We start from the raw sequence: 123,512 nt of genomic DNA, 5'->3' as shown, positions 1-123,512 counted from the left end.
CAATGCATGCTGATTTTTCCATATCGGCGTTTAACTAAAGACTAGTGATTAAATTGAAAAAGATCGACAAATAATACCAAAATGTCCAAGAAGAGAAAGATTGATGCAGAGGGAAGGCCATTTAAAGAAGATGGGAAAGGGAATACATGTTTGTGCTTCAAGGAGAGACACCGGGAAGTCTTCTGTGGTAGGATGCAGTGTCGGTGATGAAGGAATACAGTTCACGTTTTGACACCAAACACGGAGCCAAGTACGCTAGTTTTAGCCTCCAAGAAAAACATAAATTGTCCAAGAATTAAAAAAGGCAGAATACATTCACAAAAGCTACAACCAAAAAGGGTGCTGCTGTGAAAGCTAGATTCATCGTGGCGGAAGAAATCGCACGAGCTTCCTAGCAGTACACGCTAGAGACATGTGAGCAGGTGTTCCCCTAGACCACATAAAGGTATGTGAGCAGGTGTGCCTGTTGTGATAACCGAGATGTTTACTTATACATACAGAGACATTTACTTATACATATTTTTACATTTATATAAATGCATGTACAATATTTTTACACTTGAATAAACAATAATTAAATGCAAAGACAGTTATTTAACAATATGTTAGGGAGTAGTTTATACAGTGTTGCAGTTTCAACCGGCCCTTTGAGGGCAACCATAATGCTGATGTGGCCCATGAAGGGTGAAAATGACTTTGACACCCCTGCTTTAGTTACAACCGGGTTGCCTATTTACATAAAGAAATCAAGCTTTAGTCAACTTTAAGCTTTACAAAACATTATAATCAACAAATGTGATTTAAAATAGACAAACATAAACATATTTTGTTGCCACCTTTGTGTTTTTTATGTATTTTATTAAGATATTGTATTTTCACAACTTTAAAAGAGAAAGAAATGTCAACACATTGAGAAAACAAAGTACTACACATCATTCTATATTTCCCCTTGTTTTCTTTAAATCCACACTTTATCTTTAAATATACATGTTGGTTTTGTTTCTAACAGTGTTTTTTTAATTACATTTTTCTATTAATGTTGCTTCTCTTTGACTGGGCATTACAGCCCTGTGTGAATTATTGTGATCTGTGCAAATATCTTGAATTGGACACAAATCTAAGTTTGATGAAATCCTTCTCTAACCCTTTCCTGTGTGATCATATGCACGTTAAACCTTTGACCACAAGATGGCGAACACACTCCTCAGTCGTTCACCATAACGCAGCAACGCAGTAACAGAGACGGGGTCATGACATCAGTGCAGAGACCGCTCTCAGTAAGAATACATGACCAAGAGTGCTGAGGAAAAGATACAAACCAAACGTATGTTTAAATAATGGTCTTATTTAACTAAAACATCTCCTATCAGAGGCAGTGAAGCCACATACTGTGTGTACACGTGGAGTACTGTGTGAGACATAGATCATTCAAGATTTTTTGAATAATTGATGTATGTATTTTACATTTGTCCCTAATTGAACTATACTAAAGCACAACATGAATGCACTCTAACAAAAGTGTGACTCAGATACATTAAGGCAGTGTAAAAGGAAGAAAATATTGATGGACACTTTTTTTTTGGTCAGTGGTCGATCAATACCCAAGATGATAATGTCGTGGTCAAAGTATGACAAGAAGCTTTTGCTGAGTCAGCGTGCCAACTCAAGCCAACTTTAACTTTGGTGGTCTGGCGTATTAGAAGCAACCCATACCTGGTTATGAAATCCCCCCAGAGGGAGTCCAAAGTCTTCTCGAGTGTTCACAACTATTGACCGGAGGCATTCATATTTCATTGAATCGTTCACAGGCTGAATAATTAATGCACTCAAGTAATTAACACTGTCTGCTCAATACAAGAGCTTCTCAATCGTTTCCAGCTTGGACGAGTGTCAGAACAAAGTAATTTAAACTATAGTCCAAAACATTTCTGTGTGTACACTCTGCACTGGCCTCGTTGAGTCATATTTCTAAATGTAAGTCTGTTGCTTTCCACGTCGTATAATAGCAGAATGGACACAGACATTAAATGGGCAGACGATAGTATGCTCAGGAGAAATTAGCAGCTATTGTTTTCACTATTATCCCTGAGGTGATGACTTTAGATGGATGTGTGGGTGCATGGCTGGATAGAAGGGAGTAAAATTGTCTGTGACTGACTATTGATTTATGAAGATCTCCCTGACATCTCTGTCTTCTCTTTTTCGTTGGCAGCACCGCACAGCTGGGGAGTTTATGTCGGCTCCAATTACATTAGTCACTGTAGTGGGGGATCGAGTCGGGGCCTTGCAGAAGATACAAACTCTTGACGCGTGCTCAGTGCTATTGATTATTACCGTGCAGTGTGTCCCGGGCTGCAGGAAACCCAGTCCTCAGTCTCTCACCAGGGATACAGTGTCATTTGCAGAGCAGCCTGTGTTTGGCTGTGGAAGAAAACTTCTTCTGTAGTTGTGAATCAGAATGTTTGCAGAGTTCAAACAACGGCAGCGTGAGAATCTGTACAACGACAACCACACAGTTGATTTATTTCTACTCAACTTGTAATATTTAAAGGCTCAATTATAATCTGAATATAAACACATTTTTCAGTTTATTTATATAGCTTCACATAATTTCTCGAGAAACTTTTATAAAGAGCAGGTCTGGACCGTACTGTTTTGCAGAGATACATTAGGAAAACTGCATTACCAAAACAAAAACAAAAATTCAACCTATTGTCATTTTCAAGTGGAAGGTTTACTGTCTGGAGTACAACGCTTTCTCCCAGAGTGACTGTTTTGTGATGATATCCTATACTATACTATAATTTTGACATTTTGATAGAATAATTTGACATCTTAATGATATTTTGTTTGACATAGTAGATTATTACATTCAAATTAAATTCTACTATGCCATTTTTTAAAGACATTTTATGACACATTAAACCTTTCTTTTTTGGGATAAATTATAATAAGACGTTTTATGACATTTTAATGGCATTCTATACAAAGACTTCTTTTGCATTTATGCCATAATATATAGTATATATTATATAGCATAAATTATATTATATAGTATAATATATATATAGTTGTATAATACATTATTACTTATTAATGGTGTTTTTAGGTCAAATTATAAAAAAATGTATATCATATATTGTTATATTTTTATCATTTTATTCTATGTCTATGTTTATTGTTATGCACCTTTCACCGAGTCAAATTCCTACGTACTTGGCCAATAAATTATTCTGAGTCTGACTATTTTTAATACATTTTTCATACTATATGATTAGTTTTTGTGAAACTTTCTATGACATATAATACCATGAATGTTTTTAGAAAGTGTCATTGTATAAGAAATGTAATTTGTTTTCACACTTTTGTTGACTTGTTCTTCATGACACATCTTTACGATGCAATCATATGACAAATAATAACTCTGAAGATGAAAGAGAACTGTAATAACTGATACTAGAAGACTGAGCCCACACTTGTTTCGCCGGGCGTTTCTCATTACAGTTCAGTCTTGCGAGCTTGTACAGTAATATCCACAGGGAGCTCCTATGATGTGAGCTGTAAAAAGAAGCACTGCGGGCATCACAGCACCGCTCCACCACCGCCTACTCTAGATAAAGTCATTGACATTAATGTGATATTTGAGAGTCTCGCTCCGTTAATTAGTACAGTCATTTCTGTAATTTGAAAACCTGATGTTTAACATCTTAACAATTGGCTTGATATTTAGCAGAAGATGGAGAGATAGAGTTTTGATTTACAGACTCACAGGATCAGTCACAGTACAAAAGGCTGTTGGAGGCATTTCAGATGAAATCCTGCCAGGAAAATGTAAAAAAGAGAGGTTATAAACGCATGAAGCATTGCTGGCAATCCCTTCCTGTACGATATGGAACATGTCCACACATCTTTTACTCGAGTATAAAGTTAAATAACTTGATTGATCAATAGAATCCATCCATCCATCCATTATCAGCCGCTTATCCGGGGTCGGGTCGCGGTGGCAGCAGGTTCAGCAGGCCGACCCAGGCTTCCTTCTCACCCGCAACACTTTCCAGCTCATTCTGGGGGATCCCGAGGCGTTCCAAGGCCAGCCGGGAGATATAATCCCTCCAGCGTGTCCTCGGTCTTCCCCGGGGTCTCCTACCAGTTGGACGTGCCTGGAAAACCTCTAATGGGAGGCGTCCAGGAGGCATCCTGACTAGATGCCCGAACCACCTCAGCTGACTCCTTTTGTCACGAAGGAGCAGCGACTCGACTCCAAGCTCCCCCCTGATGTCCGAGCTCCTTACCCTATCTCTAAGGGTGAGCCCGGCCACCCTGCGGAGGAAGCTCATTTCGGCCGCTTGTATTCGAGATCTCGTTCTTTCGGTCACGACCCAGAGTTCGTGACCATAGGTGAGGGTTGGAACATAGACCGACCAGTAAATGGAGAGCTTCGCCTTCCGGCTCAGCTCCCTCTTCACCAGGACGGACCGGTACAGCGCCTGTTTTATTGCTGCAGCCGCACCGATCCGTCTGTCGATCTCCCGCTCCACCTTACCCTCACTCGTGAACAAGACCCCGAGATACTTGAACTCCTTCGCTTGGGGTAGGCAGTTTGTCCCCACCTGGAGGGAGCAATCCACCGGTTTCCGGCAGAATCAATAGAATCATAGTACTCAAATAGAGTTTTTCAGTCCTGGTGTGATTCTATTTTAAACTTATTAAACCAGGTAAGGCCACTGGAAGTGGGTCAGTGACCCAGAAATTTGGTTTGGAAAGTTGGTTTAAAGTAGTTCATAGGTTTAGCAAAATCTGTAAATCATGGGTTTTAGTTTTCTTTAAAGTAAACACACGTTCAGGTGTGGGACAATTGAAAAAGACAATACATGATCTAGTGCTGGGTTTACATGAGTTCACTTAGCCGGACAGTAATGACCCAGAAACACAGTACTATTATGAGTTTGTCAGAAATGAGAGCTCAAGTCTACTCCTGGTTCTGTGAGCCGTGATGAGGCCGAGCTGACAGACGCTGGCGGCTTGAGGGTGTTCAGCCACCGTTAATGAAAAGTGGAGCTCCCATCCCTCCTAGTCAAAAAGTGCCCGCAAAGCTCACCGTTTTTCTGCTGAATGTCAGAAAATGACTTTTGTCTACATTTGACAGAGCTTTGCACTCTTTACATACTAAAACAGGCCTCAGTTGCTAAGTCACCTGCTAGTGGACTTATGAGGACTTGACCACCAAAGGAAAATAAAAGCTGCACCAAACACATGTAGATCATCTCTCCCACAGCTGAAATATACCAGCTCTGTGACATGAGAGATATAAAAAAGGCAATCTGAGGAGCGACCAAGTCAATTATTTGGTGTGTCATAGGGAGATGTGACATAAATACGACGTCCTGTCACACCTTTCGACCCTGACCTCTTTAGCTTTGTAATAACTTACTGACCCTATTTTGACCTGTGGAACTGAGGTCAATGCGCCTGAGCTCTTTTATGCTCGGAGATAAATGAGCAGATGCGATAGTCCTGCAAGTAGTGTTTGAGGAAATCCATCACTTTTATGTGCAAGCCCATCACACATAAACACACAGACTAAACTGCACAAACACTTGTATGGTCTTCATTTTCAATCATCTACTTTATTAATGCTGCATTTACAACAATTATTCCATATATTCATTTATGATGACAACATATATAGCATTTACTTGGTGCCCAAAATGTGACACTGACCTCTCCTGCAAAATGCTGCATAATTTTAACCTCATAACAACTTCCAAAGACCAAGTAAATTAAAGTATATATATATATATATTTATATATATATATATTTCCTTAAACTATATGTATATATATATATATATATATATATATATATATATATATATATATATATATATATATATGTAGTTTCCATTTTCACTTTACCGAGTTCATCTAAATCTGGTAAACCTGCAACTCTCTGATTAGATTGCATCTCACAAGTCGCAGTGATTCATGTAACTTTTAGCACATTTTGAGTGAGAGACAGAAGATTGTTTGTGATAAATCACGCCCACATTAAACAACATACGGACACATATTTAAACACTCCTCGACCTCCAGCTCGCTGAGTGATTGTTAGTAGCGTGACAAATAACCTGAGCTATAAAGTTCTTCCACTGGACAATGTGCACTGACATGCTGCAGTATATTGTAGGCATGTGTGGTAAGCACAGGTGAGCATTTGTGTTGTAATTAAGTTTTAGGAATGTTCAGAACAGTTATTTTTAGTTCCAAAGAAAAATCTGCCTCAAACACATTACCAATCAAGAGGTTGTGCATGCATGAAGTGTATCACTGAGGACACATTTACATGCAAGTCAATAAAAAACTCTCCACGCTTCAAAAGGTTTATGCAAACATAATGAAACCTTTGTGGAAGTTACATGAATACGCAACCAAGAGCAGGTGCCATAAAAACATTTCTCACAGTGACATGTCTCTCATAAGAATGTATTGTTTCACAAGTTGATGGTGCATTTTCTAGCAGAAATCCTGCAATCAGCAGACGAACAGAAGTGATTCAGGGTTTTTCTGTGTCATTGGTGGAGACAACCTGTGATGTGACATCAGAGGTGACACAGTGTGAGTCAGGGGTTTGTTTGTGCTGCAGGGCTTTGCTTTAAAAAGGGTGGGGGTGAATGCAACACTGTGCCCTGCTGGAAAGGGCAAAGGGGGTCACGAGCCAGGGACAAAGTGGGAACACAACCTACTGGCATGTACACGCTCTCTAACCCACGCTGTGTCTGCCTCATTCCCAACATACGTGTACATGCTGGTGAGCCAGAGCTCTACCTCATTTCAACGCTCCTCATTCGGTGAGGGAAGAAGTCACCAGCACCTTCTGGAGCCTTATGAGGATATAAACCCGCACAGCTCAGTCAGTGTCCGGCTCAATCCAGACACAATCACCACACTCAATCCAGACACTTCACTACACATTGTCATGGCCAAAAGTATTATTGTGACATCAATAGAACATTTAAAAAAAGAAGCTACGAGTCCAATATAAACGTTTGTTTATTGTGTGTTGTCTCTTTTTTTAGCGAATGAATTACACTCACAATACGAGTGGAAGGAGGAGAGGGAGCCTGGAACCATAGGCGACTGCGGCTCAGTGGTGAGCAGCGTCCTTCAAGCATCGGTGGTTCGACCCCCGGCTCCACTAGTCCATGTCGATGTTTCCTTGGGAAAAACACTTAACCCCAAATTGCTCCCATAGCTGTGCCTACGATGTATGCATGTGTGCATGAATGTTAGTTACTCCTGACTGGCAGTTGGCCTCTTAGCTCCTCCCATCAGTGTATGAATGAGTGTGAATAATGGCAAGTGATAAAGCGCTTTGAGTGGTCAGAAGACTAGAAGAGCCCCATATGAAAGAATGATTTAAGAGATGCTAGTTTATTCATAAAATATTATCGTGTGAATTATTAACATGGTATCAATATTTAATTTCTTACAATATCACGGTTATTGTAAATACTGGTAAATTGTGAAACTATATACTGTATACTATATAGTATGCCATATACATGTCATTGTATACTCATTTCAGCAACAACTTGCATATAATGATGAAAAGCAGACATTTGAGAATGAAAATGTTCTTTGAGTCATCGCTCATTTAATGCATGTATAAAAATAATGTTTAAGCACTATCATAAATAATGACCGTTAGTCGAGCACTATAAACGGAGGGGACTGAAAGCAGTTAGGTGAGCCTGTTCTTGGGCATTACATTATGATTTAATAACAATAAAGAGGCACATGGACAAGGACTCAGCTGTCTCCATATAGAAGGATTATGGCAATAACCACCAGGACAAGTACAAATTATATAAGGTATAATTCATGTCAAGGGCCATATAGACATGAATGCAAAGAAGAGGTGAACTACTCGTTTAGATACGACCAGAGTTTGACAGGCTATAAGAAATAACGATAAAATTATACGTACATACAGTACAATATCATACACCATGTTGTGAACTTTTAATAACCAGGCTAATAACCAGATCATGTTATGCCTTCAAGGCACAATGTTAATAGCCTACTGCTTACAGTATGACGGAAACAGTCCCAATGCAACAATAGAAAAATATGCATATATTACAATTACTTTATTTGAGTTAAAGGTGCAATGATTTGACCATTTAAGGCTGAGCCACTCGTTGAAACAGGCGGCACAGGCCACAGTGTGATCTCAGGAAGATTTGAGCCTGTGGAGAAAGTTTTAAAGGAGTCCTGTTTCCTCTAAAAATAGCATCTATATAGACCTAGTGACCCTCAACCTGCAGGTCTTTTTCCTCTGCTGCCACTGAGAGTGAACAGACCTGCAGGGTCAAGAGATGTGACATAAAACCTGCAAAAATCGTACTGGGATTGGACCGGGACTTCTGATATTTACACTCAGAATTGTAATTATTATTATACTATTGAGTCTGTAAGTGCATTCGAAGGCTTCAAAACCATTTGGATTTTTGACTTTAAGCTTTACTCACTCACCATCTGGAACTGAATAGTTTAACACAAGTTCAAGTGAAGGATGCAGGTTATGCCTTAATGCTTCATATTTACAGATTTTAAAGGTAAGAACCACACACTTTCAAATTAAATACATATTGTCAGCTTGCTGAAAATAGCTTTCATAATTATTACTAAAACTGTGTACATGACAACACTAATCTTTAGGGGCAGTTATCACAAAACCTGGGCAAATAAAACCCAAACTTTTTGCAGGGCAAGAAACCACAAGAGGGAAAATTAGTTTAAAAAATGAGTTCATGACAAAAGAGAACTAATTGTTGCAGGAGGATCTGATGTGCTGCCTCTTAACGTTATGGAATACAAAGTCCTGACTTTTCTTTTCTTTGAACAAGCAAAGTAGATTCTTCTATGCTGTGGTCTCATGTTCTTGGGCAAAGTGGATTTACTTTGAAAACAAGCTAATTATGTCATTGTCATATATAGTGTTTTCTAATCATTTGAATAGGTTTTTAGAGACAAATGGCTCAATATTATGTTTATGAGATGAATATTGTGAAGGTGGACATTGCGACTTCCAGCACCTTTGAGTGTACAGTTCCACCCAAACTGAACTAAGGTGTCATTTTCACAACATGTTGTATCTTTATCTAGCTGCAGTGATTTAAGTTACCTTGTTTTGCACTGATAGTATTAGTCTCACTATGACACAAATACCTTAAACAGTACTGAACAGCACATGATTGTCACAGGCAGGCCCTGTGGAGATATTTTACTAGAATATTTCTATGTTCTAATATATAACAAACCACAAAATGAATTAAACCTCAGCCTTAGTTTTCTGTAATTTTCAACCTCCAGCGAGCGGTTTGACGCAAATGTCATTATTTCATAAGTGAAAGAAGAGCCGCTCAGACCGAGAGGTGCATGCGCACGCTGTGTGTGAATGAGATGACGCATAGCTCTGATTGAGAGCAACAGCAAGATGGTGTGCACCATGCAGCCCAACCTCCTGCTTTAATTCCTCGCCGCATCCACAACACAGCTCGCGCACACCGACCGTCCGCACGCGCACACGAGCGGAGCTCGTCTTCCTCTCGGCGGCGCAACTGAAGTCAAAGAAGCAAATGTCCACGGTGTGAATTGGCGCTGTGACGGCGGGAGCGCGCTCTCACGTTGGGTATCCTGTTGATTCTGCCTTCCGCGCGTTTAGAGGAGCAGAGCTCATCAGTAGGAAGACAACCTGGTCGCTCCAGCTGACACATCTCCCCCAGAGGTTTGCTTTCTCATAGGACGGCTCAGTGTTTTGACCTCTATTTTTTTCTTATTCTTTCTTTTCAACGTTGATTCAAGACCTCTGGGGAAAAAAAAAAAAAAAAATTAACAACAACAACCTGCGCCTCATTTCTCGGCTTTTTTGCTCTTCTCCTTTGTCACAGTACAGCAGGTCGTGCTTTTTCTATGCAACATAATTGGATTCGTGGTGGGAGCATTTCCTTTCATCAATGTGCATTGATGTAGCAGAAAACGTGGAGGAGATAAGGTAGGTTAAAGACACCACGGGGAGGCTCGTGTTGAGATGCACACAGTCAGCATCCTCTTCTTTGTGTTTATTGAAACCATCTGGGCTCTTCTGTCGTGCCACACTGTTTAGAGATCACCAATAGTTGGATGTTAACCCTGATATCCAATTCTCCAACAGCACCTTGCTTCTGGAGTGGACCCCACGGTCCATTGTCTCGGTCTAAACGCTGTTATTGTGTCATGAAGGGAACATTTCTGATGACTCTTTCTCTCCTTGCAGAACCCTTATCTCAGCACCTGGAACCTGTGGTGAGGATTTCATTGAGGACAGTCGGCAATTAAAAGGATTTCGATTCTTGTCTAAATCGGGAATTACACATCCAAACTGGGATCTATGAGCGGAAAAGTGGCGAAGCCTAAAGAAGACAAGGATGCTTCCAAGGGTAAGAGGCGAGCCCCCGCGCACAGCCTGCTCTGCCCCTAAATCACAGGTTTTAACGCGACCGCGTGCACACACTCATCCCGTCCACGGCGCTCAAAGCACCCTTTGAGCTCAGGCTGAACGCAATAGCAGCCGCTGGATGGTGAGCCATTTCCAGCACGGTGCGTGTTGCTGTCTGAGATCCAAGCAGTCGCTGCCACAGGCCTAACGAGCTGCACGACGTGCTGGTTTCAGATCACACGCTTCACTCGCATTGACTTGGTGATCGACAGAGACAACCAGGCAAAGCGAAGATCCAATAGGTTGCAGACCAGTGGGCTCCAGTGTCACACGAGGTTGAGAATAAGAGTGATCACGTTATATGGCATCAAAAGTAAACATTAGGCTGTAACGCGGACACGATGACAGCGATATCTCATTGTGTCTCTGGCACCCCGTGGAAACGTCCCTTTGTGTTTCTCGCTCGCACCTCATCCGCATACGGATGCGCACATTTATCGTCACAGCTGCACACTCGTGGAGCGCGGAGCCTTTTCGGTCTCGCAGCCCGAGTTAATGACCTATTGCGTGAGAAAAATCAGCAGGTCCTTCACCTCTCTGTCAATAAAGAGGTAAACTGCCTGGCCATTGCCATGGACACGGACCGGAGACAGGGTTGCCTGAGAAACCTGGCGGCGGGATTACCCGCTCCATCTGCTCCGGGGACGTGCACGGCACTTTACGCACCGGCACACACATTAGAGCTCCATTGTCTTGGTGCTACATTTTCTAAATTACAAAAACAAAAACAAATCAATGAAGTAATCACATGGTGGTTAACAATGGCGTAGTTTTATTGCGTCAACAAATGTATTTCCAGATTAGATTGTAGTCCTTTGTCTTTATATCATTTCTTGGAACCAGCATTTATGACTTCCTATATATATTTCTATGGTCTATGAATAAACCAGAGTGTAATATAATAACAACATGCACTACACTTTGGCAGCTTGCCCGTTGAACCCTTCCTGTTTATTAACAATTAAATTGGATCCCCTTGTTGCCAGGTTGGCGCTCTGTTTAAGGCTCACAACAAATCAATAACTCTAATTGGCTTATTTGGGCAGCACCTCTTCAAGTGATGACGTGGCAGGTTATGTTACTATAAATACATATAGTAATGGTGGCACTAAAGTAACCCAATGAAACTTTCTTTTAGTTGCTCTTTGTCATTTTTCGAAGCATGTGAGTTATTATCCTCTAGCAGTATAGCAGCTCAGGGGCCAATAAACACAGGACCTAAATAAAAAAATTTTTTTAGCTATGTATATCATACATTACATAATGAGCCCTACTTTGATGCATACATTTTTTATGTTAATGATGATGCATCAAATCAAGAAGAACCCCCCCTCCATCAAACTTTAAAATTTTAGAGATTACAACAATTATTTCATCTCTTCTATCCTGATCATTTTGAAAAACATTTACCTGCCATGGGACCGCAGCATATAATAGCTTTGTTGAATTTGTGATTCATGCTTTTTGAGCGTGGTAACAAAACTAACTTATGAAGATACAATTAAAACAAACCACACACCAGTTACAGGATAGAGATAGCCTGGCATGAGCTGACAATACAGTGGGCAAAATATGCTCAAAATAATTGATTTCAAGATTAACCTCCACGGCACCCTTTGCTCTCATCTCCCGCTGGAAATCAATGTGTGAATTGCTGACTCACTTAAACCCGAGGGCAGCACCGTCTCAAAACTCTCAGATGAGATCAAAAAAAGAAAAAACATCCTTCACCTCAAACAAGAAGGCTCAACAAAGTGTGCTCTAGTTTTATTTTTACACGGCAGAAAGCCAAAGCTGCCTTCCTAAAAAAACAAAACTGCAGTTCATTATCTGCATCACTGAGAGGGTCACTTTGTGCCAGCTGTCCTCCATCAGAGCCTTGCATGGCACAAGAGCAGGGAATTGCATGGGGGGAGGCGGGGATCAGTACCGACGCTGCCAACGTTGGCAACCACCTGCCCCACAAATTATTTTAGGGAAACAGTCCATTAAAGCCGGAACCACCTGCCATCTCCACAGCCTTTTTTTCTGCAAGCTGTTAGCGGGAGCTTCTGACTGCCCTCCGTATTCAGAACTAAAGTGAAACCCCGCATTTCGTCTCATCACCCGCAGAATATCTCTGCTATCTCTGCTAATGTGACCAGACTGCTAAAATGACATATGAATGTAATCATTATTATTATGGGCTTTGTGTCTACTATGACACAAAGCTAATTCAGTTTCAGTTAACCCATATCAAGCTCTCTGAACATGTTCACCCGACTAAAGCTGATTACTGATTCAACATAATCCCTGTAGATCTAGGAAATTGAGTGATGGTTTAGAAACCCCCAAAGGTTATTTGCCACAATAATTTATTGATAAAAGTTGATTGAGTCAAGCTGAATATAAATTGAATAGATGCAAGGAAAAAAAAAAAGAGTTATTTCTACCCAAATAACATTATATACTGAATTAATATATGTTTTCTCTGGTGATCCCAGTTGTAATCATGTAAATCATGTGCCATTACAACTATTCAGCTTTGTGACAGCAATGTGCTCTTCTGTCCTCTGCGGTTCAGTCAGAAAGGTCAAAGTTCACCCTGTACAGTATGTGAGAAACAGAACGTATATATGCAGAGACATAGTGAGACATGGTGGGGTGTGTAGCGGAGCTTCAATAGCAACACCAGTCAATCATGTTGTGTTCGTTGCCCCCTGTCCTTGTGAAGCTAAGCTGTGCAGACAAAGTGATGTGTCAAAGTGGGACATACAAACTCTCAGCTGTACAATTTCCAGAGCCTGAAACTCAGCTAGACACACTCTTGTTCAACCACAGCGCTGCACTGATGCACTGTGCATTTAATATGCAGACATTTCTCCTCTGCTTTCCCTCATGCCATTAATATAATCTCATCCAATAGTCACCATCACTTCTTACATGTTCAGTTGAGGAGAGCCAACACATGTAGTTATATGATCACTTTTCCTGTATCCATTTCTTGCAGACAGTTCATAAATATCACATTCACGCGAGCAAATAACTTTGACTGTGCTGCGCTTCTGTCGCTCTCCTCCACTTCATCACGGTGCCGTGCCATTGATAGACTCCACTTTTGGGTGCGCGTGTCGACCAGTGGATTCATGACCGCCTTAAATTGCAGGTCAGAGCCGAGCGGAAGGCATAAGTCTTGCATATTTGCAGGAAGATTAATTCAGCGCGAGGCCAGCCACAGAACTGAATCAATAGATACCCAGAGAGGAGTTCAGAGCTGCTTCATTAATCACAATGCAGGCAGCTCAATCCTCCACAACACTGACACCTGCTCTAATCTTATCGGCAAAACCACACTGCCATCTATAGTGTCGTTTCGATCTGGTGGCTGGATCTCAGAGAAGCCTCTTTGAATAGCATGCGGTGGCAAAGGGGGACTTGCTTTGTTTAATTATGACATCATTTCATATGGTGTCAATATCGGCACCGTCCGCTTTAGTCGTCATCTCACTCTGAATGTTTGAACGATACCTGCAGTGACAGAAAGAGCACATGCACAAGTGATGTGCTGGAATTTGAGTTAAGCAGAAGTGAAGTTACTGGTGAGAATATATTCTATATATGTGTATTGAAATGTAAGTATGCACCCTACAGAGCATACCTTGACAGGTTACATCAGTCACACTGGTGTGTGAGCTCAACTGCTAATGTAAGGGGGTTCCTCAAATTCTAATCCCAGGATTTGGAAAATGATCCCAAATAAATATTGAACTCAGCAAGCTCATGGGATTTTCAGATATTTGACAGGGTCAGCTTAAAATAATGTTTTTTTTTTCTCTAAGATACTATTACAAAATTCATTTCAGGCTTTTTTCATTTATATCCTTCTTAGTGACTGTACAATCTAAACAGTGAACCTTTTGGACGACCACTCAAAGACTGTCTTTACATATCACTATTTTACCGATGCAAAATATATGGGAGTACAACTAAAACAATGGCATGTTCTCTTTCTCTTTAGGTGTAGACTTGACTCAGTAAACAGCTTAAAAAAAGAATGCAAATCCCCCGAAAACACTTCAAAAAGTACCAATCAATAAAAAGTTAAAGGACTTATATAAAAGTCATTTGAATTTGTGAGGACATGTTCTGGAAGTATTTGTGGTCTCAGGGTGGTGGAGTTGTTGCACGTCAGATGCTTTCCTGATACTGACGCAGATCCGGCTACATTGCCCAGAGGAAACGGGTTCGCCTCGCGTCAGAGATCTGCCACTTTACATCGCTGGCTTGGACGCTGATCGCTGTTTGGGAATGAGAACCCCTCCCTTCAATTCCTCACGTCAGTTTAGGTTTCTGACTGTGACTGGTGCATTGGTTTCTGGTTCTCGATCTGTTGTGTTGTCTGGGATTTTGTACAATTTGTTCCTTTGAAAAGAAAGTGGAGTTCTCCTCAGTTTGTCAGCCACATCATTGGAGTTGGTTACGTCAAAGTTTGAGGTCAGTTACTGTTCCATTAGCGGTGGGATACGTCTGCTAAAATGTCCAGCAAAACACATTTTGCATCCTATTCAATTCCCTTGACTTTTAAATGGAATCATGCTCTGTTTTACGTCATCACTGCCAGAAGTGTTCTGTCCTTAAAATCGCTAAATACCTGACTGTTCTGGTGCATTAGTCAGCTTGCTGCTGGTAATCCACAGAGCTGCATGTCTGCTGAGGTGAGCCGTCCTCTCAGGGCCAACTGGGACATGCCAGCGTCTGGTTTTAATTTGCCAGGCCACAGGACCAGTGAAAACATGTCACTGGTTCTCTGCTTTTTCTCTTCCTCCGTCATTGTTGTTCTGTATCATCTTTTTTTATTTTTGTCATTTCTTGACGTGGTAATTCTCCTCTTGATAGACATTAAGTTGCTCATGTCATCTGGCTTCCTCTCTAAATATTGTCACTCAGAGGGACTAAAGGGTTATAATCCTTGTTCACAAAATGGCCATGACTGTTAAAACATCTGGCTCTCTGCTGAATCTCACTGCTCTTTTGCAAACACAGAAATAAATAAATAAAAAACTGATGCCCAAAACATTAAGAAAAAGAAGAAATATTGTATGCAATGTGCATTCTTTCAACAATAAGTTTCATAGAACTAATGTGAAGTTTTCAGCGTTGAAGTGGATTTTATTGCAGCTAAATACGGACATGGCATTGTAAGAACATACATTTATTTCTCCAGGCTTCAGATTTTTCTGTGGCCCACTGAACATTGCTCACGATGATCATTTCTACACTTGCTTTCTTTTATTTAAATAATGGTGCACTCTGCACTCTGAAACATAGGTGTGGTATTAACCAATACCTGTGGATTTTGGATTACTGCAATTTTACTTTCAGAAATGCACTCCATGCTAGTTAATCCCTAAAGATAATCCCCCATAATTGTGGTTATGTGTGTCAAACTGCCCTGAAACCGCTAAATTATGCCTCTCCACAGGGCCAAAACACTGAAATATTTAGGAGTGGGATCACTGTTTTTCGTTGCATATTCAAAAACATGTCACAAAAGACTTTATGGGACCGGCTAACTCTTTCCTAAATTTGCGAATTCCTGAAAGCCATGTTGAGGTTAGCAGTCTTCATCTGGTGCAGTGAGAGAGAAGCAGAGCCATGGCAGTTTTTTCAAAGGATTATCCACCAAATTGGACAAAGATGTCATCAGCAGAAAATTGTCTTTAAGTGTATTGTTAGCTGGTCTAGTTTCCACTGCTTCTCTAAATGAGAGCACACTTTAGTGTCATTGTCTAGTTTCCTTTCTTACACTCATCGTATTAAAGGAGACGACAAACAGCAAACTGAATCAATTCCTCCACGTATAATAATATCTTTGCCAAGCGTGTGACAATCCAACTCTGAGTACTAATGGGCTCACCACAGATCAAATGTTTTTAGCTCATCTGAGATGAGGGAAAGAGCTCATCTGTTCAACTGAGCATGTGGCAGCACTGACTCGTTTGTCTGTAAGCCTTCACACCACCCTGAGCTCACTTTCACATTGTGTACAGTATGCACCACATGCATTTCTACAGAAGCTCAACACCAAAAGTGTCTTCACCTCCAAACTGGATGAGGCATTTACTGAAGGTGGTGATGTCAGTCCTTCAAGAACATTTGATAATGTTCCCTTCTGAGTAGAATACAAATGTTTTGCAAAACAAATTTCAAAAACATAGAAAAGCCACCCAAACTTATAGTGTAAGTTTTCCATGAACAGTGAATACCACTACAACAGAGAGCCGTTTGATTTTTTTAGGACACAAAGAGGTCAGAGAAGCATTTATACTATTCCAAGGTCACTGCATCAACCAAAACAACCTGAAAAGAACCTGGTGGGACTGAAGCCCCCTAGTGCTGACTTAAAGACTGAAGAGACGGGGGCTTTCTGGTCAGAGCGTCACTGGTGAAGTCAGGGTCTCAAAACCATGCAGTGTACAAAGGTTTGTAGTCTGCTGGATTCTATATTTTAAATCTTGCTCAGGATTAATAGTTGTTCTGGACATGGGCTTATTAAAGTTGGTGAAAACTATGAAGTGGATTAATGCGAGGTAAGAAAGGGAGGCGCTAACTGGGGGTAATAAGCAGGAGCTACATGCTGGAACCGAGCAGGATGGGAGACTCTCTCACTGGCCAGCAGGCCACTGCTGATGGTGAGAGCGAATGATTGCCTCTGGTTTGGGCAGAATGCAGATTAGTGATTGGCAGTCTCTTAACTTTTGAGCAAAGCTGGAGTCTCTGTAGCGATGATTCACCAGGAAGACAGCAGAAAAGCAAACCACCATCTCCTCTGCACACATGCAGAGAATAGTTAATAGGATTACCCGCGTCTTGCTCTTCCCCAATCCTGCAGCTCATTTCCCAAGCAAGTTGGAAACAGGGCCTCACATCAGCTTGCATCAGCGTTCCACCTCAGCAGGTCTCACTGCCTATGAGTGTGGAACGCAAGGAGGAAGTCCTGAGCTGACCTGATGCAGGTATTTTTTAAGAGGCTGGTAGTGGCTTTATGAACCCTGATCCGACGGCACTCTGGGTATGCCAAGTTTAAAAAATGTGTACAACGTTGCTTCTTAAAACCCCTGGAAACTGTTCCTTAATGCACAGACTTGTGTGTGAGTGAGGTGTGAGCAGTTTCAGCTCATGATATCCATACTGACAGTGAGGACGGCGCAGAGCTGGATCAGGTTTAAAGATGTAGTCGTTTTGCATTTATCTTAACGGCATTGTATCTCTAAAATGCTGCTGTTGGCTGAAAACTGGATTAGAATTTGGGTATTTTGTTGAGGTAGAAGATATTTATTATAGAAACTGTTCAAGGAAAGCTGTGATGCAGAGCTATTCAGTTGTTACTGTATATTCTCCATTAACTGGAATGGCTAAGACTCATTATCAGCACTTCTGGATACATTCATTTTGGCAATTGTAGACAGCAGTTGTATAATTGCAGCCACACCTGTAAACTATATTCATATACAACTATTCTGTATTATAAATCAGGTTACATATCGACCAGAAATGTGAGGCAAAAGCCCTCCGAGGCAAACTTGTATTATAAATAAACTGAATTGAATTGAGGGAAGTGTGATGTTTTAGTATTTTAATTGTCTAACCTTTAACGAGTGGTTTTAGTTGTCAAAATCAACCTTACCATCATGTAAACAATGCAGAAATATCCAATAGAAAAATCATTGCAGTGAACATTTGAAGCAACACCAAGTTTTCCCCAAAATGTTGCTAATGTGAAATAGTTACATGAAAGTAATTTGTAAAGGAGATAGGTATAGTGTTGTTGACTTGGCTCGATGAGACGATGTAGTTTTGAAGCAATTTGAGCTGTTGCCCATTAATAAAGGTCTTGACTGACCCCCCTCTTACCTCCACCCAGCTTTGTGCATTCTAGAGGTTAATACTATTGACCATATTGATCTCGAGGTTACTCGCTCAAAATAGCTCTTTCATTAGAATGAAGGCACGGACACAGTCTCTAGAGGGAAGGCCGAGGATACAGGAAATAAGAGCGCGTTTGTTCAGACTTCCAGGTGTCTTCACTCACGGGTAGAGGGGTCAGCACGAGCTGAACATAGGTGTGGATAACATCTCCAATGACGATACACATAAGACAGCTGAAAGACTAATATGAATATTACATAGATGCTGAGAAGGGGACAAAATAAATAGCTGCACCTACTTTAAGGTCATATAATGTATGCTTAGTGTATAGATTCACATCTCTGGGCCATGTTTAATGTCTGGAATGAGCGAGGCACTTAGCGTTGGCTTCTCTTGAGCTGGAGCTTGAAAGATGATATATAGCAGAAAGCCATTAGTACCACTCCTCAGAGAAAGCTCATTCATTCAACATTGGGAAGGACAGAAGAAGGAAGGTTAATACATTCGGAGCAAAAATATTCAACAGGGAGAAGAGGATAAAAGAAATTCAGATAAAAATGTCAGTTGGCAAAAATCACAGGGTATGAAGTAGTAAATGGCAACGTCTCAAATTAAATGTGGTTGTGTGCCTTTATATGTGTTTGAGTGTTCATTTCAGTAATATTTTAATACTCAGTGAGTGGTAATGATGACGCAAGTGTTAAGAGTGAGGGGCCTTCTGTTTCGAGGATGTGAGAAATAATAGAGAATAAAGACATTGTTGAGACGACTGCTAATTATAGTAACGATACTTCACTGGTCCCTGAAGCCAGTTTTACACAGTCTGGAGCAGTGAACATCACGGCTGCGCCTGCCTCCTTCTCATCAGGGAGATATCATTTGCATAATGAGACGCTGCCACGGCAACAAAGCCCCAATACGCACGGGAGTCGTCAGTCATGGGGGGTGGATACCGAGGGGCCTTCCTAACATGCGCACTTGATGCGCTGGAGGCTGCAGTGAACGCCGTTGTGTGCACACACATGCACATGCACTCGCGCACACACATGCACTCGCGCACACACATGCACTCGCGCACGCACATGCACTCGCGCACACACATGCACTCGCGCACGCACATGCACTCGCGCACACACACGCACGCGCACACACACTCGCTCTGAGCCCGAGAGAAAGAGTCCATGTGGAGAGACACACCCGATTAAAAATAAAGGGTGGGAAGGCACCTGTAAATGGGCAGTCCACTGGGTGCTGTCGGTGTGTTGTTAACATGTGATTTGGTGTCTTGAGCTTGTTGGTGTGTTTTTGATACCTGATGTGTATGAGGACAGCACATGGTCACTAGTGGTTTTCTGTCAATTTACTCTGTTATTGTATTAGTCCTACTTGTTTACTGAGCCTTACACCTTTAAATATCAACTGTGGACTGTTCTGTTGGTCCAGATGCTTTTTACGAGATCAACCCATTTCATTTATTTATTTTGTGGACACACCTTTCCCTGACCTTTCTCACAATCTACGTTTACATCAATATTTAGGCTACTTTTTCCATGATGTTTGTGTGGAGAAACCAACAGCAATGGTAGCAGTGGCAATCAAACGTTTATTCAAAATGAGAAAAAAAAGAGATAATTGTCTTGTAGCTCCATTGATGTTTCCGTCAGTATGAAATTGGTATTTCTGCCAACCAAAACATTAAAATAATATTAATATATTAAATAATAGTAATATTCATCCTTTATATTTCAGATTGATACAAAGCAATTACATTATTAAACACAACACTTGCAACCAGATATAGCGTATATATGGATACAGTACGTCAGCCGGTACTTGTATGTGATTAAAAACATGAGCAGAACAGAAAGTGGACCGAATGACAAACGACATATCACAAACTGTTTATCTCCCAAATAATGTAGACAAAGGGGAAATCAATAGAACACCGACTGTTCTATTGATTCCCTCAGGAGACGGAGACTTTCAGCACCTTCAGTGCTGTAGTTCCACAACAACCTCACCAGCTAGACTGCAGTGAGATTTCAGTTTCCCACCTGACAAACTTCTTTTTGTTTTGTCAGATGTCATCGGAGATTCTCTGTAGTGAATGATCACATCATTGTCAAAGTAATTAGAGGAGACAAGTCTCTGCCTACACTGCAGAACAGAGAGAGAGAGAGAGAGAGAGAGAGAGAGAGGCAAAGGGACGAAGAGAGGCAATGAGGGAGCGATGGCAGTCAGTGATCTAACAGTAATCCATAACAGCAGAGCTGGCTACCATAAAGAAGATGAACAGTGCTGTAGGCGAGATGAAAAGGTTACACGCAATAATGACAAAACGCCTCAGCTTTGCTTAAAGGTTACAGTGGAACATTTAAATAGGGACTATGTTAAATCGTCTGATTTGAAAAAAACCTTGTACAGTAACCGTTGCAGTTTAATTTCTGATTCCAGTTTGATTCAATGCCACTCTTCAGCAAGTCGTCTTTGTCATTTCAAATGAGCAGATGCGTTCAGGACACCATACAGGTCTAAATAAAGTGCTGCTTAGTGCGCTACAGTTGTAGCAATCCTTGGATTTCTATCGTCCTCACACAACAACACAACGCTTTAAATCTTTTTTTTTATTTCAATCTTCATTGTACTATTTATAGCACAAAGACCTTTTTGTCACAGCAACCTTCAGTACATGTGTGGCAGTGAAGGAAATAGACTGCAAAACCCAACCAGCAGAGTCTGATATGGCTCTTGTTTTCACATGATGTCATGTTTATAAATGTGTGTGTGTGTGTGTGTGTGTGTGTGTGTGTTTTCTCTATGGCCTACCAGTGCGTTCTCAGGATTCTGCATTGCTGTCTTCGTACTTGGCTGTACTCTGTAGATCAGAATGGAAGGCATCTGGTGTTTGTTTATAGCCCAGATTTCTTTCTGTGTGCTGTGCTGCACGTGTGGATCTTTATACAGTCGGTGTGTATCATCCTGACTGTGTATGTTTGTGGTACAAAAGGAACAATCAGTCCAGTGATCAATTAGTCCACTGACAAAAATAATGTCACCAAAAATGAATATGGTGTAATTTTACCAGCACTTAAATTGTAACATTCACACTGGAGAATGAATACTTTATGAAATGTGAACTGTACTCATGCATTTCTACAAGAATAATAATATATGTATATATTTCACTTTGGCTCTAGACACCAGGCGTTGAGATGATCAGCCTTCTAAAAATATCAACCCAGCCAACATCCTTACTTCTACATAGCCATGCTGCTCAAACTGTTTCATGGGCGCTTTTTTTTATTACGTATTGTGTGAACTGTGTCTCCTCAGAAGCTGTATTTGGACACTGTGGGCACTTTTGGTGGGATGAACAGAATGTGTTGTTAACACTGTGTGGAGGCAGTCCTCACACTTGCTCTAAAAATCAGTCACCAAACCGGTTAAAATAAATACTTGCATGGTTCCTTCGAAAAAGAAAAATAATAAAAATATTTTTTTTCATTGCACTTTGTTTATTGTGTATTTAATTTGAACCACTGACGGTTTGAGAGCTTTATAACAAACTCCATCCTCTACTCATCCCCCCTCATGTAGTGCATCAACAAAGCAGAGGCTGTACTTTGAATATGATACAATATATGATTTGTTAAAATTCACACATTCATTCATACATTCTGAGGGATGATATGTTTGACTAACATCGAGCAGCGACCAATTCTGGAGATTCAGTACATGTTGAAGCCTAATGCTAATAACATGCTACTCTACAAATGCACAGGCTCCATCAGCTAGATGCACACACACACACACACACACACACACACACACACACACACACACACACACACACACACACACACATACACACATATATATGTGCGTATGGTTTGTGTGGGTGGGTGCACAGCACTCAACACTGTAAAGCTCTGAGGGGACAGATGGCTTCTCAGTCTCATTGCGAGTTGCTCCACCAACTCTTGTCTTTGGCTCTGGGTCCCTATCCTGTCTTGGCCATAGCAGCACAATAATACCCACCCACTCACCCACCCACCCACCCATGCAGCACACACACACACACACACACAACACACACACGCACACACACACACACACACACACACACACGCACGCACACACGCACACACAGAAGTATCTGAGTTCCTACCCAGCAGACTAACCAAGCTGCCTACTCGGCGATAACCGCTAACCTTGCTGCTGAAAGTGACCTGACCCGTGTTGGAATCTAAAGCAACACGCTAATCTCTGCGACAGGCTACTGGCTCAGCAGGTTGTGTCATTAAACTTAACGACACCACATGCAAATGTAAAACGCAAATGTAAGCCTATGCAACTTACTTTAACATAAATGTCGCTTAAAAGTGTCCACAACTAGGGTTGCAATACAGTGTATGGATGTAGCTTTCTGTGAATTACTATACCAGAGCATTTGATTAATTTAGTTCAGGGGTTCTATCGACAACTGCGGCATAATTTGTTATTGCTTACATCTTTTGAAATATTTTGTCAGAATAAGAGCTGAGCAATATATCGAAATGACACTAGAATATAGTAATACCGTTGTATGCCGTATGTGGTATAAGTGTCTGTCTAGTTTTGAAATGTAAAGGCTCCATCACAGTAAAGTGATGTAATTTTGTGAATTTACCAGACTGACTTTTATTATTCGCTCGCTCTATTATTTGCCTTCACCACTTATTCATCATATCCACGTTACTGATGGTTATTTATCAAAAATCGTATTTTGTAAATATCATGTGAACCACCAATTGTCAACTCTACGACATCGTTGCAATGTCAATATTGAGGTATTTGGTCAAACATTTGTGAATATTTGATAATCTCCATATTGCACGGCCCTATGCAGAATGAGCTTGTTCCTTTTTGCAATGTACCCATCTATTCAGACAACCGTCGTTGGATTACTTTGATGCAGAAGAAAACTTATAAATGTGATGATTCTCAGGCAAGTTCTGCAGTTATTAGGAGCCATCTTTTTTTCTATGATTTCTAAGAGGATTTATGAATCCTGTGTCTGCAATGAACTTCAGAGACGAGTGGAGCAGACGCTTAGGGTTTAAAAGTGCCTTAATTGCCTCCACGAGCTGTGTGTCAAAGCCACTACAGTCTATAACTGCTGACTGTATTGATGCGCGGCCAAAGCCAGCGGGATAAACTAGAACTTCCTGTTGTTTTTAGAACACCATGCACCTGTCCCTTTCACCTCATGCACCATCTTTGCCCCATGTCTCCTTTGCGTTCCCCTTCAACTTTTGAAAGCCTCTGTCTTAGACGCTTATAAATATCTTGCTCTTTTTCATTCCACTAAAAGTGAAAGACTAATAAATGCCCAAATATTTGTTTCTCATATGCAGCTGAACTGTGTCCTTAAATGTGTTGGAATCTAAATGTGTATCTTCGTGAAGCATCACTACTTTGTAACGTCTGAGTTTGCTGTTCTCAGATAAAGTCGCCCCAGTGAAGTTGCGCATTAGAAGTCCCAGTCCCTAATTGAATAATTAGCAACTACCTTTTTAGGCTCTAATTACGAGCAGATTGTGTGTGCAAATTGAATGAATGATGCATAAATCTGGCCCGAGTTATCTAAAAGTCAGAAAGAGTGGAATGATGAGACATGGTTAATATATCCACAGCTCAAGATTGGATGACGGTCACTCCAGCTCTGCTCATTCTGCTCTAAATAAAACTGAAAACCCTGGCGGGTATATACTGTATATTTGTGTGCAGGTGAGTAAGAGTGCAAGTAGAAGTGTTTTTCTTCAATCATCTCCGTGTTTGCTCTCCTTTGTGGCAGATTTTGAGACAGATAACAATCTGCAATTGTACAGGAAGCACTGCACTTTTCTTTGTTTTGCTCCTAACAGTCTCAGCATGAACACATCCACAAAACTACACAGACAAGCACACAGACACACCCACAACTCAGCAGAGGATATGGGTTGTCATTGATGGTGCATACATCTTCTTAGTCATTTACAATGTAAAGACATGTGTATGTGACGTCCACATTTGTCTGGGAACATCCCATTATTACAATATAAACAGTTGCATCATTTGTGGGCTTGTTGACATGACACCCAGGAGAAAACATAAAAACAGTTAACGCTTCAGTAAACCTCCACCACAATAATTGAGTCCTACCCTTTGAATGTGAAATCCAAATCATGCCCAGACATAATTATAGTGGCGGTGATGTTATGCTTCTCACTCGCTATTCAACACTATTTTGAGCTGGACTTATTAAAGCCGTGCCGCCACCAATTAAGTTGTTTGTCTTTGCAAAGCGTTCTCCGCTTGCCCACTGCTGCCTACTAATGAGCACTTGTGTCACAGCACCCTGCCTACTGACTGAAGCGGTGATGAAAGCAGAAAAATGAAAGAAAAATGACTCAATGGTGGCAGATTTCTTTTAATTTCCAGGGCTGCGACTGCCATTCACGGCACTGAGTCGTGCCAGTTTTTTTTTTTTTTTTTGTGTGGGTGCTCTGAAGGTGCCTTTGAAAGTTATAAACAACACAGACACCGAAGTTTAAGGAGAAATGAAGTTCCGCTTTTACACATTGTAGTCTTATTCATTGGAATTATACAATTAAGATGTAAAATGCTGATACTCCACTCAAAAGCTTTCTTTTAACTATCTCACACTCATTATCAGCTTGAAAATGAAAAAGCCTTTAAAAAGTTGACTTCTATAAGAACAGCAACTGTGGCCTGCTTGAATTAAATGTTAAATTGCATTCCCATGGCAGCAAGTTTTCACAATGTTCATAAAACCTCTCATTACACTCATGCAGCATAATCTACTTCACTGTCCATCTGTATGCTCAGTATGATGCAAAGACTCGTAGTTTTGCCAACATATGGGGAAATACTTGCAGGGCTTGAGGAGGCCAATAAAGTGACACTAAAGCAGTGCATTTACTCATATTTTGGCAAAACAATAGCTGGAACGGACTGAACACACAGAAAGACAATGGAAGAGTGGATTATGGTGCTATGGTGGTTTGAGAGGACATTTTTCTGCCCTAAAAACTAGTCACCTTTCTATTTCTAAATCTAATAAAGATGATTATAGCTGCAGTTCTTTGTGATGGGTCAAACTGTATGAAGCCATATTTAATGGTTTCACTAGAAATCACAGCTATTATGGATTCAACTAAACTGTAAAGTCTACGAGGAGTCAGAGTTTGATACTCAAATCTATCAAAGCTTTGAAGAACAAGTCTCACACCTATGAACCATATTCTAAGTGGTTTGAATGGTCTGAACCAAACAGTCATGGCAATGTGCTTCCATCTCGGTCCGTTTCTATATATAACTTGATAATTGAGTGCTTGCAATTGTTGTTTACCACAGATGGGGATGCTAAAAATGAAAGGAGTGAAAGGGGGAGCGGAAAGAAGGAAGTGATGGTCAGCCCATAGGTAGCGTATCCCTGTTGACCAGAGCTGCTTTTATAGCAGTGGAAAGTGATTTAAACCCTTACCCCAGTCTGTGTAAACGCAAGTCCTCAGAGACCCGGGTTACGTGAGCTAGGATACAGCTAATGGCCTTCCCATCGGTTGAGTCTGGGTAGTGTGAGGTTGTTTGAGGGGCTCTGTGCACCTTTGTGTCATCTAAAACACAAAATGTCAGTCGGGTAGTTTTAGCTCATCCAGAACAACACAGTGTGAGTGTGTGTATGTCTGATTGAATCCATGGTCATAGCATTTAAAAACGTCGCTTGCGTGTGTACTGTATGCACATGCGTTGGCGGGGATATAAATGTACATTAGCATGTAGATGCATTCATGTGTTGTAGCCTGAATATTCTAGTGCGAATAAGGTCACAGTGTGTGGCAACACGCAGAATAATCTACACACGCTCATTCTCATTCAAGGCACAGCATCATCGCCTTGCAGATGACTACAAATGAATAATTGCCATCAAAACAGGACAACGGTATTTCAAATATTCATCACATCAGTGATTTCTGAGATTCCATATTCAAATATTTTGTCAGTGCAAAAGATATTTCACACATGAATGTTACAGAGGAGGCTTCCTGGACACTCAAAGTGACGTTTTCTTTGAAGGCAGTAAACTGTGTGTAAATGGATGAAGCTAAAGCCAGGTAGGGTTTTTTCCCCCTACAAGATGAAATGCAGAATTGGTCACCTGTGACTATCTCCCACTCACTGGACACAGCTGTCGGATTATCTTAATTTATGAGCATTGCGACAGCTAATGTATGTATGTACTGTGCAGGGTTTGCAGAGGCCCCTGCATGAGGCCTTGCAAGATTACTTCATGTGACTCCTCCGGCTGCAGGGTCTCTCTCAGCCTCTCTCGCTCTCCTCCCGCTTCTCTCTGTCGCTCCCACTTTCAAGCGCGCTGTGCTGTAAGATGCTGTCTGAGCCAGCAGCAGTCTGAATGCTGATGACTGTCTGCACAGATAACCTGCGACTGATCTCACTATCTGACCCTCCTCAAATGTAACCCTGGTGTAGCCAGGCAAGTAAAAAAAAAAAGGAGGAGGAGAACATTCTTATTTAACCGGTTGACTGGGGGTTACATCGCATAGCACTTAGCTACCTAGCTGTGTGGAACTACAGCAAGTGCAGAGTTTCCAAATGAGTAGCTACCTTCAGGGGCTGTTGCCTTATTCAAGTGTGTTCCAGTGATAGTCTATGGACAGAGAAATAATCATCACTTATGTTACCCTGTCCAAAGATTGTTCTGCAAGTGCTTCAGTAGCAATCTCACTTCTCTACCGTCAACCTTTTGTCGTATGCTCTCCTTTTCTGCTCACACCACTAACTTATTTTTCACCAATCAAGCTACTTCTAGCAACACAGTACTACTTCCTTTTGTTGAAAGGGATTCAATCTTTCTCCATGTCTTCTTCCACTTCCTCTCTTTACATTTGACTGAGAATAACACGCCGCTCAACTCGTTCTATTCCTTCCTCAGCGATATTTCATGTGTACAAATTGATGTCGCACTGCTGGCCAACGAGCTTGTAACTTCCTGGGAAAGACGTTTAACTGTCGCCTGTGTATGCTGTTTGCATCTGGGGCTGGTTTGCATGAGAGAAACTGCAGAGGACTAAAGTAAAATTCAAGTGCAGTAAAATTTTAACATAAGAAACACAGAAAGCCATTTGATCAGACAGTCACTTTATTTAAACACTGGACATCTGCTTGCTGACTACCTGTTGAGCCTCTATTCATCAGAGACTTATGTCTATTAGCTGTAACCACACACACACACACACACACACACACACACACACACACACACACACACACACACACACACACACACACCCTTGTGTTACCCCCGTCTCACCCCTCTCAAGCTTCATTGACTTGTCCTCATGTTTTTCACTCTACTTGATCCGCACACATTCATCAGGTATAGTCACCTGCTCCCCTGAGACAAACTTCTCATCCCTTTTTCTAATCATGTGTCTTCCTCCTGTGATTTGAATGCTTACTTTGCGTATGCACATGCAACGTAGTGCCTGTAAACATGGCAATCATGCATGGTGGCAGTATGGTGGCAGTATGGCAACACAAGGGTGTCCATCCTAGGGTGCAATGGGAGTGCTTGAGGAAATGTAAGCAGCTTAAGCAGTCTATGATGTTGTCACCGCTTCTCAGCTGAGCTCCCAAAATAACAGGCCCTCTGGGTACAGACTGGCAGGGCTGAGCAGGGGACAGTCAACAAACAGACCCAGAACAACCTGGCCCAGATTAGACCAGATCAGACTAGTGGCACCTCAGTCCACTTATGCTCAAACTGGTCAATTCAACCTTGCAAAGTTATTCCAGCGGACTGTGCTTTTACATAACAAGACAATTCTCATCCTCTCGACCCAGAAACCTGAACCGGTCGGCCCATTTTATAACGGCCTGGATGTAGCAGGCGATTTCCAGTGAAGCCCTGCCTTTTGCAGGCTCACGTGTTGGACAATTTACTTTAAAGAGCATGCTCTCTGCCTGAGCCCAGTGTGGCTGGTGAGGTGGTCGCAGCACTGGTGGCAGGGGAGGTAGGATTAACGTGTGTGAAGTAAAGTGTATCGGAGAAGGAGGGCCTTACACTTCCACTGAGACAGCAGACAGAGAAAAGTGTTTAAGTCTCTTCGCTGCCCCCCTTTCTCTCATCTAGGTCATAATGTTGGCTATAGGCTAGCCCATGTATATCCTAAGTATGGTAACACACAGCCTGCGTGTCTAAAAGTGGGGGATTGGCATGGACCCCTCTCTCTGTGTCACTGACGTATGTGATTAAACACATGAAGGAGAATGAGTGATTGTGTTTGATGCTGTGTGCGGTCGTGGACGTACATTACTAAATACGGTGTGTTATTTTCAAGCATTATTGTTGTTGCCAGTACTGTAGGAGTATGTGGATGAGCTCATTCTCACCTATGAAATGTTCAACAAATTATTCATGATTGAGCACGATACTGGATCGAGCTTACAATAAGCTATTTCTGGAAAGTCACATTTGAATATTATATAAAACAAAGAAATACCTCTCAAATATAATGCCATGTATTTTTTTCTTTTCTTTATTTGACAAAGTAAAAACATACATCATGTAAGCCAGAGGACAAGACATTTCAAGGGTTCGGAGGAAGTAATTGACTTGTTTTTATCGCAGTCCTTGTTGCTTCCGTCAGTGAATCTATTCCCTGGTGTTCAGAGCAAACTTGCACATATCTTTCCAATCTCCGCTGAAGACAGTGAAAAACACATACTGTGTGTGGATCATGGATTCAGATGAGGACTGCGTTTATAGAATTAAAAAATGTAATAATTATCTTCCATTTAAAACATGGAAAACAGTCACAATTAATTAAAACACTATTTTTAAATTACTCTTAAGGGCTCAGATGACACAGCAGCACTGGTAGAGGTTCAATTCACAGTAGTTTGTTTCTAGCTTGGTCTGGAGCCCTATGAAACACAATTACAACACATAATTACAAACATGTTACCCTGGTCTAACAGTGGGACAATGACTGCAGTGCAGGGGGATTTATTTATTCCAAATTGTAAAAAAAGAGCTTTGATTTTCACAGTTTGAACATCAGTACCACGTACACTATGTCTGTCCTTGTCTCTATACATTAACATTCCCCCAAGGTCATAAGCTTAATTGCAGCAATCTCATCAGCTCTCATGTTCCCTCTGGCCTGCTGTAAAACTCAGCTCTCTGGGTGCCAACAGTCAAAGTCCACCATCCATTTTAGTTGTCAAACCCAATGTTGTGGTCAGTTGTTGTATTGCAGAACCAGGTTTATTTAAATAATGAATTGGTCGCTAAGCTGTCCGCCTTAGAGTGCCATGTTCACAGGGTGTCATTTCACCTGTTTATGGCACAGGTCAGGGGGCAGGTCACGGAGGAGGCATGCCAAGGATGAGGAGAAGGATGATGGATGGAGTGATGTGGTGTTGATTGCTCCCAGTTGATTGCTTGCCTTATCTTGTGGTTATGGTGCTTTTTTTTTCTTCTTCAGGGTGACCCCTGAGGTGCCGGGGTGTGACAGGTGGAGGGATAAAGAAGCGCAGTCTACGACTTGACAGGAAAGGAATCTGGTCGTTGAGGTTGCATAGCCCGACTGTGCTAAATTTAGCCTTCTTTTACAGCCAAAGGTCATTTGTATGCTAGAGATGTGACCTTTTTAAATAACAGGCTCTTCAAATCAGAGTCCTACTACATAACGTTAGTGTAATTTGCATTAGCTGAATGACTGCGTTTACCATTAGACAGCAATCTCGGCCTATTTTGTCTTTTCCGTCCGTCTCTCACTCTTTCTACAGGTCTCCTCATCTTTCTCTTTGTATATATCTGTCTCTTCCTCTTCCTCCTCATTTTCAGAATGGTGCTATCCTGACAGACAACTCCCATCATCTCTAGCTGCTTTACCCACAATCCCCTGTGGATAGTGAAACTGCAGGCCAGCAGCAGCAAAGGTCATGGAAAACCACTGCTGCTCCCTTTGTTGATTAGTTTTCCTACCCTACATTATTAAACCTTGCTGCTAAGCTTACCCTGCTTTGTGGTACATGTTATGTCATAATACATAGTAACAATCCATTTTTACCAACATTTCCCCTTCTTCAACTTTCGTAAAAGCCTAGTGGCTGACATTGCAAACTAGACAGGATGAGAAACGCACAAAAAGCTCACTGTGTAGAATTAGCTACTTGACCCTAATGGCTTTTTGACATACCCTGGTATTCAGAGTTACGCTGGAAAAGTTCAGTTCAGGGAATTGCGCTGGACCAGAGGTGCTTTATGTACTGAACTACGATCCCTCCGGGTTTTATGGCCTCAAGCCATAATGGAGTGTGCGTGGTTAGGTCACTTGAAGGACAAAGGCTAGTCCGGTCTGCATTCGATTTAAACCTGATAGACTGTGAGAGAGCACAAGGTGTAAGTCTCTGAGCACGATGTGTACGCGTGTCAGCTCCTCCATATACTGTATGTAGCAGTGGTAGTGTGTTCATGTTTGCTGGCTAAGGTCTACTGCTCTGACATTATTAAGGCCTGTGATGTAAAGCCTCCACATAGGGAGTGGCAGGAAAAAAATAACAACCTCCAACAAGACAATTTAATGAATCCATGACCCCAGCTTGCCGGCAAACCGCTGTGATGTGAAAGATTGGCCTTTTTTTCTCTTTTGATTTAATCAGTCAACTAGGATTTTTTTTTAATGTTTTACCTAAAATCTAATTTGGGACACTGGCAGGTCATCATTATAATGCAATGATGACACAGTATGTGCTTATAATGATAAGGACTTCCTGTCTGAAACAACTCAAATCTACACAAGGCAAATCTGAAATTAGTTTTCAGTTTACTAATGACGAGGAGTAGGCTACAACTTGGCTCGTGTATATATATATATGTATATATATATATATATATATATATATATATATATATATATATATATATATATATATATATACATAAATATATATATATATGTCTATCTGTATCTTTTTAAAATACAATGTCTGTAAGACCATGGAGGTTGTTTTTGGAACCGTTACAAAATAAGACGCAAAGCCTGATCATGATGGTCAACGAGGTGATTTGCGTTCACTGATCTGCATAATGTGTCATGGATGAGTTGAAATTCTGCCTGCGATTAAAGAAAAGAGCTGCTGCTCTTGATCATCACATGTGATGTGAGCCACGCTGCATGATTTCAAACGCTGCACTCATTTATGCGTTTGCATGCTGTAATGTTATGAAGCACGAAGGATATTGGGTTCATTCTTAGTATCTCTTCATCTCAGCTGAATAGGACATCTGGCCCTGTGGCAATGCAACCATAATAACATGAGGAAATAGATGCTGTATCAAGATGCTCTCTCAGTGCTATTTTCATCGCGGCATTTGTTTTCAGTGTGCCGATTGGTTTTGTGTTTAAACAAAAGGGCAGCGCTGTTTGTACAAACGGACCTAGGGAAAGCTCATCATCTTCCCCAAAAGATACTAAGAACCAGTGCCGTCCATTTATAATAAAATGATTTAAGACTGGGCCATAATTCTCATCTGTTTATAAAAAAACGAGGAAGCAGTAAGATTTTCTTCAGTATTGTTTCAGCATTAACTGTAGGCTTTTGAATGCTTATCAGTATTTTTTTAAGAATGGCATTAATACAATTTCTGCAAATAACATACAGCACAAATGCCCGTTGCAGTGATGGAGCTCGAGCCAGCCTCGCTTACTGTAAATAACCATTTGCTGCATATATGTGCCATCAAATATTTAACATGGCATAATGTAGTTGACAAGGATTCCTACTGCAGAGGAGAAACAGACAAACGTGTCTCTCTTTTCAGGAGTGATTGCTGAAGTGACGCCTGCGATGTGTTATTCCAGGAATAGCGGCGCGCAATCCAAGTCACGGTAGCATGTATAGACGAGGACATACACACGTTTCTCATGTCGACAGCATACGAATCCTGACGTGAATACTGATTCACCACTGCTTGTTTTGAAGAGAATCTACTCTGACACGAATCAGTAGGTGAAGCCCACTCACAGTTTACTCACCGTAGGCATCAGGGCAGATAAGTATGATGTAGCCATTAATGCCTAATTGCTACAATCGTTCCTCATTAAACAGGTATCGACCACACTAATAGCCCATATCCCATGAGAAACACTGCCTCATTTGATACATTTCTTACATTACGTTACAGTGCAGCATTTTCTGTTACGTTTCTCCTTTTCAAGCCGTGGACGTTGCCATGGTAATTATCTGCGTCACTGTGAAGCGAGTGTTTTGTGGCCTTGGCTCCTGCTCGTCAGTGTTGGCTGTTCATACGAACACAAACACAAACACCCCAAAAGCTGTGGCACCATTAATGAGGGAAGACACGCATTAATCTCTCAGTGCAGGTGGAAGAGAATGCGGGTGCTGGCAAAGTATTTCAGCTAATCATTCATTCGTCCACCAGTAATTAATCAATGAATACATGACTGGGATGAATGTTGTCATACGAAACATTTGACTGGAGCTGAACCTGAGATGGAGTATTTCTGTGTGGTTCACCAGCTGCTCCAATGGCTTCGCAGTGTGGACTGTTCTGGAATAGTGTGGCAGCCTAACAAGTGGTTTTCAGTTACAGAACCATTTTCACATGAGGATCATCATCTGGCCGTCTCCTTCATCTCACATGCTCCCTCCCTGACGCTGTCCATCACTCGCACAACATTAATACATAGTTTGACCGCTCTCTTTCCAGGTGTTAAGGATTAAGTTGTGTTGTGGTAAAGATAGTTGCTGAGACAACCTGAAACACTGATGTAGTTAATGCCAGCTTCTCTAGTGGTTTGAGCGAGGCTTCGAGCACATTTTCCTCATCCTGATCCAGATCAGACCAGCACTGTCACGCTGGATTTCCTTGTTAGTTGATAACCCTGTCAAAAATGTAAACGTTGTTTCGATGTTTTTTTCATTGTACTGGTACATTTTGGCAATTAGGATGACAACATTTTAAAAGAGGGCTGCTTAAGTACATCAGCCAATTAATGAGGCATACAGCAAAGACAATGATCCCAAATAATGATTACACATTTTTTTTTAATCAAAATGCAATGTGAATCTTTCATTAATACATTATACCATTCATTATATGGTTTACTTTAACCCAGATGTACTGAAGCTGGATTTCTAGTTGTGACTTAAGGGGTAACAGTATGCACATAGCTGCCAGAGCTACGCTTCACGTGATGTGAAGCGGATTCAGTCGTTGCACCTGGAGACCGCAAGAACTGTGATGTATCCGATTGGGCCTGTGCTTTCTGCTTTCCAATGTCAGAAGAGATTGTTGATAGTGAAGTTAAAAAGTAGGTTATGCTGCTTTTCAGTCACACACATCGAGCAAAGCCATTTGCACCGCAAACCTTCTCCTCGCCTCGTTGGAAGCTGCATATCACATTGAATGAAAGAACGTAAAAAAGGTGATCGCATGAGAGCGGTGTCATCTTCAGTAATGAGACGACGCAAAACCGAGTTACCCAATGTGACAAAATAAATGAAGGAACGTAAACGCATTTACGATCCGTCCATCTAGTGTTGCAGTGGTGCTATCAACGGGTAAAGTGAGACGCTGATCTATAAATCAAAATGCACAGCACAGGAATCTATTCCTGTCAATCTCTTGCATCATTATGCATCCAGCTACGTATAACTTACTGACAAGCTTCTTCATATGGAATACTACTCGGGCCTAAAGGTTAAACCGTAACAGGAAACCTCCGAGACAGCATGCAGACTGAACAATAATGCTCTTTAAATGTCTGGATGCCAGTAATCCCCGGAGAAATGTCAATAACAAACTACCAGGACACTGATTAGTCACCTGTTGCTCCTGGAAGTGCTCATAAATACCAGGAGGGGTGTAGATTTCACTTTTACCACTTGTTGTGCGTGTAGTCGGGTGTCAGTGTATGCCGAGCATGGGTGGTTTGATAACGCTGAGTAAAGCAGCTGTCTTAAGCAGTTTCTGTGTAATTGTAATCCCTCTGATCAGGCGCTCTGTAAACACCAGATAGTAAACCCAGCCTGGAGCACGACTCAGCGTTTGACACACACCCACACACACACCCACATACACACACACAGTTTCTTTCGTCCTCTCCTTTTCACGTTCACGTACTCACATGCCAGTGCAAAGACACCTGGACTTATAGATGCGTGCACGCACACAGAAGCCTCTTGGTTCTTCATGGGGCTCTTATATGTGAATTGTCCTTAAAATCACAGGGTATAATGCTCGAAAAAAACGAGTGGCCACTTAAAGCACTTGTGCTTTTGATTGGTCACCATCTGCAGGGCTTAACATGATAACCCCCCTATCCATCGCTAATTCACACAGATGGTACCTCTGGTCCTATTTATAAACGCTCATGAAAAACGCTCACTCAGGATTAAACCGAGAGGCGGGAGAACTCTACTCCAAGTATCATTTTTAAATCCTTCAAGTTCCGCACAGAATGAGCTCTTTTTGCTGCATCGCTCTGGGATGTCAATGTTTTTTTCTTTTCTTTCAAGGGTGGTGCCAGAAGCTTCTGCTGAGATACCCTCCCTTCCTTTTTTCTTTTTTCCATCTCTCGTGCTCTCTTGACGTGTAGTACTGAGTGGCGGGAAGACATCCTGGCTAAACTTTGCCTATGTAAGGCATTTTTACAAGATACACAGCTACATGTCTGGATGGACCAACTGCATAATTCACGTCTTGGTGTAAAGCTAAATCCTCTCTCTCCATCTCCCTCTGCTGTCCTCGTCAACTGTGTAGTGGGTTCTGTCTGTGTAGTCATAAAACGCTGGTAGAATCAACTAATGCCCGCCCACCTCCTCCACACACGCAACCTGTCAGAACCAGAACTGCACTCAACTGAGAATTGCAGGTCTTTCTAGCTATACTTTATTCATCACACCATCTTCAAGGTTTCAAGTTAATAAACTAAACTACTAAAGTTATCGTTCATAACTATAGTAAAAGGATATTGGATTTTAAAGTTTGAGAATGTTCTTATCTCATTCCGTTTTCATTTAATTTTTCCAAATTACACTTTATTTTTCTTTTACCCACTTGTATTTGTATTCGCAGTCTTGTCTGCATGAATTTATGAAGCTATATTTTTCCTGCTTTGTTGTTGTTGAATTTATTCGCCTGTTCAAAATTAATTCTACGGGGGCCAGTAATCAATTTACTTAAGTGAAGAAGTGAGATCCGTGCCATGAAGCTGAATCTTGTGCAGGCTTGTCTCCACATGTATTTGGACAGCGTTTGCTGGAGTGAGTTAGTGTTAAGATGGGGAGAGTGCCACTTCAAATAAGACCAGCGCAGCCTCGATGTCTCACAGGGCCTCATGGGGTAAGACAGCTTAAACACACACGGACACGTTACCCAGAGACTACTATTCACAAACCATACACAGACAGGCAAATGTGTGTGCCTGTAAACAAACTAAATACATCCCACAGGAACTGCTTAATGTGGTAGTTTTTATTCTGCAAAATCAAAATGACAACATTATGGTTTGCATCCTAACTGCTAGGCCAGCAGGACACCCACGTGTTCAGTTTGAAGAAAACAGGGTTATCGGGCCATTAGAGAGACTTGTAAAAGGATAAAACTCTCTGAAGACAGAAAGCGTGCACACGCTTACGGCTGTTTGAGCAAAATAGACACACGTTGCGCTCAGTGGCCCGAATGGCAAGAAGGGAGACTACCTTTGGTAATTAATGTTTCTTTAGTTGTCTAAAAACAAATAATATCATCAAATAAAATATGTTTCAAATATCAAATCATTAAGTTTGTAATATAATTACATCTCCGCATTCAACAACATTTGATATTATTCCAATATTATTATTTGTATAGAGGGTTTTAGTGAATCTCCGCTACTCCAATATCACAAATGGCATCAGTCCCTTCAACATGTAAACCATTAAAACATCATGGTTGATGTTTAGTTGTGATGATTTAAAGCTACAGGTCATGGCCTTGTAACACATGGATGTGGCTTTGTGTACGCTGTACATGTGCACAGACACACAGACACACAGACACAGACACACACACACACACACACACACACACACACACACACACACACACACACACACACACACACACACCTTGGGGCCGCATGCGCAGATGGACTCCCCAAACAAGCCAGCCTACACACATTGTAGTGTGCACTGTGATATTTGTTATGCTATCATACTGGCCGCGCACGCACATGCACGCACATGCACGCACATGCACGCACATGCACGCACACATCTGTGTGAGTCTGTTCTGAAGAAACATGAAAAGCAAGATGATCGGAGACCATGACCTCACCATAAGCAGCGCGGCGGATATTGTAGTCATTGCTGTCTCGCTGTGACGTTGGTGTTATGTGCTCCAACTCTAGTTTGATTTCTTCAAAGTGACAGAGCACACAGTGCTGGCAGACCGTCTTCAGAGGTTGTGTAGTATTTGGACAGGGTGAGAAAATATATGTGAAAAAAAAGAAACCACCACTGAGCAAAACATTAAAGGCAAAAGATTGACCGGCTCCCCGACGGTCAGGCAGCAGAACATTGTGTGTCTGGATCTGTGTCTAACTCTATAGATCTACTCAGAGAGGCAAAACCAAACACCGCAAGCATAGAGAGGCTTCTGTGTGTAGCAGAACATGTCAGCAAATCAACAGGCGACCACAGTCAGAGTCACTGTTGCGCAACTATTCTGGCATGACTGATGACTGCCTTCAGCGTCACCCTTCATTGTCCCAGTGAATCCGCTTTCCTCTAGTTCCCCACTTGCGTATGTGGATGCGTGGTCTTCGGAGTGTGCTGAGCACATGATAGGTTAACAGGTGGAATGACTTGGCTGTTGTAGAAGGAAATGTTCAGGCTAGGGAACAGCTGCAAGTGAATAGGATCCCTTCGAGGTCAGATCATCAGATTAATATTCTTAATAGTGGGTTTCAATGTCAGTGATGCACCAACTGTACTTTGGTTTGTTCTTTGAGAAGGAGGGACATCTACGACACATATAACCTGTGTTAGCTGTGTCACTTGGCCACTGCTGCAGACATGGTCTTTCCATAAATCTGCAAAAACAAAAATCACTAATCTCGATTTCTAGTTCAGGCGAACTTTCCAAAGTACAGCATGAATCTATTAATACAGCTTTCTGGGTCAGATTAACTGCATTTCTGGGTTGTTTTCAAGTCCTTGCTTGAAATCACATACAAGAAGCACATGCGAATGCAACAAGAAAAGGTTTGTCTGATTGGTGAGCCGTCCTGTCACTTAAGGTCAGAGGGACCACCTTCTCCAACAAAGACAATTGTTCTGGAATAACCCTGTTTGTTCCAGCTCAACTCCTCTCTTGCTGTGGTACCCGACACAAAGAGCCTGGATGTTTTCCCAACTTCACATAAGCAAAACAACTGAGGGGTGTGTGCGTGTTTGGATGTTGTCCCTTTTAAAATGCATCATCAGGAAATTGAGCCATCAAACACTAATCCCATATTTTTGATGATTCAGATAGCATTGGTGTTAGCTGTTCCCAAATCTCCTCTCTCTGAATGCCTGGATTTGAATCCTTTATGTAATCCTGCATCAAGGCCAAGCTAGTTGGGACTCTTGGGTCAATTGGAGTTGACAGTGTGTTCTTCACTTGGAAATATAGCAGAAGGGTGAGCCATAATACCAGCGTAATCCTTTTGTCTGATAGTGTATTTTATGTTATTCACTTATGCAGTAATGTAAGAAGCTATTGTTCAATCCTCTCACTCTTGTTTCTCATTTTATCCCTTTTGTTCTTCTCTTCTGGCAATTTTCACCAAATTTAGTTTCACCTTCACATTCTATCAGAGAGACACAAACAGGAACGTGTCAACTTTTACAGATGAAGTAATTATGAAAACACAGCCACACTATTCACAAAGCTCACCTTGAAAACTTTCCAGTATCTCCCAACCCCAGATTACTTTCCATTTGCTGTGAGTGGATTTCCTCATAAATAAACTCCCTCTAAATAACTCAAATGCCCAATATACTGAGCCAATAGAACCTATTGAACATTGTTTTCACTGTAACTCATAGAGACCCAGCCACAACTCAATCAATACAAACAAACAATTTAACAAAAACACATGTTCTGCCATTCAAACTCTCATATTCACTGTACATAATGGCTTGGTGAACACTTAAAACCTTGTGACACAATTTAGCCTCATCACTATTTCAACGTTTTAATTCTGGAGTGTTCCACCGATTGTCACGCTTCTTGAAGTCAGCGTCTACTAAATGCTGTAGTGTTATCAAGAGTTTTATTGGTGGTTCATCAGGGATTGTATTGTTCATTGGAAATCATCTTCATCTGGCAGCAAAGGGAAATCACAATCTTTTTTGGAGTATATTTTTTTCCCAAGCATACACAAACAAAATGATTTACTCAAACACTCAAAACTAAAGTATTAAGTACATTAAGTTAAAAGTTTCCACAAAGCTTAGGCACAACAGCAAAATTGCTATTTGTAGAAACTTGCAAAAGATTTACAACATATTTAATAATTAATTAAGTGGTGACCACAATTATAATGACTTAAAGTCTCAATGGTCCATTTCTAAATGAAAGCAACACAATATAATGTTTAATTCTAATCAGAAACAATTACAAATAATAATTAATCTTAATGTCAAGGGAACTTTTACGAATCTAAAGTAAAATAATCTGATGGTTTTCAAACTTGTTCACAAATCTGATATAGGTGGTAACATGGCTGCTATTGTTCATTTCAACTTCATAGCCAACTTTCTCTCTTTTCCCTCTTTACTCTAATAAATTACAGATTTGAAGACTCTGTTTGCTGTGAACGTTCAGTGAAACCTCTGCAGTGCTGAGACTCAAACTAAAAACTAAAGCCGTTTTAAGGTCGCCCTCCTTTTTCGGTTCCACCTCTTACTCCTGTTCTTTATAACTCTGTACAGGCCTTCACACCTCCTCTTTCCTTCTCCGCCCCCTCTCCCTCTGCTACCTTTCCTCCTTAACTAACAGGAAAAGCTGTATATGTGCATTGATAAGTGTGTGTGTGTGTGTGTGTGTGTGTGTGTGTGTGTGTGTGTGTGTGTGTGTGTGTGTGTGTGGTTCCGCTGCCCATCTGGGATCTGATCTGGCTGGCAGAGGACTGTGTTCTCAGCAGAGACGCTTGGATCTCGGAGCTTTATTTGGTAGAGTAATTAATTAAGAGGCTTGTCGCAATTTGTGAAGGTTTAATGGTGATATGACTATGTGATAATATGGTGCTCACAATCATGACTCCATTGTTCTTTACGTCCATGTGATTTGAGCCCAAGAGTGTTTTGTCAAATGAGAAAGAGGGATGCAGGTAGATATGTCGTTCAGAGCTGAGGTGTTATTGAGCCCTGAGCCACGACCTCTCCACCCCACATTAACGCACAGCAATGAGAGGACATGGAAGGGTCCTGTGCACTTAGTCAGCCGTGCACTGAGACACCAGTAAGTGCACTGAGGGTTGTGACAGAACAGAAGGTCGGGACGGTCACTACTTCGAAATATACTGCCTTCGAAATATACTTTTCCTATTATATAATGCTATTTATTATCAGTGGGTTAAACATTTTGATTTGACAGTATCTGATGCTTGTGTCACCACTAGTAAATAGACAACAGATTGGTTTCTGATTAGAACCTCAGTGTTCTGATTGCAGATTTCTATCTGACATGTTGCAGACAGATACGCTGGGCTTCCTGATCCAGCAGCTGACTCTCCGTCTCTCTTGCTCTGAGCCGCAGGTCTCACTCTGAGATTGCCTCCTGTTATGCAACTCGCTAGACGTAAGCGGTCTGTTGGCGGAGAACATTTTCAGTTTTATTTTCTGTGTTGAGAGTTTATGGCTACTGGGTCAACGAGGGACACGTTTGTAACTTTTGCTAACTTTAAAGCGGTTTATACATTTCGGCAGGGCCGTTTTTATGGAAACTGTAAAAGGTAAATTATTTTGCTCTCACAGTGTTGACTAGGGTCGTATTATGTTAGCCTATTTATTGGAATGCATTCATGATGACAGGTTTGTTTCAATACAGAGATCAACATATTTCTAGTGTGTATACCATATCCCTAAATTGTCTGGGAATTTAGAAAAAGTCCATAAACGGTATGCTGTCTTCATCATGAAGCAACAAATGTGCTGCTTGGAGCCAAACACAGTCAATCACCTTCTATAAAACAGAGCATCTTTTAAAAAGCAACCTGTCGGTCTTATAGACTTGTGATGAGTACTTTATTACTTTCCACAGATACAATTTAAAAGTATACTGATTATTACATCCACTTTCTCTGCGCCAGTGTTTTGTTAAACTTAATACCTGTTGTTATAATAAAGACGTAATAAGAGTATTCATTGTACTGTATGAGGTACTATACTGTATAAGCATACTGCGTCTATTTTGTATTTTTGTCCACAGTAAGTTTGCAGATGTGCGTGGGTCAGGTCATGTTACTGTTTCTGAACTTAACTGAACACACACTGTGAAAGACACCATAGACCTGAGCACTAGTGCGCTTTGTTCCCTAGTTCTGGAGAATCCTGTGGGGGAGGTAGTCGACACCGTGCTAATCGTCTTATGCATTAAAGAAGACAGATGTTTCCTATTAAAATCCTTGACTGGAGATGAACCGCACCTCATAAAACACGCTGCCGGCTGCTGGCAAACCATAGCGTGACCGACAGGCAGCGCGTCCTTCAGTCCTCGCAACCTTTTTGTGTGACGTTTGACAGCGAGCACGGTCGACCTGAACCGAACACATATGAGTCATGTGACTTTGTGGCGGGTATGACATATATCATAAGCTACTTGGTATTACTTTCTGCTCAGGCTTTGTTGATCCTATTAAACTTGAACCTCTTCCCACAATGTTTCAGTCTAACTCGACTCAAAAGCATAATAAATCGGCAGGCGGCATATGACGCCTTACAATCCTATTTGCTCTTGTCAGCTGTTAATTGCCGTGAAAAAGTTTCTTAACATTAAGCCGCCTGCGCAGGAGTGTGTGTGTTTGATCCCTGTCTGTTGACACAACATCCATGATACATTTGAATCCATGATAGAGACGGAGGTTGTGTGACAATATCTATGGGGAAGCTCTGGTTGTATGATGTATTATCAGCAAGATGTACAGTACATTACAGCATTTCTGGACAGTTTTGAAAGAAGAGTGAGACAATATGTAATTCTCCTGCAGCAGCCGGCATGAACACACTTGAACACACTCTGCTTCGGAGTAAAAAGTGTGTGTCCAAGCGAGCATAATGTTTGACTGTATAATATGCCAGAAATGAGTTGTGATTTTCACTGTTTATGTTCATGAGTTTCTTTGTGTCAGCAAACTAATGTGTGTTGTACTTTATCTGCTGTCAGCCATCCGAAGCAGCATATTGAAGCATTGGAATAGTAAAAAGGTTAGAAAAACAGTGGGAATATATGCATGTGTATGGCAGAGAAACAAAAAGAGTGAGTGAGTCTGTCGACATTGATTTTTCTCAACTTGGCTTATTTTCAAGCTAACAGATGCATTCCGGGGATTTAAACCTCCATAATAAAACTATTGGGTGTGTAAAATAGTTTTCAGGGTGAAAAGGTGAAACAAGCACAGCTTTTGTTTCTGTCTCTTAAAGTAAAGGAGGCGTGTTTTCTCATGTTGTTGCATCATGTGAGTGAAAAAGGGCAGTATCTTATATTTGATTATAAATCACAACAGCGAGGGATACCATTTTTGCAACGACACGTTGATTGTCCTAAATGGATACTCCTTGATGAAGTTGGGATCACTCAGTGGGGTCGCATTATACATCTGATGGGTTGTAAGATCATTGATCGGATAGTGAAGAAGAAAAAAACGTGTTCTGCTTCAATCAGTTTAGTTGTTTCTCTAATCTTTGCTTGTTAGGTAGTTTAACGTCTTAAAGCCTCTGGTTGTTCAGAGGAAACCAGGTGTTCAACGTAGATACTGCTGCATTTTAACAGCTCACAGGCCAGACAGGTTGGAACCCAGGGAAAACACATCACTTTGTTCTGTTCTCGTACAGCATGAGAGGACTTAGCCTTTGGAGCATATTAACTGACAATTGATTTCAGATGTGCTATAGATATTATAATGCCATTTTGAGTGCTTAACGGACTATGTGTGCCCATGCTCTATTTTTAACCCACTCTCATAATTTCAGAACTGAAAGTTGCCCTCTAGACTCACTTTCTGAAAGCACAGATTAAACTGGAAGCCAATTCCGTAATACGTTTCCCTTTGATTAAGAAATGTTTCACACTGATTGTACTTCAAACACCAGAGTGATATTACACATTTCTAGCCTAAATGCTCATGAACACATGGCATACGACACACAGTATATCTCTGACTCATCAAGTGGAAGTCGCATGAGTGTGTGCATGGACTATTAACCCTTAGGCTGTGGAAGCTGTGAGAATGAGGTAAAATAGGCTCTTTGCAAGGCCACTCTTTGATGCTGGAACAATGCTTTTTGTATATGATCATTGGGCCTTCGCCAATAGTTTCACCACATTTATCTCTGCAGACAAGCTGTATTGGCATGCAGTTGTATCACACTCGCTCTCCCACTCTTCTGCAAGAGCATCAAACACCAAAACCAACCAACCACATCTCTGACGACGGGGCTCATACTTTACTGAGAGGTGACTCTACTCAATATGGTTCTGTGCTTCATTCCCACAATTCACCCTCATCATACAGCCTGCAGGTGCCTCAAAGGTCATCTCCATGCGTCTGAATATAACTCACATTCTAAAAATTGCAATTATCACTATAAACTCTTCAACCCTTGCTTCACCCTATAGGCTTCCTGTTTGTTTTGGAATTGATTTTAAGATTTTCCTTATCAGTTTTAAAGCATGTCTGGGTTGACCCCGTACGAGCCAGCTCTTACACTTAAGCTAGTGACAGTTTTTAAGTAATTGGACCTCCTCTTGTGTGCGTGGTTCACACTGTCATGATGCACATTGTGTGGGAGATGAGAGGAAGATTAGGCTACTCCACACAGGTTTTTTTCCAGATGAATAATTATAGTTAGGTGACAAACTTTCCTCTGAGAATGATTCATGGCTTGTTTTACATACCGCGTAAATGGATTGCTATTGCAAATGCAATACAATGCGGTCATGGCTACAGAGCTAGAGAGCCATGACCATATTTTATTGCATTTGAGAAACGACCAGCCTTCGTGGAAATAGTTTTCCTGTGCTCTTTTATGCATCACACTCTCTTTATATTAATGGAATTAAACTCCAAGTAAGGAATGGGCAAATATTTTGATGATGATGATTTACATTCTTCTGCTTTAATGGTACTTGTGGTCGTTATGAATGTTTAATAAAGCCATGCCTAAGATGTAGCCATGGATAAAGCGAGACCTAATATTTTCAGTTTCACATGTGTTAGATTCGTCATCGCTCAATGTGTTGATTACAAAAGGCTACACTATTTGTCCCAAGCTATCATGTCACACTATAGAGCCTTTGTTTTAAAAAACCTGCAATTCAACAAAGAACGAGAGAGAGAGAAAGAGAGAGAAACATTCAGCTCAGAGGGATGAAAGAACATGAATAAAAACGCAAGCTTATTCTGAGTTTCAAAGAAAACCTCAAGTTCAAATCAACTCACTTTCTCTGCTGCCTACAAGGTGACTTACAACCAAAATAAAACAATTATTTCTTGAGATGGAGCCACACTGTACCAAAGGCATCCCAGAAGACAATGTGCTAGATTCTGCTCATTGTTAACCCACATTGAGGTCAGGCTATTTTTGAAACGCAAACCTCAGGCTTCAGACCCGTTTCTGTGCTTAATTCTGATTCTAATTTAGCGAGTGTGCTATTCGTCAAGTCATGATGAATGTGTGCCACCGTCCTGATGGATATAAGCCACGACTTGAGTAAATGGTGCAGATTGCTTCTCGCATAATAAGTGTGGTTTAGTTCTCTGGGCCTGGCTGCTTCAGTTGATTACACACGTCCTTGAACCCCATCTGAACAGGTTATGACCCTGGGCGTCACTGATGACGTTTGGTTAAATGAAGCCTGCTCTCCTGTTCTCACACTTAAACGTAAGCACAGCATGGCATATCCCTTGCGTCATACTCCATACGGTAAATAACACCCACACAGAGAGACGTGCTACCATGCTATTGCCATACAACCTGAACTAAACACATGAGCAACTAACCAAAGGAAGACACATCTCCTCCCCTCCTTCTATTTGTATGAATTTCTATTCACCATGAGATTTATTCTCAGAGGGGCAAGGCCATCTATTGCAGCGTGGTGAAGGTCCAATGTGGCAACACCGGTGCTTGTAGATCACCAATTATTATGAACCCGGGTGACAGCTCACTCTGAGTGGCTGGTCTGAGAGTGAGATCCCAGGTCTCAATATGCGCTCTTCATCAAGGCTGGGGCAGGGATGAAGGAGACGGGCTGTAAAAGATGGCGCACCCCCCTGCTCTGTTCGTCCTCTTAGCCTCAACGCCACTCATTTTTATTACCTCGGACGAGCCGGTGGTTAGCAGGCTCATTAATAAACGCCGGCTGGAATTGGACATTGGCTGAAGTTCTAGAGAGTCTATCCTCCCCACCTCACACACACACATTTTCTACCTCAGCTCTGAGCTCAGCGAGGGATACTTAAACATGAGTTGACAGGATTGAAAGGATGAAAGAAGGCAAACAACTGCGGAGTGCATTAATGTTTGTCCCAGTAAGCAGTTTGACCCTTTTCCAACTACCCTGTGGATTCGTCTCAGTGCACCTTAACACCTGTGTTGTGCAGATGAAACAAAGCATTCAGGATTTGTGTAGTCTGTTTTGGGAGGAAAGAAACTTATCAGGCAACCAGGACATAGTCAGAAATAAAACTGCTTTAAAGGGATAGTTGGTATATTTTACTTTTTTCTACTCATCAACAATGTTTTATAGATTATATTCTATTCATCCCCAGGGTGGAAATGTGCATGTCACAGCAGCAGCAGCTGTACAGGTATCGACCACGGTAGAAACTGTGTGCAGTTTACAGGTATTATAAAAAACTCAGTTTAGCTCAATTTCTACTGGATCAAGTACAGTAGCAGCACCTCTGTGCCTCAGGGGCGGATAATGGGATCATATTCTTTGAAGGAAACTTAGACCTCCTCTCTGGTCATCCCAAACCATTAAAGTATCATGCTGTGGTTTTCAGGACCTTCTGTCAGAGCAGCAGGTCATCCAGGAGCCTGAAGGAGGCATCGAAGGACAAAAGGCATGTGCTGATTAACCGCACTGGGCGTGGAGCCCTGATTGTCTGCTGTCCGTTCGTGTGTTTTGTGGGTAAACACGCTGGGGAGGCTTGTGTCAGGCGATGGCTGACCAACTGGTTAGTTGACCGTATCTTGATGGCTTATGATCATTTATTTTTAAGTCTGTCTTCAGGAGCTGGAGTCTAAGTTCATGAGCCCTGCTAAAAAAAAAATTGTTTTCCTCCTGTTTCCTCCAATCTTCTCGGTCTATAATGAGGTCAGTTTTTACTATGATATATACGTCGGATACACACTGACCAGGTAGTGGACATTTTAAACGATTAGATCAAGTACTGCCTCTTCAGATCCCTGAGGTATGTTTACAACCTCAAAAGAAAATCATCAATGTAAAACTATATATATATATATATATATATATATATATATATATATATATATATATACATATATATATATATATATATATATATATATATATATATATATATATATATATAGTATGCATTTGGAGGTCTGAACAGCCATTCGTGTTTTTCATTCGTGTCAGTTTTAGGATGAAACACTCATAAAGATCAATAACAGTTCAGCTCAGTTCCTCCATGGTATAGGGAGTTAACGTTCAATCATCTTTCATAAGGCTTACTTGACATCTTTGTCAGCAACCATCTTTCTCAAGTTGATATATCCGCGGCTCTGCAAAAACAGAATACAATTACTCTTGGGACGGCTATTTATTAATATTGTCAGTTCAAGGCTCCAGTTCTTGATTTGTATGTCAAATCAAGATAGTTCCACTGTTTTGTTAAGGCAGGGCTCATGTTGGGTTACATATCAAATGCTGACAATAAAGTGCTTTAAATCCTACTTTATTTCTGATGAATTGTATTCTACTTTACTTTACTTCAATTAAGATTTACTATACTCAAATGGAGAACCGTTCAAACTTAAATTAAATACACTAAATGTTCACGTGTGTAAAGGGGTTTTATGAATGAAAGTAAATCTACAACAAATAACCAGGTGTTTTGGCTTTTCAAATCCCGGGTTTATGAATACCGAGCAGAAATTCTCTGTAGTTTTCTGCTGGTAACGTTGCATCCAATAAAGTACATAAACCTTCACTTTCAGTCTCATGAGGCATTGATATGGACTGAATATTAATATGATAATGTTGTTTTCAATCACCCTCAAATTCCAATTAGTACTTTTCACCACAACGCTTTTCTGTACATTTGTCCTGTGTCCACAGTGTTTTCCGAAACTTTTAATTATTCCTCTCCTTTTATATATTTTAAACAATATTAATTGGACCAATGTGCCTCTTATACATGTGGACTTGCTTTTGTATTTCCTGTATGTGCTTTTGTGAGTGTTGGGACACAAAAGGAGAGCAATGTGTGCTTCTTGATCTTATTTTTGTGAAGAAGACTCAGTGTGAAAATGCAGTGCATGGAAGTCAGTGAGTGGGAGTCTACATAATATTTTAGTTTATATTTAGTAGTTTAGTGTATTCTTTCTCGGAGAAGAGGCTGAAACGGTCCTGTAGTCCATTCATGTTTCAGCTTTCTGAGTAACGCTGACTGAGGCTTACATGCGGTACAAGATTGTGATATCGTCACAGTATGAGAAGAACGGATATCGGGTCATCGAGAATAAAACGGTGTGAACATGGGACACTATTCATGATGCCATTTTTCTGGTGGGTTGAATTAAACAGAAATGAATTATGCTGGTCACACATGTCATACATGTAGGGGGGATTAAGTATTGTGGAGGTTCTGATTAATAGCCTTCTCTCCAGCCGTTTTCATGAAGTAGTAAATGTGTCAGAGAGAGAGGCATTGCCCTCAAATCCATTAGGAAAAGAAAATACAATTTATTTGGGTTGATTCTCTTGTAGCTAATCCACCAACAGAGAAAAAATAGGTCAATGATTGAAGCCAAGCAGGGACTTTGCCCAGAAGAGGACAGATGCAAAAGATCCAATACACACAGACAGAAACACAGGGCTTTTCACAGGATCCCAGAATTCCTGCAGACACACATGCAGAGTGATGTCATAGTAGCGCTCCTTAACACCACTTTAAACATCACATGAGTTCACTGGCCGCTCCTGGAGGCCTGTGCATGCCTTTCCTTCTGCCTGCCTGGCTCATACAGTACATGGGGTGTATATGTGGTGAACAGGGGAGCCACACTCACCCACCACCTGACCTCAGTTTCAGCCGTCTACTATACACAACAGCAGACTGCCCTGAAAATCCAACAACCTTTCACTCCTCTACCGACCCGACAGTCACCTCATCAAAGCGCAGCAGCTCATGGATCTGTGTCTGCCATAACACTGACTTTGAACATAGTTGTTTTCCTTTCCCTTGTGTTATTTGATCACTTTGCTTTTTTAGTGACACAGGATATATTTAACGCTTCTCCCAGTTGTTGGTTGTGTTTAATTTGATTTGTTTTGTGAACTTGGTGTTCTTGATCTAAGCCTGCTATTTCTTTCTTATTCTCTCCTGTCACTCTATTCTCTCTCTTCCTACTCTCCCTTGCTTCTCTCCCTGTCACTCCGTGCTATATTACAGTTATTTAAAGCTATTAGCTGTAGCTAATATGTGACGTATTATTATTTGCCTGTGTTTTTGCCTTGTGTTTTTGCTGTTGTTTGCCTTTGTTTCTGTGTGTGGTGAGTTTTCTAACCCCAGTTCATTCTGTTATGGCACCACCGCAGTCCAGGATGACGCTGCCCCAGGTACCCAGGAGTACATTATGTTACGGCAGGACTCCATCCACTCTGCGGATATAAGGAGTAAAGGGTCCCCCTTTCGTGCTAAGTGTCACGAAATCTTCTGCTGCCCGCTGAAGCAAGTCACCAACAAAGACAGCACAGAGCACGAAGGTTTGATCGCATCCCCTCCTTGTTTTGATTTGCTGATGCTCCTCATATCCCCTGCCCACTCCCATCTTGTTTTCCCCTCTCTCATATTCTGTGTGAACTGATAGTTCTCCGCCCCTTCAAACTAAGATCCCTTTCATTCCTGTCTCATTTTTCGAGAGCATCTGGTGAACTTATGCCGCTTTCTAGCATGTGTGTGTTTGTGCACGAACCAGCGTGTCAGCGCTTGTGTCTGTGAGTGAGTGAGTGAGTGAGTGAGTGAGTGAGTGAGTGAGTGAGTGAGTGAGCGTAGTGTAAGGCTGAATGCTTATGGGCATGTTTGCTTGCAAAGAACCTGTAGGAGGCCATCTCTCCCTGGGATCCTCCAGCCTTTGTTTGTACTGTATGAGAGAGTGTGTGTGTGTGTGTGTGTGTGTGTGTGTGTGTGTGTGTGTGTGTGCGCGTGCGTGCGTGTGTGTGTGTGCCTGCACACCTATACGTTGGACTGAGTGAGGAGCACAGCATCTGTAGCCCCTGTCTACCCCTCCCTACCTCAGACCATTAACTCGGTCATTGCCTCCCGGAGGCACATGCACAGACCCAAACAAAGTGCAAAAATAAAAGGGGTAATAGCAGCTGCTGCCCTAATGAGTTCAATGACGGGGCAATTTCAGTGTGCGCTTCCACGTCAACTGGCTCATAAAACAAAAAAAGTGAAGCGCTTTCATCTTCCTGTTCCATGTTTCATATTCATGACTAAATAGTGATCTACTCAGCTAGAGACTGCAAGTCAGCAACCCCCGTGTTCCCTGTGCTCCCTATGGCTGCATCTTACCCTCTCATTGCTTCCTTCCTTACTTCCCTTCCTCGGCTCCTTTGACAACCTTGTTCCCCTTTACCCCAACCTCTATTTCCACATGGTTTGTGCTTGTAGCAGCATGCAAATACACCTGCATGCATACCTTACACTGTATGTTATCAAAGATTGTACATTTAGGACACGCAGTAAAGCAAAAAGAAGAAAAAAAAGATCCTACTCCAACTCCAAGCATGCTTCCATATCCTGCACTGTCTGGCACTCAGGCTCTTTGACTGCCTCATTCATCATCTATCCCTCGATGAGAGTGCAAAGATTGTAGAAATTGCTTTCCTTTGCAGACTTCCTGACAGGTAAGCTATGAATTATCTTGCTCCTGATATGTTTTCTGCAATGTATTGGTGTGTCTTCTGTTGCATCTAAAAGAGGGCCACGTTGGTACCGTAGTGCTACAGATATCAGTTAACCTGTTGATAGATGTCTGTGTGCCTGCTGAAGGGCTCAAGCACATGCACTTATCCTTGTGGGAGAGAGAGAGAGGGAGAGAGAGGGCAATAAAGCAGTGGAATACAAGTGGAGGTCTGGCTAGAAAAGTACAGATGTATTATTCAGTTTGGCTGCAGCTCCAGTTGGACGTGACTGAATTTACAAAGGAAAGAGGGGAGACTACAGCTGTTACGTAAGCTGTTTGTGAGGACGTCATTAATGTTGATGCATGATGCAGATGGAAAACCATGTGAGGAGCAGCCAGCACACACACACACACACACACACACACACACACACACACACACACACACACACACACACACACACACACACACACACACACACACACACACACACACACAATAGACCTTTCTGCTAGTATCCTTTCCATAACAAATAAAAACAACATACATATTTAAATAGTAGAAGTTGATATATTTGCACTTTTTTTTTTTTTTTTTTTAGGGAATGGTATTCGATATGAAATGAAAAACAAGATGGTCGTATGTTTTGAGAGATCTGAGCAGTAAAGTCAGCCTCGTCACAATGTTACCGTGGCAACAACATTCCAACTGCTTTGTGTTGCACTTATTAATTAATTGTTATGGATGAGATCATTTCGCTCCATATTAAATATAGTTTGTAAGTCACAGTGGATTGCGACACAGACAGTCAGGAACTCTGGTTGGTTGTCTTCGATTTGGCAGCTATTACTCTATAAGCAGTAAAAGGCAGTGTTTCGAAGATATTGTTGACGTGTTCAGTGGAGATGCTGTAGTGTGTCTGCTGCTGTATAGATAAGTCGCTGACAGTGACAAGTGTAAGGTTCAAACATTAAGGCGAGATCTAACGAGGCTTTGGCAGAGTCGGTTATCTGCCGTATCATTTCCTCTGAGTCTAATTCCTCTGATGCATATCCCAGCAGCACTACATTGAGGTGGCTGATACAGAGAGCCAAGATATGGGTTTCAACAGTCACTGGAGATGTGCTTGTCAGAACAACACATCGGCAGCACAGAGGCTGGGCCTCTGGCGCCCCAAAAGGATGAGTTCAGATCATATCGGTTCATCTCTGTGGAGCTGCAGGGAGCATAAGAACACAGACAGAGAGCTCTGGACTTGCCTCCTCCCTCCTGAGGTCTGTGTGTGCGGCCCGCTGTCAATCAGTTGGTCAGACAGTTTGTTATCTATCTTGAAATTCACTTTGGCACGCTCTTTGGCTCAGTCTGTGTCCCCACCTCTCGATTCCTCTTAATTCTCAAATCATTCTCTCCTCTTCCCTCTGCTTCTGTTTCTCTCTCTTTGGCTCTGTTCTGTTTCTCCACAGCAACAACAAAAGATGGTGCCCGAAGGGGCCCGATCTGTGTAAATATCCCATTCATAATTCAGACGACTGCAAGACTTGGTGTTTATAGTTTCAGGCCACAGACAGACAGATATCCATAACGAGATGTAAACACAGAGGTATAAGGCATGAGCAGTATGTGTATGTTTTCATTTGTGACACAATGACGTTTAAAATGCCAAAACGACTTAGAAATAGAAATATATGTCACTCACAGAGAGGAAACTATTCAATGTGATCAGTAACCTCTGGGAATTTGTCTGAATTTTCTGAGCATTTGTCTGATTCCCACTAATATTAAAAAGGTTGGAAATGAATGGGGCTGTCCCAAGTGAATCTTCCGATAAGTTGCCAGGGTTCAGGATTGATCTGTGTGAGTTATGGTTGACCCAGCTGTTTTCAGCACAAAGAATACAACTAAAAGCCAAACTAACCAAAGTTAGTCTTTTCATTACAAAATGTTCTCTTTGTGTTTCCACTTACTTGATTTTAACTTTAGATAACTCAGACGACTGAGAACAAGCACTGTGGATTTTGTCCCCCGGCTCTTCCATTGCAAGCACATTGTCATATTGTTCACATCGGCACTACAATAATGTTTTGAGACACTTGAAAATTAACCTAACCTTTAAAGTATCAAACCGGCAGTTTTGTGTGCATTTTATCTGCAAGTCGCATAATAATTCACATTATGCTGACCTTTTGGTAGAGCATACAATACATTGTTAGGTTGGCTTCCAACCCTCTGCAGCCTTTTGTATTGCTTCATTTCACTGTATCTTGCAGAAATGTGAAACTTGCTTGAATAGTAATTCACCATAATAAATGTTGTATCGCTATTACTATAAAGTTTATGTTTTGTATGGTAATGGAGTTGTGAGAAGGGACTCTATGCAGAAAGTCAGTTCACTTCACAGTGCAGGCCGACAGCAGGGAAGTGCAGGTACAATTCGAGTGGTTGAACTGAAAAGGTCTAACGAGGCCAACGTGAGGCGATAACAAGTGTTTGTGTTCGCCATAACCGACCGTGAACACTAGCACCATCTAAGCAATATAATGAAGTCAGTAACGTGATATGTCTTCTACAGACAGAATCAAGTCCAGCACCCGTGTTGCTCGACATTCAGACCACTGTCTAATTGGTTTCAGCCTTATTGACAAAATAACTCATCTGCTGCTCACCGAGCCAAGAAAGTGTAAGCAGAGGAGCAAGAGGGATGAGTAGTAGCCCCATTTATTTCCCACACTCCATGTAAAATGCATGGTGGTGATGCAGCACAAAGTCCAAGGAGCGCAATTACATTTCGAGGGGAGGGCGAGCATCGCTCCTCATAACAAAGTATCCCATTGCAGTGTCTCACCGAGTCCTGCACACTACTGCAATGTTGACAAGAGACAAACATGGAGCCTCGGGATGCACTCACGCTCCAATAATAGCTTGTTTAATTTTCCTTCTTTCCTCTGCAGTCTTTCTGCATGAAAGCAACAACTCTGTTTGTCTAAGTCAATACATAAATAGACCACGCATGAATAAATAATGTAATTTGGTGCCTGGAGAGGCTGGGAGGAGAGTGTCAATGTCACACTCGTTCTGCTGCGCTTACCTGACCTCTCTGGTTGCCTACAAGTGCGCATTTGGCCACATGTCAAAGTTTTAACTGGAGCAAAGACTTTAACAGCTTTATTTTAACAGCTGATAAGAAGAAGAATAAGAAGATAAGGAGTAAAGTCTCAGTGAGACAATATCTATGTTAAATAATCCCACATATAAACATATAAAAGAGTAGTGTTTTACAGGCCTCATTTTATATTGCTTATTAAATGTCACCCTCTCTGAAGTGGAATGTGACCGTTATAAAATATGTGAAATAGAAAAGGGTGTAATGTAATCAACACCTTCGCATGGGTTTTCACCTGTAAGTGTAAAAGAGTTGACATCCACGTGCACAAGTGAACATGTTGTTTTAACGTCAAGAACAAAATCTTGACTCCTCGTATTTCCTCAGATTAAGGCAGGGATGTTGTCACAGTGTTAATTCTGGCCTGGCTGGGGCTTAATCTAAAAGGCACAAAGACACAGCAGGAGTGGGTGTTTCTGACAACATTAATGAGACACTACTCAGGAGACTAGCAGAGTAGTGAAGTACACTGAAGTTGCCAGGCCCATTACATTCCATCAGTGTCTATTTAATTAACAATTCTCAAGTATTCGCCTCCGCATCCCAGATCCACGTGGTAGACTCGACAACAGCCAAACAGACTGTGAAATGTAGAGAATAGTTATGAATGAATATTTGGAATGGTCACTCGTACTGCGTGTCACGTAAACATATTAGAAAATCTTATACAACCAATGAGAATTGTGAAATGGCGGGCCTGAATTGCACAGTGCTCTTGATATATGTAGCATATGTGGCAAATTAGTAACTTTTAGGGAAACATTTTTGCATCGTTAGCGTGTAACTTGTCAGCTAAGTAAACTGCTCATTGTTGTTCATCCTCAAAAAGGGCAACAGAGACTGAAGGGAGAGTGCAAGGGAGCCGAATGTTGTCGTAAACCAGTGGGAGGCTTCATCTCAACACTCCACATCTGGGATTACGCATGTCATGTTTGTATAGTGCATGCTTTGATGGTAATGCTTATACAGTACATCATTTGTCATATGTTAATGGTTTGAGAAAGATTGATATTTACTGAATAAAAAGATGCAAAGTTACAGTACAGTAGCAATATGCTGTTTTATACACCACATAGACAAAAGCAGCTATACTCACTTAGACCCTGAAATCCCAGTTGATGTCACTAATGGTCATAACTTATTATTATTTTACTTAGTAGAATTCCCGTTTCTAACTGCAGACCAGCTCTAAATCTCAGCTAAGCAGGAACAATCTGTAGAGTAGTCAGGTTATAGTAACTGTGACATAAGCAAGTGTGTAAGTTTCCCCCAGAGTGAACAAGCGTAAAGCTATTTAATTGGGGCAATGAGGCACACTGCTGAGTCAGCACCACATTAATGGGAGTCTCGCAAAGTGTCTCCAAACAGCTGCCAGGATAGAGATTAAAGATACACACGAAATAGTGTCATTTATTAGGGAGAAGACATTTAGTAGATAACATAATACATGTGAACAAATACTGAATCTTACTGTAGAACATCCACTGCAATGGCTACTGAGGGAAATTCTCTCTTTTGCTACCACTGACCTAAACACTGGTCTTACTAAACCTCATACTTTGATGAATGAACAGACCAGACTTCTATTTGTCAATTTTAATTTCACACTATTAATCATTTCTTCAGAAGCTCCCAAGCGGTGGGTCGTGATCTGAAAGAGTTTACGGGTGTTTCCTGAACAACTTTGCCAAAAGACATGCAGTGAATAACCAACACTGCCAGACAGTTTGAGGGTCATGTCATCTTGGGGGCAGGCGGGGTTCATGTAAAGACCTTGCATGCTTCATCTCAGGGAGCATCGAGTAATGTGTCAGCCTACCAGGGCCGATGTTGGCAAGGATTCATACAGACACCCAATTTCTCCCATCATGTCGCCCGCAAGAGGTCTTGGCTCTTCCACTGAGCCTAATGAAACCCAATTTAAAGACCAGAAAAGTTATGCCGCCCTCCACATAACATGGGTTAAACGTACTGTTCAGTGAGATGGTCAGATGTTGGATTAAGTAGGCCAGCTTACATTAAATAACCTTTGGTCAAGAATGGTATTAGCTTTGTAACGGCAGTCGGGCTAGATGCTATGCCGCTTCTTTCCCCAACACCCTGTCTTGGTTGGATTTTTGTGTGCTTCACTAGAGACTCAGTTTGTTTGTTTACTTCCATGTCAATGGTGGTCAAATGTCCGGGAAGTGTCCAGGCTATTCCACTGTTGCCTTATGCCGACTCAGTGGTCTGTGTGCTGTCCAATGTCCAATGCTCCTCCCCAACTTTGGAACAGCAGCTACTGTGAAAATCAGCTAAAGCATCGCCATGATATTTAATCATTACGATGATGTGTCATAATGGCTGTTTACAATGCTATGCAATTATGCTCAGTTTTGGGTATCGCCCCTAATCGATTTGCTTAACCATACCCCAACACAGCTTTATAGACAAGTGGCTATAGTGTATTATATAGGCAGGTGTGCGCATATATGTGTCATAGTTCAAATACTCTTACTCAAATTTAGGATTTGCGCAAGTATCATCACATGAATCTTTTATTAAATAGAATGAAATGTATGCCTGAGAAGAGTTCATTGTAAATGTATGTGCCAGAGCAATAGATGGGTTCGACATAAATAATGCATGTTGTTAATGAAATGATAATTCTTCAACAAGGAGAGTTCTCTCTTGCTTCCCCAGTTGGCAGTCCTCTCCCATTCATCAGTTCCCTCCAGCATGCGTTACCGTTCACTAAAGTGTACAGTGCTCCTCCATTACCCTCTGCAGGTGTTTGTCAAATGAGCACTGATGGAAGTAAGTCACTTTCACCTCCAACACGCTCCAGCTGAGTGTAGTGCTTCTGTGTCATACAGCGTTGTTGTTCTTCATTGTTCTCAAACCCTCAGCTGGTTGTCTCACATACGCTGTGAACATGAGGCCCATGAGTCATTATCTTCAATCCAGATCTAATTTTGCAGCATGTATGCGAGCAACCGAGCAGGCTGAGGCATTGGACTAAATAAAAAACAAAGAGACACACAGGTGCTGGTGAGACACGGCAGGCTGCATGCTCACACACAAACACAAACACACACGATAATGTCATGAAGGCAAACAAAGCACATAGCTACATTCTACCTGGGTAGCTCCACAGACAACTCTGCCAAATGTACTCCCAAAAGTACAGAAAAGAGGAGCCTTGCACTTGTCTAATACACATTTTTGGGAGGGAGTTTGTTTTGAATGATACTGTTGACCTGAATGCTTGGGGGGTTGGAAGGGGGGGAAGAAAAAGGCTAAATGTATCACAATTGTACTTGTACTGTTTCTTTGTGTACTTGCCTTAAAAAATACACATTTTTGAGCTTTGTGTGCATGTGTGTGCGTCTGTTCTCCGGGCGCTGCGGCCTTATGCCAGCCATTAGTGTTAGCTCGCTAATCCACTTGCTGGAGAGATAGTTAGTCATCGACCATCTCGTCAGGCCAGCATACATTTAAAGCCGTCTCTCTCACTCACTTTCAGATTTTTCTCCCTTCCTCTTTCCCCTGTCTCCCCCTCTTGCTCTCTCTGTGTGTCTCTCTCATGTTTTCTCAATAGGTTAAAAAACCTTGTCTTCATAAGGTCATGACAGGTCAGAGTGATACAACGTGAACCAAACAAGGCAACTACATGTTACTGATGTGTTGCATTGAAAATAAATGCCTCCTCAATATAATGGTGAAAATACTAAGAGTGGCTCTTGGCCCAGTTCTGCTGGTGTGTGAGTAGGATGTCACAGGCCTCAGATGCATGTTCAGAATGATGTAATGGGGAGCAATCAGGCAGGAAGAGAGGAAGTTATTTAGCAGTACAGATGATCATGCGTATACCATCATCACAACAGGCCAGTGACACGCAGCCTCCCATCTCTAATCTGTGCCCTCCGACAGCGAAAGCATTGGTTATCATGTCCTAATCTCCACATGTTGTATACTCATTTGCAAACGCTCACATTGACCCTGGATAGTGCATGTCATAGGTCATGCCCAGATTCCCATTACTCTAATCCAGCAGTACTGAGACAAACTTGTTCTGACTTGTTGAATATCAGTGCATGTTTGCAGCAGCTACTTTTTCAAACTGAAAATACCACAGCACAACAGCTGTGCTGCTTGGGGAACTTAACCTTCGTAATATAATATGGGCCCCCAGTCATTTGTACTGATCCTTCAATCAGTAGCAGAAGGCTCACTGCAATCATTCAAACATGTTAAAGCATGACCTCTGACTCACTGCCTGTCACATTGGCCGATCTGGCTCTAGGGCCTGATAGATGAAGGAGCCCAGAGAGAATAATGGACATGTATGCCATTATTTAATCGGTCATCCACAGAAGACACTAAACCTCAGTCAGATTCTCTGTATTCTGAAGTGGTAAATAAATACAAAGATACTACTAAGCATGCTAGCAGAGTGGTTGGGGAGGAATCAATGGCTGTATCAAAAGCTAGACTAGCAGCAAAACTTAAAAAAATGAAATGAAGTTTCACAAATGTCTGCATATACAGCCATAATGCATTCTAGACCCTATCCTGTACCGACACAACTAAATGACTAACACACAACAAACCAGGTCTTAACCGTCCTTTGAAGTAATGCTGAAATGTCCTCATTACGATGGTTTTTTAACCGAATTTGGTCCTCACAAAGATATCAAAACAAGCACAAAGATACCAACAGTACGTTACATATGGTATACACAACCAATCCTGCGAGTCATAAAGGTAGAACCCTCTGAATGTCCCTGAGATCCCTTCTCTCATCAGGGCTATACCACACACATTGCACATTGCACACTACACATCACACAGAGATTGCACTGCAGTTCCTAAAGACAGCAGGATTTGAGAAGGCATGGGAAACAGGTCATTCCCATTTAACTGTTAGCTAAATCAAAGAAAGGAAGAAATACAAGCTAACATAACAGTCCATCCGTTTTTATCAGCCTGTTTTGTAAAAGGATACAGCAGAATTAAAGCATTTGTATTCCCATTAGCAAAGCTGTGCGATTTGCCTCCTCAGACTCTTTTTGTCCTTTTCTTTTTTACCATTTTGTGTTATATTACTTGGTTATACATATACATTGTAGAGTATTCACTGACTGAATGGCATGACAGTCATTTAGTAGTCTTAGCTCAACATCAGCACCATCATTGCATTGCTGCTCTACTGTCTTTGAATATGTGTTAATGTCTGTGAAGCCTTTACAAATAAGAGGCAGGGGCTGCCATCTCACTACAAGGACATAACAATAGGTTTATTGTTTTATTACATTTAAAAAAAATAATCTTAAAACCAAGCCACAGTACTACGTGTCTATACTTGGTAACGAGTATAGTTACCACATAATTGGCTGGTGGCTCGTGTCAATTTCTTGCCATGACGTTAGGTCCACAAAGGGATGAGGTAATGTTGTGTTATTACTGCAGGCCTCATTGTTATTTACAAGACCAATGCTATTCAGTAATAGTGTTGCATTTCATATTACATGTTTCTACTACAGATCACAGAGAGCCCCCACTGCCTTACTGCTGTGTTTTGCCCTACTTTTTCATACCACTGTAGGGTTGTATCCGCTCGGCACAGCTCCTCCTACCAGTTATATTCCAAATGCTGGTCCACTACCATCCATTGACATTATGTTTCCATTGATTTCTCTATGTGCTGACTTCACTAACAAGCGCAGGGACTGAAAGTGAAAAGTGGGATACTCTTCGTTAGCTAGGGAACATGACCTATTTACCCACCCACTCCCATAAGTTGAGTCACGTCTCCTGTCGTGCCATTTCCAGCTTAGTCGATCCGTTCCACCTAACACCTAGCGTTGGGGCTTTTAAATACACTGAAATAATCTATGCCAATCTGAACCATGCTATCACACTGGCTTGTTCACACAAATTCTCAACTGTCTGTGACAACCATTTTAAACGTAAGTGTAGTGCCAGAGATGTGGAACCTATTTACAACCATGTATTGCTCATGGTATGAAGAACTATTCTCATCCCTGAAGCTTCTCTGTCTCTCAGTTTTGCAGTCAGGGGAATAAACCCCAAATACTTTCCTGGAGGAAAAGCATCAGTGGCAAGGGAAATAAAGAGTGTGTTGCCGGACTAAATGAGCTTCATTAATGTTCACACCCAGCTCACTGCACTGCACATTTGACCTTGTTGCATAATACCCACATTCATTCTTGAGGCCAGACGAGATGCAATGGGGTTATTCTGAGGACAGGGACCTGGTTAATGGACAAGATCAGGGTCTAATACAAACACTTGGATGAAAGATGTGATAAACATTGAGACAGGCGCAAACGTTTCTCCTCCCAAGTGAGGCAACATGTTTTCATCTAAAAAGAAATGTGAGAGTTCAACAAAGAATCAAGAGTATTTAGTCCTCTGGAGCTATTTAGTTTCTACTGCTCACAACAAGGTCTATGGATTTTCTTGAGTTACCAGGTCATGATTTATTGGAAAGAGACATTGCCCATTTTGGGGGTTATGAGCACAACAAGCAGATTGGCATAAACCCATTACATTCAAGAGATGGCAGACATCTCTACGCTCAATATCTTCAAAACTCTGCCACTCACACAAAAACAATATAGATTAATATATAGCACTACAGACAAGAGGAAGAACATGCATTTTTGATTTGGTGTGAACTGCCCATTTAAGACATACTTGCATACTTACCATTTCTAAATCAAGAAAGCATGTCAGCTAGAGATGTAGTTCCAAGAATAGCATAGTTATAGCTTTTATCATCCTCGCTAAGAAGTGTCCATCACCTAAGACAACAATGTGTCCAAAGTTAGCAACTCTTAAAAAAGAAGCAAGCGTGACCTCGTGCCAGTCTCAGAGCTTTCCTTTGTGTCTCCATCAGTAAGTAGACAGTTTAAGCTAGCTGGTGTCGGAGATGATGCCTTTAATCTCGCTCCATTCCCTTCCTTGATGTGTCATACTGGAAAGGATATGTAGGACAACATTACTTCACTTACTGTATGCTGGGACTAAGACTGCTCTTGCTAGATGGGGTATAATTAGCATGGAGTTATTAATACAAACTTTCAGAGAGTCTGACTTTCTATATTTTGGCTGCAGCCCACTTCCTTGATTTCTCTTTGATACCAGCTGTCCCTCTTCACTGTGGCAAGAGCCCATTTCCTGTGTGTGTTCTGGTTAGTGGAGGAGGGATAACTTAAAAGGGAAGAAAAGTGATTTTGTTGTTTATGGTCTCTCAACTCCTAAACGTCGTCTCGCTGCAGATTTCCCAGCCGTGATGGGTATTGCTAAAGGGCTTCTTCCATTGACTCACCATCTACGGGTCAAACATGTTACTGTTCAATCATCCATTTTTCCAAGGGAGCATCTCTTGCACTTGATTTCCTCCTACGGCTACCTCCTGTTGTGATGCTGGCAATGATGGATAGTAGATGTTGTTCTGATAACAGGCATTCAGAAACTCCTATTAGATTTAGCGGGCTGGCTGCCTGTGGGTGCATGTGTGTGTCTACTATACATGTGTGCTTGTTGAATTATCTATACACAAGTGTATGTGTGCATACCGGCTGCTCCATGATCTTATCTTCCAATCACTCTGCCTCAGCTGTATGATGGAAAAGTAATGTGCATTAGACACCGTGTCTGTAGCGACCCAGAAAAAGGCAACATGTACAAAATTAAATTACTGTAAGCCTGGAATTTACTTTGCACTTTGTCCTCTGTCTTTTGTGCTTTTTTTCAGTCTTGTATATTGAATCAACCTTACACTGTTCTGTAAGACCTGCTGCTGTTTACATAATTTGTACTGTCTAGGTCCCCATACACAGCAATCAGTCACAGGGACTTTTAGCCGCCCTCCTCCGGCTTACAACAACGTTGACTATGATTCACCCACAATCCCCCAGGGGACCTGAGAACTGCAGGGTCATGATATTGGTAGCCACGTCCACACATATTGCATCCACGGCACGTACACACAGATATTACATTTCAATTTCCATTAGGGGCCCAAACAAAAGCGCAGCTTGCTGACATCATCTCATCGATGTTTCATAACCGATCCTGCGCGTTAAAGAAACCTGCTTCTTTCTCATATTCCTGCTCAGGGCACCTGGGGAACAAAGAAGATGGACTTTGTTAATATCAGAGAGAATCAGCCTCAGTATTATAAACCATACTTTTTTGATAGCAAATTAAGGGTCAGCTGGGTATAGGGTAAGAGAAACAGGGAGCCTCTGTTTTACAACCTTGTGCTGGGAGGAATACGAGCACGAGGGTCCGGCATTAGTCATTCCGAGGAGGCTGCTGTCTGAACTCTGGCCATTTCACACACCGTTTGGTACCTCTGATTGAGGTTTCTCCACATCATTACAGCCTCACACACACACACACACACACACACACACACACACACACACATACACACACACACACACACACGCACAGAAGTTAAAGCCCACAGCTTGCTTCCCAGCTAAATTATATACTTCACATGCAGTTGAATTAGGAAACGACAGATTGTAAAGCCATTCTTGAGTAAACTTATTCACCTGTGTGCTTGCTGGATTTTATTCACCAATTTCTGTAAAAAAGTATACGAAATACTGAGTCTACTGACTATATAAAACATTAAGTGAAAAGCAGAAAGATGGCCCAATGTTATCATTGCATCCTCAAAGTCAGTGGCCTAATATCACAATGGCAGCAGTTATTATAGTTATTGGTCAAAATGTTGTACTTACATAATGAAATAACTGCATAAATATGTTCGTCACATGAGGCACACATGAAAGAAGACTTGAAATTCATTTTCTGAGATGATCATGAAGCTCTTCTTCTTGCACTACGTCACACTTTCTGACTTTCATATAGCAGTGTCGGGCCAGATTGCATTCACACATCTAATGCATGAACATAACTCAGCACTGCACCTCCTCATCTATTTGTATCATTATCAAGCGGAGAGACACAATGTGTCTGGCACATGCTCAGCTCCTGAAGCTGTTTCAGCTCGATGTTTCAGTGCCATATTTAGCTTTTATTGATGTATAAAGTAGAATGCTTGTCCTTTCACTTGGGAAACAAAAATATCTCCAGAGAAAATATGGCAGTGCTGATCAGTTGACGAAGACTTTGAAGCCAGTTGTTATACAAAAGGTGAGAGGTTAAATGAAAGATGGCAGGCATTGCGTTTGTTCTGCTCCTAATTAGTTTTGGTGTTGTAAAGCGAGAGAGATATGGCTGGCACACTCCTACACACACACACACACACACACACACACACACACACACACACACACACACACACACACACACACACACACATCGCCCTATTAATACAGTAGTGATGTTTAAAAATATATGTGTTTTATGTTATTCACACAAGATTCACCCTATTAATAAATATCTTCAAAATCATTCTGACACAAGAGTTACAGCGTGTATTTTCTAGTCAAGTGACTCCTTGCGTCCATGTCTTGAACACAGCTCTCCGGTTCTTAGAGGGCTGGGATAGATAGATCACACAATCGTTGCCATGGGTTTGTCAGTCAGCCGTGACTGTCTTGTGTCCCCCTCCTCTACCGGAACCTTGAGTTATGGTTTCTTGCTCTGTAACATCCAACCCCCATTCCCAACGTACAACCTCTTTCTCTCTCTCCCTCTCTCTTTCACACACACACCCTCTTACGTATGTGCAGTCTCCATGGTAACGTGTGGTATCACTATGGCACTGGTGGCCTAGCATGCGGCAAGCTGCTGTTGTAGTGGATTTACTGTAACAGCGCGTGCACAAAGAGCAGACAGCGAGCAGAAGGCTGCCAAAGGGCTGAACGGTTAGAGCAGCGACCCTTTGAGCTCATCAGAGACCATTCCTCTTTTCACTTGATAATATTTCACTTGATCACCGCACTCTGTAACAAGAGGTTTGAATAAACACACTGCTATTGCAGAATCCCATGTTGAGATATTTATTTAATGGACATTTAATATCTCAATATAATCAGTGGCACAGTCCTGGTCTGCAACTTTGCCCTTTTTTACGCACCACGAGCAAGGTTAACCTCCACACTTATTCAGTGTTTGCCCTTGGAGGCCACTTTTCTCTTTGAATTAAAACATTCATTAAACACAAGGTGCTATCGTGATAGCCTTAGGTTATTAATAAGACGAGATAGCTCTAATCGTTTGCTTGTATTTAATAACACAAAAGTCAACACAGGGCTCAACCTTGGCAGCAGACGGGCCTATTGCACACTTTTCCTTTCGAGCTCTGCTCTCTAGTGGCCAGAGATGGCAAGAGCAGCGTGGCGCTGGGACCTTCTGGGTCTGTGTGAAGTCATGCGGTCCTTGCACAGGTTAGGTGTGTTTGCAGACTGAGCGGCACTATTGGTAGGACTATATTTGAAGAACTAACAGTGTAAGGAAGAGTGAGGCCACTGTCTCTGAGGCCTCACTATGCAGCAGTCTCTGCAGAACCGTTCTTCACAGTTCTGGCTCTTAAACACACCTTTTTAGCAGGAAAGTTTGAAGTGTATCAAATCTAAATCTAGTCTTGGCCTGTTAATAATTTCATACATTTGAGCATATTGCAAAACACACTCTTTCACTGTGAGTGTGTGTGTATGTGCGAGTGCGAGTGCAGTACGGTGAAGGTGCCCCCGGGAGGCCACAGTAGACTGGCATTCTGGAGCACTACAGTAATTAATGTGCCCATGGCGTATTGCTACACAAGCAACCACAAGCGCACACATACCACAGAGACACAGGGGCAGTTTCTGTGTGTGTGTGTGTGTGTGTGTGTGTGTGTGTGTGTGTGTGTGTGTGTGTGTGTGTGTGTGTATGACGAATGCCCTTGCGTCTGTCTTGCTAGTCTTATTGACAGTGACTACAGGTGTAGGTTACAGAGGTCACTTGTGTCTATATTTGTTGGAAGAGACACACTATTGCATTTGGATAAAACCAGAGGTGGGTACGCCATCTCTCATCTGATTTCTGAAAGCATAGTTCATCAATGCAACACTCGTCAGCTGCCAACTTCCACTTGCAAATGAGCTAAGTTTAGGTCTGTGGTAGACTTCAAATGAGTCAAATATAGCTATAATCCATGTTGCCTCACACAACTACTAAAGAGAACTTGAGCTATATTTTCTTCAGAGACTTCTAAATACAAATGATACTGGAGAAATTAGGATACAATAAAATGCATATGATTTGTACTATTTTTGTTTAAACACCTTGTCTATTTGAAACATAACACGTCTCTCTCCTGTTCTTATCTCACCCTCCATCATTGCTTGGCTGCTAAGAAAAGCAGGAACAGCGAGACAGACATTATCAGGCCTGTACACATTTGCACTTTCTTTAGTATCATCTTGAGGTGTTTGATTAGTGTCGGTGTTGTACAATGCAGCCCGACTCATCACCTATTTCTGTCCTCCTAACTGTCAGGGATAAACCCAGCCACCCTCCTGAAGGGGCCACACTGTCTGCTTGAGCGACAAATAGTGCCCTCTTCAATGTAAGACAATGTGTCAACAATAAGCCAAGTGATCAGACAAGATTATACATTTCCAGCTTTTGGGGGGTTAAAATGTTTTTTCTATGTAGGTTTACAAATATCGAGCAGCTTAATAAGTGAGAGAGTACAATAAAATGTCTCCTAAACTGTCAATAGTAATGATCATGCAACTGTCAAGATGTCGCTGTTTTAGTGTAATAGCTGACTTTTTGTGTATCAATAAGGTGTAATAGAGGAGTAAGACTGCGCAACTTTAGCATTATAGGCTGTAGCAGTAATAGGCTGCGCTTTCAAGTTATAATTTATTTATATTGACTGGACGGAATTTAATGTGTCATCAATAAAACAGTATATAAGCAAATCATTACACGGTTATTTAACTATTCAATATGAATCGCCCGACTAATCACGTTCTTCTGGCCAGGATTGAGTGCGCTGAATCATACTTTTGACTTCCATAGCCCAATATTGTCTAAATAAATATGGTTGTAGTCATGTCTTACTCATATTTCTAAAACAATCTTCACCTTTTGTCCAAACGTCTTCAGACAAAAGTTAAAGTCACAGTTTCAAAGTAGAATATTAGCTCGTCCTGTTACAAATGCAAGTTTTTAGTATTATATATACGAACAATATCAATATTTTGACTTGATTTTATCTGATCTATTTTTTAAACTTCTCCGAAGTAAAATTTCTTATATTGAAACCTTCGGCAGCCATTTCAAACAGTAACATGGTTGTATGTGCGCTTAATGGTAGTTTTAAAGGGGGACTACAACCATTTTCAAATGTCATACATATTGTTTCTAAGGTCTAAGACCTTAGATGTTGGCTGAACTTTTCTTGGCAATAGAAATGTTATTATCTATGTATGTGGAAGATCTACAGCTCCACTGGATTGTTTTCTTCGTGTAAAAAAGAGATTTGTTTCCTGCAAGCTCAAGACAGAGATGGCAGGAAATGAGAAAATTGTGCAGTATTGATTACAGCCGCACTAAAACATGACATCATTCTAGGCAGAACCAACTTACAGTGTCTCATTGATTATGTTTAAGTGAACACTGGCTAATGGAAAGGACAACATTTATTCGTGCTTCACAAAGAGGATCCTTTATACATTTTTTATAGACTGCGTTCTTATCAATTGACACGTTTTGGGTATTGCTTGAAGTAGGATGTTTAGTTTCTCTTGGTTTTAAGAAAGACGTGGGGACTTTGTCAGCATTCTACCTATGATCACAGTAAATATTGCCCTTGTGGATATACTTTCTACTGTGCATTAAGGAACCAGTGTTTTTGGAGATAATCTATAAATCTCAATTCAACATTGAAACAACTTTGGTGACCATCTTCTCTTACACAGTGTGAGGTTACAGCTTGATTCCCTCTCTGCCATGAGAGAAAACATCAATAACAGTAAAACACATATTTTTATCTCGACAGTATGCCTTGTGTTACGTAAGCCAAAGTCAATATATTGGTATTGATCCATGAACTATTCCTATTCCTATCTAGTTTCAGTACGTAATCACAAAAATAGCTTTCTTCCACATGACTGCTCCAAAATCTCTGAATTAATTATAACACATTTTTGCAGTTGTGACTTCATTGATTAGGTATTTGTCACTCAAAACATATTGTAGTCTCTAAATCAAATTCTGCGTATTTTACTCAGTAGTACTTTGTGAATTAGAAGTGTGTCTGCAAGTAATCTGAAGGGCAGAGGAAGAGACTGGTTATGCATTTAGTAATTTAGAGACAAACCCTGGAGCTACTGGATAGTGGGGGAATTGTACTATATGAGAACATTCCCTGATTCACAACTATTAGCTTTACATTAAACAAAAATGTGCATGTTACAGTGATGTTGGTCAAAGATCAAAGAGAAAACCTGCTAGTTTAATGTCAATAGATCAATCTAAAAACATGTTGATTAAATTGTTGATCTAAAAAGTGACTCGAGTTCTGTTTTTAGGTGGATTTTCACTTAACCCCCTGGGGTCTGAGGTCATTTTCTCGATGTTACATAATTTCTTAAATTAAATTCACCTTTTTAAGGGTAACTCTGCAAAGCCTGTCCACTGGCGCCATCTAGTGTTCAAGGTAGCTCATAGTCACTTGAGTACTAACCCTCACAAATACCTACTGTAAGGCTCCCTATATCTCAGAGCTCATTGTTTAGCCTATAATTACATACATGGACTGCAGCAATGCTGTCCTCACGTCTGTAAAGAGATGCTCTACATTCATTAACACACCGTATATATATAAAACTAGATTAATACAATAAATATGCACAAGCAAGCCAAGGGACCACACATGCATGCATTGAATTGACTAATATATGCATGCCATATTTAGTCAAACTCAGAATAAGCTGGGCGATTTGAGAAGGGGGAAAAAAGGAAGAATAAGAAGAAAGAATTGCCTTTGTGAAAATGCATTACCTAATGCATGTTGTCTCAGTTGATTGTACATCGATATTGTTCAGTCCAAAGTGGACCGGCCTGTATAACCAGTTTAGTCGACGCATTACCGGATCCTTTTACAGCATGTTTTTTTGTAATATGAGAGCAAAGTCTTCCCTGCCCCCAAGAATGAAGTACAATCCCAGCCTGCAGTTTTTCCGACCACTTTTCTTCAGCCCGGCCCGTCGCGCGCAGCGACACAGTAAACACACGCCCGTGTTTTAGCCGGATCAACAAGACCTCTAAATGAATGTTTAATGAGCATTTAGAAAGTCATAATGGCATGTCGCTAATGTCCTGTAATGATCTTCCTGTTGATGGCCACGCCTCGACGCTTAGTCTCGCACTACGCCTCTGACAGTTGTCTGACAATGGTTTGAACTTTGCTGAATGTAGACTACTCGCCTTCACTTCAGGACTGCAAGTATCCAGCGCTCTGGGCTTCGGCGTAGACAATCATGTCTTTCCCGTTGAGAAAAGCGGTTTCAGGTAGGCTGCCGTTTGGTTTTTAAATTTACGCTGCACTTGTTTTTTTCTTTTTTTCTTTTCTTTTCTTTTTCACTGCAAAATTATTTTAAGTTGTATTGAGAAAAGGCTTCCCAAAGTGGTCTTAAGTCAAATTGAGTTGATGATTTTAAGTATTACGTATTTTATTCTATTGATACAGTAAGTAGTGATTGTTTTGGAACTGTGCAGTACTAGGAGCTGTCCGTGGTGCTGAAGTGGAGGTGGCTTTAGCGCTGAACAGTTGGAGCATTTTATATTGTGTCCCCATTGTGAGTTTTGACGCCGTTTCGTTGGAGGTTGTATGTTTACTCGGGACACGTGTGTGTGAGAGCTTTATATTGTATTCGTTTAGTTTTAAAGAGCTCTTTCCTAAATTCACTTTTACTTCCGCGATATCTCAGACAAAGCGACGCCTCACATGTAATCAACGCAACAGTCCATCATGTCGAGGTGCGTTACTGCCGTTCATTATTAATCAGAAATAAAACAGTTTGGGTTGACGACAGTAGGTGGCACCATTGGCTAGGCGGATAGCTGGGCTCGATCCGGGTCTGGCGGGAGACGAGGCCGGCAGTCAGGGCTGGAGACCACAGAGAGTTTAAAACAGCACGAAAAGAGCACTCGCTTTACGTTTGCATTTTCATTATGTAAATGAAAAATGTGTCAGCAGCGGTCCATTAAGAATGCAGACTCTGTGAGGACAGGCTTCTTAAGGGGTGTAATGGCATGTTGTGTATTACTATTTGTTTTGTATAAACAATTCACGTGAGTTAAATGTGAATCCGTGGTGCCGTAGCTGTCATCCACCGGCTCGAGGCTGTTTCTGTTATTTCATCCCACTAAATCCCTGCTTATTCTACTCTGTTCATCTTGCGTTACCACCGTCTGATGATGGCTTACCTGCTGTTTCATTCCTGGCAGTTATCTGCGCGCTAAAGCGGGCAATTGAATAAGTTTGATAACATGTTTAATCATCTTTCACGGCTGGACGGTCGACCGAAGACACATGGGATGTATCTTCTGGAAATGTCGCCACAGCCAAACAGACCGAGCTGTATCAGTAGTTCTTTACTTTCCTTTACTTTGTATCTGTCCACGCTTGTCTGATAAAATATATATTTTATTTTGGTCTCTCTCTCTCTCTCTCTCTCTCTCTCTCTCTCTCTCTCTCTCTCTCTCTCTCTCTCTCTCTCTCTCTCTCTCTCTCTCTCTCTCTCTTTCTCCCCACACCATCGACGCCCCTTTCTCTTGATATCTAACATGTAACATTATCCCACATGACGGCCTATATGGATCTGTGCACACTGGCTGACTTTGTGGCTCACTAGTTAGACTCCCTCCCCCCTGCTCATCCTCCAGGTTGTCGGTGGGATGCTCTGAGCTGCGCTTGGATCATTCTGCACCCACAAAGATGCGCCTGCCGCTGCCTCACACAAAAGAGAGAGAGAGACAGAGAAAAAAAAACACAAATGGAATCTCTTTAGTGATTCGTTCACATCCTCTGCGATGCCTTTCTAAAACTCGGTTTTAAGTCTCCCTGACAGCAGCAGCCACAGTGAAGGATTTAGAGAAAGAGAGAAAGAGCCCTGCAAACACTCCCGCTGTCTGCAAACAGGTGTTTCCGTCCTCTAGCTGCGCGTTGAGGTTCATTCACGACTACCTGCCTCACCGCATACCATGTGCGCGGCCATGTAGTTTAGTGGGATGGTGCGAAACCGCGTCCGGGGACCGGGTCTGTGCGTTTTGGTTGGGAGGCAGAGACAATGATACAGTTGGAGGAACATGCAACTTTGTGCAGCTTCTCAGTGGAGCGGGTGGGTTTTATTTTCTTTTTTTTCTTTTCTTTTCTCGGAGATACAACGGACAGTTCCTGAATAACGCCCTAATTCGCGAAAACATCAAAATGATGAATTCGGACATTTTCTAACTGGCTTCTCCGCACCACTGGGACCGTTTTACTGTCTACTCGCCAGAGTCCACTTGCAAACACTTTTGTTATTTGAAGAATTTATTGTTGCGTCTGGACGTGTAACCTTCGGGATCCACTTTTCTGGGTGATCCTTTTTTTACGCTTCTGCTGAAGTTGTTTCCCGCGCGCAGCCAAACTGGCTATGGCTGCAGCGATCGCCAGCTCCCTCATACGGCAAAAAAGGCAGCAGAGGGAGCGGGAGAAGTCGAATGCCTGCCGCTGCGTTAGCAGCCCCACTAAAGCCAAGGGGAGCTGTGAAAAACCCGGTCGGCTGAACGTTTTCTCCCGGGTCAAACTCTTTGGCTCCAAGAAGAGGCGAAGGAGACGACCAGGTCTGTTGTGCAATTTCATCGGGATCAATAACTATTCATCTACTGTAGGATTCCATATGTTAAAATACTCTTAACAACATAGAACATACCGAGTACTGTTCCATTTCTATGCAAATTACGTCCACAGAGAAGGGAAGTTCGTCCACAGAGAAGCCATCTTTAGCATCTCAGACTGCTGAGGGATATATTAAACTGATACTTCATCCTTCACTGTCCAATTATTCAGGCCACACTGGACAAAATACACACAAGTGCTTATTAAGTCGATTTGTGGAAATCACTGATGACTTTATGGGTCATTGTTCAAATTACCCTTAATTAGTTCATCATAGGTTAATGAACTATTCTGTATTATCAGTCTTAATATTACTACATGGCAGCCAGCCTATAGACTACTTAAATATATAGAGACACAAGCTTCCCAAGAGATTTAAAGAAGTAGGTCTTAACTTGTATTTAGAATTTTAAGCATACCTCACACTCCGCTCAAAATGTGCATTTCCCATATACTGTTAGTCAAGTTCTTTGTCGCAGATATGTATCCAACGGAAGAAAGAAACAATACTTGGCAGATAATGAGCAATAAGTGGTACCCACTTGTCAGAATTGAAATGATGAGCATTATAAGTTTACACTTTTTCTAACTATTATATTCATGAGCCAAGGTCCAGGGTGGCTCTTTAAGCACTTTCACTGCAGTGGTGTCCGATGTGTTGTCTTAAAGCACCCACTGACTCCCTAACAAACCCAGTGCAGAAGTGACATCTGATCGGATCACATCAGGCCCAAAGATCACCTCTTGTCAATTGTGTCATTTTATTCATGTTGTGTGTGGACATGACGACGACAAAGGGGCGAAGATTCAAATCTGTTTTCTTCCAAACTTTATTCAATCCCATTCATTTCCAACTGTTGTAACTCTGTACATGATGCACCCGAGTAAAGGTTTACTTTTAAGCAACAACATAACTATCCTAAATCTTTTAGCACCCCTCTCACTTCCAATGTCTATCCCTATCCATGTGGAGGAAGCAATGATTAAGAAGAAGGCGTTGTCCGTGTGTGACTTAGACCGTATAGTTTGGTGCATTGTCTGGTAATGCAGTGTGCACATCGGCCTGTGCCTTCTGTGTTTGCAGCACATGCTGACATATGTACATTTATCAATGTGTTCTACTGAAAAGTACAACGTTTTACAACAAATTATCATAATATTTTTGGTGTACACAATGAATAAACATCTCTAAAGCCAAAGTAACCCTAGTAAGGCAATAAATGATGGTATTGGAAGGTAAAGTGAGATGAAAGGATAGATGAAAGGTGTGGTAGACCACAGTAAAGGACACTCCACCAGGGACAGTAACCAGGAAATGGAGAGCACTTAGCTCTTATCAGACTCACACTGATGTAACACAGGCAGGCTGCCCAGCTTCAAAAGTAAATAATTCACTTCAAACTATTGTCTTTTAGTCTGTTGTGGCTCGTTTTTTATGTTGCTACAAACAGCCAAATATTTTCTTGCCCATTTGATTAGTAGCAATAACTATTTTCATTGAATCATTCTATTGTGTCCTTGTTTTAAATCTAATGCAGTAACAGATATGAAAAATGAATACAGCTCATGTTTTACTATGTCAAAAATAAGATACATTATGAGCATGGAAATGTTAATGTGCTTTAATTGTAAATTAAATTATATTCTATTATGTACTAAATAAAGATTTTTATTGAAATTTAGATTATAAAGTAGACATTTGTCTTTAACTGTACATATCCCAAACAAGTTTTCAGGAAACCACAGCATTTTTTTCAAATATTTTCTCTCGAAAAATCCTACTTTATTGAACAGTTGACATGCAGCGAGTGACAGGAAGCCTTGAGGGAGTAACAGGGGGTGACATAAAATAAATGTTCTCCGCCATCTTAGACCACTGAGTCACCACGTGCTGCGCTTCCAAAGCCATTTTTACATTTGATATTATTTGCTCCTGTCCACCTGTGGTCTTATATCTCTGTGGCACCAGAGGAGCAGCCTTTTGAGTCACCTCTGTTGCACTGTAGAGAAAAGACAGAAACAGTGTCTATGGATTGTAGAGACAGCAGCATTAATCAACTTAGGTCTTTCCATTGTGCCAATTATATACTAATATCAATCAATGTGTCGATCTTAAAGCTCACTAAAGCTTACATGTTATTTAATTGTTTCCATTCATCAGACGTCTTGCTATGTTGTTTACCCCCTGGATAATACAAAGTGAAATGGCCTATGTAAAGGGGCTGTAGGATCAGTGGGAATCTGCATTTGGGCTATCAGCAAGCCGAGAGCCTTTATCAGTTCTCTTGTTGTATAAAGAGGCCACCATGGCTGAGTGGTCCAGCCAATGTGAAACAATCTTTTAACAGCAGCTTCTCTGATGGCCGCCACATTCTGGCTCCTAAAATATTAAACAGGATTCCCTTAAAAATGATTAATTCATCTGACATGTTTTTGGTGATAACCATGCTTACTTGATTGACAGGTGTATTAGCCTATCACAGTCAGCCATCGTAATTGCTACTGTTTGTCCAACCTCGTGTCCACTACTGGCTTTAGTAACTTTTCAAAATTTCGGCATGCCGTGACCCAAAACTGAAGCTTCAAAATGTCCTTTTAGAAGGAGTGACACTGCTATATTACTGTTTTCCTCCAGTCCGTGTTTCATTCTTGTGTCTTCCTGTCTCTGTGTCCCCTCTGCAGAGCCCCAGCTAAAGGGGATCGTGACAAAGCTGTACAGTCGACAAGGTTTCCACCTGCAGCTGCAGGCGGATGGAACCATTGATGGAACGAAGGAGGAGGACAACGGTTACAGTAAGTTTCACTCTCATATTTTGTTCCCCTAATTTAGGTCATGCTTCCATTGTCCTGCTGTACCTTTGGCCGGGTGGAACCTTTCACCTTGCTACTGTCAATACGTTGTACTACATACAGGATGCATTAGCTATGGACTGTATGTAACAGAGTATCAACATTATGGAAACTCGAAAGTCAAGTGCATACACCTTAAATGCTCAATACTACATCTGAAGTACAGTGCTTGTTTTGATTTTCACTCCTGCGGATAAAAAGTATTGGTTCATAACACAGACAAAACATTTTCTTTGCCAGTGTATTTAAGCAGTGCAGTAGCGAGTAGCGGTTAATTTGATCTAATCAAAGTCACGGCAACCTTAACACTGATGATGATGATGATTGTATTTTAACTCTCCGACACACTGCCTCTGTTGTGAGAGCCAGTTACGTCTTATACTATCTGTTGATGCTTCCCTACCACTGCCATTACACCCACCAGCTCTTTATTTTCCAATAGACAAATTAGAGATCTCAATGGAAGAGTAACAGAACAGCCACTTGTCTGGTAGCAGCACAACAGAAGCAGACCACCGTATAATTAGGTATTTCAGTGAACACTGCGTGCTTTTGAGGATTAGAAAAGTACAGCAGTTAGTGACCTGATACCAAGAGAAAGATGACACACTGAAAGACCTTTGATGTAATACTAGCTGTGTAATCCTGACACTAAGCGGATGTAAACACTTCTGGAGCCTCTGAATTAGTTCCTCTTTATTCAATTACTCCCCTGGTGGAGATGGCGTGTGTATCTTACTGTACGTATAAATAGCAGCTCTGTGCTAGTGGGATGTTGCCGAAGAACAACAAGACCTTGTAATTTGTGTGCAATTTGTTTCCTAAATAAAGTTAACACTGAGAACACTGTGTAAGTAGAAATGATAATGAATGAATAATGAAGTCACATTCACACACACACACACACACACACACACACACACAAACACACACACACACACACACACACACACACACACACACACACACACACACACACACACACACACACACACACGTCCAACAGCTCACGTTTCTGTTGACTTACGTAACAACTGTCCCGCATTGGCAAGACAATTAAAGAGTGCTGCTGAACCGGCAAAGGAGAAAGAGTGAAGCTCTTTGCACTGCTCCAAAAATAGCGTTGTTAGGCGCTGGGTGCGCTTGTCTCCATGGTGACGGAGAGCGCAGTCCTCTTGGAGCTACTGGTGTCTTGTGATGGTGGGAGAGGACCTACTCAAATGCACACACACATATATATATATACACACAAATTATCTGATCTTTGCTATAGTAGCTTATTGAGAAGCCTTGGCCGTTTAGATCTGGTAATAAAGAAGTTTCATGACTTTCAAGTTTCATGAATCCCAGGGATTTCTCTCCCAGTTTCCTGTGTTGCATCACAACTGAGCAAAGCCTCTGGGTAAAAAAAGAAGAAGGCATTACTGTAAGGAAACTCTAAAACCCTTTTCTTTGAAAGAAAGAGGGTACTGTTCAATGTTCAAAATCCAGCCCATTTTCAGTCTTGTCCAAGATGTCCTCCTGCTCTTTGGAAATAGAAAATATTGTTTCGATTTGAAAGAGTGTTAACATGTCCAGTTTAAAAAATGTATTGTCAGCGAGATTTGAAACAATGTCTCATTCATGCCCATGAATTTGCTCTATCTTTTCAAATATTTTACTTAACAGTGAACCGATTTCTGTGTTCTTACTCTATTCATTACTAATGTACAACTATAATATCCCTTTTGAGCTTCCTGAACAGACAATGGTCAATAATAATAATAAAAAGTCAATAATAATACAAACAGTGCCATCCTTTATGCAACGGCACTATACCAACACAAATGCTGTTGATGGTCTAAATATAGTCATTTACCTAACTTAACCTAACGTTTTTCCTGAAGTAACTCAATTCAGCCATGTAGCCAAAGAGCCCCTGCAGTTGAACAGTAAGCAGATGACACAGATTCTACTGAATGTTGTCGCAACAAATTCATTTTTATCTGTGGTTCTGTCATATTTTTGCTGCTCCCAGAATGAGTTACAGATTGGATAAATGATTAAAATGTGATTAGTTCATTGTCACTTGATTGGTCATGACTTCTAGGCACATTGACAGCCTGCAAGCAATCGTGAGAAACTGTCCCTCAGGCCTCCTCACCCTTCTTATTCTATGTGGCTCTCTGCACTGGGAAAGGTCTGTGAGTGGGTGGCGGCCCCGTCATCCTCTTCAGGGTGCTCAGGTGTTTCTAGGAGCCAGGAAGTAATTGAGTTTCCCCCTCTTGAAAATCTGCATCAGCACACCGACTGGTAATCCTTCTGAAATGAAGCAGACTGCGGATGAGAACGTGTGCATCATGGTGGGAGTACGAAGGAGTGGAAACAGTGCAATTATGACGACAAGAACTGCTCAGGTAGAAAGATGTTTCAGTGTTGCTATACTTCATACCATCCCCTCTACCTCCATAAAGAGCAAAGCCAAGATGGATCAATCTGAACAATAGTTGTGGAGAAAGTTTGCCATCTGAAACCTGCAACCATGAACCTCCGCACTGCAGTATTGAAGAATGCTCTAAAAAGAAGTGAAAGTTTGAAGGGCATTTGTCAAAATGAAGGAAAACTACCAAACTGCCAAATGCTTCCCCACGCCTTCCAATTATATGTGTCGTAAATATTGGTGTGAACTAGTTCAGTAATTATGTACATACGCTAATTATAGTTTATGTTAGGGTTTAGAGAGGATGTTATTCTTCTTCGACTTATAATTGTCTTTGGTTTACAGTCAGTAAATACACATAAGCAGATGTATCATTGGTATGTCAGCTTAATACATGCACAAGGTTACTGTAGAGTGCATATTAAATACTGCTGTTATGAGGTTGTGTAGTAGGTCCTATCTCTTTGAGATATACCTTTTGTTGGCAGCATCTGCTGTACGAGCTGCCAAAGCAGGAAACACCCAAAGAGAAAATAGATACACCAATCTGTCAGAGAGCGACTCGTCTTTCCCCAACCATCTTTTGATCACTGTACCAATATAAGACTGTCACATGTGTTGGAAAAATGGAGCAATTTAGATGTGAGCTGAAGTCAGTTAACAAGGTAACTCAACCGTACCTGAGAATATGATTGAGGATTTAAGATGCACAGAGGACCGAGAAAGGAGAAGTAATTTTTTAGGAGAAATGGACAGTCCTGATTATTTTATATCATTATTAAATGAAAACAAGAACAACAGGAAAACTCTTGTTATCCAGTATGATACTACAGGCTAGACTAAAGCATTACACGTTTGCTTGTGCCCTCTGTTTTAGAAATGCTGCTTCTGATCAGCTGAAACACTATCCAATATGTTCGTCATTTTATAAATTCTGGCAGACAGACTCGTGGTTTTTATCTGCCTTTTGTTGCTATTGTTGAGCTACTCTGACTGTTTAATAATTTCAAACGTGTCATTGGTAAGTTGAGGATATGACATTTGAAAAAACAAAAAGAGAGAGAGAGAGATAGAAAGATAGAGAGGGAGAAGCAGAGAGAAAGGGAAGGCAGAGAACCACAAAGCGAGTGGTTCTGAGACTTTAACGCCGTTTCACTGAATCGGCAATATGCTGGCAATGCCTGTTTACTCGACCAAGTAAATACATTACACATTCCCGTGGCTGTTTACAATGAAAGCCCAGAGAGGGGGATGTCGGTAGTGTAAGAGCGATACGGGCAGATGAAATAGCCCATCAAAAAGCCTCTATAGTGCACTTGGCTCGAAGGAGTCTGCAGATAGGGATCTACTAAGTGGTTGACAAGAGGACCTATAGTAAGGGCCCACTCTGACTCATAGCTAAACTGGTGTGAGAATTAAGTTTAATTTCATCCTCTCACATCCCTATTCTAATGTGACAATGTACACTCTTAACAATCAAATGGGAAACTTGAGATAAATAGTGTCATTCTCCTGTTGACAGTATTTACTGGCTTTGGCATGAAAAAGGTATAAAAACAGAATCCAACAGCAGGGATGATGGCATCCCTGTTTGGCAGTGTATCCAGCAATAGTCAGAACAAAAGGCAGGAAGTTTCCTTTTTTGGGATACAAGCACAACTACAGACTTTCAGGTTGATGCACATGTGCTTTCCTCTACTCAGCCCGTGGGTTCCCTGCCAGCTTCTTATGAAACACACAGATACACTTGTATACAGTCCAGGCTGACATTAATTAGTAGAAGTGCACCTCATTCACCAGCTGGGCTGCCGCTGGTTCTCTCAGCCTCACGACTCGAGCTCAGCCCGCTGGTCACGGACAGGTCTATATATATATGTGTGTGTGTGTGTGTGTGTGTGTGTGTGTGTGTGTGTGTGTGTGTGTGTGTGTGTGATATCATGAAGCCAACTGTGTGAAAAGTGTTTTCTCTCTCTTTTTTTTACATAATGCTGCATTGCAACTGGCCCATAGCGAGAGCAGCATTGTCAGATAACAGCTGTCATCATATCACAGATTAACATTTGACCACAGTTTTGTTTTCATATTTCATTTCTTTTCATCTCAAAGAATTTTCCAAATTGTGTTTGCAATACTTAACTTCACACAGCCGTAGCTGCTTTGTCGTTTCAACAATTTCTCTGTGTTTGTCTCTTGTTACTAATTCCGTTCATTTGCTTTTTGAAACACCCTTGGGAGGAGAGCAACTGAGTCCCTGAGCTTATGTCGTACCTCTATTTGTGTTTTGGTTTTGACAGTATGCGCTTTGGGCTTGCTCTAAAATTTGGATTTGGTACATTTGTCCACTTTCTGGATGTGATTTTAATACGGAAATGTCAACGGCAGTATTGATTTAGCCTCTGTCAAGTTTGACTCTGTGTCTGGCTCACTGAATGTGCTATATATTTCAAGTTTACCAGAACCATGATAATTTATGGAATCTGCATAATATAATTTGTTCTATTATTCATTACTTTATTTTCAGAAAAAATTGTAACAAGTGTTTTAATCGAGATCAAAGTATAGGTTTTGTTTAATTGTTTCTGTTGTCTGTCTCTTTACAGCCGTGTTCAACCTTATTCCAGTGGGGCTGCGAGTGGTGGCCATCCAGGGGGTGCAAACCAAACTCTATCTGGCTATGAACAGTGATGGCTACCTGTACACATCAGTAAGTGTCCCACTTCCCTTATGTGTGCGTGTTTGTGTGAATGAGTGTGTATAGGATGGCTGACCTTCGAGTCCATCTGTAGGCAGAGAGATTGTTCGGTTTCCGGCAGACATCTGAGTTAATATGGTGACATGAGCGATTGGGAGAAACACAACCACAAACCTGAAAAAGAGAAGATGAATACTTTGGGGAAAGGATAAAACACGCCAGCCTTACTCTGATGAAAAAGCATCCTCATTTTCAGATGTAATTCAGTGTCAATATAGTGCCCAAGGATAGTGTAAGCAGGTGGTGCAGTGACATATCTGATCACCGCAGCTGGCTCTTTATCTTTGATTAAATGTGCAAGGTTATTAATAATTCAGTTGCAACACGAACAAAGTTCCAGTTCCTGTTAGTCTTCTTTCCAAATGCCACCATCACAATGTGTGGCAGGAGTCACTGGGAGACTGACAGGCTGGTTGGGTGTGCACCCGGAGGGCGTGCAGACATACACGTAACTGTTAACAAACAATCCTCATCATCAAATTAGTAAAGATTGTTCTCTATGGTAAAGGTCTAAGTAGGACAGCACAATGGTGATTGATGAAAACAAGCTTAGAAAAAGCAAAGAAAACCTAATGATCGTGTAGCTTTTTATTTTGCAGCTGCTGCTGACAAATTATCTATGAAATAGCTAGACAGTAATGTGATGAAGGAAGAAGGAAAACAGGCCTTCTGGCTCCTCTCTCTCTCTCTCTCTCTCTTTCACTCTCTCTCTCTCACTCTCTCTCCCACCCCGATTTCCCTCTTCTCTTCTCATACACACAAACACACAAATGAGCTCTCACCAAGCATTAGTTCAGTTACGTAAATGCACTTAAATGCAGATGGTTATATTATTAGATTTTGGGAAATAGACTCTGCTCTTTGAGGGAGATCTCAAAGAATCCAAGAAGCAACAAGAATCCTGCTGAAATGACTAACACCCTAAATAAGAATCACATGTAGCTTTGAGGAGATTGAGGTATTGGGGTCCAACAGTAGAACACCTGAATACTGGTAGCCGATCCGCTGAGGTTTACGCCACTAATAGTGAACCATTGACAGCCAATGATGTAAACCTTCGTGCTTTTCATGAACTAACACAATGCTATTGCATTGTGTTAGCTCATTAGTTAATTGCAAATTAAACAACATAAATGCATTGATTTCTTCAATAACACATGTAAGTAAAAGACTGCAATCACCCAGTGTTACATACACAATAACTGTATCCAATCACTTCATGTCAGTTAATAATACAGTATTAATATTTCAATAAACTAAACTCAGAGTGGCTATGTCAATACCCTCTGGTCCCATCTGGCGTGGAATGAGTTGCACACCTCTTCACTGAAGCCCTAAAGCTTTGAGAGTTGTTGTTGTTCTTGGTGTGCTCTGAATTAATAATTATGTCTGAAGGGGATCATCCATCTATCCATTACGCAAACCACTTATCCTATTTGGGGTCGCAGAGCCGATCCCAGCCGACATTGGGCTAAGGCAGGGTTCACCCTGGACAGGTTGTCAGTCTATTGCAGGGCACATATAGAGTCAGACAACCATTGCATATCCTGTAATGAATTAAATATTTTTAATTTGTCAACCAGCGGTTTTGGAATTACAACAGTACAACACTGGCAGGTTTTATTTGACAATTTGAACACAGTTGCGCAACCAGAACAATTGTGTTGTTTTACCCGTCATTCAGAGTTTAATAGTAAGCACAACCAATCGAGCTGCTGTTCATAGTAGGGATGTAAATATTAGAATTGGACTGATCAGTTAAAAGTAATATTCAAAATTAGCAAACAAGCTTAAAGGCAAATAGTGCGGGTCGAACATAAAAGATCAGCCTACCTTAAGTGAGTCTGAGCCAGAGTTGTCGCTAACTTCAGGGCTAACCTTCACGGAAATCAGCAGGTGGCTGGCAAGACAAAGGGTTTATTTTCATCGACATATAAACTGTAAACACACACTGCTCTGCTACGTTCACAGCTATTACCTTACTGCTGACTTCGTACTCATTGTCACACACACTCTCCCTCCCTCGACCCCTCCGCTAACGTTACACAGGGCTTGCAAATACACTGGCAGAAGCCCTGATGGAGTATGCCAGGCAGAAGCACAGCTGACAACCTGGCGGATGGATGAACTGGGGACTCAGTTGCCTGTTTTGTGCATACACCGTATGAATGGATTGAACTCGTTTGTGCATCAGTAATCATTGCAGCTGAGCGCCTTGTTAGGCACTTCAAACACAGCACCCGCTGCATGCAAGGCACTAATGTTGGCGGTTAATGATTGGTTAACATGGGTTGGCTCAGCAATAATTTGCATCCCTCGCCATAGAGATGTAATGTCCTTTCCAAATATATATGAATATTTTCATCAATTGAAAATAAATATCTAATAAATATTTAATAATTGTGTTTGGAGAAAAAAATCTCAACTGAAGGAGTGGCAATAGAATCACTGTAGCCTTTTGCAAATGTTGTATGGACTGCCATAAATACATTTTAATGAGTGCAGGCAATTGTTTGTCAACAAATCCATTGGGGTTGCTCCAGCTAAGCATGCCTAAAAGGAATATACAGGAATAATTTAAATAATCCATAGTCTTTCAACCCCTTCCCACACACACATAAATGGATGCAATGTATTTAACATGACTCCTCAACAGTAAACAGTACAGTATGGATCTTGCTGGAAAAGGCTCTATACAAGCAGTAGAAGCCGCAGTAGAAGTAAAGTCACATTTATAAACCTGCATTACTCTTGTTTTAGGCAGAAAGTGGATGCCAAACAGCTGCAACTACCATAGATGAGCATAATATTCTTCATAACGTTTTCTTTATGCAGCAAAGGTTCTTTCCCGAATCCTATTTTGTTTGTCGTTTATATGCTTTCATTCAAATCGAGAATAAGTAGTTTATATCTTACCGCTGCTAAGCAGATGATATCCGATTTTAATGTATGCATCCTTTTTGATCTTATGGAGAACATTAACCCATTTAGTGGTTCAGAGTGCTGCCACAAAGTTTCTGACCAGGTCCTCTTATCTCACACCCATCTTGATAAACCGTCTCCTCACCAAATTCAGAATGCAGTTCAAGGTCCATGTGATCACATTTAGAGCTTTCTATCTTTTTTCTATTTGTCACACACCTACATTAGTAAGATATTACAGCACTACATCACTAGATGGTCTCTGAGGTTGTGATTCAATTTTGTTTGTGTTATATCTTACTCCAGGCTTAGAACTAAAAGGCTCGATTCATTTGAGGCTGTGGCTTTTGAACCCACTATTACCACTTTCTTATATTGTGTGTCTTATTTCATGTTTTCTGTGTTGATCTTTAATTTGATCATTTTATCATCATTATATATATATACGTATATATATATATATATATATATATATATATATATATATATATATATATATATATACGTATATATATATATATATATATATATATATATATATATATATATACATATATGTATATGTAGATATATATAGAGTCTTTTTTGTGATGTATAAATGTGTTAAATCATAGTAAAATGGTGAGGAGCATAAAAGCTAGTCTAAAAAAATGAATAACGCTGGCTGCATACAGTGCATTATTGTTGCTCTTTTAAATACTAGCTCTCATATGAAATATAGTACATCCTGTAGGTGTTTAAATAGGAAGAAAGCGGTTGGGGGATGGGTTGCAGAGCTTTCCGTTTCAGCTAAATTAGAGAGGGAATCGAATTGAATGTGTAGCTGGCTGCTTAATAGTGCCTGTCTTGGTGGGATTGCTGCGGTGGTAAAGCGCAGCCTTGAAGCCACACATTGCAGCAGCCAATAGCAGGTCAGCTCGGGGGGGAGATTCCCAATCAACAGTGGAGAGACAACAGATGACGTATCGTGGGTGGGGGGATGAAGAGCTGCTGCAGGGATCTGGATGCCTCCCATTATTCTACTTGTGTGCGCAAGTGCATGCATGAATGTGAGCGTGTGTGAATGGTGAGTGAATGTTTGCGCTATCATGAATAGGATTCATATGTATAGTATATGATGTATAGTCAATTTACATTTTTAACACACATTCTAATGCATAATAAATTATAAATGTATATGTATAGTTAGGTATAATCTGATGTTATGTATTTTCTTGCATAGCTTAATTTGAGGGGCTTTTAGAGCATAAACCGGGCTGCCTCACATATGCATCATGGTATGTGCATCTGTTTGAACATAACTGTGTGTTCTGTAAGAGCATACACCAGGAAAAAGACAGAGGGTAGGAGAGAGAAACGAGGAGTGAGAAAAAGAGTGCTTTATGTGTGGGTGTGGCCGAATACACAAGTGAAAATATATATTCATCCATCAATGTGTGGTAGAGGAAGAACCAATTCATATGTATTTTATTTCACAATCTTGTACTGTTTGCCTCTCTACTTAAAATAAATAAATAGTGGAGCTATTAGGATTTTCCCAATACCCTCTAACACATCTTAAGCAAAGCAGTGACTTTTTCTACAGGATCTGAATAACAAAAGCCTTTGGGCATTCTTGTTACGTTATAGATGTGTGGTTATATTTTTAGAACCTGAGCTAAGTGGTGTTCACATATCTCACAACGTGCCTTTGAAGTGGTGTTATTAATGTCACTGATGCTCCAGTTGAGTCTCGTCTAGACTGCTCTGTGAGACTGTGTGTAAAATGGAGAGTTCAGGGATCTTGGGGTGGAGATTTTTATCATAAATTGGCTTTGAGATTTACAGGCGTTTTGACCCAAATCGTCAGGCCAGTTAAATTCCTGCAATGGTCATACTTCCTGTGAAAGAGTCGCTGCATTAAGACTTTTCTCATTTACAAATGCACTAAACTATGAAAAGTAACATCATCTGAATAATGCACAAGAGGCAACAAAAGAATGATGAGGAAGAGGAGGTAAACATTTAAAAAAGGCTGCTGGATGAATGTGAATCCAGCATTATATCTAAACTCTCGCTCAAGTTAATTTAAGTATTTTCCGCCCATTCGAGGTTTAGGTATACATTTTCACTTTCAAATAACACTTCAGGGCAGTCACAGAAACCTTGAATAAAGGATGCAGAGATTGTGGAAGAGAATGTTAAAACCACATTGGACTCATTAAACTTGTATGCAGGATGACCACAAATAAACTTTAAATACATTATGCATTTGTATTTTAGCGCACCATTGCTAAATACGGAGTTGGCTCACACCCATGCCTGTCCATTCTTTTTAGCAGGCACAATGCCTTTGGTAAATAACTACTGCTGTAAGGTTCCACTCCATTGAGCTGTGTCATTAACTAGCTTGTGTTGTGTGTGTATGTGTGTGTGCTACTGGCTTCAACGTGGACCCTGTGTGGGTGTGTCTATTTGTGTTTGGTATTTGCAAGGGTCTTTTCCACCAGCTTAAAGCTCTCCAATGTATTCCCAAACAAATGAATACTATGAGTGTATTTTATCCTGAGCGAAAGAAAAAGGTGCCTTTTAATCCACTTCCAGTCTACTGAAAAGACTGGGACATTGAAAAGCTGGATTTAGGAAGATTTGTCTTCACTGCCCAGCCGTAGCATTAGCTTTTGTGGGTCTCACGAGCATTGATGTGTCTGCAAGGAAAGCACTTTATACCACTGACATAATTGGGGTCATCTTAGTATTCATATGGCAGCTGAATACACATGGGGCAGTGTGCAGCATTGATTTGGCCCGTCTTGTGAAAAGTCCAGCCAATACCTTCACAGAAGAGATCAGATCAATTATGCTAGTATTTCTTCTCCTACTGATTGGATCAGGAACCCACTACTGGGGCGTAATTACTCTCCTAAAGCCAACCAGAGTGCAGAGTTTGCATAATAATTTATTCTGTTTTTGTGACATGACTAATAATGTGACTTTCACGTCACAGCTACCCTTACCACTGCTGAATTGTGAAACTGTTATGAGTTGATAGTTGATAGAGCAAGAGAGTTTTCCCAGATGGACAGTGTGCGCCTGTTTGTGTGTGTGTTTGACATTAATGGATATTAAAAATGGGCTGGGAAAAATCCTTCAGTATGTCACATACTTGCATCAGCCTTTCAATATCCCCTTCCTATATGCAGTGATTGGATCATAAAGAGGCAGTGCTGGCATACCTTAAGCCGGGCTTCCCTCTCGCTTTGGTTAACTTACATTTTTAATCATTTCAATATATTAACATTAAACACAAATACAAAATCAGGTATGTCATACAACAAAAAAGCACAGAAAAAACGCCGTGGTGTAAAACCGTTCTATGCCTTTTGCCCATGAGATAAAAATGCTTAATAATGCTTAAATACTTAATTTAGAAAGACAGTATAAATTAATTTGTGTATGTTAGGGTTTGAAATGAACTGCGCTGAAATGAGATGTGCATGCCTTTAACTAAACACTGCTCATATCTACACGGACGCTATAGAAAAGAGGAACGTAAAGCAATGGATCTTTTTGTATTCAACTCCTATAAAAAGTGGAGCATTGTGTCGCAGAGCTCCCAGCAACACAAATATTAAACTCACTTCTCACACCTAATAGGCAGAGGTAAGTAACAGCTAACAGACTTATTTAAACAGGGGTACGCATGCATCAAAATCGTTGGTGTATCAAACACACCAGAGGCTTTCATCTAATTTTCCTTTCGCCCAATTGGTTCTTTATGAAAGGGGCACAGCTCCTAACAGCATTATGCACACTCAGACAAAGCTGTAGGCTAATATTATTTTACAAAAACGCTTGCCTGGACATTGTGTAAGTGAGGTTGCCAGCTGTGCATCATTTGGACAAGGACTTGTCATAGTTGCATATTTCAAGGAAAAAGCCCATGTCGTATAATGGGATCATTAAAAGTCCATTTAGCCAAACCGCCATAGAGACGTGGGGGGAGGAGGATGACACGACTGGGCTGGTATTATTTCGATGCAGATAATGTCCTGCTTTTTTATTTCTAAAGTGATTTCCCCTCGCTCCATCTGCCACTGGAGTCATGATTAAAGTGATGTGAGATTTTTTTTCACCAGGAGATTAGTTTCAGTGAACAATAGATATGCTATTGACTGAAGGAGATGCCACTGGAGCCCATTCAAAAGAATCTGAATGTTTCTGTCAGTCACAGTCCTGTTAGAATGGAAATGGGGATCCCCTGCCATTTGGCCCCTCCTGGTAACAGTCTGAGTGAGCCTGTCCATAGACCCACTCCAATACAGCAGTACCAGCCAGCAGACTCTCCTCCATCTTGGCTCTGGATGTGCCTGTATCTGTATGCGTCTGTTTATCAATAGACTCTCATTCTTCTCCAGGGCGAGTGCAACCAGCCAAATCCACATAAGCTCATTATTAGAGGTAGAACAGAACTCCTGGCTCGAGAGCTGAGCAGCTCCTTGTTTGGCTTTCACTTGCTGCCCGTGCATAACTGAGATGGATGCTGCCCAGCCTCTCCAAGACTGCTAATCGGAGCAAGAGAGCAAGAAGACATTGAGATATTAAGGGAGAAGAAGAGTCAAGCGATTTGTGTTCAGTACATTTGCACAAATAAACTGTAGTATACATTTAAACTAGCAGACTACTTGACAAATACTGCGATACAGTAGTTTACCCATGTGATCTGTCTATAAGAACCAAAGCACTCTTTAATGTGTGCAGCAAGACATTGCTGTTGTAATTGCAATATTGCTACAATCTGCATCGGTCAGAGGCAACAAATCTGGCAATGTTTGGTGTAAGGATTTGCATAACCCGTGTAATAGGTCCCATATGCCTACACAAAGACAACTATAGATTTTAAGACAGGAAATGCCATAAGTCTCTCCATTAATATGGTGAAAAGACCCACCGATAATTCATGTATTGTCCGATTTAATCTGGATGAAATTGTGTTGGCTTTGGACACTTTGTCTTATAGTCATTGTACTAGTGATTACTGCAGTTTGGTATTGGGCACCAGCAGGACAGTGGTGGAATATGGTGTGTGTTAAAGTGTGTGTATGTTAGGAAGCTCAGGAAGAAAGAAAAACTCATTATCCTTAACCTAACCCTGAATGTAAACCTTTATCTGAAACAAAGAGTTGCATGTTGTCATCTTACTTGACTATTCCCTCAGATTGTTTTGTCCTTGTGGCCTGAAGACTCATTTCTTTCTGAACCATCCCTGGTTGGCATAGCATGTATTTAAATGAAGCATTTGGTACACCTGTGAAGTTACGGTTTAACTGAGGCCGATCCAACAGGATGCATCTCATTGAGGCGATACGTCACAAACTTTCCGGACTTCACCTCTTCTGTCAGAGATGTTTGTCTGGAGTGGTCAGCTGAGGCGAGACCGTTGAGAGTGATGATGAATGAGTGAGGTTGTCAGTTACTGTAGGTGGGTCTGGGTTTTGTGCATCGAATGAGCACATGGTAGTATACCATATTGATATTTTAACATGTTCAACAAGAGAACATTACGCCGACCCATTACATGTCACTGTAGGGCTGCTTGATTATGGCAAAAATCTATTAATTATTTTGGGGAATATTGAGATCACGATTATTTAACACGATTACTCATTTACTTTAAAAACATCATGCATTTATTGAAATGAAAAAAAAAAGTTTGGGATGAAAGCTCACCACTGCAAAGTAAAGGGGTGTAATTAAAAATATAATTCGATTGAAGGCCCGGCCCTAGTTCACTGCTTTTACGTTACAAAGCTTGTGTGTGTTTTAACTGCATCGTATCCAAAAAGCTTCATCAGACATGAACTTCAGTCCTGTTAGCGCTGAGAGAGAGAAAAACAGAGAGGCTGTAATGGATGACTCCTTGTTTAGTAGTGACATGTTGTTTGTCATGATCTCACAGTGGGTCTTTGGCCCTGGGGATACGTCATCACTCTCATCATTGACACCAACCCAAGTGATGGTTTTTTCCCACTGAGTTAGGACTAATCCTGGGTCGGAAAAAGCTTCTAAGAGAGTTCACTCTCCCCTAATACCCCTTGTGAGTTTGACCTGTTGGCTATTACAAGTGTGCGATACTGTTATGATGGTATTTGCATTTTCTTTTGCATACAAAGTTTACTAAAACGAAAAGTTAAAAGCATGGCAAGAACAATATACTGCTGACTAGCATATATTGTCCCACTCTGTTTTGGAGACTCTCTGCCCGAGAAGCTCTACAATTTAGACAAACACGCACTCTCACAGACCAAAGCACACACACACGCACACACGCAAAATATTTCCCTTGGAGGACATAAACCCCACTGTTATAGCATTAATGGCCAAATCTTATATAAACTCTGGATACTAAACCACACAGAAAGGGGAGTCTGGTGGGTGAATAGCAAAGTCTCATGTCTCTGGGGAGTCTCCCCACAGTTCATTAGTGAAAGAGATATGGTCGTGCCCAGATAACATAGAAAGATAGGTAGAAACACCTCCTTGCATGCACTGCCCAAATGCACACAGATTGTATATCAGCCTACAGAGCCCCTTTCTAAAAAGTATTACATGATGTGACGTAGTCTAAAGGAAAGTAAGTACTTAAATACGTAGTATAATTAGTGACATGGCAGTACTAAATTATTGTGTCCAACAAAATCTCCCACAGAGCAGACAATACTGTGAAAGATAATGAACTGGCCATACATAATTACTAGCTTGGAGCGAAATGAGAATATACTCCCTATGTTTTATTAATGATCCTCTGTGTCTGTCATATCGCCGTTATCTATGATATAAAGTACTCCATTATTTACTACAGTAAATGCAATGAATAGTTTCAAAAGATTCTCAAGAGACCAACATTTTAAAGCAGGGGCTTGAGCTTTGAGATAACTTCTTCCCTCTTTTCGTGAGTTGAAGATGCAGTGTAATGTACCATTATTAAGTTGCACTCCCAAGTAATGAACTGTTCCATTCCAGCTGCTTCTGTTCATGTCACGATGTCAAACCCTCTGGAGACCTTGTGAATTACTGTCCAACATCTACTATGCTCTGTATCTCCTTTTCCCCCCAGGAACACTTTACACCAGAGTGCAAGTTCAAGGAGTCGGTGTTCGAGAACTATTATGTTACATACTCCTCCATGATATACCGGCAGCAGCAGTCGGGCAGGGGCTGGTACCTCGGTCTGAACAAGGAAGGAGAAATCATGAAGGGGAACCATGTCAAGAAGAACAAGCCAGCAGCCCACTTCCTTCCCAAACCTCTAAAAGGTAAGCCTGCCCTGATCCTCTTTCACACTTTACTGGTACATAATTAAGGGTTGAGTTATAGTCTATCAGTCAGTTCGTACAATGCCTGCTCCGACCACGGAAGTAAATGTAGTTGCTCCAAATGGCTTCACTCAAAAGTGGAGTGAAAAGCCAGACATCTTGGAGATGGGTGAGGCGGGATAATAGAAAACTGACAGAAATAGTTGTGTCAAGATTGAAGAAAAGAGTTAGAGAGACTCTTGCTAGTGGGTCCGTGTGAAGGGGGAGAGGGTTTCCGAAGCTATTCGAACATCCGACGAGCTCTGACTGAATATTCTGGCAGTGCAATTGAAATGCTCGGCATCAAAGATAAAGTGGCTGTAACTACTTAATCTATTGAGCAAGTTGTCTCTTTTATAGGTGTTTTTTTTATAATAAGAGACCTGCGCTGGGAACCACAAGTGTGTCTCTAATTAAACCTCCCCATTCTCTTACAGTCCATGTGGATATTCGTTTACTAACGAGCTGCTTTCTACATGACCCTCTGTCATTTAGCATTCCCCTTAGAGATGCTGGTGTTGGCCTAGCTTCCTTTTGCTGGTCACACTCCCCTGCAGACACAGCGAAGAGCTGAGCCATTGTCTCAGACCACAAGCAGCAGGAACAACTCGTTCTAATGCCTTGAATGAGGACTTTATTTTCTTTATATAGTCAAAGAGAAACCCACCCAAATAGACTATGTATGATAGTGTGGCAAATGTGGAGAACAGAGGAATAGAAAGGGAGAGGCAGAAAAGGGTCTCTCTGTTAAAAAGGCCACAGTTTCCTTTCATCTTCAACAAGACACAGATTTACCTGTCAACAGAGAGAGAGTCTGGTTTCATGAAAGAGGACTTTTTTTTTTGAGTAAGAAATAAATAAAAGGCTTGCAGCGCAAAAAGCCCAAACAATGATGAAAAGAGGGCAGTTCCTTTAGACAGCCGAGTATCACAGTTTAGATCCATCACAAATTGCTCGATTTATAGTTTTGCTACTTTATTGTGTGGTGTACACACACACTTTACTGTGTGTGTGTGTGTGTGTGTGTGTGTGTGTGTGTGTGCGTGCGTGCGTGCGTGCGTGTGTGTGTGTGCATCAACATGCCTACTGGCACTGTCAAGTTATTATGGTCTTCTACAGTAACTGTGTTAAAAGATAATTTAGTCGTAAACCCAGTCAAACCTTTTGGTTTCATGAAGTACCAGAAAAAATATTGTATCATACAATTATCAAGGACCAAGTGATTTTGGCGAAATCAAAATCAAGTTTTATTTTGATTTCAGTAAATAATTGGATTTAGTCGCAACATTGTTTCTTTACATTTTCAGTTTTTGTTGATGTCAGAAACCCGATAACTCAACTTTATTTTTGTTATTGAGGTCATAGTGGGTGGTGGTGAAACAGTGCATTCTTCCTACAGTTTCTTTTAAATAAACACTATGACTGTGACTTCATATTCTTAGTTCAAAATGTAGGACCTCTTCTGTTATGATCAGCCGTACAGTACAGTTTCATACACCTATGTGTTAAGGCTGAACTAAGGCATACATGCATGATTGTAATGCTGGATATTCCAGCTTGGAGCTAAACTCATCTATTTGCAAATGTGATGCTGCCCCTTCTTTCGTCTTTGGTGAAGCTCCTCCGGCCAGCAACGTATTAACAATCTGTGTCTGCCCTCCCAGATCACCATAATAGCTTTTCACTTTCATTTACTGAGCATTCTAGGGGGTTTCAAACACACTTATGAGCAATAACCAGGGAGTGATTGCCTTGCTTTATGCTTAGAGAAAAATACTGAAAAAGAAAGAAAGAGAATATCGAGGACAGCTATAGGCTGGGCGAGACAATAAATCTCACAGATCCCAAAACTATTACACTCAGCTGTCTTTGTTTTTGTATTTCATCTACAAGGATTAATCTAGTATTTTTGAAATACAACCACAAATACAAAATGAGAAAAATGTATATGTTTGTTGTATTACCCAAATATGTAAGTTATCCTCTTTAAACTTAAAATGATCCAGTAATGCACCATAATTACTAAATCGTGTACATCATTTAACATCCAGATGTAGCAAGTGGTTTGGAAAGAGCTTTGCAAAGGAACCAGAGAAAGAAATAAAGGAGAATTTGTTCCAGCAGCTCATAAAGATTAAGAGGCAGCGGTGTTACAAGACACCAATTAAAAAGCTGTATCTGTATTGGCAATGGCATCTCCTCCGGCCATTACTCACTACTCTGCTGGTTCCAGTCTGTGAGTCTCAGCCCACAGCCTCTCATTCTGTCTTCCTCTGGATGAAGAAAGTTCAGCTCACATCATTCAAACCCAAACAGGAAAGTCCTCTTACAATTCTTCTGGAAATGATTGATGCAAGACACAAAGAGTTGTCTTTATTAGAAAAAAAGTGTCTTTCAAATGGAGGAATGTGAAAAATGACTAGATGGATTCCTGTCTCAGTATAATTAGCAGCACTGGTGTTGAGGTGAAACCATAATTCCTAGATCAGGCGCCCACCAATATAATCATACAATACTGTCACTAACAAGACTGGAATCAATCATCAGCAGTTTCCCAGTGACACCTTGCCATTGATTGATGCGTCTGAGGATGGTCTCTGGATTGCTGCTGTGACAGAAAAATGCTGGGCTAAGTGAAGTGTCTAAAGGTTTCCTGTTTCAGCCACACACACTCTGAGGAATGAACATCAAATAGCATTCTAGGCAGAAGGGTGTTGACAACATCCTGAAACCAAAGACTCTGATTACTGATATTTCTTCCGAAAAGCGACTGCTGAGACGCATATTGGGCCAATGCTGCATACACAGCAAAGCTAGAGCACTAGCAACTCCTGAATTTATAATGCCACGCTATGAATATAGGATTTTCTTTTACTTCAGCATTAACCTAGTCTGCCATAATCTCTTGATTCAGCAGTTTGTGTGGAACTACAAGATCTCACGTTATGCCATCACTGGAACTACAGTATTCTCACCAAAACAGAGCAAAGTCCCACTTTATTGCTATTTGTGTATTACAAACCACGTTCCTCGAGTTCTGTTGTTGCTTGTCTAATGAGTACAAAAAAATCTGTTTGTCTGATTCTCACTTATTTTGTGTTTCCACAGTGGCAATGTACAGAGAGCCATCCCTCCATGACTTGACAGAGTTCTCCCGGTCCGGCAGCGGCACACCCACCAAGAGTCGGAGTGCCTCCGCTGTGCTCAACGGAGGCAAAGCCGTGAGCCAGAATGAGTCGACGTAGCCCGGCAGCCGGAAACCCAGGCCTTGGGGCCGAACCACGAAACCTTACCTCCAGCAGAGCACGAATACAAGCAGACTCATCTCAACGATCAGCGGTTCAGGACTAGCTACGACAACAAACCACAGACAAATACGCAGACACCATCAATAACTAACAGTTAGCTACCATCCTGGTCAGTCATCATAAAAAAACAAAAATCAATAGTAAGAAATTTAACAGCACATAAACCATTCTAAACATAAAAAAAAACAAAAAAAAAACACAATTTTTGTTTTTGTTTATCTAATACCTTGATCACTCTTTTGGTGATGATCAGTTAGCTCATCTTTATCATGTTTTATTTTTTCTTAATTTTGGTCATTTAGACACCAAGCACTCGTGCATCTGTCAGCCAGGGACAAGAAGTTAGACATGTTGGCATTCAGGGCTGCCAGTAATACTACTGGTCTACAAGGCTGCAGTGGTACAGTTCAAGCCCTGATCTCTGTCTCATCCATGCTTCTGTGAATACAAAGCCTATAAACTCCCTGGTGTGGCACAGCCTAGCGCTGCTGGGACTGTGGCCAGCCGGGCGGTAGCTCTCCTGCGTCCTAGTGCACACGCTCAGAGACTGAGCTCTCTAGCATGGGAAAATGAAGCCTATGTTCAGCTGACCTGAAATATATGGGACAGTGTGGCACTCTTGCAGTTTTTTTTTTCTTTTCAGAAATGCCACAGCTGCATCTTGGTTTTTGCAAATTTTCTGAATTAGCCAAGAGCTTTTTATTTGATAGCTGGTTTTGTTTCTGTCCCCTCTTGTTCTCTTCCCTTACCATTGTTCAGTATTTGTATTTTTGTTGCTGTTACATCATTGAACTGGGTTCCAGCAAACCAAAGACAGAACGAAAGAGTGTCCCTTTAAGCCGCTGAAAATCAAGCCAGTATAAAGGTTGGATTTTTTTTTTCATTGTACATTTGAAAGAAAGCAAAGTTTTTGTGAAAAAAAGGAACAACGGACAAAGGAAGTGATTTTAAATACTTTGGAGTTGGCAGCGTGCTTGATGTTGTGCTTTTTGCTGATATGCTCGATGACCGAGGATTGAAACGACTATTCTGTGTTCCCATTCCCTTCTGTTACCACTGTGTCACAATGTCTCCGTCTTTTGTCCTCGTGATCCGTTACTTCCCTCTGTGCTTGTGTCATACTTCGACTCCCCTGCCATCCTTTTTGTCGACTTCTGTTGACTGATACAGTTCACCATAGGAATATGGTGCAAGCCCTTTCCCAGGATGCTTGTTATGTGTTTGAGTAACTTATTGTGGTGACAATATTTTCTATATTTAAAAAAACAATACTGTGGACTTTTAGGTGGCTTAACATTTTATAGGACACGTCATATTTGTAAAAGTGAAAAAAAAAAGAAAAATAACATACACAAATTAACATCTTCCCTTTCTTGCACAGGGCATGTACAAACACAATTATGTACAAAAAGGACCCTTTTTGTGGGCTAGGTACTCTTCCCTTCAGCTACATAACTTCTTTCTGGTACATGCTTCTGGGAGGCTTTCTTTTCTTAGTTTCCTCCAGAGGTGGTTTGTATTAGATGAAACTATCTGTTGCATGGGAGAAAGCAGGGACATTCTGGTTTAAAGCTGCATGATGTAGGCTATGTGTATTAACCCATGTTGGATCATGTGTTCCAAACTACCAGGCTAAAGCTGATAAAACAACATTTACAGGCAGGCATTGTGGCTGCCTGGTAACTTCCAGTTGTTTATTATTTGTTGTATACACAAAAATGCACTGAATAAAATGTTTATATTAAGATATAATTTTAAAACGTGTCAGACTTTCTTCTTTGTCCTATCAATTGCCTTATTTATGTGGGCTACTCAACTTAATCTATGAATCCACCATCCAGCTGTTGCAATTATAGAGAAGCTTGGTTGTGGGGATTAGATTTTAGTTGGCAGGATTACACGGTTGGTTGGTGGTGCAGAATTGGGAGCCATCTCTGCTGCTTCTTTCCTGAACACACACTCATACCGCACATCTTTGGGACTCCAACGTATCATACATGGCTGTAATTACCTTAGAGTTGAGGACAGGCTTTCAAGGCTCATCATTGAATCTAATAAATCAATGTCTTTTGGATTTGAAAGGCTGAAGACTATATACCTGGAAATTGCTCCACTGCGGTGGCTTTTCTATTTGGGTCGAGTGCTGCCTTGGCTCAGTAATGGTGATAAGTAAGAAAGATCACTTTTACCATTTCCCTAAAGGTTGATCTTGAGATTCATTTTTGGGGCAATGCAGACAATCGTCATCCAGACGTATCAAAGATCCTTCTCAGTGAAGGGACTTGCAGGCTGTGCATGTTCAAAAAAGTCTTTACATAATTAGGCCAGTATAAAAAACAAACCCATCTGATGGGTAATATCAGAACATGTCAGTTCTATAAGTCTTCATATGCGCAGAGAGGACGTGACACAAGGTGAAAATTATCTGCCGAGTCAGTCGCTGCTAAAACAAAGTGGTAAAGAATGATCTGAATGATGGCATGGGACTGTGTTAACCTGCCCGGCTGTGTTAATAAGGTCAGCCCTCTCCGTCACTGCCTCTGTCATCTCTGGAAGAAGCACTTTCTTTAATGAGGGGTTTTGTCCATGATCACTCTGCGCTGATTGTCGCCCACAGTAAATGTCAGGAATGATAAAGGTAAAGGGTGTCAAGCTGTGACACGAAGAATAAAGCAATAGAAGAAGAAAAATTAAGAAAAATGACTGCAAATACTATTGTTGAGCAAACTGTAGTGGAATGAAAAAAAAAAAAAAAAAAAAAAAAAAAAATTGAAGGTTTTCTGAATAAAAAGGTATTTAATGGAATATGTAAGGCAATGTCAATCAAGGACAAATTGCCTTACATGTTCAAATAATACATGTTTGTTTGAAAGTCGAGGAAATCTTGCTGACAGACATCCTCCTCAACCTTAAAGTTATTAAACATTTGAATAAAAGTCGACACAAGAAGTGACATAGGCATTCTTCTGTAAATTTGCAACAATGTGACATGCAAACCAGCTTCTTGTATGCTTTTTAAATATGAATTAACAATTGAACAACCTGTGTCCCATGTTCTTTTCTTTCTAATCTGCCAAGCTCAAAGAGATATCGTGAAAGAACAATTGCAGTGAGTGCCTAACATCACCTTCATACAATATGCATTAGAATACTGTATCTTCATATTTGCGCACTCCAACATTTTGTAAAAGACTTTTCCGACTATTCTGATCAATGGTGCACTAGAGAGTAGACTACAAACTGTAGTGCTGTTAGTGTTATGACAGTACCACAATTATGACTTTAAATAAAATACCTGCCTAAAGTATCTTGATTCCAATACTGAAATGATATCACAGCAAAAAATAAATAAATGAGTAAAAGCAATAGAATAAAACATGACAGAACATGGAACAGAACATTATGTTCCTAAATTAACAATAAGGCGACTCACACAACAACTATGCCCTACAATGTAATCTACACAGCCAACTGGCCTTTCTCTCTTTAACCCGAAGTGCACACTAAACCGACACACAGACTTCTTGTTGCCGTCCAGGTATCCATAAAGAGGAGAGACCATGTGCTGCTTCAATCCAGGTTCTCACGTACGCCAGTGGATCAAATTGGTCTCCAGTCCCAATTAAAGGGGTCTCGGACCCCACGAGAACCCCTGTTTGTTACAAGTGTTATGTGCCATCTTTATACTTGTTTGTCTACAGTCATCATAAGCACAAAAGACTTTAGCTGCAAATTCAGATCTTCTGTCGAGAATGTCCCTAATGTGCAGACAATTATCACTTAAACACCAATAAGGGCTATGAGAAAGAAAACTAAAAGAGAGATACGTCAGAAAACTTTTCTCAATCTGAATTAAACAAATAGTCTGATTGGAGTGGAATGTGCTTAAAAAGTGTTGCTCTTTTAAATGCAAAATAGACTTGCTGGTTACTACAGCCTTCTTCTTCCCAACTCTACATTACACTCACTCTCCATCCTCGAAGTGTGAGATAGAGGAGGCATCAATTTGATCTTATGGAGACTGCCTCATTACGCCCTATTGCCAGCAGAGACAGGAGAACTAATAGGCCCCTGTAATATATGCCCCGATATGAGCTACTTCATCGTTCATGTCGTTTGACGTCCCCATACTCCCTTCATTTCCTTTTGCCCATCTATAGACTCCATTCATTAGCATGGGGCAGTTCAATTCATTAAGGGAGGCTGCCTGCCTTATTTAGAGGATGGTGAGGAGCAGCCACATTCACTCTTTGGGATCTCTTTCTCCATTTCCCCTCTTTCTGTGCCTTTCACTCACGGGCCAATCAGTTATTCTGTCCCTCACTTGGCCAGAATAATGAGCCTTCATGGAGCCCCCCAAAAAAGAGAAGATGCAAATCCTGTGTCTCCTGCACCAGCACACAAAGTCACACACATATACATGCGCACATAAAGCGAAGCTTTCGCCACTCCAGTCTGCAAGGATTTGAGATCTCGAGTGCTAAAATCTGTCACGAATCAGGCCGAGCTGATGGAGCTGTGATATATGTGAGCACTGTGTACCTGTGAATGCTATAACTCATTACCCTTTATCACTGCCAGCTCATCCTGGCTGGCTTCCTTCCTCTATCTGAGTCTGTCGCTCCATCTTTGACATCTTATTCACTTTTGTTTGGCTGTAATTGTCAGCGAGACATCTTGTACATGTCCATCACTTACATGAATGTTTCTATAATGTGCTTTATATGAAATTAGATAGAAAGGCTTACTGCATGATATTTTGGTGCTACTTTGCAATTGTTGACTGTATTAGAAATTACTAAATTACTCATTAATGCTTTACAAATCAGCAATACAATCTGTTTATTATTAAGTTAAGCATCAACACAAAATTTAAAAACATTGATTAAATCATAACAAAACTTTTAAAAACCCTTCATGACTATACTTTACTGCATGTGGTAAATATAAGATATGTATCATCATCATATTTACCAGTCTTACTGTAAAATAAATCCTTATCAAATTCATATATTGTTACGTTCATTAGTATGCACTGTGATTGCTTCTTTCTCACTTACAGTGTTGATGTTACAGATTACAGGTTTTTGTCATCCTTTTCTTACAGTGTTGTCACAAGAGGTGTTGTACAGAAAATAATTTTCCACCTGCCAGTCAAGAAGTCATTGCATGAAATTACTCTAATTATGTGACAAGCTGGAATGATTAGCTCCCAGCATTTTGCACACAATTGAATGTACAGCAAACTGAGTCAAACACAATTTCCCAGAAATATTGATGCTTTCACAAGATTCGGAAGCCGACAAAGACAACTTCATTTAATTGACTGGCTGACGTAGAAACCTCCCACGAGGGGCAGCTGCGGCTCTCATTTACTCCTCTTCCTCTGCTCCTTCTCAATCTCCTTCTTCATCAGTTATTTTTGTGTGGACAGTTTAGAAATAACTTACTCTCAATGATATTTGCAAATGAAAGGGGTAAATTAAAATGATGTGTTGCCAAGAATTGGTCTGAACATGACACTATTGTCATTTTTCACAGGTCCAAAAACCTGAAAATGGACTATACCAAAACAAATGAGGGGGAGAAGTTGAAGCCAGCAGACTATAAATAATGACAAGCTACATGGCTCTAAACCCTGGAGACATACCAAGAGTAAACAGGCAGGAGAACGCAGAGGGGAGAGGAAATGTGATAGAGGAGATAGAAATAGGATAGAATGGCTCACCGGTGAGATAAATAAAGTCACCCAGCCAGCAAGTGTTAGGAAACAAAGTTGTTTATTTCCATCTCGAGTAGAAAACAGAAAAAATAAGTGACACTTGTATCGTGTAAAACCAGTACACAGAGCTGGCTTTCATGCCAGGCTTTCGTATGAGAAACAACACAAACAAACAAAATAAGCAGATCAGGTGGCAGTAGACAAGCTGAAATTTTGCAGGCCTTCAACTCATGCAAGAAAAATTGTCAGGTAGAGAAACTGATTTTTGAATTAAATGAACTGCTAACCCCGAAAGTGCCGGGCCTCTCAATCCCACAACGCCCCGGTGCCCTCTGAGAGCAGAGAATCCAAATAGAGTCTGCTGCTATTTGTCCCTCTAACAACCTCTCTTCCATCATCCTCCCCATGTGCCCCTGGTTGGCACAGAAAAGGCAGCAGCTTCATTCTCACCCGATTACTCTGAGCAGAAAGTGTCTCTCACCTCTGCTTATCAGCCCTACCAGCGCATCAGAGCACCAGGGACAGGGAGAAAACATCCACCACAAATAGCACAAGACGGCACTGCCTCGCCCATTAGCGGAGCAGTACAGCTGGGGTGTTGCCTCCTGCTTGTATTCTTCAGGCTATAGTTGGATTTTTATGTGGATTGTTTATCAGGCAGGAGCTTGACCCACTTGTGTTAACTGAGAAAGACACTAAAAAGGAGACCATTTTGTTTGTGTTGGCTCTGTGATCCAGCAGACCACACTGAGTTTGAAATTAACAAACTGCTTCAAGGTTTAAAGTAGAAATGAAACACGATATGTAGTGATCATAATTTACTAAATGGATTCCCACTCTCTAAAACATTCTAGGTTTAACACTGTCAGTGGATCACTGGATTAAAATAGTAAGTAATCATTTCTTTTTTGTGTAGCTCCATCTTGTTTTAGCGTAGCCTGTCGTCATGAGGTTGTTTAGCATGGAAGTCCTACATGAGTTCAAATTAGATGATTACCTGATTACTTTCACAACTGGTATTAATATGTGTCTCCAGTGTCATCAACATCAGATAAACAGCATAGAAATTGGACTGTAGCGATCAGTCAACACTTGGGACTTTCCCTGGTGATGCTACATGCACGGCAGCCATTCTCACTTCTTGTTATTTTCTGGGCCTTTTTGACCCCATCCTGGTCTTCAGCTAGTGAAAACCATACTAAGTTGGACTGAGGTCAGATGACTCAATTGGTCAGTCACCATTCCCCAGTTTGGCAATACTAAACTGTTTGGATGCTTTGTTTCTACACTCAGGATACTTGGCATGCTACACTGGGACTATGTATAGAAAGGGCTTTAAGTCTGACACAATTCACTGGTCTGATATGGGTCCTGCTCTAAGGTTTCCTTAACGTCAGCACATCAGGTAGAACAGGAATTTAGGGCCCTGGCTATTTGAAGCAGCATCGCTGCCTCGGGTACAGCTGGTACCCTTTGTAGCATGTCATTCCACATCTGTCCCTCTCCCCATTTTCTGTCAGCTCTCTAATGTTGACGCGCTACTAAAAAAGGCCAAAATACCTAAACTAAGAAAAAAAAATATTGTCTAAACAGCCGTGCTAGCGCCTCTCTTTGGCTGTCCTTGAAAATTAACAAAGTTAGAGAAAACAATTCTCTGAGGACCACGAATGTCTGCACAAAATATCAAGGTAGACAGTTTATATTACAGATATTTTGGTCTTCTGAACAAACCTGTTGGTTTGGCCGACCAACAATGCTGTTAGAATGGCTAAAAAAGTCGACACCTCTGCCTCTGTCCTAGTTTCATTTAAATAAAAATAAAAAATAGTATATATATATATATATATTATTCTGAATATGACAATATTCTGAATTTGATATGGTTCATGTAAACATCATATTCTGTTTGGATATTCTGAATTAGTGTGTGTGTGTGTGTGTGTGTGTGTGTGTGTGTGTGTGTGTGTGTGTGTGTGTGTGTGTGTGTGTGTGTGTGTGTGTGTGTGTGTGTGTGTGTGTGCGCGCGCGTGTGTGTAACCATCCATCCTTCTCATTTACAATGGATGGCATATACAGCGCAGATAGATCAGTGTAGAGTGGGAATAGTTAAACTTCTATACAAATGAATGCTAGTGTATTCAGAGTAGGATGCTGTGGGCGGGTTTACTTTACTCAAAGACTTATAGTAGCACTCCTAATTCAGTAATGTATCACTTCACCAGAGAGGAAATCAAGTTGCTTTTTGCTTGAAAACATTTCAGACATTCAGAGACCTCTGGCTAGACAGGGACATTGCGTCATCATGGAAGCCTTTAGTTACAGCATAACACTGTCATTTATTAGATAACAGACTTAGACTACACGGTATAACAAATTACATAAATGCTGGTGGAAAATCCAGTATTAAAAGCCCTTTGTCTGGTTTGAGCAACTTTGACTTCATCCAGTTATGATGTATTAATTTCGAACACCTGTCATATGCCAGCTGTAAAGCTGGATGTTTTATCTGTGACCGTTTTACAGAAGACCCAATGTGTGAAATATTATATAATAAAACAAACAAATAGTAATTAGACTGAATGTAGACACATATTTGGCTGATGCAGCGCCACAAAAGCCTGACCAACCAACGAGTGAGCACATGTCCCAGTCTCAGTCAGGAGAGTCAGATTAACGTTACGATAATCCAGACAAAGACTGCAACCCATTAGTTCAATGAATAATCCCAGTTAATAATGTAGAACAGAAGCTTTGGATGTGAATTATGTAAGAAGGAAATGTGTATGGCAGCTGTTCTCATCACAGCTTTTATGAAGTATTTGCACCCAAAAACACATCGTAGTGGTCCTGGGGTAGAAGAGCCACCAGCTGTAGTCTTATTGTTTTAAGTGAAGCTCTCGTATCACTTGGGAGGGACATGGGGAGTATCCACAGTAATTATATCGGTAAGGTGCTCAAGGTATGGTACTAAGTGTAAATAAGCTCTAAAGCATGACAATATACTCCTGGAGTCTAGGCAGACACATAGACTTTAAAACGCCTGCAGACACACCTGGGGCTGTGTGACCTGAGTGTGACATTGATGATGAGATGGGATTACTCTGAGCCTTCAACATGTTTTTTAACTTGATATCATAAAAAGAAAAGACAGACCAACATGAAGCATGTCCCAAGCTTTTAGCAACACGTCTCTTCCCACTATTACACATGATCAATAGGTGATCTGTAATTACCAGGAGGTATTTTGTACAAAACAAACAAAAATTACAATAAATTACAATATTTCCTTGTGGCTATATTGTAATCTGGTCTATTTAGGTAAGAGTCTGGAGTTTGTATGCCTGGTTCAATTAGTGATGCATTTATTTTATCCCTGAAGGATTAATACATGTCAATTGATGTTATCTGGAAAGAAACTCTTCTTCTTTGGATCTAAGGAACTGACTGATTCTGTTTACCGTCAGAAATGTTAGAACGTATGATATTGGAAAGAGAACTATACTGTATATACCACACTGAACTAGAATTGGCCTCGAAATGTATATGTAGTGATTTCATGCTGTATTTTTGGGTGACAATTGTCTGTAAATCTGTGGTGTGAGATTTTATGAGTTTGTGTTCGACAAATTCAGTATTACTATTCAGTGTCAATTTACTTGGCAAAAACAAACATGTATTGAATCACTGAGTTTTGGACAATACGGCTGTGAGTCACACATAAGAGAATAAGATCAAAAACATGTCATCTACTTTTATATTGTGGGTTCAAATAGCAACCACTGTCTGGAGCCACTCTCCTCCACATCACTCACGTGTATATATATATATATATATATATATATATATATATATATATATATATATATATATATATATATATATATACACACACAAGTTTTACAGACAGGGACACCACCAATTCATTTTGCAGCTGTACCTGAAATACTAATTTAATTTAGATAAAAACCGGATGGTTTGTTATGCAACTGCAGAACATTTCAATAGTACTGCTTCCATCGTTTTTGTTTCACTACCTTTTTACCTGTTCCAACTGGATTTGTTTCAGTACTTTTTAGCTCAATTTATTAAAATCTCAGTCCCGCAAATCCCAGGCATTCCCTCAGGAACAGAGGGAACACTTTGTGTACTACTCATATCCCCTGTCTGACTAACATACTCACTGCACATCCCCAGTTACCATCATCAGCCACTCGAATAGTAAACCACACATTTCACATTTCAACCACAAAGTCAAGGATCTGGTTGTACTCATTTCCTGTCATTTTGGTTTTTGTTTGCATCATATCCTTGTCCAAATGCATTTCAGTTAATTGTCTCCTTTCATTTGCCATCCCCCAGCCTAATCGTTAATAACCGTCCATTTGCTTTGTGCCGCATGGTGTTCTCCCTCCAGCCGTCTGTCTCGCTCATTCCTTCTCCCCACTATTGGTTTCCATGTGCAGGAGGGAATCCCAACTCTTGCCTCACTGCAGTGGATAAGGTCAGGCATTACGTAACGGGGAGCAAATGAGCCAGACAGCTAGCACCAACCTCTGCTAGTATACAGTCAAGCAATAAGGCAGGCAAGGGGCCAGATCTAATATTCATGAAGGCTCTGCAGCATAAATTCATTCTTCTGCTGCCAAGCTACAACACAGTAGACAGAACTTGGTAAACGCTTGCATGGGGAAACATTTTGCCTCCAGTCCCCCATCCACATCCTCCCTCTAAATAGGGAGGTGGATCATAGAGTACAGTATTACTTACAAGGATACTACAAACAAGAGAGCATGAGGGAAACGTTAATGAGAACTCAGATCACGGCCTGTTTAACCAGAAAATATGTGTAACATAACAGGTATGAGATTGAATGTCTTCAGGATATCCAATCATTGAGCTCAAAAAATTACATTTCAGAATGTGTTGACATTATGTTGAATAGATGTCACTGGTGAACAACAAGACCAAATCAGAATGTGTAAAAGATGGAGTCTGTGATGCTTACCCCTCAAAACAACAAGAGCATCTTCAATATCCTGTTGGATCGACTGCCACAAGCCGAGGTCCAGGAATGAATCAATATTGCCGCCCTTTGGTATTGATGGGATGGTGTGATTTACTGATCTGATGTATGAGGATTCGCTCTGCTGATAAAACATGACAGTTTGTGAAGGCTATTTCCTCTCTACATATGCATACCAGTATCAGCCACGCACAAATAAATGGCCTTGACATTAAACATCTGACGGGAGAACAGAGCGAGTGAACCGAGGAAAAAGACTTGTGTGAGCTATAGAGGAAACACAAAGGGTGATGGAAGAAAAAAATTATGAACTTAACAGAAATATAGGGCAACAATATCAAGCTCCCTGCAGGGAAGTCATCATAGCTTGACTGTTGCAATAATAATAATAAAAACGTTTTGTAAAAAAAAAAGAGCATGGATGTGGCAGGTTACTATGTCCTATTGCATCTGGACCGTCTTATTTACTGTACTGGCACTCTATGTTTCCATCCAAATTTTAAAGTAAATTTTCAAAACTAATAATTGTAAAGGAAAATGCAAATCAGCATTTGTTCCATCTGCAGATATTATAAGGAAGGACAAGACTCATTTAAGTATGGCAGCTTTTCTCATTACAGTTTTTATACAGTTTTTTCCCTGAAAAATATTTCAGACGCGTGTTAAAAAGCTTCCATATCTCTTCACTTGGAAATGAATTGCCGTCCACTGAATATCTTACGCGGGTAAGATGTTTAGTGGACGGCTTTATCTCTCAATTGTCAATAACAAGAACAGACTCAGTCCGGCTCGGACCGAATTAGCCTGCATTATCAGAATGGGCCAGACAATATTGTGTGTCCATCTTTACACCCCAAGTCTCTCTCTCTCTCGCTCTCTCTCGCTCTCTCTCTCTCTCTCTCTCTCTCTCTCTCTCTCTCTCTCTCTCTCTCTCTCTCTCTCTCACTCTCACTCTCTCTCTCTCTCTCTCTCTCGCTCTCTCTCTCTCGCTCTCTCTCTCTCGCATCACACAACTCCACATGGTCTCCCCTTCCTCTTCCACATCATTACAACTCCCTTTCTCAGTTTCTCTCATGGCTCTCTGTTCTGCTATCTCCCAGTCTTATCCTGCAGTGCACAATCACATTCTCTCTCCCTCAGGCTGGAGCTTTCGTGTGCCTAATGCTTGTGTGTCATCTCTTTAGTCTCTATCTATGCGATTGTTGTCTCTGTGCTTCACACAAGTAGGTTAACATGGAAATCACATTAATCCCATACACCTTCCCCTTCCTTATAATTGTGTGTTCCACTGTCGATAGTGGGACTTGTGGTTCGGACGAATAATGCACATGCTTGGAGATCTGTGGCTTAAATCCCCATTAACAGCTCAGCCTCTGAGCTCAAATGTAGGATGTCAATATCTTGGCCAGCTGTCTATCATCTTTCTAAGTGGAGCTGGAGCCAGGAGCCTACAGGGAGAACTGATGGACATAAGTTATCAGAAGTTCAATGAAATACAGAATCACTGTGCTGTCTGTTGCCACTATCACAGCAACAAATTCAATTTTGTACACCATTTTACTACTTCTTTCTGCTCTGCTTTTTAGTAATTAAAAAGAATGGCTGACTTTACCTGTGAACAACCACCGTGGTAACACAATCTGATCCTGAACACGTGTTCACCCATGCGCCTCATGGGTTTCCTGAGATCATGCTTTCATCTTAAATAGCTTCATCCTCAACCCCAACATGTCTATCTGAACACTAGTATGATTTCGGCTGCCGCTTTGATACAACATATGGACAGAGATGATGTCTTTGGTGAGTTATCTGAATTGTACTAGCATAATGCCATTGAGTGTTTGCATTGGGAAGCACAGAGTTCAGCTTTCACTAAGAGGCAGTTCTGTCTGCCAGTCTCACTGGGTGATTTGGCAAGAAGACAATGTCTCTGCCACCCACTGTTAAGCATAAAAACAGAAAAAACAATGCATGCAACATCGTAAAATGTTTATTACGTACATATTATGTTTAAAACTTTGACCAAGACATGTTTTTATTGGTACATCCTTATTTTTGAGTGATGACATAGCATTTGTCTCTATGGAAAGAATGGATTCTGTTTTTCTGCTCTGCATAGTTGATAAAGTATATTTTTTCCTCTCATGGTGTGTTATAGAAAGCAATTCAAAATTCAGCCACACATGAAAAATGCTGTGGGTTTAAAATTGTAATCATATTGCAATTCTGCCCTCTGTTTTTCCTTTAGCCTTTCCACTGCTGCCTCACTGCAAGGGATGTCAACACTGCTGCTTAGGGGCACAGCCGACCACAGCCATGAAGAACTGAGGCCAGATGCATCAACGCTATACTGGCACAGAAACATGTTCACGCCATTGCCCTACACATAAAGTGATATCTATGAGAAGAATGGGCGGTGAGAATGTGTGAACCTTGTGCATTGACGTGGTTTTCTAGATAATAAAACATATAAGGTGAGAGACAGAATCAATAATTGTTGATCGTCTTTCTGACGTTCACTGGCGATTATTATCAATGATGGTTTATTGGTAAATGTGATGTATTCGGGGTCTTAGATCAGCAGTACATTCAGAGTGGGTGTTGGTGGTTGCATGTGCACATACTGTATGTCCTCTTGTATTTGCTATAGGCAACGGTTTCTGTGGTGGGAAAGGAAGTGCGTGCATACTGTGTGCCCCGTGTTGCTGCATTTGCTATTACCTATTATAGCTGATTGCATGCTGTGAGGGTCTACGGTGAATGAACATATTGCCTCGAGGCTCTACAGTCACTTAATATGAATGATGATTAACTTGTCAAAGAGGTTTCTGCAATTGCTTTGCTCTTGTTTTTACATACATCTTATTAAATGCCCTTTAATCATGTTTGTGTAAGCAATGCTGACAGCAAGCACTTATCATGTATTTCTCTGTCATAATGTGGCATGCTTTGAGCAATCCCTTTATTAATAAGCACAATGTAAAAATAAATCTGTAATAACCTGAGTAATGTTGTTGATTGTAAGGAGACCAGGAGCTCATAATTACAGAATAATTATGAGAAGCATTCATACAAAGCTGCCAAAAAAGGGCATCTATCTTGAACTATATGCAACATTAGCATACACTAAGCATGTCTAGATGATACAATAGGCCTACATGTAGAGATTAGAGGTTGATCAATCGGCCAATAACCACTACCAAGAGCTGAAAGTTATATAAGTGTTATATATTTGCGAGACAACTTTTGAGGCGAGAAATAAACTGGAAAGTTTAAGCCCACATTTTCTAGGTGTTTTCCTGCAGTGGAGAATTACTTGGGGCGGGTGGGGGCCTGAAGCTCTGTATGCTGTATGCTGATAACCATTGTTTCACCAGGAGATGTAGGGAAGAGAGAGGCCTTCACTGAATAGAAAGGATCATGAATGTCTGAATTTATACGTCTGCAAATTAGTGAGCCTTTGAGAAAGCGGGATGCTGATGTTGTGTGGGTGTGTAGTGTGGGTTCGCTTGGTTAGTGAATGTTCATTCTCAGTGCCAGTATTGACATCGTGCATACGTTTCATGTGAGTACAGTACACTGCATAGTACAGTACTGGGTTGCATCGGTCTTTGCACATTTAAAAAGCAGATCTCAAACGAGAGGAGCAAGAGGAGATCATGATTCATCACAGGAATACAAGACCCTTGATATTATTTACAAAAAAGAAGATGAGAAGAAGGTGGTGGGTCAGTCATTCCGGGCAGCCCACAGAAAGGAGCCGGTTGCTATGGTTTCAACCAGTAGTTGTGGCTGGTGTTGCTGGGCCGATGGGAGGCAGGCAGCTGGTTGCCTAACAGCAGCAGATGGAGCAACGCAGGTTTCCAAGAACAGACAGGCCTGTCCCTCGCCTACATGTGTCAAATTGTTCCCGTCATCGTTATCCTATCCACACACACACACACACACACACACACACACACACACACACACACACACACACACACACACACACACACACACACACACACACACACACACACACACACACACACACACACGGAGTCATGACTGGGCTTTAGCAGGCGTTCAGCCTTTTATGTGGCAGCTTCTTTTTTTCCACCAGAATACATAGAACAAGGCACCATGATTAAGTAGAGACATCATTTATCACATGTCAAATAAATGTGTTTGATCTAAATTGAATTAATGACAAACAGAAAATACAGACTTGTACCTGGATAGATTTAAAAGTATTAACCATGCTCTTATGTCTTCATAGGGAACTTTGAAATCCATCAAGTGTGGAATTACAAATGATCTCCTGTACGGTTGTGTTTGGATGCTGCGTATAAATGGCCCTCTCGCCATCTGATCATTTTATAGGCTCATAAATCAGTTTCATTCCTTGAGCTAGTTAAAATCTCACAAGCAGGCACATGAACTTAAAAACCCTCAAAGTATTGTGAAACTAAACTTAACAAAGCTGATTTTTGTTGTGTCCAAAAACACCCACACATACAGTACCAACGAAGAGCTGCTTCCTCTGTGCCTTAAGGTTGGCAAGCAGTACTAGATTTCTGCTGTAATATATTTTAATGCGGTTTGGTCAATTGCCTGCATGTTCATGTGTGCTTGCTTGTGTGTGTTTTTGTGCATGCTGTTTTTTTTTAGTTGAGAAAGAGAGATATAAGCAGAGGAGGCAGCGGAAAACAACAACCAGGATCACTGGACCCATTCTGAACTTTGAACAACTTCCCAGAGCTCTCACCCTGGGTAAGATAAGTCTAACAATAGCTCGGCAGCATGCAATATGAAATCCACAGAAAAACGTCCATAATCCTCTACTGTAATTCTTTGCCACATACCTTGGCAGGATGGCATCAAATCATACAAATTGGTTGTAAGCGTATCAGGTTGTATAGGCGAGCAGTAAGAGAACAGAGGAAAGCATACCATACCTGGCTATTGATATTTTCTTCCTCAAATACATCACGTTTCTACAGAAGAGTCCTTTTTTGTGTGTGCAGTTGCTATGGTAACCATAATTAGAATCCAGCAAGATGGCACGGTTTCCAATTAGAGCATGACTCTGTACCATATCGAGCAATGCCAACTGGCTGCTGGATTTGATTATACATCATGGACAGCATATCTGTTAAAGAAGAGCATGTAGAAGAGCACAGTTGGATCAAAACACTGAGGAGGCAGGTAAGAGAGAGAGATAGAGAGAGAGAGAGAGAGAGAGAGAGAGAGAGAGAGCGAGAGAGAGAATTGAACCGAATGGAGTGTGTGATAGTGGAAATGGAGCAGTCATCACGATAAACAAACAGCTTTCTTCCTGTTTGGACAGCACTGGCTGGGCTGACCTCCGTCAGATGAGTAAGCAGTTGAAAGAGTGTTTGGCCAGAGAGGACCCTATTAATATTCATTACAATATGATGTGATTGCTCATCAATAGCCCACCCCAGACCAGCACACACGCACAATGTTTATGGTATTTCTCTTGCTTGAGTATCTGCTGATAGTGGGTTTTTTCTGTGCTCACAGCTCAGCTTAATTTAAGAACATTTATTTGATGCATCCATGTCACTTTCCCTTCAATTACACATCTCATCCATCTTGTCCCACATGCTAAGCAGGGGGAATTGGAGCTACAGTGGAATTATGCCCATTAGAATAATTAATTTCCTCTGGCGGGCCATGTGACAATGTATCAGCATTATTAATAATGTGGTAGCCGGGTCCAAAAACAGCCCTCCGATGACAGAGATGGAGGAGGCCAGTCAAATTAAGCTGAGAAACTCACCGCTGCAGGCTGCTGCTCGGCTACGTTGAACTGCACTTTACCAATGAGCAGGAACAGAGTCCCAAATATGTAGTATATGGAGTATGGAAGAGCTGGTAGACGCAACACGTACTTGTACTTCACTTGTACTGAATATGTGTAGACTATGATACCGAAGTATAAACTCGCTGTATCGATTCCCTCTCAAGAATAAAGAAGGCAATTCATCATTTCTATGAGTGCTGTGCATTTCTCACACAGCTATAAATCATTGTCAGTGATTGCCCACTGCAAGATTTATATATTGTTTACCTAGAATACTAGCTCACATAATATGTTCCTAAGTATTGAATCATACACGTTTTATTCTGTTTGTGTGGCAGAGGAGAAATTCCTCTTTAAAAAAATGACATGTCTGAATGGCTAATGCGTTGTATTTTCTGTGTTTCTGCTTTCCCCTGGACTTAAATGAACACAGTCCTGCTTTGCTATTACGTGATCGGCAGTAAAATATAGTTTTCATCACCGTCTATTAAGCACGAACAATCGGGTCAGGAAAAAAGTGACACGACATGTCAGTTGCAGGAGCAACTCTTAACACACAATCAAAGCCTGTGCCACACAAAATAATGCACAATGAACGAGGCGATGACCCATGTACTGTGGGTACCGTAGTTGAAACTGACCTGATGTTTTGAGCCACCATGTGACTGAGCATACCCATCACGTATCCACACACACACACACACACACACACACACACACACACACACACACACACACACACACACACACACACACACACACACACAGATGTTCCTGCACAACACCACAAGATTAGCCACAACATACTATGTCATCATTCACAAACAATCATCCATTTGAAAAAGGTCACAGCTACTGACACTCATTTTTTACAAATGGAACAAATGATGGCAGTTTTTAGTGCTGGAATTCTGCTCCAGCCTTATTGAAAGGCCACAATAAAAGGATATGAATGTAACAACGATATGTTCATCAGCGTGTTGATTATCGTGATCTGATTATTCTGTGGGAGTCAGAAGACTGACAGAACACAGCATAATCCATTCACTGATATCAAAACACTCAACTCAGGCACAAGAAAACACCCGTAAAACAGTGGTTGTGACAACATTAAGTAAATACTGTTTTTCTTTATTTAAATAGTCTCTCCAGCTTTGCCATGTTTAACAATTTTTCTCAGTTCCTTTGGCACAATTCTTCAATGAAAATAATTCATCTCCAAACACTGTGTGAACATCTATTCCCAATTTAATCACAGCAGCATGTGTATGTCTTGATCCTTTCACATAGAATTCAAATACATGAGTACAATTATCTTCAATTAGCCCAGTGATGCACTGAGCTAGTCTTGGTGATAAAAATGAATTACAGTGCTATTCTAATGAAGTGTTTCCCTGATGTAGTTAATCCGCACGCTTTGTGGAAATCATCACACACAAAATATTCCAGCCAACGCTTATAAACTGTCAACATATGTGCTTTATGATTTCAGTTATTCGGTATCGTCACAAGACTAAAATACAGGTCGATCTTGAAATTCAAATTGTATTATGTTCCTAATTTTTTTAAAACTGATGTTGTCAAATAGATGAAGCGAATAATCTCTAAAACACACTTTCACCAGAGGATGAGCAAGCTCTCACTCACATGCCTGTGGCTAATCCAGCAAATAAAATACCTTGCATGTCAATAAGCGTTAATACATTGACGTAAAAATCATCATATAGAGTGTGTTTTAAGCATGTTGTGAAACATACCCACGCATCCTGATTCACGTGTAACATCAAGATCCAATGACCAGCAAAGAGCTCGGTCAAAGGTTTGCGCAGTCATCAACAGAAATACACTGGCAATGTGTGCGCTATAATATTCATTTTTGATAGGAAGAGTCATTTCAGTGAAAAAAATAAGCATCATAATTGGCACATTCAATGCCAAAAACGTCATAAACACTCCAACCTACTGGCTAAACAACGGACTACGCCACTGTCATTGGCAGGGAAACAAACAGGATGACAAGACAGTGCATGACAATATTCAGACCATGTTTACTTGTTCTACAAGTCTGGCTTTCCTCTCCAACTACCAAATCTCAGTCAAACCTCAGTTAGCTAGATATTTCGCTTCAGGGAATCTCCAGGAAAAATATGAAGTCAGATGCAGGATTAATGAGGGAATGGCAGCCAAAATAAACAACAAGCCACGAGCTCCACAGCTCAACTGGGACATAGAAACAAGCTGCACAGGAAAACATTTAACTTACATAACAATATAATAAAGTGATAGCACGGGGTCCAACACAACAAGCTCACGAATATAAGGCACAGAAAAAGTACTTGTACTTACGTTGTGTGTGTCTGGGTGGTGGTAACAATGGCCTTAGCTCCCAGTCATCCCTGATAAATTCAACTCGATGTTTCCAAACTTTCACCTTCACTTTTCCTTCCGTCAGTGGTATCAAGCTTTCCTCCACAGCTGTTGCTGATGATAAACAGCAGCTAGCATCCTTCTTCCAAAGTCTTATAACTTTTAAATCCACTGGATTCAATTTGTCCACCATCATAGACATAGTTGGTTCGCTAGATAGTTCAGGTGTAACTAGGTTAGCATAAAGTAGCGCTAACATAAAGCTAATTAAATGGAAGGCTAATTTAGGGGGAAGCACAACCCTGAAATATTCTTCTATCCAGTCAGTGTTGATTAAAACGTGTCCTTCAGCTCACATCAATATGAATTTTTTACGTTATAAAAGGTGCCTTGACAAACAAATATGGCACCCGGACAAATTTGCGGCATTCCATTTCCGGTTTCATTTTACAGCTTTGTCATTCGGCCCAAAATGTATTTAAAAAATAAATGAAATGCTGAAATGAAATAAGAGATAATCATAGGTAATTACTAGTAGTCCTTATGATTTGTCAGTGTCTTGTTAAAAAATATTGCTGTTTTCAACAGCTAACGAGGTATGCATATATTTATTCATCACAGCTTGGCAGGTGTCTCCTGTACTGTACCTATCTATTATGCTGACCACAGGAGTCAGCAACGTAAAAGTGAATAAGGAAGTGAGCGAACCCAAACTTAGGCCTAATGTGCACCATTGTTTCATTCTAATACAGTCAAATCTGACCGTTTCATAAAAAATAATAGAGAACTGGATTTGCCATTCTTGTGATGCACGCTGTAAATGCACTTAATCCTGTAATATTATTACATGGATGGAATTAAATATTAACCGTATTCAAGCAAAACAACCTTCCATCTGTGTTTGCAATATCCATGAACAAAAATATGTCTCAATGACCACTGAGAGGTAGCGATGATAATAAGGCAAGAGAGAAGTACCCATGAATAATTAGAGCCTACAAAATTAAGGACTTGAACAGGAGATGCAGTACATGGGGTCGTTCAGCCAATGGGGACAGCAACGATATCATTTAATTTAATTTACACAAAGCATCTCATTTTTGGTGAAACTGCTGAATTGCTGAAGGTGTTACTGAGTCAGCTACACTGGCATGCTGTAGCAGAGATTGGAGAGTTGTTAAGACTGATGAAGAGGACACTATTAATGTCGACAATGATACAGTAATCAGGTTCTCAGGATGCACACGCATTCTAACATTCTTTAGCAACAACAAGCAACAACTTGAAGTCCGGTTGCTTTGTAACAAGAACGATGAAGCCTTTAAGAACTGTGTCAGTGTTCTGAACAAGGAATTTCAAAACTCTGCGAAAAAAAAGAAAAGCTTGCTTCAAAGAGAAATTATAGGCTAAGCTTCAGGGCAAAGATGTCAAGGCTGGCAGTCATCACAAAGCATGATACCAAGCACCATAGCATAGTGTGAACTGCAATGCTTCTTTCCTCGACTGTTTCAATGGATTCTACTGCAGATTCGGAAATGGTGCAAACCACCATCCACCCCCTCTCTCTTGTTTATGGCAACCTACATTTTACTATCTCGGAAAATGAAGCCAGAACCCTCATTTGCCAAACAAACACCATGGCTACAGGGCCAGGTGTGTCACAGAGGTCCTGAAGCACTGTACTGATGAACATCTATATTCTCTGGGTGTGTCCTCCCACTGTTTCCTGATTGCTTATTCCCTTCACCTGTTCTCGTTTCAGAACTCCCTCCTCCTGTGATTGCAAAGCACCGCCCTCATTGTTTCCACCTGTGCCTTGTTGCCTGCCTTTCCCTGTGTATTTTCACCTTGTGAGGTGTAAGATGGTCTCCTTTGTAATACCCTTGTGTGGCATCGCTGTCAAGCTTTAGTTTTCTAGTTTTTTTCTAGTTTTCTAGTCCCTTGTTTTGTGACTTTGACTAGAAAAGAACCTTTTGCTTTTGCCTCACCTTGACTCCTGAGTTTTTGCCCTCCAATCCCTGTTCGTGACAACCCTGGCACTCTACTATTTTCAATTGGTCCTTAACCTCTGAAGTTCCTGCTTGCACTAGGTCAGTGTTTCTCTACTGGTGGGTCGTGGACCCGTTTTCAGTGGGCAAACTTTATTTCTTTCATCCTGTGGTTTTATTTTGAAGGGACTTTATCATTTTTTTTTTTATCATCTCCTGGATCACTGGCACATCTCCTGGATCACTGGCACATCTCCTGGATCACTGGCACATCTCCTGGATCACTGGCACATCTCCTGGATCACTGACTACCTCACAGGTAGATCACAGTTTGTCAGAATGGTCCGTGTGCTGTCTGAAACGGTGGTCAGTGATGTTGGAGCCCCACAGGGAACTGTTCTGTCTCCCTTCTTGTTCACCCTGTACACCACTGACTTCCAGTACAACACGGAGTCATGCCATCTGCAGAAGTTCTCTGATGACTCTGCAGTGGTCGGGTGCATTAGGGATGGACGGGAGGAGGAATACAGGGCAGTGGTGAGTGACTTTGTGAAGTGGGCTGGTGAGAATCACCTGCTGCTGAACGTGGCCAAGACCAGAGAGATGGTGGTGGACTTCAGGAGGAAGGTGACGGCTCTGAGTCCTCTGAGTGTTTGGGAGAGAATGTGGTTTATCATTAAACTTGTTTTTGTGTTGGCATACATATTCTGTACTATCTCAGGTTCAAACTGCACCACCTTTTCATTAAATACATTTGAGAAGTTGAGTGTTCCACGATTTGGGTCGTGGCTTGTCATTCAGGGAGGATGGTGGGTCCCGGAGCCAGACCAGTTGAGAACCACTGCACTAGGTATAGGTTCTCATTTGAGTGCCTGAGGGGAAATAACGTCACTCCATCTTCTTCCTAATGTCAAGAGACATGTTGGTTTTAGAAAACATCTCTCCAGTGTTGGGCTTGGCCAGTTTGTGTTAAATATGAGTGTATACTTAAGACCTCTTTATTGACTTTAGATCAGAGATTACCACCGTTGTTCTTGTTAGGGGCCTCCACACACTACAATCACCAGATGCTGATACATCACTGAGTCATTGCATCCTGAATAACTGTCTAACAGGAAGCAAGTTGTCAAATTCATAATCATGTCTCACTCCCCGGAATTTTGTTTTCTCAATGAAGAGTGTGCTCACTTCTTCCATTCTGGTTTGATACGGACATGGCCACCAGACCACAATACGGGGACAGTAGAGATAGCATTTTACCATGTATTACTTCCAAAACATGAATAACGAGTAAGAAAAAAAGCACAACCAGAGACATCGCTACCTTTTCTCATCAGTTAGAATATGCCCTCCTCACTATAGATACAGCACCTACAGAATCTCAGGCCGCCAGGCACTTAATTGATACACGTAGCTATGTATTAGCAATCAATGGTCTTGTACAGTGTGTTTTAATATTTCATTGTCAGTTTCTAGGGTGACATGGCAATAAACTATTGAACTTGAGCAGTGCATGAGTGAGCCAGTTAGTCGGTCAGTAAGCGAGTCAATGAGTGAAGGAAGTGAGTAAGTGAGCAAACAAAAATGGCAGATTGTCCTGCCATTCAAGCTCTAAATGGCTGACAGCGATTTTAAGTGAACAATGCTTTGCTTTTGTCATCTCAGAGCATTTGTGTACGTACAGTACATGTCTAGGATCTCATAGGCTTGTGCGTATTTGTATGTAAGTGTGTGCGTGTGTGTATTTGTATACCGGGCTGTCAGGGCTGTCCTCCACTCCTAATGGTTTAATGGGCACCCTGTGGTGCCTCTCAAGCCCCCTGGAGTGGGACACACTCAGAGTGTGGGGCAGCACAAAGGCACAGCCATGTCTCTGGAGAAGAGTGTCTTTGTGACGAGGGGCCACTGCTGTGCTGACTGTTGCTGGCCTCATGGTGATTACCCTCCCCGGGAGGTCTGCTTTGTGGGCCTTGAGACCCAGAACTTCACCTTTACATACCCTCCTGCTGCGCCTCAACAGGGGGCCGAAACGCACCCCTGTCGATCGCCTCACTTTGGTAGAAGAGGTTGACCGCCGGCATGCTCCATCACTTTTCCCAACCAGTATATGTACATGACTCTGATTCACAATCACAGTGTTTCCTGCAATGCATGGTTTTTAACCATTCTGTCAGTGTAATAAAATGAAACAGATATATATATATACACAAACACCCATATATTACATGCATGCCGTGGATATATACACACACTCACACACACACACACACTGACACACATACACACGCACGCACACACACACACGCAGTGAATACATCCGCATCTGCAGGACCGTCGAACTTTCTCACATTTTATGACCTACTTCTAAATAAATGCATATTTTATATGTCGAGCAATTTCAACCACACCATGCTCACACACAGAACACCAAGTACAGCATGCAGATCCAATCCCACACAATCTGCCCACTGGCTTCTGCGTTCCACACCAAACAACATGCAAAAGCCTGTAATTGTATGTTGACTGTATGGCTTAATAAAACAACCCAAGCCGTAATATGGCTTTGAGAAGGCTGTAGCCTGGAGCAGAAGAGCGGGCATCCCAGAGCCTGGCTTCAGGTCCAAGGCAACGGAGGCGAGTAGCTTAGCTCCTCTCATTCCACTGATCAGGGTCACACTGCGGGGGCTGGTCCCTGGTGGATAGTTCAACACCCACATTCGAATCTCGCTGTCATGGAGACTGTGGTTGACTCCTCACATTTCTTTTTTCAGTCTTGATATTCTGTATCTTGATAATAATGTGTATGTCTGATCGAAGTCTATCACAACCAAGATGCATTGTATACTATGTGATTCTGATGGTAATATACCTGTGTCAGTTATTTCATACCATCTCAACATGAGATCATTAGACACATCATACCATTTCATGTCAAGCATTAATTTACACAGAATTGCTGCAGTACCATATCTGGAAGAATCCAGCTCATTATCTAGCAATGTGAGTCCAGAGGGTCTATCTGCCTTTCTTATCTATTTCTCTCTCACTGTTTCTCTTCTCAGTAATGCTCATAGCTCCTCCAAACTACAATTAGATACCCAGCTATCGTAAAGACATGTTTAATTTAGCTATTGGTGATTGAGGATGCATCTGTGGTGTCTGGCTGTCCACCACAATCAATAAGCTCTCTGAGCAGCGTCTGGGAAGAATGTTAGCGTTACGGTCTGCTTCATGTGGAAATCAATGACCCAAGTGTTTACGGGGGAAATGCAAACTTGAAAATGGCCGATTTCTTTTTAACTTCCCTTTTCTTTCATTTATCAGGCAGTCCTTTGAAATCAGCTCTAAAACCTGCAAACAATTGTACTGATTGTTTGTTTTTTGTTTCACAGATCGAAGTTCAGTGTGCACTGTTTGGCTCAAGCTTTCTCGTGAGGGTTAACACTATACATCGCCGAGGAGCAGTTTCATGGTACGCTGCTCTGTTCAAGGGCACCCTGGCAGTGCCCAAGAGGAAACCTGGCACTTCTCTAACTAACAATCCACACTCCGTACTTGGTCCTGAAAGGGACTTGAACCTCAACCCACTGATTCCCATGCCAAGTCCGGACTACTGAGCTATTGCCGCCTCCAGCCGCTGTTGACCCCAGAACTTATCCCGCCTTTCTGTGTCTGGGTTTAGGTGGCAGCAGAATAAAAAGTATCCTGGATGTCTTTTACTTCTATGATTTCTGTAGGATCCCAAGGAATTCCCAGGCTTGGTGGGCTATGTATTTCAACATGTTGTGGGTTTGACATCCAGATGGCATCCCAATCAGATGCTCTAACCATCTGGTCCTGTCAATGTCACGGAGCATCCACTTAACTTGAAGCTTTTTCTTGGTATCTGAGCTTTGTCCCCTGTCCCGGGTGAGTCCACCTACTTAGCAAAAGAGATTTATTTGTGGTGACTTGCAGGGTTGGAGCATGGATCAAGCTATTGTGCACATTGTGTGCTTTATACTCAAAACATTCTGGTGAAACGCATGCATCACAGCAGACAATAGTGAATATGTTCCAGAGATGCTAAAAATCCTTTCTTCACCAATCGGCTCCCAAAGGGGACAACCCGCAGAGCATCGTTGCTGCAAATGTTGATGCTCTGACTTTCATCACAACAACTCCTCGTATGTCAAAGTTTGAACAAGACTGCGAAAGTAAGTCTTGGTTATTGGTCACTTTAAATCAAATTAGACTTGATTGGTTTCATATTACTCTTCTCCTTTCCAGCATGTCATTAGTATCCCAATGGCTGTTTATGGCCATTAAGTGCACCAACAACAAGAGAGGGAAGCAGTGAGTAGTCACACAGGCAACACCGTCTGTTTCCCAACAACCCTCTCCTTCAATTAACTTCTTTCACGCTCAGCTGTGGTTCAACTCTACAATAAGCATTCAGGCAAACATTCAAAGGCAACTCCCCAAGTGATTTCTTAATAAGGGCTTGTTTAATGGAAATATTTAGACAGGGGATTTAGGGTTACATGCTCAACAGTTGTTCCCGCTCAGCATCTATTGCAGCTCCCTGCTAGATTCCAGGTTTCTTGTCTACAGCTCAATCAGCTTAGATTCTATTATGTCTGCCCATACAGAGAGATGGCATTTAGAGTGAAGATCACATGCGTCCGAATATATATTTCACAAATCCGGATTTATTGGATAGACAAAGATAACCTTCTTTTACTGTCTCATACACAAACACACACAAGAACAAGGGAGATTGAGAGAAAGAGAGAGAGCACTAATTGCATGCAATGCATGCACCACGAACAGTGTGTTCTGGTGCATTATGCAATTCTGGAGGAGTTCCCACTGTAAAGCCAAGCCGCAATTCAGAGGCTACAAGGTGTGCTGCTGCCTGCAGGAAAACTGCTCTGAACTATTTATGACACTTCCATTACAGCCATAGTGCTCCTTCATCCTTTTCCTATTTTTTTGTTAACAGCTGTGCAAAGTTGCCATCATGGAAGAGGTCAGAAGTGATTAAGATCATTTTTGGCATTTGTGTGAGTGTGGATTTTAAAGGCTATATCTTTTGGATTTAAATTAGTTGAAATATGAACTGTCCACCCAGAGTCCTAAAAAAGATTAATATCTAAAATAAATAACGTTATTATTGTGTCCATACCTGCTAGCATTGCACTTTTACCCAATGTGGGTGCTGTGAGTTTTGTAACAATGTACAGTACATTAACCTGAAAAAAAAAAAAACGCATTTGGCAAAGACCTTTTGTAGATTGAAATCAGTTGATTCAGCCCAAGCCTTTGTCTCGAGTTAATGATTCGAATGATTCAAATTAGAGGTTTGGAGCATTTGACAGTGTGATAACTACACACAGGGGAGAGGAAACAGAATGGTTACAGCTAATACTTTGTTAATGGCCTACTGCAGGTTTTCCACAGCTTGAATGACTGTTGTAACTGTGAAACTGTGCAACAAGAAGCAGGAGATGGACATTTTTGCAAACAGAGAAATAAATACATGATGGTATGGCACATACAAATCACATATTGGATGAGATGTTTTCAAAACAAAACAAGAAAGTGAACAGTCTGAAATTCTAGACAGCGTGATGATGATACAGTTTCCTGTAGGATCATCTGTGAGCCAACGATAGCATTCTGTATTAAACTTGCATCGGGAAGTGTATGGCTCTGTGAGAGCAGAGTTATCCTTCAATCAAAAGATTGGCGGTTCGCTTAGTCCATATAGATGTGTCCTTGGCAAGACACTTAATCCCTAATTGCTCCCGTAGGCTGCACCTGCGGTTTATGAATGGAATAGTTAGTTAGAGCAAGTGATGGGCAGGTGGTACCTTGCATGATAGCTCCTGCTGTCAGTGTGTGTGGGTAAATAATGACATGTAGTGTTGAAGCGCTTTGATTGTTTGAAAAACTAGAAAAGTGCCATACAATATAGGAACAACATGTGAGGAACAAGGAAAGAGTTCAAGAAAAAAAAAAGACAGGCATACTGTTTGTTATTCTGCAAGTAACTCAATATTTCATAAGGTTGTTGTGCAGAATGTCCAAGAAGAAGAAGGATACACAGAAACACTCCTTTATGGGGAAAACAAACACTTCAGCAATGGCTGCCATAAAGCATACTCATCACTTTACAAACAGTATTTTTTCAAAGGGGAGAATCTTCGTTCATTATGTCAGTTATCTCATTGGGTATACAGTGAGCAGTTCAAATTCAATTTTTAATATTGAGGGTAAGCAAAGTTCAGAATACTCTTTTCCCAATTCATGTAGAACATTCTGTCTCATGCAGTGGTGATCACCTCTGAAAAATATCAAGAATTTGTCAGATTTTTAAAGAATTTTTCAACAAAAGAGCTCAGTGCCCATCTTCTGTGTGGCTTGGCAGAAAATCTGTAATAAGGTGCATCCAGGTGCAGAGGGGACCCGTGGCATTCAGGCCACCCTGGGGTGTTGAGGCAGATGCATTTCTAATAATGATCATGCACAACAGCATTCTGCTTTCCACTGGCACTGAAGAGATGACTTGCAGATTGTCATCCCTTTAATTTGTGGTATTTGAGCCTCCCTCTCTGTAACTACACACTATATCCTGATTGTGGAAGTTTTAATTATTACTTTCAAGGCAAGGAAAGTGTATTTTTATAGCACATTTCAACATCAAGTTGATTCAAAGTGCTTCACATAAAACCATTAAAGCATCAAAACTTAATGCAGAAGAAAACAAGATTTAAAAACAATTAAGAACATTCATTAAAACATTAAAAACAGTCAAAAAGGAAGAAAAAAATAGAATACAAGTTGCAGTGCAGTTTAAGAAAAGAAATGCAGTAGTGAGATGCAGAAATTGATTAATATCCTTGAATCTGGTTCAATTAAAGGCAACAGGAAACAGAAAAGTCTTCAATCTGGATTTAAAGGAGCTGAGGGTATTTCAGGGAAAGGTCAGTGTGGGAAAACATCTCTTAAGTCCTGAACATCAGGTCAGCAAATCAGGTTATCTCTTTCCAAACAGCAATGCTCTACGAGCCACATGTTGTGTTCCAAATACCTTTCACTGCACAGGTTACGGACAAATACTTGTGACACTTACCATATGGCTGCATAACAACTGCACCATATGTTGTGCAGCGGCGAACACAGAGGGGATGAGAAAGGAGGGCAGAGAGGGTCAGCTGTGGAAGGTGCGGTACAATAGTGTGCATTAAGTGTCAAAAACTGAGTGGATGCAGCCGACCTGCCTGGGTTATGTAATGGATGAGCCTGGTCTGTGAAGCTTCTGCTGTTATCATTAATTCATGTCACCCGGGACATCATGCAAAGGAGCTGAGGCGCCACCGTTGGAGACACTGAGAAGGAGGCTGATCCTGTGGGAGGATCAGGCAGCACAGAGGATGGAGGGGTGGAGGGGAGAGAGGGAGATTGAGGCATGGGTGTGGTCTCACAGAAAAAGGTCCGACAGTCAAAGAGCGAGACTGACACAAAGACACCGTTTACAGAACTGTTGCAAGTATTACCCAAAAGTTACCACGGTGTTGTAGATAAAAAAGTGAGAGTTTACCTCGAACCTTTTATGGATAACACAACATCATGTGGATGACCTGACACCTTTTGATCTGCCCCACCACAGTTTGCTAAATCTAATAACAAATCTAATGTTCTGTGACAAATGTGGAAGCAATTTATCTCTGTTACTGCATTTATTTTTTATTTGAGTTATTTATGCATGCTATTAACCAGTTATAGTTACCAGTACAGACTTGCTTTCTTTATGTCTTTCTGTGCTTTACCTTTGCACAGAGATACAATGTATTTAAAACAAAGTTGAAAATGGTTACATATATAATCTGTGTCTGCAACCACAAACATATACAACATCTAACAATTAGAAGGCACCCACCTTCACAGAAAGGACAGAGTGGAGATCAATGGTGAATAGCCTGAATCAAATAGTCCATGTTTTTGGAATGGAATAATTTGATGTTATTTTCTTTAATTGTATGTGACATTACTGTATCGTATTTACATGTTGAAGTTTGGCTTTGATTTAACCACGCACTTGTTGACTTTAAAAAAAGAAGCAACTCTCTGTTCAAGTAACCTACCGTAGCTGCAGCTTTATATATGGAGATTAATGGCACTGTAGCTGACTTAGAGGCCTTTTAAGTTTCTCAGGGGACGTACCGGGGGTCTGTGTCAGTGCTGTCCGCTCCTCAGTGACACATCAGAGGCCGGTCGTTCTCTCTTCTCTCTCCATCCGGCCTTCTAAGCTGTTGCAGCACCGATAGGCCTTTGGTCACAGAGTTTTACACTTAGCAGAGGAGACATAAAATGCTGGACTTCCTTCCACACAGATTGGCATTCACTTTCTGTCTCATTGCTTCCTTCATGTGATTTACAAGCCCAGTCATGTCACCCATGGCCTTAACCCTAACCTAACCTCTGACTGCACTTAACCCCAACCTCACGGCTCCCAGGAGGACACAACATAACAATCAGACACAGTTAGGCCCATAAACACGACTCCTGGAGGGGCAAGTGTGTCATAAACTCTGCCCTGTGTAAAAGTCCGAAAGCATGAAGTTTATCTGCATTCGCCTCTGGAGCATGGAACGAACTTAGTTTAAGTAGCTTGTATTCACATTTGTTCACACAGTATAAACATTTTTTTCACAAAGAGTAATGACACATTCTCACCCACAACAGCTCCTTTTTACTTCAGCCAGATGACACGTGGCTAAGCTAGATGGGAAAGTTATTGTCTTCAATCAATAGAGAGTAAATCGAGAGTAAGTCTTTGCCAATCCTTCGATTGGCAAAGACTCTTTTTTGTATTTGTGTCACCTTCAGAAGAGATTACTATTCACCAAGATTCTAAAGAAATCTGAATTTGAAGCTCTCTGATCTTTTGTGTTATCAGAGGCTAGGCTACAGTGCCGGGATGGAGTGCTTGATAATGATCTACAGTATGTCTGTTCCTTCCTGTCTTCTCGCCTATATTCAGATTCTGGTTATGTAATCACAGCATTGCCGGGTCTGTGGAGGCTGACAGTGTTGGATGTTAGGCTGTGGATATAGATATATCTTTTATGAACCCGAAAGCCTCTGCGAGCTCTCAAGAGCAGTCTACACCTTCTTCTAAATGATGTTGGTCATGCGGATCAAACAAGGATATCTCTGAGGGCACATCATGCCTCGTGATCAAATGCTCCTCTTTGACAGCTCAATAACAAAACTAACGAGTTTACCGGCATGATCAGGTAGGAAAGAAAGTGGGCCAAGGCCGGGGGAACGGGTCAGAACTATGTCCGCTGAGAGTTGACTGATGGAGAAAGAGAAGAGCAGTAATGAAACAGCGCTGTCGTCCTTTGTGAAGGCTTTTGTCCGAGAGGATAGAAGTTCAGAGTCTTGTCAGGCTTGTGTGGGAAAATCTCTATCCTCTAACTGTCCACAGTGGGTGCGTGGCTGGTGAGGGGCAGTGCGTTTGATGCTACAGTACTTTTCATCTTCCTCCCGGCCAAAATGAATTGTGACACGGGAGAAATGAAGACAGCGTACTTGCAGGAGATGCTCAAAGCCCTGTCGTGTGCAGTTAACCTTGCATGGTAGACTGAATCCTTACTGCTCTCCTTGCCAGCAGCAAGCCATGTGTGCAAGTGTCTGGCCATGTATGCATGTGCACAGTGTGAGTGCACAATTTAAGTAGTGCCTATACTGAAAAGAAAATTGAGTTATCTGATTTATTTAAAAGTTAACAAAGTTTTGAATAATGTAACCTTTGTAAAAACATATTAGGAACCCTGAAGAACAGAAAGCTGCTGGGTTATCTGAGATGACTCATGTCTCCTTAGTTGCACTATACCTGGCTGTCCACATTCCCCCCATCTTATCTTGAGATATTCTCTGGTCTTAACCCTAGTCAATCATCCAGTGATACTACAAACTCCAGTGTTAATGCCCCCTGTGGTCCAGCTAATCTCACTTTACACAGTTCTCTGCAGTAGGAAAATGCCCTGGGGTCATGTTTCTCCTAACAGCTCCACACCTCCTCCACTGGCTCAGTGCGCCAGTCCTCCTCCGCCTAAGCAACATCGCATCATCTCATTTCTGTCCCAACTTCCTGATTTTGCTCGACCCCCTATTTCCTTTTTGGTGCATTAGGCGTCCGCAAACAGCCGGCCACAGCATGTATTAGTGCTTTGACAAAGTGGCTCCAGAGGTTAGCCCTCACATGTGGAAATGTTCCCTGTAGAGTTCCGGCCAATAAGGCGGATACATTCACACAGAAGAGCCAATAACCGGCCGGCCCTGTGTGATAAGACACAAGAGCAATAAAGGCTCTTCAGGGCTATTTGGCTTTAGGACTCAAGCCTCAACTATTACTCTGTTCAAGTGGGAAGATATTATAACGACTGACGAATATACATAAATGTTGCTGTTGTTCTCAGTGCAGAAGGGAACCTCAAACACATCTGCACTTCTTTTTTTTAAATATTGACATATTATACATAAATGTTTCAGCTTGTTTATTTTCAGTCATTCCTCCGAAAGATATTAGTGCAGTGAGATGATAAGGGGACAGAGGTGCACCAATCCCACGAGACTCACGTCAAAACATGTTCCCTTGCTTTCTGTCATTGTTACGTCAGTTTGAAAAATGATCTGGCTGCCCCAAAAGAACATGTGCCAATTGATGCCTGATGACAACAAAAATGCTAGATAAAAATACATCAAGGAGATAGATGGAATTAATTATGCACCCTGTGACATGTTACCGATTTTTTGTCTCCTCTTTCAGTGGGTTGCATTCCATGTATAATGCTGCCATCTGGTGAAAAGAACAAGGAACTGCGTTATGTAGAAACACCCTTTACAGCGCAAACAAAAGGAGATGTGTGACATCTTCGGAAATTTAAAGAAAAGTGTACAACCATGTGTTTAACTGTTCTGGTATATAAATGCAGAAAACAACAGAATATACGCTGGTAAAGATTAAACACAATGTGAGGTGTCTGATCTCACCTGGTGCAGATTATATTTGCATATTAAAC

General features: G+C 41.2%; 1 protein-coding gene across 4 annotated transcripts; it reads left to right on the top strand.

Annotated features, from left to right (window-relative positions):
• Window positions 1–10,432: 10,432 nt before the first annotated feature.
• Window positions 10,433–92,899, top strand: fgf13a (fibroblast growth factor 13a; the record flags this gene model as incomplete). Of its 4 annotated transcripts, XM_079228432.1 has the most annotated exons (6): window positions 10,433–10,481; window positions 48,594–48,761; window positions 72,623–72,733; window positions 77,810–77,913; window positions 87,980–88,178; window positions 91,326–92,899. In XM_079228432.1, 6 exons carry the CDS (start codon window positions 10,433–10,435, stop codon window positions 91,460–91,462), a joined length of 768 nt encoding a protein of 255 aa, XP_079084558.1. In that variant the 3' UTR covers window positions 91,463–92,899. The 4 variants fall into 4 exon arrangements, with proteins under 4 accessions (XP_079084558.1, XP_079084559.1, XP_079084560.1 ...); XM_079228433.1 differs by lacking the exon at window positions 48,594–48,761; XM_079228434.1 differs by lacking the exons at window positions 10,433–10,481; window positions 48,594–48,761 and adding an exon at window positions 67,536–67,566.
• Between the last annotated feature and the right edge of the window lie 30,613 nt (window positions 92,900–123,512).

Source organism: Taurulus bubalis, assembly GCF_910589615.1.
Source record: "Taurulus bubalis genome assembly, chromosome: 13".
In the NCBI taxonomy this organism is placed as follows: domain Eukaryota; kingdom Metazoa; phylum Chordata; class Actinopteri; order Perciformes; family Cottidae; genus Taurulus; species Taurulus bubalis.
This window is presented reverse-complemented; position numbering and strand designations above follow the sequence as displayed.